The sequence below is a fragment of the Passer montanus genome, unplaced genomic scaffold (assembly GCF_014805655.1).
Source record: "Passer montanus isolate IOZ18808 unplaced genomic scaffold, ASM1480565v1 scaffold62, whole genome shotgun sequence".
In the NCBI taxonomy this organism is placed as follows: domain Eukaryota; kingdom Metazoa; phylum Chordata; class Aves; order Passeriformes; family Passeridae; genus Passer; species Passer montanus.
This window is the reverse complement of record NW_024371260.1, coordinates 2249516-2393694: the sequence shown is the minus strand read 5'-3', so window position 1 is coordinate 2393694 and position 144179 is coordinate 2249516. Positions and strand designations below refer to the sequence as shown.

The 144179-nt window shown below is 46.5% G+C and overlaps 1 protein-coding gene across 2 annotated transcripts; it reads right to left on the bottom strand.

Moving 5' to 3' along the window:
- Positions 1-39806: 39806 nt before the first annotated feature.
- SKI (SKI proto-oncogene) lies at positions 39807-140316 on the bottom strand. 2 transcript variants are annotated; one of them, XM_039727653.1, is made up of 7 exons: positions 138562-140306; positions 51536-51661; positions 50889-51004; positions 49208-49473; positions 48547-48848; positions 46423-46653; positions 39807-44562 (listed from the first exon to the last, which is right to left on the bottom strand). In XM_039727653.1, exons 1-7 carry the CDS (start codon positions 139471-139473, stop codon positions 44374-44376), a joined length of 2142 nt encoding a protein of 713 aa, XP_039583587.1. In that variant the 5' UTR covers positions 139474-140306; the 3' UTR covers positions 39807-44373. The 2 variants fall into 2 exon arrangements, with proteins under 2 accessions (XP_039583587.1, XP_039583586.1); XM_039727652.1 differs by lacking the exon at positions 39807-44562 and having other exon boundaries at positions 44581-46653; positions 138562-139483; positions 139594-140316.
- Between the last annotated feature and the right edge of the window lie 3863 nt (positions 140317-144179).

Below are 144179 nucleotides of genomic sequence, written 5' to 3'. Positions count from 1 at the left end.
ATGCATTCAGCTCACATTCCTTCTTTCCTTTCTGTCTGTGTCTCTCCCTTTTTTCCTCTTTTTTCCCTCTCTTCCCTCCCTTTCCCTCCTCTTTCTCCCCCTCTTACTCTTCATTTTCCCCCTTCTCTCTTTCCTGCACCCTTTCCTCTTTTTCCTTCTCTCTCCTTCTCTCTTCCTCCTGTCCCCTCTCCCCTTCTTTTTCTTTTTCCTCTTTCTCACCCAGTGATTCCCCCAGTGATGATAGAAACTGCACTGCACAGTGAACAACTTGGCTGGGAGGAGGAAGAGGGAGCTTTCCACTCCCTAAAAGATGAGATAGAAACCTCTGCACAGGATGGTCGAGACCATTCACTGCAGCCTGCCCGTGGTCTGATGTCTGCAGGACTCCAGGGGCTCTAAATGCCCACTGGAGAAGGTGTTGTGCCATTCAGCTCCTCCATCCCAGCCCTGTGATGTCTGGCTCATGGCTCCATCCCCAGGGATAACATCCTTCCCTTCCAGTCCTTTTTTTCCCCCCCTCACTCCCTATTTTATTTTTAAATATTAAAGCTCTCTGGGTTTCCCCAGTAAATCAGTGTGTGTGTGAAGTGCTGGTTACTTGTAGCTGGAGGCTGTTTTCCCCCTCTGATGGACTGTGAGCATTTTGTCTAAAACCGTCTCTTCTCTCCATCCCTCCTCCCATCCCTCCTCCCCCGCCAGCCTCAGCGAGCTCAGCTGCACATAATGACATCCAATCTGTTCAGGAAAAGAAGGAAAAAAAAAAAAAAAACAGGAGGGGGAGAATATTTCCCTTTGATTTATACAGAAGCTGAGTTGGCAGAGAGCTCAGCTCAGGGGTGGGTGGAAGGGGAACCAAAAAGCAAATTTGTGATGCATGGGCACACTCTCCCCTGGGGTGGTGCCAGCCAGCACAGCAGCCAAAGCCGCCGGAGAAGCTTTGCAGGTTCCGTGTGTGCGCCCAAGGCATCCTCCTTCCCAGCGTAGCACCCTCGCCATGCAAACACACCCCCACAGTCTGGGGTTAATTTAATTTTAAAATGACATTAGAGATAACACAGGCCGGCTCATTAGCACCAGACAAAACACACAGAGGCCTGCGCAAAGCCAGGCTCAGGCTCAGGAGAGGTCAGCAGCTTTGCTCATTCCAGCACTCAGCCCTCGAGCTGGGTCAGCTCTTAAGTGAGATGGACAGGGCTGGCTTCAGGGGGAAAAGGATGATGGAAAAATGATCCTTTTCAGGTGCTGGAGTGGGATTGTCTGGTGGAAATCCTAATATCGGGTCAAGGAATTCATGTGGATTTGTATCACGCCACGGAGGATCTTCCCAAGCACTTTATACCACATCTTTCCTTCACTTAGGACAACATAAGAAAAGGAATCCAAAGAGGCCCTGGCACTCCATCTGAATGCTTTGTGAGAGGGATTATGAGTGGAAGGGACAGCACGAGGTCAATGCAGGAGGTCTGGGCTGGTTCCATCAAGTCCTGAGCAAGTACAAGAACCTCCCGTGTCCATAATCTGACATCTGTGCCCCCCTTCACTACAGTTCTGGGTGTGTCTCATGGACAAAACTGAGGAAAAATAACCAATGTAGTACTAATTTGCCAGAGTTTATCTAAGATATAAAGCATGGAACGGAAGCCTGATTTTGTGTCTCCTGGTGATGTTCAGAAATACCTATTCAACTAATTATGATTTGAATGGCATTTTGCTGATAACTCTCTGGGTAAGTTCTGCCTCAAGGCAGGGTGGTGTGCAGGGAAGAGAAGGTGCTGCCTCAGCTGTGAATGAGAATGACTGAAAATGAGGGGTGTTTTACAGGACAGGCCCCATCCACTCGGATTCATTGAACATATCCCAGCTAAAATGGCATTTCAGCCTAGTCCAAGGCTGTGGGGAGGGATCAGCACTGGCAAGGGAACTGGATGTGAACAGCAGGATCCAGATTGCCACAGAAATTAACAGCGCCTGCTGTTATTAGGGATTGAACCAGCTGACCTGACAATAATTAATGGTCAGCTCAGTGGAGGAGGATCTGTCTCCTTTGGAGAGCCAGCCCCAAAGCCCAGCTGTCCTCCCTGCATCCCCTGGCAGGAGAGAACCTTGGAATGCCCAGACATTTAACTCCCAAACCCATGTGGCACCTGGGTGAGAGGTGACCCCACGTCTGCCCAGCCAGGGTGGGGGGGACAGAGCAGGAACACCCGTGTTCCAGCAGGCAATGTGCCCTGCAAGGTCACTTGTGACTGGCACAGAGAGGCAGTGCCAGCACGGGCACGTTGGCTGGGCTTTTCCTTGGCTCAGCCCCACCTGTGGACACGAAGCCAAGCAGAGCCAGGGCTCCCAGCCTGCAGCACGCTCAGCTCTCCTGCTGAGCTCCCAGGTGAAAAGGCTTTGTGCTGCACTGGATTTGTGATCCTGGTGTTTCTTTTCTCAGTGTCTCTGCTCCAAAGGACTCAGCAGATCCCACTGCATTTCAATATTTAATTCATCATCTCCACAAGGGCAGGTGAGCATTCCTATTCTCTAGGTAGGTCACCAGGGCATCCAGAGGTGACACAGTTTATCTAGGAGATGAAGTATGGAATGGAAGCCTGATTTCTTGTCTCCTGGTGATGTTCAGAAATACCTCTTCAGCTAATTATGATTTGAATGGCATTTGTAAGGCTCTGGGTCAGGCCCCAAGAACTTGGCCACTCTGCAGGTAAACACAGCCAAGCAGATGTTGTGAATTTAGCTCTGGACAGTTCTGGGCATGAAAGTCAGTGGGGCAGGGATTTACACATGGCAGACATGAATGCACAGACTGACAGAAGAGAATAATTGAGTCAATTCCATTCTATAGGCTTCACTTCATTGTTAGCAATATTGGAATATAAACTAAGGATTCAAAAAAAAGTAAAGACTTCTATGCTGCTAGGAGCTAAAACACCCAGATCTGCAGCTGAAATAAATGTCCAGGATGAGACAGAGGGTAGGGAAGACACAGATATTCCAAGCTCTGCCCCCAGGGAGGTGGAACCCTTCCCTGAGTGTCCAGCCAGGACCACGCAGCTTCTCAGCTTCCACCTCAAATCCTCCTTTTTGTTTGTCTCTTTTCTCTAGCACATTCTGTTGGTTCAGGGTGGTTGGGGGCTGGAGGGGGCTCTAAGCCTGGCTTTGGGGAGCAGAGCAGCCTTGAGCTCAGCACTTGCAGTCACTCAGTTCCCCAGTGCCTCAGCTCCCGTTTCTGCTGGCACCTGTCCTGGGGACACTCTGTCATCTGCAATGCCCTGGGGGACCCAAGCCAGTCCCTGCCAGATGGCCTGTGGCCAGGGCTGCTGGAAAACCCAATCACTGAGGCAAAGCCCTTCTATTTTACCCCTCACCACAGCTATCCAATCTCAACGCCCATTTGGGTGCTAATTAAAACCCTGGTCCTAAACTCTCCCCTCTACTCTTCTCCAGGTCTTCCCCTTTCAGTCTTCAGCTCTTCCCTTCAGCTGCAGGGTGAGAAATTAGTTTCCTACATAGGTCTGTGTGTGTGTGTTCATCTATAAATAAACAGACCAATATTCTGGTAACTGAATTGTGCCCTCCCCTTCCCTGCCTCAGGAGCATCTTGTTCCCATCTCTCTCCAGCAGAACAGCGAGCCAGAATGAAATGCCTGATTCCTAGTAAGTACTGTCAGCACAGCAGCTGGGGAGAAGAATATCTGAGGGAAATGCACGAGTGCACTGGCATTTATTTATTTCCTGGGGATATTTATACAGCACAGACCTCAGAGCACAAGTGCACTTGATGTTTCTGACAGAGAAGGAGGGGAAATGAGATTGGAATATCGGCTGCACCGTGCATTTTGTGCTCCCAGAACTGCCAGGGATGGCCCCCAAGGCTCTGGGACTGAGCCCTCGTGTCCGACTGCTGCGAGTGGGAGGCACAGAGCCACCAAGGCTGGCACTAGAACGAGATTAACTGCAAGCCCTGATTCTACTATCATGCTATTTTTTCTCCTCTAGGAAAAGTCCCTGCAAAAGGGTAGTGTCACCATTTGTCAAAAGTACAGTTTTTTCTTCTTTACCAAGGCAGAATTCCTTGGCTTCCCTGGGATATTTGCCTGAGCACACAGTGAGGGGAGCCTAAATCGGGTTTTAATTGTCCATGACTTGCAGTTTCTGGACTTTCCCAGCTCATTCCTCCCTAATCACCAAACATCCCCATGCTCCCATTTCCTGTAAACTTTTCAGAGTGTCTCTTTCCACTTCAACTTTCCATGTTCTAAAGAGCCAAGGTCCAGCACGGAGAGCTGGGTACGTGACAGCACCACAGATCCCAGTGCCAAACTGCAACTCCTTTTCCTGAGCATCCGTCTGGCCCCGTGCTCCCAGGGCCGAGGGAAACTGCTGCCCCAGACCTGTCTGCAGGAAAGCAGCACCTGTGGTGTCACCTTGGCTCATTCTTGGTGCACACCAGAGCCAAGGCTGCTCCCAGTGCCAGAGAACTGCCTGCAGGAGCATCCTGTGTGTGCCTGGGGGAAGAGGGAGAGGGAGGAAGAGGAAGGGCTGGGTTAGTGTTCATGAAAAAGCCTTCCCAACATGCTGCCTTCATCAGAGGGACATGCTGAGTAATTAACAGCCAACAAGGCCAGACAGGGGAGATCTTTGTTCCTGTTTGGAGGGCGAGGGCTACGGGAGAAATTAGGAAGAACGGAGATGGGAGCAATTTGGCCTCGTTCCACCAGTACACACTGCTTTATTAATAGGAGCTGCACATGTTCCTGAGCCGTGGAGCCAGGCAGACACTGCAGGGGCTGGCTCCTGGCTGCTGTCAGGCAGTGATTTACCACGGGCCACTCGCTGCCCTGCCACGAGGATGTGATGGAAGCGAACAAGGAACAACTGTCATGAAGTTGTTCCAAGCAGGAATTTATTTGCTAAGAACTGGTCTTTTAGCATAGCTTTTTTCCTAAAGCTGTTCAGACTTAAGAGTTCTAGGCAGATGATTTGTCTGCAGGGGCATCCCAGAGTTATTAAAATGCTCAGTATTCTTTCTTCTGTTTAGGAGCTGCCATTGTGGAAAGAACACTTCATATCCCACTTGTCTTTTCTTCACAGCTGACGTGCACCCAATTGTTTCTGTAATTGAGATAATCTGCACTCTGTTCTCATTAGATTATTCCCACCCACAAATATTCTTCATATGTCTTCAACCATGAAATGACCTGCTATAACACCAGCTGTCCCAGTGAGCCCACTGGAACTGGTGCTTGCATGAGTAAGGCTTAGAGCACTTGATCCCAAGCTATTTAGACTTTAGTCACTCAGTTGCTGTCTGGTCCTACAGGGAGGAGGGATGACTGTGTACAGCAGAGCAAGCCAGGAACATTTGATTCACCCTCACAGATCCTTTTGCCCATGTCTGCCTATTTGATTTAAAAATATATACATGCCAAGGGGCTTGATATGTCTCTTGTGCCCCATTTAGCATCTGCTGAGTGTCCCGGAGCAGCCTGGAGTGTAACACAAGTCACTGGAGGATAGATTTGATAGAGGCAAAAAACAAAGCAATTGATACCCTCAGGCTCCAGAAATCTTCAAACTGATTCTTGCTGACTACAGGCAACAAAGCAATTCGTGGCAACGTGGTTGAAAGTTCCTTTTATTTCAAAGCTGCTAAACCCTCCCTGGCACTTAAAGTCACTTTTCATAAGGCAAACCCAGTGAGCTTGCTGGGTTCCCAAGATCTCAGCCCCAGGAAGCCTTTAACAGGAGTCAAAAGAGACATTAAGCACTGGGGAGGAATCAGGGAGACATAAAACAGAAATTAGGGTTTAACATGGGGCCGTGGGGAGCTGAGCAAAGAAAAGGAAATTTCTTCACGTGTTATATCCCTTCTGTGCATGTCCCTTTTGGTCAGACCTTCAGCAGAGCTTCTTCTGTGGAAGTGGCCCACTTTGCCCAATGAATGAAGTGCACTCTGCAGATGGGAGCTGGGGTGTTTGGAAGCGGGTGTTTGGAAAGTGGTAGCCAGATTATTTTATTTTAAGGCTCTATTGCAGCAAAAGGCAGGAAAACAGACAGGGGGAGAGTAGTGAGTGGTTCACTGGCACCGATTGTCTACCACAGCAGGTTCAGCACTTCGATTTGAGTGACTTCTCTCTCCAGATGGTTGGTGGGAGCTGACTACCCAGATCTTTGCATAGCATGCTCCATAATGAAAACGTATGGCATCACTTGCTATCTTTTAAGAGCTTTTTTCTTCAGCCCAAGTATAGCTCAGTGTGTTATGGATCCCTTCTCTGCCTGATGCAGAAAATCGGGTCCCTGTCACCCGCCCAACCAGGGACTGGGAGCTGGGAGTTCCTGTGTTCAAGGCAGACTCACTCATGCTTTTACAACTGTATAATGCCACGAGGATGAGGAGTAGTCTTCCTGCCACGGGGAAATTGGTAGAATGGCCCCACTTTTCCAGATCATGTTGCTACTTTGCATGCTTTTGTCTGACCTAAATATTCAGCATAACTAGTGGTTCGTACCACCACACTGATTCTATGGGAACTGAGAAATTCTAGTATTCTAAAGAAAGTATCTCTGTGTCCTCTCACAAAGCACCAGGGATTTGGTAAATGGGCTTATAGAGGCAACATCTTCAGAAATGCAGGATTGGCATTTCCAGCTATCACTGGGTGGAAGCCACTGTCTGACTTTTCCAGCAGTGCAGGATGATGTTGCTTGCCCAACAGCACCTTCTGATTTTGTTTGAATAAGGATCACAACTATCTTCTTCTGAGTTGTGATGCCCAAAACAAACTACTTCCCTCAATATTGTAAAACAGAGAAAAAAGTCAAATATGTCTTGCTCCAATATAAAATACAAACTGTATTTCACTGTAATTTGGGGTCAGATAAAATTATCCTGTACACATCTTTCCATGTATCAGTTCCCAGGGACATTTTGACTGATATCTTGCCCAAAGCACCCAGGTCACTATGCCCTGTCCATGTTCAACATAGAATTATTTCCATAATTTTTATTTCCATAAATACTATAACTTCATTTTCTGGATATGAAAACCCACAAATCTGCCCTCTTTAATGTGTCCCCAGAGTCTTTGAAGTTGTCTTGTGACCTTGGGGTTTTTTTCTCAATGGCATCAGGATTTTGCATCTAAATCACAAGGCAAACCTGGGTTTGATTGGATTCTGCTGACTCCTTCCCAGGCAAAACCAAGCCCAAGCTCCTCAGCAGCCACTCTCATGCTCTGGTTAAGCTCTGCTTGTCACACATGATATGTGTGACACACTGGATTCCCTTTGTTTCCTCCAACTTTTGATTTTCCATCTGAGACGTGGAATGAACTGGGAAACACAATCAGTGGGAAGAATATACAGGAAATGGAAGCCATAAACAAAAGTGCCTGGTTGAGTCTCCCTGAGGTCTGGAGTACAGTTGTTGAAACAAAGCACTGGTGACCCCAAAAGATCTGAAGCTAAACAGAATCCTTTCAAGATGGAAATGTGGGACAAAGATGGCAGAGATGAGTTGGTAATGGCCTCATCTTTTCTTTTGTAGGCTCTATTCCAGATGGAGCTTTAAAACAACAGCAGCATGTTGGACCCACACAAGGGCAGGGCTCAGAGTAAGGAAACCTTCATCTACTCTGAGACTCATGATGGGATTTTGTCTTCCTAAACCTGGAGAATTGCCTTTTAAAGATCCAAACAGTCAGGGCTGGAGGCATCTTCAATTCAGCTGCCATTTCAGGACTAATAAATACAAACCTTTATAATCTATTTCTGAGGCATATAAAAAGAAGAAAATACCTGATGTTAATATCTGAGATGGGCTTCAAAAGAGGCACTCTTCTTCCTAGTCACAAAAATCAATAATCCTCTGTAAGTGTCCAGATTTCAGCAACCAGAAGCTCCAGCCTTCACCCATTAGCAGGAGGGAAACAGGGAAATGGTGTTATTCTCACAGCAGGGGATAACAAGGGCATATTACATGCATTTCTCAATGAGAGATCCTCGATTTTGAACTTTGGAAAATCTGGATGCTTCCCAGAGATGTTACAAAGAAAAGGTTTGGATTCTGCTTCATGGTATAGGTGCTAAGCCAGCTTGAAAATGTTGGCATCATCACCAAATGCCAAAGTTCATCACACCTAGGTAAATTCAGCTTTTTACTGCAGGGTGGTCAAATGCTGGAACCAGTTTCTCAGGCAGACTGTGGAGTCTCCATCCTTGGATACAGACAAAATCCAACTGGACATGGCACTCAGCAAAGTCCTGAGCCTGCCTGAGCAAGGTCTTGGACCAGGAGATCCCAACCTCAATGATTCTGTGATAAACTCCATCCTTGTTTTGTGTCATCATGAGAATTTCTAGGTGACTCAAAAATTCTTCCATTCTAAGAATTTGGGAGCCTTAACATTAATTTAAGTGGGATCAAATTCCAAGATGTCAAGGTGGCAGAAAGCTCTTTATCTCATAAAGCTCCTGGGCACCTTTTACTGGAATTAACTCTGGGCTTTTCCCCTTCAGACATTCTCCAGCCTTTGCAAAGGAAACTGCAGTAACAAATCAGATTCTGCAGTACAGCATTTTAAGTCCTGAAGCAAAATTCAGCAGTTTTAGAGGGACAGCATAAAAGGGAATGGGGCGGGGGAAGTGGGGTGGGAAGTATTTATAATCCCTTTAATATTTTAAAATTTAATTATATCCAAATTGGGTTAGCGAGACTGACAAGAATACTGCATCTAAAGCATGGAGCCCAGAGGCAGCATTGGAAAATGAGAGGAGAAATTAATAATAAAAAACTCCTATTGCTTCAAGGCAGCAGACTGGAACACTGACATTCCATTACTCCGTCTGTCTGCTGAATTCATTTAGCATCTGTGGCCTAAATAGGCTAGTTTTAAAGAGGCATGCTCCAGTTTTCATGTTGGCAGGGGGTGGGGGCTGTCAGAGGATTTTTCTTCCTTGAAATCCGTCTCGGGAAGGCACATCAGGCTGTGGTTAACAGGGGAGAGTCCCTCTGACCTCGCAGCAGTTGTAGTTAAGTGATACCTTGGAGGGTTCTGCAAAGCCTTCAGAGTGGGGGTGCAGCACTGGGGGCACTGCAGCTCCATTTCCCAGGGCACAGCAGGAGCAGGGATGTCGGGCATGGAATTGCAGCCCGGGGTTTCACTCTGCCAAGGCACGAGCTCAGCCCTCACTGAAGCCCAGCCATTTCCAGCAGCTCTGAATTCAAAGGTGTATCAAGGGGATAGCACAGAATTAACAGGACAGGTTGGGAAATGTTCTCCTGCTCTGAACCCCCAGCAGTGCCCAGCAGCCCCTGCCACAGCCTGTGCCCCCCAGAACTCCCACTTCTCCCTCGGGATGCTCCTTCCAACTCCATCCCAACCTTTGGGAAGGGCAGAGGCAGCCCCTGGGGCAGGGGGCCCAGGGAACCCACACAAGGAGAGCCCAGGAGGGGGAGAAGGGAATGATTCTCCAATTTACTCCCCAGAAACCTACAGATGTTTCACTTTTGGGTATTTTCTGAAACATCTGGATACCAGGAGGATAAAAGGTACCAGTGTAACCTCCCAGTAAGATCAATTGTTTAAAGCTTTCTGTGTATTTCCAGTCTTTTTGGCTTTCTTCCCAAGCTTACAGAAACAGGTCTGTGACTTTCCTTGGAGTAGAATATAATGTATTCTGTGTAGTTCTATTTTTTTTTGTTTCCATTTTATGCAAATAAACTTTTATTCCCTTTCCCCTGATTTATCATCTTGAAGGTCTTTGTGTAAATTATGCAGAAAGGAAAACCATGGATTTTATGGGAAGTCATATAGAAGCTGTTAAAATTGGCCTCTTCTCCTCCTCCTCATTGTTCTTTGCTCTCAGTGTGGATTTTATCAAAAGTTTTTATCGAGTTTAATGGAGATTACCCAACAGACAGAGACATGATAAAAAATTTTACGGATGCAGCCGACCATGAAACACAGCCGTGCTTTTTGATTTCAAGCATGTAGGGTTTTATCCAGCAAGATTCTCCCAGCTACCTGCAAAACCCAAGTTTTCTGAAGCGTTGGCTGGTGGAGAATGCCTTCCCCCAGGAAGAGAAGAGGGAAAGTGAGATCCTCTGCTTTCTTCACATTATGTGCTGGGAGAAAGAGCTCATGAACTGCCCAGAGTTGCTGTCAAGGAGATGCTGCTGATTTCTGAAAAAATTTAATTATATTTTGGACATTTAAAGAATTTTGCCTATTGTCATCCAGCCATAACCAACATTGACACAAGCACTCTCCACCAAAACAATTCTTGTCCTAAAAATTTAACCACAGGTTTAATCCTTTCTCTGGCATTTTTTTTCTATCACTGTCTCCTTCTTTGGTCACCTTCTGCTTGATTCCACAGTCACTGAAGTCAGAGCCAAATTGGTTTAAGAATGTGTAAATACTGCATTAATGTTTCTTGATGTCATTTCCAGCCTCTACCTTGGCTGCTCCTAAAAACAGGTACTCTAAACTTTCTTGCTTTGTCTTGAATTTGTTATTTATGCTTTCAGGAGGGGTATCTTCTTTTTGTTTTTGCATTTCAACAGAACTGAAAGTAAATACCTGGCTTGCATCTTCCCAAGCACATGTGCTGCAGGGAAATCTAACCACTGGAGAGCTGCTTTTAAAGAGTTGTGTTATTCCTTCTTCCTCCCATTAGGCAGCAGTCCAGCCAAATTTACCTTTGCTTTGACTTAAACATTTTTCTTTTCTAGTCTTTTTCTACAGCAACAGTCTGGCCTTAGGCAAATCTCCTGGGAGACTTGGTTAAAATGCACCTGTGCTACACAGGCAAACAGATATTGCAGAGTTGCTGGTGCTCTCTCTTGGCCAACACTGTAATATTTCACTGGGGCTCTTACGGGATTCGTCTCCATCACAAAGGAAATGTCCTGTAGTGTTGAAAGAGGACTTAATTTCAGTTATCATTATTTCATAGAATGAGAGCTGTACAGTTATAAATCACCAGAGAGTTTTCTGCCGTTTTCATTGAATTCTTTCTGCTTTAGGCTCACCACTGTTTCTTCCAACTCACAGCCACCTCTGCTAAGCTTCCTTCTTTATCTGCTTACTTCTGCCTTTCCTTTTTTCTCTGTGGAAATAAATAAGTCCCAATTAGACCCCTGCCCAAAGATGCCAGGTTGCTCATCATCTTTTTCCCTTTGTATCTTCATGGCACTGCCTGCCTTGATAACAAACAATTCTGTAATCACATCAAAACTAGCAGGAATAAACCTTTGATGAGTATATATATAACAGATTCCTGTTAGAGATGTGTTTATTAATGGCAGTCATAAATCATTGGTTGGTGTGATTTCACTGACTTGTATTTAACTTGCATTTGACAGGTTCCATCTCTTTAAGAACTTTCCTTCAGGGAGTAGCTTAGTTCATTTTTCTGAAGAGAAGCAACGACCTCCCCCAGGTTGTTTCTTGACTGAAGTAATTGCTGTGACTCCTCAGGTCCCAGACAACCAACAGATAATTAGTTCCAATTAAGTTCTCTCACAGGGGCTTACGAAATTGCCATTTGGAAGCAGCAGGTTCTCCTGGAAGGTGAACTGAACAGTGGGGAAGGGAGCACCAAAGATCAGAGCCAGAGGAAGATCAGTCCTGCTGTGGTGCTGCTTTTGGCTTTAGCAGGGGTATGTACCAACTATGTTTTTACTTTTACACCTGGGGTTGCTCAGTGTGGGTCCTTGTTGGGCTTCTTTCACTCTTTAAAAAGGGGAGGGGAAAAAAAAGAAATAACTTTCAAATGGCCACTGTGTGAGAGATGTGCTGATGAAACCCAACAGCACCTGAGCTCTTGCACAGAGGCAGGAGCAGCCCTGGGGGTCACCTGTGCTGTCCCTGCAGAGTTTGTGTGCCTTGGGTCAGTGGGGTTTGGGTTTCATAAGGACTCCTGAGTAACACACAGGGTCTGACCCATTCTTACTGGTGCCACTGTTCTTAGCTGCTTCTTACTGGTGCAACTTTGGGGATCTTAAAGCTGCTTCTTAGCCAGAGAAGGATCATGTCTTTAACTGTCTGCAGCCTGTTGCTTTATGTGGGAGTCAGGAGGGAGTTGTAGAACTTATATTAAAAGACAAAAAGCATCTATGAACCTGACACGTGACTAAGAGCACAAAAAGAGCTGCAGATTTTAATTTAATCCCTGTCTCAGTTGCTGTTATTTCTGTTGTCTGCCCTTACTGGTGGTGTGTGTTGTGCTACTGTTGAATTGTGTGCTGGCACATTTATTTAACCAAAATGCAGTTCCAGGATGCAATGGGTACAGCTCTGTACTTGCCCCTGGCTCTTGGAGGGTCTGTTGCTCTGAATTCCAGTTCCTGGCCATACTTTGAGCCAAGACTGTGCTTTTTATTGTAGACTGGAGAAAGCAAATGTATGTAAAACACCAGTAATGTTAATCTCATCCCCCAATAGTGCCAGCATTGTCCACCTGCTCTGGTAGTGCTGCAATTTAAACCTCCCTCATATGGTTTCTACCAAGCCTGGCCAGAGTCTCTGCTCCATTGGCACTAATTAATTAATGACTGAGGAGCTGCTCCACCAGGGCTGAATCACTAGGTTGGAAGAGACCTTTAAGTTGGTTGGTTTTGGAGGAAAGAGGAAGAAATGCTCTTGAAGAGGTTCTTTGGGTTGGTCATCTTTGAACCTACAAGGTCCCTTTGAGCTCTCTGGGGTGCCACAGTGGGCACCTGGGAAGATCAGGAAGCTCTATATTCCATGGATTCAAGTATTCTTCTTTTTGTCACCCAAAACCTCCATCAAGCTTTCTGTGGTAGCAGTTAAGAGACTCATCATGAATATGCATGTCTCAATTTACTGACTTCCTTAAAATCTGAGTGTGCTTGAAACTGTTCCTTCCTTTGGCATGACAAACTTTGCTCAGACAAGGAGAGGCATATTTTGAATAGTGTGCAACACTTTGTTCCATCCTATACTTTCTACTTGCTATAGCCTGATGAATGAGAAATTATGTTTAAATAACAGATAATATTTACTAGTTTTCATCTCTCTATAAATCTAGAAACTTGATTACTGAGAGTTGAAGTATGTGGGTTTCAGTGGCAGAGGGGGAAAAAAGAATATCACAATCTATTATTAGCCCAGAAGAAAACCACTAGTTTTCCTTTTTTATTCCTATCTTTTTTAGCCCAGGAATTTCTCTTTCTAGTGATACAACTCAGCCACTTCTCATCCCGACCGTGTGTAGATATTTGGGCCTTAAACCAACCCCTGCAGAATTCTGAGCTTTATTCACAAAATGGCACTGGCCTGAATACAAAGTGCCACACTTTCTGTGGGAGGAAGAAGACAGGAAAAATGTTGTGGCAGGTGGCTTAAAATAAATAAGACTCAAACAAGCTCTGCTTGGAAGTGCTCAGAGCTTGGGAATGCTCAAAGCAGGCCCTGCAAACCTGCTGGGGAGAGCACTCGGGGGAAGGTCACTTGCAATTATCGTATGGTTTTGCAATTTTTTTTTGCCTGGATGTTATTACAACCAACGCTGTGTGCATTTACATCCTAGGAGATACATAAACTAACCTCCAAATACCACCCCAAGCCCCTAATTATAAACCCAGATCTAGGGAATGTACCATAGACCTGTACATTAAATATAATGCACCTGAGACCAGGACTTGGCTTTAAAGCTACAGTTTTACTTAAGTTTTTCACTGCCTGGATTATAATTTTAGTAATATGAATAAGAGACTGTGCAGATGCTAACCAGATGCTAATATCCAACTGTAGTTCCACATGTTTCCATGTAATAACTAAGTGTTACTATGGTGATAACAGATTCACTGGAGGTTTGATTTAATAAAGCAGGATTGCATGTTAGTGTCTGTGCAGTTGCCATAGTTTTAGCCAAACAATCGTGCTGCTTCAGACTGAATTGATGGTGTTGCCACTGAGCTGAGTTTCCCTTGTAAATCTGTTTTTCAGGAATAAATTTGCTATGTAAGCAGGTTATAGTATACTGCTTTAATTGATCCCTCTTCCTCCAAATGGCAAAAAAAGGATGGTTTTGAATATGAGCACAAAAGTCATTTTGCTTAGAGGTGGGGGTTCTTTTCCTTTCCCTCTTTTTTTCTGTGCTGCGTTTGACTTCAGATTTAAAGATCTTTAAGCCAACTGCCCAAGGCTTGCCAAAGGAGCCAGAGAAGTCAGAATAAGCAAAGAATCTAAGTTGGCTTTCACATGAGAACACCTGTGTTTGCAAGTGACAGCAAAGGATGTTCAGTTTTATTGCCACCCGTCCCAGAAACTGAGCTGTAGGGGCTTGAGTGTTATTATTTTAAACTTATAAAGTGCAGTCTGATGGGTACTGATGGCCAAATTCTGCAGTTCCCAGCTCAGCAGGTCTGTTTCATTGGTTTAACATATAACAGAACCATGAGCAGTTCTGTCTTTGGTTCTGCCTTTCCTGCCTGATCATTCCCAGATCCACGGGGCTGCTCCCTGCACCGTGACAAGAGAAGGCAATGGAGCTTCCACTCCCAGGAAAGCTGGGCCCAAATGAGTCCATTTCTTCCCTGACCCCAGGACTGTTGCTTCTCCACCTGGTGGGAAGCTCTGTGGCTATTTCTAGTGCAGGATCTTCTTAACCCTCTGTACCTCTGCTTCCTTGCCCTCCACAACTCCCTGACAGGAGGGTGCAGGCTCTGCTCCCAGGAAGAAAGGACAGGACAAGGGGAAACGGCCTCGAGCTGTGCTAGGGGAGGCTCAGGTTGGACAACAGCAGGAATTTCTCCATGGAAAGGGTAGTCAGGGGCTGCCCAGGAAGGTTTGGAGTCCCATCACTGGAGGCGTCCAAGGAAGGGCTGGACATGGCACTCAGTGCCCTGGGCTGGTGACAAGGTGGGGGTGAGTCAAAGGCTGGACTCGATGATCTTGGAGGTCTTTTCCAACCTCAATAATTCCAATATTCTATCCATGTGCTTGACCTGGAGAGCAGCCTGTCAGTCAGAGCTGGGAACTCATCTACTTTCTACAAGATCACGAGGAGCTTCTGGTTTCTGTTACATCTTAATAATAGAAATAATAATAACAATCATTAATAACTCTAATGATAGTGATAACCTTCCAGCTGAACATGTGCAATTTGTATTGCCTCAGCATTATTCCCAGGCAGAGCTTCATTGATATTCAGTGCATCGGCGTGTCTGTCACTGCTCCGTGCACTTTGGGTCTGGAATCCTTAGGGAGCCTCGCAGCTGTCAAATTGACTTCCATCATTTCTTTCGGAGCTGAGAGACAAATTATCCAGCCAGCCATCAGCCTAGGCTCTGCAATCGAACTTGCAATCTCTAAGTGATAAAATGCTGCCTCCCAGGTCAGACAAACAGTCCGGCTGTGAGGAGGGTTGAGCTGGCTGGGAGTGTTGATACTGTTTGTTGGTGTCCCTTTATTTTTTTTTTTTTTTTTTTTAAAAATTGCTTCCGGGCTTTTTTTTTTTTTTTTTTTTTTTTTTTCTTTTTTTTTTTTTTTTTTTTTTTTCAGAAGCTGCTGCTGGGCTTTTTTTTTTTTTTCCTTTCTTTTTTTCCTTTTTTGTGTCTTTTTCAGAAGTGTTCATGGTCTAATGATCCGGCAGGCGCCTGGGTGAGTCACTGACATATGTCGGCTCGGAGTCCCACTGGGACAGACGCCGCTCCTGGGCGCCGCTGACACGGAACCGGGAGGACGGGCTGGCCGTGGGACGGCAAAATTTACCCCGTCAAAGAGACTGGGGCGGTGAATGAATTGGAAAGGCTTTCCCAGTGTTTCATCCGCGTTAACTGCGAAGAGGTTTGGGCGAGTTTGTTCTGCATCTTCAGAAGAACCTCAGTTCCATCCCCACTTCTGTGCTCAAGCCGTGACTCGAGGGTTTTGCTCAGGGTTTTTGCCCTACCCTGGACACACCGACCCCTTGGCTCACAGCGGGCAGGGGCGGGCTTGAACGAGGCAAAATCCGCAGGTGGGACCCGACGGCTGCCAAAAAACCACCGGGGGATCCACCCCGGCAGCTGCGGGCTGAGGGACGGAGAGCTCCAGGCCAGAGGGGGAGAGGTGGGGAGCTCCCGGAGGAGGAGCAGCCCTCTGGACTGGAGGGATGGAGAGCTCCGGGATGGAGGGATGGAGGGCTCTCGGCCAGAGGGATGGAGAGCTCCGGCCTGAGGGACGGAGGGCTCCAGACCAGAGGGATGGAGAGCTGCATCCGGAGGGAGGGAGCGCTCCCGACGGCGGCTCTTCCCGGGCGGCTCCGCGGGAGGCGGCAGCTGCTGCTCGGGCCCTGCCCCGGGCCGCTCCAGGGCCGTTCCCCGGCGCTCCCAGGACGCTCCCGGGCCCGTTCAACCCCTCAGGCCGTTCCCCGGGAGCCCCGACGGCGGCGGGGGGGACGGGGCGGGCAGCGGCCGCCAGGGGGCGGCGGCGCCTGAGGGCCCCCTCAGCGCAGCGGGGCCGGGGACACCGGGACGGGAATGCCCGCTGGAGCTGGGGGAGACCCCGGTCAGCCCTGCGGGATAGGGAGTGACTCTGCCCCTCTGCCCAGCCCTGTCAGGCACATCTGGAGTGCTCTGTCCAGCTCTGGGTTCCTCAGCACAGCAGGGACGGGGAGCTCCTGGAGCGGGGCCAGCGAAAGCTGAGGAAGGGCCTGGAGCGCCTCGGTGCTCAGGAAAGCTGAGGGAGCTGGGGCTGCTCAGCCTCGAGAGGAGCCCGCAGCCCTGGGTGTCCCTGTGTGCAGGGAGGGGCAGAGCTGGATCCAGGCTCTGCTCTGGGGGCCCAGAGCCACAGGCAGGGCCTGAGCCCAGAGACTTCCACCTGGACACCAGGCAGAACTTTACCAGCACTGGAACAGACTCTCCAGAGAGGGAGTAGAGTGTCCCTGTTACACTTTTACATGACAAAGAAAGTGTCCCTCGTGGTGACATGACCATAGTGTGTCACTGGCTGCATGCACTGCCCATGGATGAGGATTTGCCTTGTGATCCAGTTCTCTTTTGTATGATCATCCTTTGTATGATCCCGTTGTCATCATCATCAGTTGTGTTTGGGTCAGGCTGCAAGCAGGATCTGCAGTGTCCTCGTGAAGATTTGAAATACAGCCTCTCCTTCAAAACAGCTCAAGTTTGGTCAAACCCACAGAGGTACTTTCAAGTCCTTATTTCCTGCTGGTTTTATTGTTTCTTTGCGCATATTGCAGTCAGGATTAATTGTTGTTGTAGCTTTTGTGGTTCCAGACTGGTTTGAGTTGGAAGGGACCTTCAAGTTCAACCTGTTGCACCCCTGCCATGGGCAGGGACATCTTCCACTATCCCAGGCAGCTCCAAGCCCCATCCAGCCTGGCCTTGGACACTTCCAGGCATCCAGGGCCAGCCACAGCTTCTCTGGTGCCAGGGCCCCACTACCCTCACAGCCAGGAATTCCTTGCCGATATCCAATCTAAACCTACTTTTTGTCAGTGTGAAGCCATTCCCCCTTGTCTTGTCACTCCAGGCTCTTGTAAATAGTCCCTCTCTGCCTTTCTTCCAGACCCCTTCAGGTACTGAAAGACCACAGTCAGGTCACCCCAAAGCTCCCAGGTTTGGTGATAAAATACTTCGCATTTAAAAGTGGTGTAAATGTTCTGCAAGTTAAATAACAATCTCCAGCATTTCTTTTTCCTCAGAACGCTCCAAAGTTACCAATTAGCATCAGTATCAGGGTTTTTTATACCATTTCCTTTCAGGTTTTTCACTTTCCTCTTTCTACCACCTCAGCTCTTAATTATGGCTGTCAAACAGAGCACAAGCCAGACATGGCATTTAGCAACCTAATTCTACCATCCTTCTTCTTTTCCATTTCCTTTCCTGTAGCATTCACAAATGCCTGTACCAGTGGGTACCTCTGACATTTCCAAATTGCAATTTGACGGTGTCAAGAAGGTTCATGAATTATTAAAACGTCTCAGCATCATAAAGGTTGGAAAATTACATGTAATTTGACAAAACAAGCGCACACAGAAAAAGAAAACCCCACCCAGGCATTCCCAAATCAAGAGAGCACCTTTAAAACTTTCCTTTGAATTTGCTTAAAAGGCTCCAATAGTAGGAGAGCTGCATGAGTCATTCTCTCTGTGTCTCTCTCTAGAACAGGAAAGCTCGCAGAGGGTGGAGGCATGTCAGCACAGTGTGGTACACTCTAAAATATCAGCTGAAATGACTAGGCTGGAGAAGTGGGAGGACTGATATTAGTCACAGCCGCTGCACAGCTCAGAAGATGAAGGCTGGAGGAATTACCGGACAGGCATCTGCCACTCTGCCCAGACTCTGAAAACTATCTGGGCTTCTATCTGGGCTTCAGATCTCTTCAGCCTTCCTTCAGAATGCCCCTCTTCCCCTTTCACTGTGACACTCACTGCCTTGGCCACGCAGAGCAGCTGTGATGTTAGAGAGTGGTTGAGCTCACCCCACAAACTGTACCAGCAACTTCCATCTGGGATCCCTGTGCTCCAGCCTTTTATTCCGTGTCCCACTGGAGAAGCTGCCACCATCCAGCTCCGTGAGCTTCAGTGGGATGAGGATCTGTGCTGAGATCACAGGGAGGTCTTTGCTGGGCTCTCCTCCTGCAGCAGCTCTGTGTCTGCACAGTGGGGCAGTGATGCATTCCCATTTCCCAGCCCCTGTTCCCTCGCCATTCCTGGCACTCGCAGCTCTCTGCACGTGGCCTGTCCTGCACAGAAGCCCTGGATTTGTCCTGGTGACCACAACACACACATCAGGAACTGGGATGAACTGGGATGTCAGCACCATGTCAGGCTCTGGGACTGCAGTGGTACCAAATTAATTTGGTTCAAGAAAAGGGGCAGTGTGTGCTCTGGGTGTGTGAGTTCCCCAGTTATCACGGAAGAAAGCTTTCTGAACACCAGCATTGTTCTAACATGATGAATATTTGCTTTGGTGTCTGCAGCTGAGGGATTTTGAAGCATTTTACACACTTCAGCTCGCCTCTGTGTGCTCATCTTGCTCACCCAGTGCATCTGAAACCATTGTTTAAACCTACTTTATATGCAGAAAGTGGGGTGACCTGACAAATTTTGCAAGAAACAGCTGGTGTCAGCCACAAGCTGAGCTCAGGAGCTTTCTTCTCCAGTTCATGTAAAGTTCTTGTCCTGCAAAAAATTGTGAAGCCAAATGAGTAAGAGAAATGCAGATCACACAGCATTGCTTTGTCCTGGGGGGAGCATGGATACTTCCAAATTTCTGTACGAAATTTTGCCCAAACTATCAATTTTTGATAGTTTTTAAGCCCAGGCTGTGTGCCTCATGCCAGGTATTGGTTGTGCTGATCAGGTCATGGGGACAGTTGGGTTTGAGCCAAGCCCCAAACACCCTGAGGAGCAGGACAGAGCTGGGCCCTGCTTTGTCCAGGTTTTGGTGGAGTGTGTCCTCCTGCTCATTCAGAGATGGGAGGAGGTTTGTACTCGGATGAACTCCTCAAAAAATACAAACACCACTTTGCTGTCAGACCCTCTGCTCAGCCTGGAGATGTTTGCAGGATACAGACCCCTGATGTAGCTGAATTGTTACCAGAAGGTGTTTCATTAAATAGCCCAGATCTGCCTCTGTTCTATGCTGGTTTATCTCCCTGCAGTGTATCTGATAATCTTATATATCACATTTAACCAAGCCAAAAATAAAACCTGCAGCAGACCTTCCTGATTGTCTGTGACTGTCTGGAGAAGTGATTTCCTCAGCCCTGTGAACTGGTGTGGATTTGTTCTTACCCAGCTTTCAGCCTGTTTGCCACGTGCAAATACTTCCTTAGTACTTGCTCCTCCAGAAACATTTTAATGTCAGCTATCATACCTTTTTCTTTGAAAGAAAAAAAAAAAAAGTCACGATCATTTACTCTAATTTTCTGACAAATTCTGAAAGTAATTTTTGGAATTGTACCATTCCTCTGCCCTAATTGGGTGCCTGGAAAGCATCTTAACAGCTGTCAAGAATTCTCAAGTGAGTAAAATACAGTATGAAAGCTCATGAAAGTTATAAGTGAGCTGTACTAGCTGATGTTATTAAATCATTTCATTGGTTAGAACATCCAGAGTAGTTCACCCTTCCCTCCAGGCTGGCCACTGATTTTTTTATGGCTTATATTGAAATCTGCTTCCCAAACCATTATTTTCAGGATGGTAAAGGTGATAGCAGCCAAAGAAAAAAGACCCTCTCACCTTTCATGGTGAAACTTGTCCTCCTAAATGCATTTGTTTGCTTTTATGATTTATTTTCTTTTGATCAGAACCATCTGACCCTCGTGTTTAAAGGAATGTTCTTTGCAGTTTTGAAGTCTGCCTGTTGTAACATCAATCCTGCAACCTGCAGTGAGAGGAGCTGGCAGAGGCATCCTCAGCTCATACTCAACACATCCATCCCTCTTGGCATGCCAGGCACCTGCAGCACATCAGCACTGTCCTTGGTCCCTGTGCAGAGGGAAGAATCCAGGCTGCAAAGTTACAGATCCTCCCATTCTGTGAGAATGTTTTCATATGTGCAAAATCCTGCACGTGCTTGGTTTCCTGAGCCTTCCCTCTCGGCTTTTGGAGAGGCAGCTTTCTTGCTCAGTTTGAAATGCATTTTCTTCTCCTCTGCACAAAAAAAATACTCCCAGCCTTTCCATCACCTGTGCTGGTTTTCAAGGCAAAACCAAAAATATTGGATGCTGGGAGAAGTGCAGCATGAGCACAATGTGCTAACAACTCATCCAGGATCCAGCCACTTCCCACCCGTTCCCTGCACAGATCCAGGATCAGTGCCCGAGCAGTGAGTTCATGCAGCTCTGGGAGGAGACAAGGAGAGCTGAGGTGGGGATCCTGTGATCTGTGGGCTCTGTGTTTTGTGTTCTGAAGCTCTCTGCTGTCAGAGCAAGGCAGGGGACAGTCTGTGTTTGGTTTGTCATGGAATGTCGGGGCACAGAGACAAGCAGTTCCTTTCCTGGGGCCCTTTCTTGTCCTTTGAGGCTGCTGGCTTCCAAGGAGGAAGCTTTTATGAATAACAAGTCCTTGGAGTTGCAGGAAGAGTCAGAGTGCCAATTCCTGGTTTGTGGCAAACACGATCCCCTTTTCTGTTGAGTTAAACCTCTGGATTTTGCCAAAACTCCATTTTCTATGGACCAAAAGAAAGCAAAACACCATTTTAGCCTTGACCTTGTCCCATGTGTTTTTGGAAATTCAGCCATCGTTTATGTACCTAAGCTGGGAGTTGAGCTCATTTGGAAAATCTGTGATAAAATTTGGTAGTGATCTATGAATATGTAGCACCTTTTTTGTGCAGGGGTTGGTAGTCAGAAGGAACAATATTGGCACAAAAATTACTGCTTCAGGTTTGAAATTCTTGCCTCTTAATTATTTCAGATGGACATTCATCAGTTATTCAACTGCATAAACACACCCCTGGTTTAATTTCTGGTTTAAATTGTTCTCATTGAGGAGCTACTCTTGGCTTACAGGAGTCTGAGATGAGAAAGCAATTCTGATGACGTTTGTGTGGTTTGTCTCTGACTGCCTGTCCTTTGTAAGGCTCTCAAAATGTAAGGGTAAAGTAAACAAATAATGGGTTAAAAGTGAGTGTGGTTGTATTTTTTCCTTAGAGCAAGTCAGGCAGTACTAGAGAGGGCTGTGCTGACTGTACTGACATTTCACTGCAGTCACTGACCAGGTACTTCTCTGGAAATGATTCCCAGCAGCTTATTTCATTATCAGACGTAAAATAGGTCACTCTGGGGCTTTGAATTCTGTAGTGAATCTGTTCAGGTGACCTCACAGCAGCATCCTGCAATCTGCCATGGTGGGTTGGAGCAGCAACAATTTCTTCACAGCGTGAACCTGCCACTGCCCTCCCTGGTCCTGCTTTGAAGTAGGTCAAGCCTGTGAACTGCAGAGACTCCGTGGACCCCTCGTTTATTCCACCATTGCTGCCTCAGGATGCAGAGTAGAGCTCTCCTCCTGCACCCACTGAGCACTGGAGCTCAGGTGCACAGAGAACAGGGAGTGTGTGCTGGGCCTGCACCACAAAGGCTCTCCCTGGCCTCCTTCTGCAGCTGGAAGAGGATAATCTGCAAAAACAAACTCTTAAAGGAGTGGTTTCCACCCAGTTGTTTACCAGTGGTTCTTTTCATCCCTGTTCTCTGGCTTTTCTTTGATTTTTTTGTTGTACTGTCTGTTTGAAGGTGCTGCAAGTTGCATAACCATGTCCAGCTTTTACTTAAAGCTGTCTCAGTGAGCACAGCTTCATCCTCAGATCCAAGAGAGTCACCTGAGCCTTACTGGAGTGTCAGTGACTGAATTCTGGGTTTTTTTTAATTTCCTTCTCAAATCAGGATTTTTCTTTTTCCATCTTTGAGTAGGATTTACAGGCTGGTAAAATAAAGTACAGAATGTTACCACTGTTTTGTTTCTTTTTTTTTTAATCATAGCAAGAAAAGGCAGAGTTTCCTGTTAGTACAGGTGTTCTCGAATTTCACTAGTGACTAGTGGATGAGAAACTTAAAGAAAAACTTGTTTAACTTTGTCACTGATATGGAAGGAAATGTCCCAAGGTACTTGTCAGATGGTCTTCTTTATTAATGATATTGCACAATTAGATATTGCACAAAGGTTTGTCATTAAAGGCATTTCTAAGGAGAGTAGATTTAATTTTCCCCTTTACTGACTGAGGAAGTTAAGGTCTAGAGAAAGGAAGTGATTATTTAGAAACCCTAGAGAGGAAACTGAGCCCAGGGTTCTGTATAATAACCATGTAGACTGTGCAGCATGCCCTGAAATACCCACTGCAGTTCAGATCTACCTGTCCTACTCTGCATTCCTAAGAGATAAAATACCTCCTGCTGCTCTCTTTATCCCTCTTTCTTTCCTGGAGCTGGGATGTGAAAACACAGCTGCGCCGTGCCCAGCAAGGTTTGGTGATTTAGGTGAATTTCAGAGCTGCCCCAGAGGTGTGTGCCACCACTCACGGACAGCAGAGCAGCAGGAGCCCAGCTGCAGGGACCAGCCTGCCTGTGCCACCAGGTGACATTGGGACCTTCAGCACCACTCACAGGTGACACTGGGACCTTCAGCACCCCTCAGCCCAGTGCCAGGGAGAGAACAGTGCTGGGAATGTGGTGTTGGTGGAGCCAGGATGCAAAAACCTCTTGATCTGCTCTGTGACTCCAGATCCCAGCCAGCTCTTGAAGCTGCTCAGCAGAGTAGTGAAGTGTTGCCACAGCAGCATTTATTTGTCCCTGTTGATGTCCTTGTGCAAAACACAAATCTTAAAACAACGAAATGGGCTCAGTGTCCTCTGCAAGCTCTTGCCTCCAAGGGGCTGTTCCCCAGCGTGCAGACACCGAGGCAGATGCTGACAGGGCTCTTGTTGGGCACAGTTTGTCTCCTTTATCTCCCAGGAGCAAACTTCAGTCGTGCTGGTCTCCTTCTTGTCAGACTGATCCCATCTGTGGTGGGTGTTCTCCAAGGTCAAGGGGAGTTGCCTGTGCCTAGTGGCCTCCAAAGCTTCTCCCACCCTTTCCTGTTAATGGATCTGGAATCAGGAGCTGCAGCCTGGTTTTGTTTACTGATAGAGTTAAATTTGAGAAGGGAATCCCCATCTTCATTCATTCTTTCAACCCATGGATAGTAAAGCATCAGCCTCAAAACAGTGGTCAAAAAGCCAGCTTCCCACTGGCTGAAAATCAGGATTGCTGTGGTCAAAGTTAGAAAATGGAATGGGGAAAGGAGGAGGACTTGAGGGATCTTGCAGTTGTTTTCACATCCTCTCTCAAAGAGAATTTCTTCAATTAGTAGCAAGGATCTTATGCAAGAAAACTTGGAACAAATCTGATTTCACAAATGTTTGGGGTTTTTTTCCCCATAAGTTGCATTACTGCAGGTCATTTTATTCCTATTTTCTCTCTCTCTCTATGGAACTGCAAAAGTGACAGTGCTTTAAACTGAAAGATTTGCAGTGAGCCATCAGTCACCATGCATGGAGGGTAGATCTCCTGGTTTAGTCTTGCTTGTGCTTCCATAAATCAGCATAGCTAAAATATTTGTGGTTGTCTGTAGGAGATTTATGCAGGTGGGAGCTTAGAGTCAGTCTGTCATTTTTGTGGGGGAAGTGAGAGATGGAACGGGCTGGGGAATGCTGGCTTGCAGGAAGGAAGGATTTATAATGATATTTTGGATATTTAGGGGTTCCACAGAGACAATTAGCAGAAACTCTCTGTGTGTACATGTGTACATGTCTCTGATTTGGAAAGAGCCTGTTGTTTTCCTGCATCCTTCTCTAGTCAGTCAGGTGGGGATGTTGTATGGAAGATTCCTTCTCTTGGATCTGCTTCAGGCTTGGTTTTCCTTTTGGCTCATTCCCTTAGGTCCGAGGTGTTCTGTGCCTGGGTTCTGCCTGACTTTGGCTGGTGTGTGCAAATGGGCTCTGTGGGTAATTGTGGGTTGAAAAGCTCTTTCAAAGTACCCTTCATCCCTGACTGCAAGCTCAGGAACCTCAGCTGATGATGGTGACTCTGTGAGTTCTGAGCATGATGAAGAGGAAGGAGGGACCAGAGAAACATCTTTTAACAGTGATAACAAAATCCAGTAGCGCTGTGTGACCCCAATGTGTCAGTGGTTCATGGCAGCTCTGAGCCCTGATTTCCACCAGCTGCTATCCCAACGCTGTTCCTGTGGGACAGGCATCCCCAGGAGCAGGAAGGGTGGGAGAGAGTGAGAGTGCCCCAGACTCTGCAGTTCCTGGTCCCTTTGCAGGCTCAGGCAGAGGCCAGGGCTGGGCTGTGTGAAGGTCATGGCTGTGGCTTCTCCTCCCCTTTTCACTGGTGGGATCCTGTTCCCGAGGATTTGCTGGCTTGGCCAGAGTTCAGCACACAGTGGGGAGGCTGCAGAGCCCCAAACCCTTGTAAATATGTTTTGGAAAGCTTTAAAAAAGTGCTGCTTATCACACAATGCTCAAAAGTTCTCTGGGATTCTTTCTCCTCTGCAGCAGTGGGTTTCTGATTTTCCAAACACCTGTTTTGCACCCCCTGATTCCATGTTTCCCCCCAGTTTGAATTCAGGCTGGGCTGTAATGTGAGACACCCAGGGAGCAGCAGCCAGCCTGGGAGTCCTGCGTAATTCCAGCAGGGAATTCTGCACAGTCCACAAATCCCAAAGGACAGGAAGGGGCAACTCCACCTACAGAACCCTGAAATCAACACTCTGACCAGAGGGAACAGGACCTGCCTAGGGGGAAAGTGCCCCTGTAGTTCGTTAAGCCAAAAAGGAATTTATCCAGAGCTAATAGAGGAGAGATCCTTTTCCAATAAATTTTAGGGGAAAAAAATCAGGAAAATATTAATAGTTTTGAAGTAGCATTGCTGTGCTGTGTCACTGTCTTGTATTTTATTAAACTTCTGTAAAATAATTTCCAGGGATGTGTGTAATATAGGAGGACAGAGATGAGTCTTAAATCAGATTTTTTTGGTGTGTTTTCCATCTTTGCCAAGTTCCTATAAATCTTTGCAGTTGTAGAGACAGCCTAAAAACTGCTAACATTTCCAACTACAGAGCATAACACTGAATAAGGATAGTTGAAAAATTTCTGTCAAAACTGTGTTTAATGGAAAATAGAGTTTTGATAAAATAGCATTTCCACTGAAAATAGCTGCTTTCCATGGAGAATGTTGGTTTTTCACTGCAATATTTTGACAGAAATTTTAAAATCTTGGGCTGAAATATGTACAGCTGTTCAAGTCCGTCTTGTGCCATTCATATTTCTTCACCTCCTCAAATTTGAGGTATTTTGCCAACTCTTTGGTTTTTAACATTGTGATACTTGGGAGTTTTTGTCAAGCCCACCTCTAGATTCCTGCCATAGGACTCTTGGTTTTGTGTTTAAAAAGCTGGGTTTCTGTGGCTTTTGAAGTTAGAGGCAAAAAACCTCAAGAAAATGTGATTCAATAACATCAGGAATTATAAATCGAAGTAAGCTAATGAAAATTCTATTTTGTTTCAAGTAATTCTCAAAATTTTTAAACCATTTAAAAATATTTCTATAGAAAATGTGTTGCCCAATCGATTAATTATTATAATCCTTCCCTCCATTTTCTGTGCCTTTTCCAGTTCTATTTTCATTTTATAAAATGGGGAAAAGGTCAGTACTGGACCCAAATATCCACATACTCATAGATTTACCTGGGGTAAAGAAATGCCCTCAGTTTTCCTTTCCAGTGATTCTTCCCCGTTTGCCTTTCTGATCATCCTGGAGCCTTTTTCTGTTTTCCTGGAACTTTTTGTCCCAGCCTGAAGGTGCCTCTGCACAGCAGCTGGCACTGGTGTCTCTCGGGGCTAAGGTGACGCCGTTTTTGTACTGATCAAAGGGGACTTGGAGGGTGAAGGAGGTGACAGGGGAAACCTCAGGCTCGTGGGCAGGAACCTGTGTTTTGTGTGGGCTGTCACACTTGTGATTTCACTTCACAGCTGGGGTGGGTTTCTGCTTGGAGATCCCTTTTTAATTCCAAAGTGAAAATCGACCAGTGGAACTCGAGTGGGATCTGCCAGACCTGCTGGGGCTGTTTGTTCCAGGGCAGAGTGAGGGTTTGATGTGCACAAAACTGGCAAATGCTCCACTGGACCTGGAATCCCTCCTAGGAAATGTTAACTTAATACTCAGCCTGCCATAATAAAACCTTCTTTTTCTTTTTTTCTATTTTTTTTCTCTTTTTTTGTTTGGTTTTTTGTTTGCCTCTGTTCAGATGACAGTGTCCAAGTACAAAACTTTATTCTAGTGAGCATCTGGAAATCTTAGGCTGTGTCCATGCTAGTAAAATCAAGGATGCCTGGGAATGTTCCCAGGAATGTTCCTCAAGTGTGGAACATGATACTGTACTAGTGAAGTGCTGGAATGTTACTTGGCAGAATTTTGGCCCATGCAGGCTGGTGTTTGTCTCAACTGTTCCCAGGTAGGGTTTGAAGCTGGAGACCATTCCCAAGGAGTGGTTTTGATGCAGTCACCCGGATTCAGAGAGCTGAGAGGTTTCCAATCCCAGCATGAGCTGTTCTGTGTCAGCTGCCCTCAATGTTTGGGCACATTCCTGTGCACATTTCATGTACTGGTGCTGATATCTGTTACTTGGAGTGAAAATCTGCCTAAAACCCTCCCCCTGGTGCCTTTCGTGTCACCTTTGCTTCTCAGAGAACGTGAACGTGTCTCAGGAGGTTGTTTACATGGTGTTTATTTAAATTATGCTCCAGCGAGTGTCATTGGAGCTGACTCTGTCTCAGTGATTTCTTTGATCAGTCACAAGTACTGATTTAGAATGGGGTTCACGGGCATGAACTTTATGCAGGAGCATATTTTGAATATGTAAGACACTACTGAACAATATTAATTGTTTTGTGATGTGCTGGCTAAAGGAAAGATCAAAGATTTACTATTCTAGAGCTATGCTCGTACATTGTAGGAAGTTCCTGTCCCCAAAACACCACAGTTTCAAGAGCTAATCCACAGAAGTGTCCCAGGTTCACCTCTTTGTTTATTTAAAGGTCTAGGAAAAGCAGGGTAGTGGCCAGTGTAAAATCTAGTCACATATAAATTGTAAAAATTAAATAGATATGGGCTCAATGTATCGAATGGAGGCATCTTTTTTTTTTGTATGGGCTCATCAGAAACTAACCCATACTGTGCATATTCATTTTATAAGGCTTTTTAAAATTATTTAAATTATTACCTTGATTTTAAGTAGCTAGATTATAGGTAAGATGCATTTATATATAGCATATAAGCATATATATAAGATGATGACCATCAGTATTTTGCAAACACATTCTGAAGAATTTTAAATTTGTTTGATTTGCCAGTATGCATTAAAAACAAGAGCTTCTGTTGGGTTTTTGGGTGTGAATTTAGGGACTGACTGTTAGGTTGTGGCAGAATCTTACCAGGACCAGAGCAGTGGCAGTGCCCCAGGGAGCCTGGAGCACCTGGGATGTGCCAGGAACAGGGCTGGGAAGTGGGGCTGGGACTGAGCCATGGAGGAAATCAGTGCTCCAGTGCTGGGAGCTGCTCTCTGACAGGAGACTGTCCTGTGCGGGGCAAGCAGCTCCCAGCTCTCTAAAACATCAAGCAGATGTTTCCCGTGGTTTCCATGGTGACTGTCACCCTGATGTGCGAACTGTGACCTCAGTGATCGCTAATTGAAATTGGTGAAGAGTTGGGTCTGACCTGTCACCCCCATCCTTGCACATCTTGATCCTAGCAGATCCGAATCTTGCACCCCTTGATCCTTGCACACCCTTATTCTGCACACCCTGATCCTTGCACGCCCTGATCCTCGCACACCCCAATTGTGCACACCCTGATCCCTGCACAACCTTACTCTGCACACCCTGATCCTTTCACACCCTGATCCATGAACACCCTGATCCTTGCACAACTTTACTCTACACACCCTGATCCTTTCACACCCTTATTCTGCACACCCTGATCCTTGCACACCCTTATTCTGCACACCCCAATCCTTTCACACCCCAACCCTTGCACACCCTTATTCTGCACACCCTGATCCTTGCACACCCTTATTCTGCACACCCTGATCCTTTCACACCCTGATCCCTGCACAACCTGATCCTTGCACACCCTTATTCTCCACACCCTGATCCTTGCACACCCCGATCCTTGCACACCCTGATCCTTGCACACCACAATCCTTTCACACCCCAATCCTTTCACACCCTGTTGTTGCCTGCTGGAAGGGCAGAAGCTCCAGCCCCCGGGCAGTGTCCCCTGTCCCATTTCCCACAAAGCCCCCCAGGCTCCACGTCAGCCTCTGCTGGGCGCAGGCAGGGCTGTCCCCAACCGCAGCTCTGGTTCTTCCCTCCTGAGTCACAGCCCAAGTGACAGACAGCAGCGCTTTGAACGCTGCCATCAATGAGAGTCCTCGCCTGCCAGGGCTCCAGAGCTGCAGCACAGGGCTCTGAAAGGCCAAACTTCCACAGCACAATCACTGTGCTGCAAAAGAACATTTCCCAGACTCGCCTGAAACCGAGGTTTTGCCTTCTTGGAGATGAAACGCTTATCAGGGTTTACAAGCCTTCCTGGTAAATTTTAGCCCTGAGCCGGGGGAATTCCCTGCAGGGGGTGGTGTAAATGTTGAGGAAAGCTATACTGTAATTGTGAAAGCATGAGAAACCATAGAGGGGTTTTCAAATGAATTTTCAGGTTCATTCACAGCTTGGCTGAAGAGCAGCTGTGGGAAACAAACCTCCTGAGAACTGAAACAGTGCACGGAGTGGAGCTCAGAGCTGCAATTCTTCAGTAAAGCAGGGAATTTAAGCATTTCAGTGCTGGGGAAATGAAACTGGCCAGTGCTCTGTTTCACTGGGTGAGAAAACAGCCCATTCTGTAGGGTTTGGCCTTCTTACAGTGATTTTCAAGATATAGGATGAAAAAAAGTTATTTAAAATTTCCTTTAGCCCTGGCATATCTTGAGAGGGGAAATGCTTTTCTTTGAAATTTCAGTTTAAATCATCGGTGGCTTAATTTAGGGAGTTATTGAGCATTATTTTTGAAGGCATTGTGTCCCCGTAGCTGTCACTGAGTCAACTGGAGAGGTACACAAGTGTTCATCATACAAAAATGTCTAATTGTTGTCCTGTCCCAAATTGAAAGGCTCATTTTTGGTGCTGGGATCCTCCTTGGAACTGGTATTCCATCACTGGGAAATATGAAATACGAAACATGCTTCCTGTATGGATTCTTCCCTTTTTAACCTAAATTTGCAGATTCATTTGTTCCAATGACTCGTGAAGAATGAATGGGGACAGACAGGTCTTTTTTAAAAATGTAATATAAATTTGATTGCCCTTTAAAATCGGTGCCAATACGACCCAAATTTTCAAAGCTCATAAGTGCTTCACGTACAGTGATTTAAATTGGAATGAGACACCACTACAGCTTTTGAAGGTCCGTGACTTTTATCTTTTAATTGCCACTGTAATGAAGAGGTGGAGTTTTCAGGCCTGTCTGTCTCTGTGATAACCTCATCTCTTCGTGCCTGCCCTACAAGGCCTCCCCAGCTTTATCTCCAAGGCACTGAGCTCTTTGAATGAGTTTCCATTTGTTCTCAGCCAGATAAGCAGCACCCTTGCAGTATCCACTTGCTGCAGCGTGGCTCTGACGCAGCTGGGGTGGTGAAGTCTTTATCAGATTAGAGCTTATCAGGCTCACAGACGCAGCCTGGACACTTGTTGTATCTCCAGGGTTACACTGAGGCCCGGGCTGCCCTTGGCTTCACACAGTCTCCATTCAGGAAAGTGCTCAAGCACGTGCTTGAGCAAGCAAATAGTCCCACTCAGTGGCTGTGCACTTCCCTTTGGCTCTGGCAGGGATCTGCTTAAACATTTCCTCAGATTAGGGCTTGGGGGTGGCTGATTTATCATCTAAGTCAGCCTCTGAGCAGGAGCAGATTGTAATGGTCAGGGGGGAAATAGGTTCTGCTGCATAATTCCATGTGGAAAGCACACACCTGTTGCAGGAGGAAGTGCTGGAAGAGGAACACTCAGTTCTGCTGGTTTACAAGTAGTTTTGGAGCATGAAAAATACTGCCAGAGGAAGCTGGTTTGCTGAAGGGAGTGCTGTTGTGCTCATGCCCTGTATTGTGAACTCATCCTAAATCAGATTTAATGCAAGAAGATCGCTTATGTAATGGATAATTGAAATATGGCAGAAGTGCACAGGATTTGAACTCATGCTGAGGAGAAAGAAATCCACAGAAACCCCAATCAGCAGGCAGGTTGTTGGCAGGACAAGGCAATGTTGGTTTGACAGTAAAGAAATGTTTTATATTTCATAATGTTCTTGTGTCATAGAAGCATTTGAGGTGTCTGAAAATACCAGTATGTTCAGCAGTTTGAGCTCACGACTCTCTGACTCATCCCTCTAAAAATGCCAAAGAAATGAAACTATTCCTTTGTATCCTTCCAGAGTGGACAGGAAACACTCCCAGGTGGTCAAGAAAAGCACCCATCATATCAGGACACCTAAAATTCAGGGGGTGTAAAGATTGCAGCACCATATCCAGGAAGTTTGGCACAATCCTTTATATCCCTACAAACAGGTGGTGAAACTGTAGATAAGGAAAAATCAGGACTGAGAAATTTGGGTCATACGATAAGGAGGTTTAGTGAACCTTCCTGCATTTATTGTACTTTTGTTACTCCAACCTGTGGTAGGTGTGAGCCTGTCACAGCTCCCTGTTGGGAAGCTTGGCTGCTCCTACCCTGAGGTGTTTGGTTAATCTTTGAACTGTGGGGATCCTTGGCCAGTCCCAGTGGGGCAGCCAAGATAAGAGGCACTGCACAGAGCAGGGGATTACACCCAACCTCAGTTCATACCCTTTTTGTAAATGATTAGTGGCTGCTTTAGTAAATAATTGTTCACCCCAGCGTGTGCAGTGCCCCAGCCTGTAAAATGTTTATAACACCTGAGAATAGTTTATTGCCTCCATATAAACTGCTTATAAATGGAAAATTAGCGTGGTGTGGGACCAAGGGCAGGGGCAGGGAGGGCAGTGTTGGGCCTCTGTTGCTGAACTCCAGGATTCTCCTGCCACAGGAGGGGTGTGAGACCCTGCAGAGAAGGAAAAAATCCCCCTTTGAGTGTACCTTGGCTGGAATGGTCAGAGCCCTTTGGGCTCTAATGCATGCAGGACTTCTGGTGAGGATACAGATGAGAAGGTATTGTGGTGACTGGCAGCTGAGGAAAAGGGAAGTGCTGCCTGATTCAGTGCTGGAAGGGGCTGGATGATGGCTCTGGGAGATGATTCTTTCCATCACTGGCTGGGGCTGGCAGAGTCAGGCCCTTCCTTATCTGTGGTGCCACAAATCACCTGGGGCTGGGCTGAATCTCATGCTCACCTCCATGCTCCAAATGTAAATAATCCACAGGACACCGAAAGATGAGTGATAAAAATCACAAATATCTTTCAGAATAACTGTGATGAACATGTTTTCCTCTATCTTTTATCTTCCCCTTAAGGATGCTGCTGGCCCTGTTGACTCACCCCCTTCCCTCCCTTTGGATTGGCTTCTGGTGGAAGTTTAGCAGCTGTACCTTTGTTTTCTGCCTTCTCTCACTGCTGCAGAATATGAAATTGCAGATTTTTGTGTGTCAGAGTTTCCTACATGACTCAGAAGGCAGAGAATGCTGCAGTGTCCAAGAGCTGGAATCTGCCCTGTTGTCAGTGAAGAGCCTGTGCCCCCCTGCCCCACTCCCCAAACCCCAAAGGGAGCTCTGAGGACACTTTAATGTTCAGTTCAATCTGAATTAACCCAATGTCCTGGCATTTGTGTGTGTTTTTCATGGGCCCTTCGCCTTCCACAGGCCCATTAATGAGGCTAAAATAACATAAATGTAACAGAAGCATAAAAATAACACAGGATCTCTCCTCTTGATCCTGGCATCAAAACCAACAGGAACATGTGATGGGATCATGTGAATCCACGTTACTTGGGCCCCACAAATGGTTCCCTGAGGTCTGTTAAAAAAACCTATGGAAAAACATAAACACAAATACCACAAGTGTCATAGAATCACAGAATGATTTGTGTTGGAAAGGACATTTAAAGATCATCTAGTCCAAACCCTAAATGTGTTTTTCCCCATGTTTTCTGCTCTAGTCCAAGAGTTGCAGTGTGGGCTTGAGAGGAAGGAAGGTGAAGGCTCTTTTCTTCATGAGCATTCCATTAGAAAAGTGTGGAAATCTCTGATGTGGGAGGTTGTTCCAGCTGTAGCAGTGGAGACTAAAGCAGAGACTCCTTCCCTGATGCACAACTAAAATCTGATTGAACTGAGAATGTGTTTTGGAAAAGGGGAACCAATGGGAAATAGTGGGTAAATTCTGTGGGCTTTACCCAGTTCTGACTCACAGGTGATGCCCCAGTGTCTCTCACATGATGCTGAAAGTGCTCATTGATGATTTGAACTAGTGAGAGCTGCACATCCCTGGTACAGGTGCTGGTTTTCTGCTTAATATAAATGTGTAAAATACACAATATTATGTCTAAGACAATGGGATCTGCAACCAACCTGAAATAAAAGGGCAGACTCTCTGGAAATCCTGAAAGTTGGGCCCTGAATTGTGGCAGAGAGTACAAATTCTCAGTTTCTCAGGGTTTTCTGGGTTATGAGCAAGGCTGTGCTGTTTTGGTTTTGTTTGGTGTTTTTTTTTTTCTTTGTTTGTTTTTGGTTTTTATTTTTGGTGGGTTTTTTGAGTGCAGTTTATTTAGCACCTCTGCAAGATTTAATGTGATAACTCTTGAGATCTCAGCACACTGAGGTAGAATGTCATAAAGGTGTCTGGTAAACAGATGTTCCAGTCTCTGTGAGCTGCTGGGAAACTCTGCATCACTGAATTCATGTGGAAGCAGCTGCAGCTTTGGAAGCTTTAGTTTCCTGAATAAATTCTTTGGACATCTATTCCACTTTGGCAACTGTGGCTGTGGGGAGATAAAGACACAAGGAAAGCCCAGTTGCTGCAGTAGGCTGGACCTTTTATCAAACCAGCTGATAACAGAAAGGTGGATTCACTTTCAGGCAGTTAGGTCTTGAAGTTTTGAAAGGGAACCATTAATGCCCAGCAGACATTAATGGAGCAGGAGAGTTTTTTGTCAAGATTTGCCTGTGCAGGTAGTGAGAAAATGTTCTGTGCTTTACTACTGGTGATGTGCATCTCACTGCTGCAAGATCACCACAAGACCCTAAGAAATAAAAAGGCTTAATGACAGAATAATTGAGCAGGATTATGAGAGGAAGATGTTTTGTTGTGGCTATTCATTTTCTGGCCTTTAGGTTTTCAGAAAATTTGAGTGGCTGTAGCTCTAATAATGATATTGGATACCCAAAATTAGCACCTGTCTTCAAATACTTTTTAAAAATAAAATCTGGAAAATAGGAATTGTACCCAAAGTCATGCTGGAGGATTTCGAAATCCAAACCAGGACCTGAGACTTTCGTCTGAACTCCCCAAACTCTTTTGAGACTTAAATGAAAAGTGTGCAGGGAGGAAAGAAAAACCTCCCTGGATGTTCTGTGCTGCAACAGGGCTCAGCAGGGGAGGCTCAGCAGAGATTTCCACCCAGGGCACAGCTCCTGCTCCTTGGAGGTGGAACTCAGCCTTTTCCATGCTCTGATCTCAGGGTGGGTTCATTCCTTCCCCGTGGAGCTGTCCATCCATCTTACTTGATGAAGAAATTGCTATGACAAAATGCTAAAAGCTCTTGCTCTAGGGTATTTTTAATCTACTGTAGGTGAAAGATCAGAACACATTTTTGGAAGATTTATGTGTGGTACCCTTGTGCTGTGCTGGATGGGATAAATGGGAATTGACAAAATACAGGACATGAGATTTAAACCCTTGACCTGTGACATTACGAGTCATCACAACTGTATGTTATCACATTTATGTTCTGGAGGGAAAGGCTTTGCTCTGAGGGAATCTCAGAAGTGCTCAGCAGAGGTGAGGGGATGTGGTTCTCACTCAGACTTTCTGCTTGTTTTGTAGGTGAAATCTCCTCTCAGGCCTGGGTGGGTTTCAGTGCAGAACATTTCCCAGCAGTTTTCGTGTTGTCTGTGCACAGTAAGACAAAAACATGTTTGTGCACAGGAACACATCTGTGTTTTGTGGAAAGGGTGAAGCTACTTAATGACAGCTCAGCTTGTGCAACCTCAGCAGTTTTGCTGATCCTTTAATAGTCCAGGCTTTCCAACTGCTTCCAACTCTGTTCACTGTGTCCATTTCAGAAACAAGAGCTCTGATAAAGCCAAGAGACTTTGGAAATTCTGTTAAACACTCTTTTCACCTCAACTTCAGGGTTCTGCTGAACCCTGCAGTGACTCTTGGTGATGTTCACCTGCAACGTGTGCGTCCAAAATTCCAGCTCCTTGTGAGGGGCACATCCCCAATTAGTCTGGGCATTTGTTCTGCATGTGCAAATCTTTTCTTGGGCAAGGAAGTGTCACATGGAGACTTGGCTGAAGAAAGCAAGCTGTTTAATCTTAAATGGTAATTGTCATCCTCTGGCTAATGATAAGCAATATTATGGCCCGTGTATCAGCTGTAATTAAGCAGTAAGACACAACAAGGTGTATGTTACACAGAGATAACAGTGCTCAAGAGCCAGTGACCTGCAAAGCCCATTATCTGCCAGCTGCACGAGCCAGGGTGTGCACGTGTGGTCCCAAAGCCACTGTCCCCTCTGCCCCTGCCTGCAGGATGCTTTTGGGGGGCAAAACCAGGAAAGGCCTTTGTGCTGTGTGATTTTTTAACAAAGCTGGTTTTGCGTGTGGTTGATTTCTGCACATTTAATAAACCAGTGTGAAACATTCTGAGATGCCACCCTGGAGTTCTGGGAAATGGGCCCCACTTGAGGCCAGGCCTGCAGGGCTGTGCTGGCCAGGGAGGGGTGGGTGTGTGGGGAAGGATTCCCAATTCCAGCAGCAAACCAGCAGCAAGGCATCAATTCCTCCAGGAAAGGATTCCTGTTGCTTTCCCAGATAGCAGAGGGAGCTGGAACGTGGGGTTAGATGGACTTTGTTTCAGAGTAGGATTGGATTTTGGTTAAAGGTTGGAGGAGTGAAGTTCGTACTGTTCATGCTGAGCACAAAACCTTTCCTGTGGAGCTGCCATTGTCCATGTCCTGCACAGGGAGACCAAACTGATGCTGCAGGAGCTGAGAATGAAAACCAGGGTGGCACAAACACCAAACCAAAGGAGATGAGAGCTTCCTCCAGCTCAATCCATGATCTGTTGTAATGTAGGGATCCTAGGGGGAAACCAGTGCTGGCGAAGGAAACCCCAGTGCATGACAGCTTCCAGTATCAGGGAATGTAGAACAGGATCAGCTTTTCCTTGTGGGTGCTGTTCTGCTGCTCTCCTTCATTCATTAAGTGACCTCAATGAAAGTTTGCAGGGCAAAACACTTTGATGTTGATCAGATTTTCAGTCTAAGCATCCTGGTCATGGATCTGCTGCCCCTTGGTACTGGGCTGCTGTGGATAATTGCACAAAATTAAAATACAGTGGCTCAGATTGTTGTGTTTTGTTCCTGTGTAACAGTCTGTCTCACACTTAGTTATTCATGGGTTTTTCCCCCCAGACATACAAATTAGAAAGTCCCTGGGATCTTGATAAACAAGCTGCTGACAATTTAGTCTGGGCAGGGGGAGAAAAGCAGCAATAAACTGAGGTGAGAACTGTCTCATCTAATGTCTTTTAGCCAGTAATTGCCAGGACAGAGTAGTCTGCATAGATTTCCCAAGTTTGGGGTGATGTTACCCATTCAAGTGGGTGGATTCTGATTTAGCCAAATAATAATTTGCAAGATCTTTAGAAAGATGTGGGCAGGGTGGACAATCTCAGGCTACAAAGGTAGCCTGAGAAGCAGAGACCAGTTCTGAGGGTCGGGATGACACTGAGCCCATCTGGACCCTGATTTCAGTGGATGTCCTGGATATTACTGTATTAAAAACACAAATACATAAAGTTAGGCTTAATATAAGAGCAGAGAGACAAGGCAGAGGCCAGAGGCAGCTGTCTGCTCCTCAGAGCCCCTCTCCTGGGTGCGAGTGTTTCTGATTACAGCTGTGCACTGTAAATGCCTGCTCCATGTCTGGGGATAATCCATTCAGAGCAATTACAAGGCATCCGTCACCAGCAGGACCTGAGCCACAGGCTGCTTATCTGGGAAAATTGATGGAAGGGAAGGAGGGAGCGAGGGGAGGAAATCAATGCCTTTCCCCAGTGTTATCTGCCAAATTGAATTAAGCAGCACGGGATCCCTGCACGGGAGCTGTGTGTGCTGTGCTCAGAGCTGGGCAGGGATGGTGGCAGCTGCCCTGGGCTGCTGCTCCCTGGCAACTTCCCGGGCATCCACTGACCCCAGGGGGCTTGGGTGGGCACAAGGAGTTCAGAACTTCCCGTGCACAATCTCCAAGCCCACAGCAGCAGGTCCAGCTGGGAGCCTCGTGTACAATCCCATCCTGTGCTCTGTTTTTGCTGTAGCCAAAGTCCCATCCCAGATTTTCCATGCAGAGCTTTGTAGGGAAAGCAGCAGGGCTGACATCAGCAAAGATGCAGTAATTGCAGGCTGCAGAGCCAGGACTAGGAAACCTCTGCTGCTGAAAAATGCTGCGTGTGTTGAATCCCTTGGCACTGCAGTGTAATCCTGAGCTGGGAGCTGCTGCCAGGCACAGGGGCTGGAATTTGGGGCAGAGGGTTTGTGGGGGAGTTTAACATGCCAGGAAATGGAACGTGGAAGGTTTGGTGCCTTCCTCTGTGCTCCACTCACCTTGTGGGTTGGAAAGGTAACTGAAGGAAATTCGACTGTGTGTGACTGGTCACTTTGCAAAGCAGTGCTGGAAATCCAGGATCTGGCTTGAGGAATGCTGAGCAGCCTGGAAGGGACACTCTGCCCTGCTGGGCCTGCAGTTGGCACTGCCAGGGAGGTGTTTGCTGGTACTTCCTGTGAGCAGCAGGAGCGTGGCTGCAGGGAGGGCACAGCAGGGCACTGCCACTGGGGATGCTGCCCAGGGAATCCATCTGTGGGCCTGAAGTGGTTTCACTCGTGGGCTGTGGGGCCGAGAGCTCTGTTCATGCACCTGTTTGATCCTTGGCCACATAAAGGGAAGGGTTTAATGACCTTTTCTGAGAACCAGACAATAAAGGAATTTCTTGTTCCACGGCTGGAGCTGAGCACATGGAGCAACCCAAAACACTGGTTTATAAAAAGGGTTTATAAAGGGCTCTTTGTAAACTTCCTTCCCAAGATCATGGTCACTCAAGTTTACGGTCCTTATGGTCCTTATGGTGTTTACAGAAATGAGATTTTGGAGCAAATCTGACCTTTGAAGCAGTGAAACCCCATTTTCTTCTGAAAAGAGGTGTCCTCTTGTTCCTTGGAATCTTCCTCAACTGCATAGGTATGGGAGGTGGAAGAGCAGTGGTGGAAGGGCCAGAGACTGGGATGGCTGGGCCAGGGTGGCTCTGGGGCAGTTTCATAAGGGTGAAATTCTCAAGGTTCCAGGTTGAGGAGCTGACTCAACAGCTCAAACACCAAGGTAAATCCAAAACGATGAGCCAGAAACCCCACAGATGCTGTGCAGAACAACTGGGCTCAACCAGTCCAGCCCAGAGAGCTGTGGAAACTTTTTTCCCTCCCAAATAAAAGTGTGTGGGAATTTGCATTGCAGTCAGGTAATACTTAAAGTGCACATAAGCCATCTCATAAAAATTCCAGTGGCGTGTACGTCACACAGCTGGGTTTTATTAGAGCTGTGCTCTTCCTCCTGACAGTGCCTTGGAGCTCAGATCTCCATTAACTCTGCCATTCCTGGCCTTCTGCTGCTTCCCAGATTTTCCACACCTCGGATCCCTTCCTTGCAGGATGTGTTTCTTTATTGTTTTTTCAGCAATTGAAGGTGGGAGCACCTAAAAGGTCTGGTTTGGATGCCTTGAGCAGTAACAAGGAATCTCCTCCTTTCTCCCCAAAATCCCCCAGGCCTCTCCTTGTTCATCTTCCCTGTGCTCCATCTCCAGGCTGGGCTCAGGGGCTGCTCACAGGACATTGGGAAGCACTGATGTGCTCTGTTTGACCCCATTTGTGGGATTTTGTGGCTGTTTCTTTCAGCTGTGCTCCACCAAAGGTTTGGATTTGCCACGTACACCCCATGTTTGGGTTTTTAATGGTGTTTTCTGATGGATGGGTAACACTCTTGAGTAAATCATGAAGTTTTTACTCCAGGCCCCAGGAAATTGGATTTTTATTTTTATTTCTATTTATTTTAGCTACTTTGAGTTTGGGTCAGTTCAGCTCACTTGGTTATTGAGCAGGTTCAGGTCTCATTCCCAGTAAACTAAAGTTATTTTGTCAGCAGAAGCAGAATTTTCAAACCCAGTTAGTTACCCCTTACCCAGAAACGCGAGACAGCTTGACTGGGCTTTACCAGTCTGTGTTGTTGCACTCAGAAGTCCTTGGAGACAGAATATATAATTTTTTCAGCCTCTGGTACCAAGCCTTATCAAGCCAAATCTAGTTTGCTATTTAGTTTGGAACAGGAATACCCTGACAAATGTCTCTGAGAAGGAGCAGCAGGAGGAATGTTACTTGAACTTTTAATTTCAGGACCCCGAGTCACAGTAAGGCTGTGCAGGTGGAAGGACAGGGATGTGGATGGGAAATGGGGCACAGGGTCCCTCCCCAAGGACTGGAGCTGCATTCAGGACACAAACCCACCCCTTGGAAAGCTGGGTGAGTCTCAAATAAGAAGAGATTTATTTTTTTAAGCTCTTTGCTCATTCTCCAGCTTTTCCACTGCTTTACAAAGGCATTTCAGAAATGTCCCAGAGCTGTGGAAATTCTGCAGCCACTTCTCAGAAAACCATGAGAGAATTATTCTGACATATGTTTCCATCTCCTGCTTTTTGCATTTTCCCCTCTTGTGTTTCTTTTTCTTTGACCTAGAACAAACTTCTCTATGCTTACAATTCTCACTATTCCAAAGAAATTTCTCTGCAGTGTTAGATTTTCCCCACGCAGTGGAATGCTGTGATCCCAGTTAAATTCCAGTCTCCTTCCAGCAGTGCAGAGGTTTTTGTGTTAAATGATGGCCTGGGGAGGATCCTTCTCCTGGGCCCCCAGGAAATCAGGGACCAGGTGCTGTGGGATCACCATGAAACGGGGAGCAGCACCTCAGCAAAGCACAGAGAACTCCAAAAACATCCCAGAGCTCTTTATTTTTTTCTGGACAAACAATTTTATTTTCGGTAATGCGTCTATACACTGTACATTCAGTCACTGTGGTATATAAGCATAGCTATTTTCATACATAATCTCATAAAGTCCTTTATTTTACAATATTATCTGCATCAGGGGCAGGGGACGTGGAAAAGGGGGTGGAAAAGGACTATCAAGGTACACAGCGAAATAGATAAATATGCCAAGCTTTTTTCTTATTTTTTTTTTAAATCAGGCATTTATAAACAAGAAAGCATACATTACTTACATAAAAATAGTTCTAGAATAGTAGAGTAAGTCATAATATTGTCATTAGCAGCAGCATAGGAGAGACCAGGATAACAAAAATGTGCTGAAATGCTATTGGCTATTATAAATGTAAAGATTTATTTTTCTTCAATTGAAAAAATGTCATTTCTGTGAGTTCTTTCAATTAAAAAAAAAACCAAAAACAAAACAAAACCAAAAAAAACAAAACAACAACCAAGCCAACAAAAAACTTCTCTCTAAAACACATGGACTGCTGAGAGGGCAGAATGGAACAAAAACCAACCTTTTGGTAATAAAATACTTTACAGTGAAAATAAGGACAAATAAAATGCAAATGATGGAGAAAAGGTTATAACCCACATTGAAAACTTGCAAAAAGATTTTGTTTTGTTTTTTTCCTAACAGACAGCAAAGGTTCTTCTCAGTTAAAAACACAACTCATAAAACAAGACAACTACCAGGTAAGAAAGAGTTTTGAAAAAGTAAACACCATATACACTTATAATACAACAGTGTAAAATGAAAAAAAGTATTTACATGTTGAATTTACTTTTAATGTTTTTTTTACATTGGCTAGTTCTGTTTGAAAAGCAGAATATTATGTATAGAGTTAGCTGCTCCATAGATATGAATGTTATTGCTGTTGGTTTTTTTTTTCCCTTCGTTAAGTCTTCGTTCAGTAATAGAAACAAGGAGTAATTAAACTGAATATACAAGTAGTAATATATTTGTAGTACAGGGAGAGTCAACAGCCTGTATGAAACACCTCTTCTCCCTTGGAACTTCTTAAAGGAAACTAAAGCACAGATGGGGGGATGGAGGGCAGCCCCTCTCCCTGGGAATGGCGCAGGGAGTGGGGGCTGCAGGAAGGAAGGAAGGAAGGAAGGAAGGGATTCCATGGCCCAGGCTCACACAGCTTTACTGAGGTGTTGCAGCCACAGGAATGACCCCAGAGCTCCTGGCCTCGAGCACCTGCACAGGGGGGGCTGCTCTGCAGAGCCCCCCTGGGGCTGGGACAGGGACATTGCTGATGACTCTGGGTGAGAAATCAATCAACCAATCAATCAATCTGCAGAAACAGCTCACCTGCTCTGCAGAGTGAGCTCTGATTGTTAAACAGGGGTAGGAAAAGCCCAGTGCTTTAAGCCAGGCCTAGCCCTGCCAGCCCCTCCTGGGCAGTGGCTGCTGCTGGAGAATCTTTGTTCCTTCTCTTCTTGCACCATTATTTCTCTTCATGCTTTTAAACTGATTGATAGAAATGGCCTTTCACTCCCAAGGAGCAAATCCTGGGGAGTCTTGGGGTGAGCTCACCTGCAGGTTTGGCCCTGCATGGAGTGCCTGAGTGGGGCAGAGAGGAAGCCCCAGCTGCAATTCTGGTCTGGAGACTCTGTGCAGCCCTGGGACCCTTCACCTGTGCAGCACAGGTGAGGCTGCTTGGTGCTCACCAATTTACTGTTCTGCTTTTTTCCTTTGAAAATCCTGCAGATTTCCTTCCTTCAGAAGTGTGGGAGCCTCATGCCCAGTGAGTGAGTGCATTTCCCTGGACACAAACAGGAAAACTCAGGGTGTGCTCAGGTGAATGGCTTTTCCTGGGTGACAACATGTCCAGGACATGTTGCTATTTTTTGGGGGTTATAAAGGGAGAGAAACCATCATAGATCAGGGGGGAAAACCCAAACAAGCAAAATTTCCAAAGCCAGGCTTCCATGAGCTGCCACAGGAGCGGGGTCTGTTCTCTGTGTGGTTCCCAACACGGCAGTAAAGCAGAGCACAAGAGACTTGAAATGCACAAAAATGATCAGCTACAGCTACAGTTGTTTAGTTTCCCTTGAAGAAATAAGTGGATAATACAGATCTGGAAATCATAAGGCTGAGAACATTTTTCTGCATACTGCATAACAAAAGAACCCCTTTACATAAGACAGTAATAATGCCCATTAATGACTATATGGCAGAGTTTAATCCATGCATATGATTTAATAATCGCAGAAAAAAACATACAAAGAAAATAAAACCCCACATTAAAAAAAAAACAAAAACAAAACCTGCTCAAGCATAATCAAAATTCCTTTTGCATTGCACTTTAGAAGGAGATCTGCACCTAGAGCCAGTCTCCAGTATCCCAAACACACAAGGGCCAACCCCTGTATCCACAGACAGGTTCAGGTCATTGACTTGGTGTGACTTCTTGCTCCCAACAGTTTTACATTGTCCCAGTAATTCCACTCCTTTCAGATTTCTTCTTTTTTGTACCTAAAACATATATATGAACTTCTTTGTTAATGCTCACAGTTACTATAATGGTTACTATAATGGTTTCAAGCAAACAGCTCTTGTTCAAAAAAAAAAATATCTCTAATGTACTGTAAGTAAATACCATAATTTTAGGATTGGAAGCCGCTTTCTGTCTACTGGGAAATAATTTTGAAGCTTACATAGTTTGCATTAATGTCCAAAAGCAAATAAAGATTACTGGAAATATGTTTCTTCTTTTAGAATAACTCTGGGTATGATGATGCATAGGGGGTTCTCTTTTTTTTCCTTTTTTTAAAAATTATTATTATTATTTAAGGTAAAAAAAAAAAGTGTCAGCATTGCCTAGAAAAGATGCTGAGAGGAAAAATGAGCTGGAAGGCACATCTGCAGCCCCAGATCACATTTTCACTTGCTTGAGCGTGTCAGAGGTGAGTGTTTATGGGTGAAAATTAATTTTCTCCTGATCAGTAAAGCACCAGCTTTATTTGTTAAGCACTTTTGGGAGCATCTCTGCTGCTCCCCAGCTTGGGTCATACACAGCCACAAAAGCAGGTTCTAACTGAACCAGCAGCACAGGGGGAATTCCTGCTCAGGGATTCTGGACCTGCTGGATCCTCCTTTGCTTACACGGATGCTGATGGGAGGTGGCAGAGGTGGCACATTTGGGTTCATGGTTTGCACAGCTCTTAGGGCAGAATCTCAAATGCTTGACATGTACATCTTAGAAACAGGGAATAAAATGCAGAGTAAGATTCTGACAAAGTGCAGGTTTAAAAAAAAAATATATATAAAAAAAACCTCAGCACCACCCCCAAGGCAGTGATGGTTTGCTGCATTGTATCCCGGGGCTGCGGCTTGGATCCCAAAATTAAAGTAATTCTCTTTTTAAAAAGAAAAAAGTTTTTTAAAAAAAGATGTAGGCTTATTCACAGCAGCAAAAATGTTGGTTTTCTGTTCTGTAGTATCCGACACTGCAACGTTGGACTCTCCTTGGGCACAGAAATCCTGACTGACAGTTCGGAATGGAAGCAGGGAAATACTGAATTCATGGTAAGATGGTGCAACAAGATGAGTTTTCCAGAAAACTGAAAGCTGAAGATTTCAGAATGACTTCAACACACAGATGTCTCTGCTTTGTTCCTCTACCAACTGATCATCCATTTCCTTCCTTTCTTCCTTTCTCTCTCTCTTTTCCCAAGGCTGGCGTGCTCCTGGGTGAAGTCTCTGAACACAGGGGGGTCTGTGGGGCTGGGCTGGGGCTCTCAACCCAGCCCCTCCTGCTCCCCTCACCCCCTGCACACTCCTGCAGCTTCCCTTCTTCCTGTGTCCAGGGCAGGAAATGGACATAATTCATTCTAAGGAAAAAAAATCAACTTGGAAAAGCACTCTGAACTTCTCCTACACCCACGTGACGGGATGGAACCGCGATGGCTTCTGAGATGGCTGGAAAACTGCTCCTGACATGGATGGCATCATCACCAAGAGGGGCTTCTGCACAAAGAATCCCAAAGCCTATAAAGTCATTAAAAATTGTGCATCGAAGGTTTTTTATTTTTTTGTCTTTTTTTTTTTTGTTTTGCATTTAAAGGTTCATTATAAAAATCTTGTTAATTTTTTTTTTTTAATACCAAGTCTGTGTAATGAATTATTTTAAATAGCTTATAAGAAAAGTCAGTTTGTTTTTAAATTCCAAAATGTTCCAACAGGCAGGAGAGCACAAAGCCACTGCCGTGCTCACCTTGGACTCCGGGTTCAGCTGGACCACACTGCTTTGCTTAGAGTTTGCCAGTAGAAAATTTGCTGTGGACTTAAAAGTATTTTGTTTACAAACACTTTGTGTTTTCTAGGCACAGTAAGATGTTGTGCTATATGGATTGGGAAAAAAAAGAGGCGGAATTCAGTGCTTCTGTTCTAGAGAGTAACAACATTTGCCTTCCAACTACTGAGAATCCATATTCCTAAAGTGTGTGCCAGGACACCACTACTCACACGTGCACTCCCAGTCCCACTGTCTCCCTCCCTGTGCGGGGGGATGAGGGGTCAGTTCTCCATGGGGCTCGAGGTGCTCTCACTGCTGGGCTGGCTGCTGGCTTTAGGCCACAGTTGTTCCTGAAGTTCCTTGACCACCTTCTCCAGGTGCTCCCGGGCCTCCCTCTCGTGCAGGAGGTCGGCGCGCAGCTGCTCGCGGTCGGCCTCAGCGTGCTGCAGCTTCACCTGCAGGTCCTCGATCTGCAGGGACAGGACACAGGGCTGTGGGACAGGGCTGGGGCACAGCCTGTGCCCCCACAGACCTTGCACAGGGCCAGGGGAGCAAGACAGTGTGTACTCCAGGCACAGGACTATCAAGATTGAGGAGGGGATTCCCAGTTCCTTTTTTCTATACACTACTGCTCAGCTTTGAAACCCAAACATTCCCAGTGACTCCAGCTCCAGAAAGTGAGGTGAAAACCAGAAGAGTTAAGAAACAGTTCAAGAATTCCTTAGTGCCACAGAATCTGGTCACTTCTTCAAGCATTTTTAGGTAGTGACAGCAGCTCAGCAAAGCAAAGCCCAGGTGCTGGCACAGGGGATTCACTTTCAGCTCTTACACTGATTGTTAATGGAAGTGACCAGAAAGGGCCTTGGCTGCTGGTGGGCCAGGCCTTCCCAGCTATGGATGAAAGGCCTGCAGTGTCCCCACTCTGCTCCCAGCAGGACCTGCAGCCCTTGGCCTCCCTGACCTCCCTGTTTGGTACTTTCTGACAGAAAAGGCAGAGAAAACCCCCAGGACAGGAAGGTGCAAATACCAGAAACAGCGCCCAGCGAGAAAGGAAATGTCAGCAGTCAGCAAAGATTGCCATTTAACAGGGAAGGGAAACCTCCAATGTTTTGGGCTAAAATGCAGGTAAACCTCCCCCATCCATGTCTGGATTTCAGTATCAAGGTAAGAAAAAGGGAGGCATAAACCACAACTCCTCAATGGGCATTAAGCATCTAATACTTTAAGCCTACACAGAGGCATTTCCACCCTGACACTTTTGTCTTCTCCCACCCTGGCTGATGCTGTTTCTGTCAGACTGAGCCTGTCTAGAGAACTGCGGTTTCCTCAAAAATAGTATGTGACCAACTTCCTCTTGCACCCCCAGCTGTAGCTACAAGGGTGTATCCAGCTTTACTTTAAATTTTCTCAAGACTTAAGAACTTCAGTTATAATGACATCTTATAAGGTTCAGCCCTGGGAGTGAGTAACTCACAGCAGTTCTGTTACCAGCTGTGCCAGCCAGGAAACAGGAGCTGCCATGTGCCCTTTGCCCCAGGACAGCTCTGAGGGGCTCAGGGGTGGCTGTGACAGGGGGGCTGCTGCAGGGGACACTGCCAACCTGCCAGGCCTGGCCTCAGGAAAGAGGAATAGCTGGCTACTAGAGTTCTTTTTGAGGTGATTTTTAGCCTTTAAGCTTAAAGGAGGGAATGCATTAAGAGTCTGAAAATGCCCAGTGTCACAGAGTCACCCCCAGGACACACCTGAGCCCCAAGCCCAGCCCAGGCTGCTCCCCAGGGCCCTGGGGGAACGCCCAGCCAGCAGCCCCAGGGAGGCTCTGTTTAGTCTGGCCACCCCTTATCAGTGAGACATCCTGTGATGCTGAGAGGAAGCCCCACATCATTTCCTGCTCCTGGCCAGACGTGTCTCAGCGGGAGCAGCAGCCACTCCCCTTCCCCTTATCAGAGCCCTGGAGATTGTGAGCTTTGCTTCTGCTCTTCCCCTCCTCCCTTAAAGCCACCACGCCAGGGACTGCAGCTCCCACCTCCAGGAGCACCTGTGTCCCACAGCAGGCTGCTCCAGCACTCCTGCAACTCCTCTGCCACGAGCTTTTCAGGGCTGTGTTAAACTATGTAAATTATTTGAAGTACATATAAATTAAAGTATGTGGAACAGCAGCTTTTGAGGGCTCCCTTTAGCAGGGGAGGCTCTGTGGCAGGGGCATGGAATGAGTTTAAAGTCAGACCCCGTTTTTTGGCCTCCTGGCTGGCCCTGCCCTCTGCTGATGCCTCTCCCAGCTCGGGAGCAGGGCCGGGAGCCCAGGAGCTGCTGCAGCCCCTGCTGGGCCTCACCTGAGCCGAGTACTTGGCGCGGAGCCGGCCGGCCTCGCAGCCCTTGTCGCACACGCGGATCTGCCGCGCCTGCTCCAGCTCCCGCTTCAGCCGCACGCGCGACTCGTTGGCCTCCTTCATCTTCTTCTCGTTCTCGGCTCGCAGGCGCTCGATCTCCTTCCGCAGGTTGCGCTTGGCCTCCGTGGCTTCCCTCAGCTTCTCCTTCTTGGCCACTCTCAGGAACTCCAGCTCCTGGACGCAGAAGCAGGTAAGAGTGAGTGCAAGGAGGCAGAGCTGCAAGGGAAGCCATCCAAACCACGTTCCCACCTCCTGCCGGTTGTGACCATGGCCAAACCCCACTCTGAACTTTGCACGAGCCCTTCTCCTTTAAATCCTGTGGAGTTCCTGCACTCCAGCTACCCTGGAGCCCAGGATAACAAAAAGCTCAGCGCTACAGCCCCGTTTTGCTTTGTCAAGCAGAATAGCTGCGACCATCTGGGCCTGAATAAAGATGAACTGCAGTTGGAGAGAGCTCCAGCACCAGCTCCACGTTCCAAACCACCCGACTGCAGTGCCTGGGCTGGAGCTGAAGGCTCTGAAGATGCACAACGTGGAAAGTGCAGTTCTGAGTGTCCTTTGTGTACAGCAAAGCTCCACAGGATGTCAGAAATCAGCTCCACTTTATCAAGCTCCCCTCAAAAATCTACTCATGGCAAGGACAGAACACAAACTGTGTCTTTCCTAGCTTTGGGGTGCTGTAGGTGACTGGGGTGAGCCCCAAGACTCCTGACAACCAGTTCATGGACTGCTCTGTCACAAGAGCTGTAAAACTCTAGGCAAAAACCTGAAACCACATTTTGCTCTGGGAACTGCCACTCCCCCTGTCCAGGCTGGGAGCTGCTGCCTTGGAATCTCAAATCCATGAGGGAACCATTAATTGAAGTGATAATGATAAGGAACCTTCAAGGTACAAAGGCAGAAACCCCTAAGCTATTAAAATACATGTTGACAGCAAGCACAGAGATGTGGCTCACGTTTCCTAAATGGTTAAATTAGAAACTAAAGATCTATTTTTTCCCCCAGAAGCAGCATTTCCTCCCTGTCCGAGTCAAACCCTCCAGCCCTGGTTGCTGTGAAGTAGCACTGCAGGGTCATGGGAAATTCACTCTTTTGACAATCTCACTTCCCAGCCAGGCTGGAAGTTAGCTTGGCCATGCCTCTAGAAACACACACACAGCCCCTGGAAGTACCCACAGCCTCTGGAAACACACACAGAGCCCCTGGAAGTACCCACAACCCCTGGAAATACACACACAACCTCTGGAAATACACACTCACACACACACACACACACACGTTATGCATAAATGTTTACTTTTAAATACATAAAATAAAACACAGATTAACTGGAACACAAAGGAATTTAGCAATTTGCTCAGAGTAACTAAAAAAGAGAGCATCGCTGCTGGTTTTGTGTCTCCCACACTCAATCAAACCAGGCCCTTATTGCTCCATCCCATGGATTCCAGCCCCAGCCTGGGTACAACTCCACACCAGATGTTCAGAGGACACACAAATCTTCTACACTGGGTCCCTTTTCTATTTCTCTGCACTCTAATTTTTACCCCAGCTCAAATAAAAGGCAGTTCCCCCATCACTGAGCTCAGCCCTGACCTGCAGCCCTGCCTGACCTCTGATGGATCCAGGAACTGCAGAAATAAGGAGCAGCTTCCCTGCCTGAAGCTCGGCAGTGTGGCCAGTGGGATGCCTGACAAAGCCCTGACTTCAGCTGTGGCTGTGTCCCAGGAACACCCTCCCTCACAGAGCCTTTAAAACTCCAGCTAAAGCCTCCAGAAATGTTTCCTGTTCAGTGAAATGAAAACAAAATAAACTCTGCTGGACTAGAAGATTTTTGCAGTAATGAAAAGATGTTGATTTTGGTAACCATGGATTTATAACCCAAGGAAAAACAGGTGGCAAGCTTAAAAACATAGGACTGGTTCCTGTGCTTTGGTTTCCCGGCTGGATTTACAAACAGAGCCCCAGCAAAGGCTGTTGCTATTTGGGAAAAATGAGGCAATTCCTTCTGCAGAGCTCCCTGCTGGGCTGTACCTGGCAGGGCAGGGCAGGGCAGGGCAGCCTCACCTGGTGCAGGCTGCGCTTGGCCTGCAGGGCCGCGTTCAGCTTCTCCTCCTGCTTCACCCTCATCTTCACCACCTCGTGCAGGAACTTCTCTTTGGCTTCTTTTGTGTCCAGGCCACTGTCCAGGGCCTGCCTGAGGTGCTCCAGCTCAGCCTCCAGCCCGCTGCTGTGGGGGTCAGGGTGTGCAGCCACCTCGTAGGAGCTGTTGACAGGGGCTGGGGGCTGCATCCCAGGGGAGCTCATGTCCTTGGCAGAGCTGGAGGAGGTGAAGGATGGGGAGGAGAGCGAGGATAAGGAGGAGGTGACTGGAAAAAAGAAACATTGAAAATTAATTTTAAAATGTCAATAATTAAGACATAATTATATACAACTCATATATGTATTATACAGCTCAAAATGTGCTGAGGCCCTTTTGTACAGAGACACTTGATAATCAATTTTAAATAGGAAAGGAAATTAAAAACCTACTCATTTCATACTTTGATACTTGAAAAATGATGAAAATGCAACCTTGACTTAAGGGACTGAGTTCAATTTGTTCACACTGTGACTGTGCAACTCCTGTCACAAAGGCAACGCTGAGGCACTGCGCTTCCAGAATTCTGTTTAAACTTCACAGGAACCCCTGCAAAAAAAAACCCAGCCAGCCACAAGTGTCACTTACATTCTTCCCTGGTTTCTACTTCAATCTCTGCTTCTGACTCCTTGTCCTCCTCGGGGGCGGCGGTGGCGGCGGTGGCGGCGGCCTCGGGGACAGCCGTGTGCTCTGGGCCGTGTTTCCTCTTCCTGGGCTGCCCAGAGCCCAGGGCCTCGCTGCTCCTGGACACCACCGTGGCACAGGGGGGGTTGCTCACCATCTTCTGCTGGGCGGGAGGGGCCAGGGCCACGTTGGGGGCCACGGCGCTCTCAAAGCTCTTGTAGGAGTAAAAGCTGCAGCAGAGGGAGGCAGAAGGAAGGGAAAATGGTCACATTGCTGCCTTTGGAGAGCTTTCCAGGCCAGAGTTACACTGCAAACACCCACGGGAGTGGCAGTGAATCCCACTGTCTGGCACCAGCTGAGAACCTGCCCATGGTTTTGTGTTTTGCCCTCACTAAACCCAGGGATCCCATCCCAAGTGCCACATATCCTAAGAGCACCAAGGAGATGAGACCTCCCAGGGCCTAAAAGTCCTAAAGCTGTTTCCTCTGCTCTTCATGGCACTGATGTTTTAACCAACTGCACCGCTGGACTTTCATCTATCCAAAAATGTTCTGAAAACTCAAACCATGGAGTGGAAAAGCATCTTCTTGTGCCTCTGGGATCCTGACACACACCTGAGTGTCCATGTGTAAAACCACAGGTACAACAACCAACAAACCTTTGGTTAAACCTTGGTGTTAAAGGGGAGTATTAACACAACATCAAATACATGGAATTTTACAAAAAGTAGAGCAAAAACTTTGCAACTTCAATTTAGCACCTACTACATGATGTGGTATCAGGTAAAATTTCTCCTGGAGCTGTTGTAGGTGGGTTTTATCTAATACTGAAATCAGCCAAGTTTCCCACAGGGATACCAAGGACACTTACAGCACTTCTTTCTGTACCTAGTTTAAAATTTAGGAAAGGCTGATAGGGTTTTTCCCTTCTATTTTCCTTTTATTTAAATCAATCCCCACAGCTTCTAGGAAACTTGTTCATAAGGGCAGCACAGTATGTGCTCCACAATATTCCCTAAAAGCACCTGGTCACTTAAGTCAAACTTTCCACAGAAATGATCACCCTCAGGCAGGAATCTGGCTTGGAGGTTTTTCAGAGTGCACAGCTCCAGTCTGGCACAGGATGTTGAACTGCCCTGACACTTTCTGCTCTCAGTGTGCCACCAAGGTCCCACCTGCTGTGGGTGACTCACTCAGGGCTGCTCCTCTCCAAAAGCAGAGCGTGGCCTCGGTGTCTGGACAGGTCTGACAGGCTGAGGAGTCACACAGGGCACACAGAGGGTTTGGGGAAGTCTCTGCTGCCCTTCAGCCTCCAAGGCACGGTGGGGATGGCAGAGGATGGAGCTGGGCTGGAACAGGGAGCTGGTACCACGGACAGTGCCTGGCAAAGGCTGCATCCCCCTGCCCCAGGACAGGGACTCCACCTTGCCAAGCCCCTCAATGACTGCACCCCAAGTGACCTTCCCAGCAGCCTCACCTGACACTTCTATGGCAGTGTCACCTTTAACCCCTTCAGGCACCAACCAGCAACACCTTTCATGTTTCCTTTCTGCAAACGAAACCCTGCGGCTGCAAACGCTCTGACTGAGCACGGGGACAGGCCCAGAGGCAGCTGCCAGCCCCTGTGCCCGTGCCTGTGTCCTTACCTGTCCCGGATCAGGGCGGGCAGGTGGCTGGAGAGCTCCTTCTCGCTGGCAGACACCGCGGGGGACCAGGGCCGGAAGGCGGAGAGGCGCTGCCGGGGGTGGACGCAGCCGATGCTCTGGGGACAGGGCAGGACAGGAGTGACCCCAGCAGCCTCTGAAACCATCAATCCCCCCCAGAGGGGACCTGGGGCTTCCCAGGGCACCCTCAGTCACCCCCACTGGCCATGACCGCCTTGCTCAGGGGTTCCACTGGCACAGGGGAAGGGCACTCGTGGGTTTTGCTGGGCAACAAACACCTGGTCACTTGTAGCTTGTCACTTGAGCTCTGTGTAGTTTGTAGGGATCACAAAGAGCTACAAACTCACACAAAGTGCTACAAACAAATCCTGAGCCTTGCATGATTGCTGTACCTCAAAGGCACAAGGGAATTCCCTACTTCCCTGTCACAATCCAGGTCAAGGAGCACTGGAGGGTGACAAGGAATCTGGGGGGACTGTGTAGCTCAATGCTGACTGGGAAAAGGATAGAAATGTTACTAATTTAGAAACCCTGGGCATGTTCTTTCCCTCATTTTCTCCTCTGGTCTCAGTAGAGTGATGCTTTGTGCCAATTTGATCTCTCTTGATTACAAAATATTCAACAATCACCTTATTAGATGAACTGGATAAGGACCGTAACCAACTGGACTGTTTTTCCTTCTCAGTAGAAGCTGGAGATTGGGAAGCAGAGTCATCTATTTTGGGCTTTTTGGAAGCAGGAGGATCTGAAGAGACCTGAAACAAAGGCAGGAAAAAATCAAAGTCAGATTCCTCATTTTGCAGTCAGCTTAGAAACAAATTATAAACCAAAAGCAAATTTTGTTATTTAGAAGGAAGAAACTCTGGGTGTTTTCTTCTTTTTTTTCAAATGTAAGGGGCAGACACAGACTGTGACATAACACACTTCACTCCTTCATGGGAGACACTCGGGTCAAGTGCGTATGGCACAGGAGAGATGGGCACTGATCAAAGGGAGACACCCGCTCCAAGCTGAAGACAACTATCAGCCTTTTATGATTTTTGCATGCAGAAAGGTAAGTTTAATGTGGTTGCTGAACTGGAAAGATTATTTTAAACGAGAACAGAACAGACTTTGTTATTCTGTTTGCAGTGGTTGTTATGCCGATGACTTCACTACCCCACAGCTGCAGTGGATTCTGGGGGTGCTGCCAAGAGCTGCTTTGCCTTTTCCACAAGTGGCTCAGCTTGGCCCATAAATCATCCTCAAGCATAAGAAAGCCCTTTGGCAAGCAAAATCCCTTTCCTTCAACACTGTGAGGGAATAAAATTCCTATAGTCCCAGCGTGGCTTGCAAAAAAATTGGTAACTACTGGTTTAACTGGTGCACTGGGGATACCAGCTTGAAGATCTGCCAGTACAAACACCTCTCACAGCAGGGAGGGACAAGGTTCTGGACCTTGTGCTGCATCATGACCAGAAACAGTAAAAGAAACATCCCACCCCTGTTTCTTATTCCTTTTTGTGTCTTTTTGCAGTTCTCCACCTTTCCCCATCCCCACTCAGCCTGGCTCCCAGAAGGGTGGCAGAACCACACTGCACTAATTAATAATTGCTCATATTTGCATTCATTTCATCCTTTCACTTCACTGTGATTTTTGTGGGCAAACAAGTGTTGATCCAGGTGTGTCTGGAGTACCTGGGGTGACAATATCCTGGGAGCCTGGAATGCTCCAGCCCAGGTGTCCCTGCCAGTGACAGAAAGGACCTCATGCCAATGTCCTGTGTTCTGAAAATCAGCCCCCTCCAGGCACCTTCAGCTGGGAATCAGAGGCTCCTTCTCCAGCTGATACTGAACGCTGAGCACTGTGATTTACAGGATTTACCTGAAAAGCACCTGCAGAATTGTCCAAATGCCCTTCTCAGGCCTCTCTACCCAAGAGCTCTCTACCTGCACCCCCTCAGTGCCCTGATGAGGAGGAAACCACAGCCTCGGTCCATGCAGAGCCTGCTGCTCCTGTGGGAGCAGGGCAGATGATTCTCCAGGATTCTCCAGGATTCTCCCAGATTCTCCAGCCCATCTGAGCACCCCCTCGCTGCCCTCCCAGCCCAGAGTGCCCAGCAACGTCACCAAGCCAAGCCTGGAGGGCTCAGCACAGCATTCCCTGGCACTGGGGAGCTCGGGGCAGCTTTCCATGGAGGATGACATGGGAGAGGTGTGTGTGTGTGTTTGTGTGTGCAAGCAACCCCCAGGACAAAATTAGCCCGTGCCAGTGCCAAATTCCAGCTCCATGGGATTTGCAGCAGATTCTCTGGGCACAGCTTCAGGCTTCCCCAGGGCTGCCTCCTGGCCAGCCATGGCACAGGCCCTCCCCTCAGACCCAACTAGGAAAGGGCATTCCTGAGCCCTTCTCTAGAAAACACGGGCCAATGCACTGGAAAAGATTTGTTTTTGCTCTCGGAGATGCTGCCTGTGCAGAATTAGTGACAGCATGAGAAAGGCATTTGGCAAGTGACTCCTGATCCCAGCCCCGTCCGTGGGGATGGGGAGCTGTGTGGGGAGGGGAGCTCAGCCTGCAGGGTGGGGAGGAAGGGGGGCTTGGAATGGAAAAGGCAACAGGTGGCAAGACTCAGCATGGAGCCCGTCCCTCCCTCCCCCCGTCCGTCCGTCCATCCGTCCTGAACGTTCTGTCCAGGCAGGAAGGGGACAGGCCCCAGGGTGGGCCCAGAGCAGCACCCCCAGCTCTGGAAGTGGGGAGCAGGGACAGCCCTAGAAAGGCTGGGGGAGATGTTTCAACAGGATGATCTTGTTTGCATTTTTAAAGGAATCATCTCCAGCTTTCTCCACTGTCCCCCTTCTTTTGCCTTCAAGTCAAGGCTGACCCCAAGGAGGGGCTGAGCACAAAGCCTGGGAAATGCTGCCCCACTTCCATGGAGCCTGTGCTGGTCTGGAAACATGGGGGGCAGTGGAAAAAGCAGCAAAGGAGGTGGGAACACTGGGGAAACAGGGCTGTCCTGCCCCAGAGGGATGGAAAGGGGGCAGAGAAGGAGGAGCTGAGCAGAGCCCACAGGTTTTTCTGCCCTGAACTCATCTCCCACCCCGCTCACCCCTGAGAGCCCAGAGCTGCCTGGCTGGAGCAGAACTTCAGGGGGCTCAGGGCTGCTGCCACAGGGGTTTGGGAGCTGCTGTGTGACTCCTCCAGTCCCTCCATCCCTGTCCCACCTGGATTGCAGGGATCATTACATGTTTAAGGCAGAATTGCCCCTTGGCAGATGCTTTAAAAAACTCTGGATTTAGGTTTCACTTTAACAAGGTAAAAATGCAACAATTCCAGTAGTTTCTACTACAGGAAGAGACTCAGAAGTGGAACAAGACAGACACTGAGCACCAAATCTGCTCTCCATGTGACTCAGCCATTACATCCCACTCCAGGACAGATTCCAGGCACCAAGATACCCCACTCTGACACTTCCAGCCCAGCCACAGCAGCCAACAAACCTTGGGACTGCTTCAAATGGAGATGATTTGATTTCATTTCTTCCTCTGTGCCAAATAATGAAACACACACCAAGTTGCAAAAGAAATACTGAAAATCCGATCTAGCTTTTTTGCCATCTTCATAAACCATTTATGAAACACTCAAACAAAACCTCGAAAAGACTGAAATAAATATTTCCTTATTTCCTATTCATTTTAATTTCCATTGCAGGCAACTTAGCAATCTGCTTTGTGCTGGACACAGCCACTTGTTAATAAACATTTTCTCCAATCCACAGATGGAAGAAACTTCAGGATACAAAGTGGGCCCAGAAATGCTTATATGAAACATTTACTTAAGCTTTGGGACTGTTGGTTTCTGAAGAAAATTTTAGGGAAAAATAGATACAGAAAGATGTATACAGTCACTATAAAAAGATTTCAGAGGTACATTCCAAAGGGAAATTTGGGCCTGTGAACTTTGCCAGCCATTTTAAGGCAAACCGAAATTAGGCAGCTCAGCTTGGCCTGCAGCCAGCCAGGGCCACATTTGACATGTCAGATCAAATTTTCTACTTCAATTAAATATTACTATAACAAACCATGAGACCAGTGGAAAGAATTTTTGACCCTCTCCTTCTCAGGAAGACAAACCTTCCCTGGAGCTCGGTACCAGGAGCAGAACCAGCAGCTGCAGGTCAGGCACCTCAACAACACTTTTTCCTACAAATGCAATGGAAAATGAGCCCAGAAAAAAATCTTGTATTTTAAGATGTGGGAGTGCTCACAGGTATGATTCCTGGTGCCTGAGTGTCTACCAAAATACCTTTCCTGAATAATTCACTTTTTTCCCCCTGCTGTATCCCAGTGTCACACATCTGGATTGAACAAAGGCTTTTGCTGCCTCCTCATCCTTTGCTACTCTGCCCCAAACCCACAACATGTGGTACTGAAAACTGGGCTGCATTTGCCTTGTTAAGAATTACAACATCCACAAATGGAAAACACTTAGGAGGCCTCCATACCTGTGAAATTTTAGCTTGGAAATGTACCTTCAAAAATCAGCACATGCAGCAAATCCCCATCTACCCTCTGCTGATAAAATCTCCCCAAACTGGGTCTGAGCTGGGCAATAAATCCCAAATCCTGGTTGAAGACAGAGATCTGGTGAAGCAGGGCAGTGGTTTATGTGAGGTTTATGTGAGCTGGTCACCCTTCCCAGCCAGGTGTCACTGCCCTTCTGTGCTGCTTCCATGGGGAATCCATCCCTTGGCCTCGTCCCCTCCTTTAGAACAGGGAATCTGGGCCCCAGCCCAGCAGGAATCCTGGCACATGGTGTGGCATCTTTAGAAATAAAAGATTTCATGTCCCCAAAGCTGCTGAGCTATCCCAACCCAGGGAAATCTGCATTCTTGAAAAAATTAATTGGCGAAATACGGCAAGGCTGAAGAGCTCCGTTTTTTATCCTTGAGGCAGATGTAAATCAGAAACAATTCCACTGGAAAACCCAGCTGGAAAAGCAGAGACCATAAAAACTGGGCTGTAAACTCAGAGCATCCTCTCACTGTGTGAGGCTCATTCTCACCCGGGAGCTCAGCTGCACCCCGAGCTCGGGTGGAGCTTCCTGTCCCTTCGAGTCCCCGGCCGGGCAGGGGCTCAGCAGCTTTCTCAGCAGGGCAGCAACCACCAGGGCTGGGCTGCTGCAAACCCTGAGGCAGCCAGGCAGCTCTGCTGGGCCCAGACGTGCAGGCAGCTCGGGCTGAAAGCACAGCACAGCAGCACAGAGCCCACGGGAGCACCCCGTGCCCCCCGAGCAGCGCCAAGCTCTGCGTTCCATGGTGCTCCAGGAAATATCTGTAAAAACCAAAGCAAGCAGTGTCTGAGCCTGTTCCTGCTCCACTGAGAAATGCAAGTGGAACTGAGAAAGAGAATTTCCAGGGTCTGCTCTAGGTGGCTTTCCTGGGTCACTTGTGTGACCGCAGAGCAGTCACACCCAGCTGAGCAGCAGACAGAAAATGGGTAACACCACTGACCCATTTTGAAAGGGTGCCATGACATTTGTCTCCTGCTTTTACTTGGAACAGAAGGATGCAGAGTTTTATTTTAAGCCCAGTGGAGTGCTGGCTCTGAGTGGCCACTCCTCCAGGAGCACCCAGGACACGTTTTTCAGGCTCCTGCTGGCACAGGGATTAACAAGTTGCCCAGTTGTGTAAATGGCATTTCAGAAGGAATGTACCTTGACCAGTGACAAGGATTCAAATCTGCTTCTGGAGGTTACTGAGACCACAATTCCCACACCTGGGAGCTGAACTTGGAATTTTCCACGTGCTGCTTTCACAAATCACAGGCCTGAGCCTCTCCAAGAACAGACTGAACCACATGAGAAGGGAGAGCGCTCTGACAAATTCTTTCAAATTTCCAGTTAAAATCAAATTTTAAAATGCCCAGTGGAGGTTGGTTCCATGTGGGAAAAGGGCCCTTTATCCACATCCTTTAAGCCTCCAGGAGCACGTTGGCCATGGCCAGAACACTTCTTCCTAAAGCCTCTTTGTGACGTGGTCCAGAAGTGATTAATAAGGTATTAGAGGTCTTTGTGAGGACTGCACTTTCACGTGGATTAGAGGAATAAATATATTCAGGTACAGATTGAAAGCTGGGGAGGGTTGTCTCCATAATAAAAAAAGCTAAAAATAAAGCTGTGCCACGGAGCTGTAAGAAGATTTACTGCTTGTCTACTGTAGATATTTAAAAGAGAAAAAAACCTACCACACTGCAGTGTCAGTCCCAGGGAGCGTATGGAGCATTTGTTTTATTTTTCTTTCTTTTTTTTTTTTTACAATTTTGGTTTCATTGGGCAGGAATCCAGACTTTCCATCTTCCCATTTCTTTTTGCTGTTCTGGTGGAAGCACAAGGACTCCTTTTCCCCTGTCATTTTGGGACGTGTGATTACGGGAAGTATTTGCTTTCTATTCCTGCCTTCAGCACAGGCTGGCTGCCAGTGTGTCCCCCAGGGGTGACCTGGGGGGAATCTCCACCAACCAAACTGCCAGGCACAGGCAGGGAAAAGGAGCTGTGCAAAAATCCCTGCTCTGGCTCCTCCTCAGAGGGGGCTCCTGGCTGTGCAAAGGGCTGGTTTTCCATGCAAACACACTCTGGAAGGTCTGGATGTAAAGAGGAGATGGTTTGGTCATGTTGGCAGCATGGGAAGTTCACCTAAAAAAACCTGGGAACTGAGTTTTTCTCACACCTGTGCAAAAATCTTTAATTTCTATGGAAACATCTCCAAAATTTACAACAGCAGAAGTGCAAAGGGACTGGGCTGTTTTATTTCAGACAACATCAACAGTTTAAAGCAAAGTCCTGCAAGTACCCTTTGATGAATTCCTTTTGTAAAGGCAAATTTAAATTATTTTCTAGAACACTCTACATAGCCCCTGGCATAAGTCATCATCCATTTTCAAAGCTTCTTGGCTAGCACAGAAGAAACAAAAAAACCAAAACTCTTTTCCTCTCCTGTCTCAACATTTCTTTCCTTTAGCACAAAAATTAGGCCAGATGACATCTGCTGACTGCACTTATCCTTGGGAGCACACACAAGGCATTTCTAGCAGGCTGTGTACAGCAAACCCAGCAGCACCTCCCAGGCACACCCCAGAGCCACAAACCTCAGCCTCCAATGCAGGGAGCAAAGGCAAATCTTCCCTAATTCTCACCCACAGGTGAAGCTGCTGGGATTCTTTGGGCCACTGCAATTTGGGAACTTTTTCCCAAGTTCCTTGAAGCTTGGACATGGGGAAGATTCTACCTGGAAACCTGCATTGATAAAAAATGCTCAGCCAGCTCACCTGGCTGTTTAATCCCTGATCTCTACAATTATGCTTTTAATTTACTGTTCTCCTGCTACATCCATCACATGGAATTACTCTTTGATATAAATATGGATCTGTAAATCCACACAACTCTTCAAATCTTCTACAAATAATGACTTCTTAACAGCCATTCTCTGGGTCCCAAAATTCTGTGAACCTTTAGCAGTTGCTCACAAAATCAGTATTTCCCATTCAGAGTGATTTTGATTCCTCCAGAAATCCCTCTGCCATGGGCAGAGCACAAACCCATGGTGGGGTGATCCCTCTGCCCAGATGGGAACATTGAAATAAGCCAGAAAAAAGGGAAAATTCATGTGTGAATGTGGCTACCTCAGTGTTAAATCCCTCCAATGAAGCACCCCAGATTTGTTGATTTTTCTGGTAAAGAAGCCTCTGCAAAGAGCTGCTCATTTGTTACACGATGTGCTTGCCTTTGCCTCTTGGCAGATGCACCTGGAAGCCTCTTTTCCACTGCCTAAGACTCTGTTTTGCCTTTCCAGTGGAAACTAAAAGTTACAGCTTGAAAAGAATTCCCTGCCCTGTGGTTTGAATCAAAACAAAACAGCTGAAGCCACCTTCCCCTGGCTGAGCAGGGCAGCTCAGAGGGGCTGAGCACAGGCCATGGCCCCTTTTCCTCGGGCTGTTTTTCTTGGCAGCAGCTCCTGGGAACTCTGGGATGCCCTGTCAGGACCAGGGGAAGGAGAGTGACCAAGGGAGGGGAGCGTGGCCAGGGATGTGTGCTGCACACGCAGGGAGGGGTGTCCCAGGAAAACACTTCTGGCCCTGGGAAGGAACCAAGGGCAGGGAAGTGATGCCATCAGGTTCAGCAAGGAAAAGCAGAATTTCCTCTGTGGGCAGACTTGCTTTGTCCAGTTTGTGGGGTCACAGTTCTGGTAATGAAAAAGCCCTTTGTGAATAAAATGTTCTCCTCACATTTTCTCTGTGGCTGTAACTGGCTCAAGTTCCAGCTCCAAGCTCTCCCAGGCATCTGCTCCTGGACTGTGGGGAGGTTTGGTGACATGTCCACTCTGCCAGCCAAGAACCTCAGCTGGGTCTCCAATGTTACATAAAAGGACGAGAATTCCCCTTGTGACTTCCACTAATTCCAGCCCAGTTTAGGAAGCCAAGAAAGGAGAGAGGGAGCTCTGAAAATGATAAAACTCATGGGATTTTGATGCCCTTTTGTCAAACTTCTCTGTGGTACCTGGGGATGGAGCTGCCAAGCTCCAGAGTGCCCTGATCTGGGTGTCCCCAGCTCCTCTGCAGAGCTCCCTGGGGCACAGAACCTGCCCCTGTAGAGCCACCAGCACCCAACCTTTTAATTCTGGGAGGAAAAGCAAACAGCACAGAAAAAGCCAAGTCAGTAACCAGCCCTATTGAACAATTCTGCCAGTCCAGCTGGAGAATTCCCTGCCAGCCTCACCCCACTCCCCCTCCCAGCCCCTAATCTGGCATTTGTGCCAGGCTGGCTCTGCTGGCACATGTGTGTGAGCGTGTGACACTGCTGCTGAGGGCAAGGGACAGCACCTTGTCAGCCTAAGCTGGGACAAGAGCCCGAGGACATCCCCAGGAATTACCTCCAAGGCTGAAGAGCCAGGGGAGCACAGCAAGCACAGCCCCCACTGCCGTGCCCACACTCACCTGCATTATTTACAGGATGCTCTGCATCCTCCCCCTCCCACTGCAGGAAAATGCATTTTAGCAGCACATCTGGCTGGCTGCAGGGTCGTTTTTTGGTCGTACAGAATAAAAAGTGTACAAAACAATTGGGATCCTCAGGCTGCACGAAGGCAGCACTGCCCTACATTTATTTTTCACTGAATTTCATTTACTTGAGATGACCAGAGGGAAAGCTTCACAGCATTCTGGGGGATGCAGTGTGTGTGGAATGACAGGACACAGAGCCAGGCTCTGCTTTGGAGCCCAAGCACAACGAGGTGTAGGGAAACAACTGCAATTACCTCCAACACCTTCACAAAGTCACTGTAACATCACCACAGAATCTGAATTTTCTGCTCCACTCAGCACCCAACACAGTTTTTAAACCCAAGACTGCTTTACATAAATATCAGTGAAAGTCAATACATGGCCATGGATTAATAGTTACAAATCCTATTAAGGTTACAAGGCAGTGCCATGGAAAACCCCCAGTCCCAGTGGGGGAAAAAAAAAAACAGAGCAAGGCCTCAGATATCTAAAACCTCACACCTTGAGTCCCTCTATCAGAAAATGACTCAAGAAGAGGAGCAACCATACAGTTACAGATATTTTAGGTGCCAATGGCTTCAAGTTCCTGAGCAAATTTAACATCCTTCAGAGGAACTCAGTTTTCAGTCAAGCGCTGCGAGAACACACTGAGCAACTTCTCCACACACAGAAGAGAGGGAAAACCTAAATTCTCTGCTTACAAAATGTTTTGAAGGCTGCAGGCAGGCAGATGCTGCCCTAAGCAGCAGAGCACACGGTGCTCTGCAGTTCCTGGAAGCCACAAGAAGCTCATCTACTTTAAGTAACAATTATTACTCCTGAACCTCCCCGGAGCTCCCAGGATAAAGGCAGACAACCAATTACAGTCTGAGACTTCCAAAGCTTAGTTTGCTGCCTTTAGAAATAAGCATCACATGCTCCTTCCACCAGACATGGAGTTAAGGGGGGGTCAGGGGTGGTTTAAGGAGGAAGGAGGAGGATGAATGAAAGAAAGGAGAGAGCCCTTGAGTTTGCTCTTTCTACCACAGCAGCTCTGCTGTGTCAGGGTGGGTTTGCTTTGGAGGAACCTTCCGTGTTCCAGTGAGTGATTTGTCTAATCAGAATTAATTTTAGCCACAACACTGGAATTATGCACTCAAAAAAGGATTTTTATCCTTCAGAAGGTTTGGTCACCTTGAGGAAAGAGAAACACTTCCAACAGTTACCAAAAAATTAAAATAACTGAGCAAAATCACCTGGTGGGATTGCTGGGGTGTCCTGTGCAGGGCCAGCAGCTGGACTTGGATGATCTTTTTGGGTCCCTTGCAGCTCAGGATATTCTGTAAAAACATTATCCCCTACACTGGGATGTTCAATGTGAACACCATCACTGCAGAAGAAGCCTTTAGCAGATTGTCTTGTCCAATAGACAGAATTTTGACAAAAAGCCCACCTGTTTCTCTCCTTTTCCCCAACATAAACTCACTTTTGACTGCAGGAAAGAGGAAATGCCCCATGTGTGTGAATGTGGAGAGAGAAAAAGACACAACACTTCAATAAACCTACTTTGTGTAACATCAGATGAGGCAGCAAAAGATAATTTGAAGGGAAAAATGGAAGGGGAATAGGATGGGCAGGAGGGGGAAATCTGGGACACTCCAAGAAGCCTTTCAGTTCTTGTATAACATGATAGATTTTAAGCCTTTAGGGGAGAACTGGCTGAGCAATATTGAGAGCAGCGTGACTGCACAGCCACATGGGTTGTGTCTGCTACAACTCTATTAATAGGAGAGCATAGAGGGAGGTTTGGCTGTGCACAATCCACATCCACCAACAGAACTGCTGCCTTCCCTCCCCACTGCATCCCCTCTCATGGCCACAGTGACAGTGTGGGGCTCAGAATGCCCAGAGCCCCAAAAAGGCTCCACTGCCACCCCAAACCAAACCCTTCTACTGAAGGCACTGCTGGCCCCAGCTCATCCCCACCAAGCACTCAAAGCTCTGCCTGCTTCCATTCAGATTTAACAGGCTTTGAACACAGATTTTTAGTGCTGAAGTGCAGAATTTAGGCCGGGGTTGGTGGATGTACAAGTGCTGTTTGTGGTGCCCCAGCAATAAACACGACTTGGCTCTCACTTCTCACTTTGCTGTTACAATGCAAGTTCTATTCCACATCCCCATTCTGTGTGTGTAACGGGCCTGACCCCTATAAAGATGGTCAAATAAATATCTGGTGACCTCACAAGTATGAAAATAAGCTTATTTGAAAGAAAAAGTATATCTTCAGGGGGTTTGGCAGTAACTTTCAATTATTTTTAATTGCCTGGAAAATTAAAGTAAGAAAATAGTGTGGTATAAATGTTAGGGCACATTATTAAGCCGTTTTCATAATATCTTAGCCATAAGCTTAACAGACAAAAAGGGTTTTTTTAAGCCTAGGTCATCTGTTCAATATGAATGGCCTGTCTGTTCCCAGACTTCCTCAAGGGGTAACTGAACTGAAATATTCCATGATAGAAACCAGATTCAGTTTGACCTGGTAGGCAACGAGAACTCCCCAGAACCTTCAAGCTTTGGGTTTAATTACAAGCCACCAAGGAGCCTGGAGTGCAGCCCGTGATCAGAAACACAAAGAAAGGGGTGAGGGAAAGTTTGGAGCTCTAAATGCCAACATCCCTTCCCCCCCTTTCCTTTGCTTAAACCAAGGGGTGCACTTTTTTCTTATTATTGTCAACACAACCAACTTCCAAACTGCACAGTAAGCAAGATTTCCAAGGTATCAGTCCAAGCCTTTCTTTTTGTCTTTCTGCTCATGGAATTCTGCTGTCACAACACTGACACTGCACCAAACCCAGCATGGGGACCAACACAGAGCTAACTCCAGGCTTCCAAGTCTCATGTTTGATTTTCTTCTTGTGTCTGATACTTGGAAGCCTCAAACCACTTGGGTTGAACTTTTCCAAGGCAGCCTGTAATGCAGTGACTGACACACACAAGGCTTTGAGAAGTATTGCAGGTTAAAACCATCGTGAGCAGCTGAGCCCAGATGAAGCCAGACCTTACAGACAGCAGAGGTTTGTGCTGTTCCATCTCCTGGAGCAGAACTGTGATGTGTTTTGGCCACAGGAGTGATATAAATTGGCAGTAAAGGCCTGACCTGAAAGTCTTAGGTCAAGGAAAAGCCTGACTCGGACCCTGAGTGCACGAGAGCAAACGCTGTCACACCAGTGGGAGCTGCAGAACATCACTGCTCTGGGACACTGAAGGTTCACAGGCTCTGCATTTCAGGGCTGTTTTCATACACCCAGCACACAAGGAATGATAAATAAATAACAATCAGGGAAGGAGGTGGTGTGTATCCATCCAGAACAGGGACAGGAGATCTCTGTGTGGTGCCAGGAGCTGAAGTGAGGGTGGATCATGCACAGCAGGGACTCAATAACCAGAGGCTGAATTTGCAGGAAATTGTGGTAAAATGGGTGAAGGGCTCAGATCTGTGGGGTGACAACAGAAATGTCAGAGATCTGCAGTCAGACACAAACTGCCTTGCTCCTGGGAGGAAGAAGAGAATTTTCCAGCCGTTTTCCAGAGGACAGATTTGGCACAAGGTCCTGTGCTGCTGCTCTGCAGGACACTGGGTACTGCTGGGCCACTCCATATTCCAGAGCAGGCTACACAGAGAGACAGGGATGAACACCAGCAAGATGTCTGTGTGGAAAAATGCCCTGACATCTTCCCAAAAGGACCAGCAAAACATCCATGCCAGTGTCACTCATCATGCCAGCACAATCGGTCACATCCCAGTGAAGAATCCAGCAACAATGCAGGCCTGGGAGATGGGTAATCCCAAGGTTTGTTTGATCTTTGGAGTTCCCCATAAGGATAATTTAACCATTCTTACACTGCCACAGCTTTACTTGCTTTAAAGGATGTCTAAAAAAGCACAAAACCCCGAGAATAAATTGCTGTAAGGATTGCACATAGCTGCAAATCACCATTCACTGAGGGGTCTCAGGAACACCAAAGGAAAAAGTGCACAAGTAAAAGAAAAATCTGAAATGAGACTGATCCCCTCGTTCACCTGTGCAACCAAACAGAAAAGGAGAGCCCGGACAGACAAATTAATGGATCAGATGTTACTGTTCCATCAGGAGTGAGATGTTCCAACTAAATCTTTGTATTTAATTCATTGCCTGCTCTCCCATGACACTGTGCCAACCCCTAAAACTTTACCCACCTCACATTACAGATCTCTCTGTCCCATTTTTCTGAGACTGAGTATTAAACACCCCAAGCAGGTTAACTTGAAGGTTTACCAGGATATACCTGTGCCAGGTGAAGCCTGAGGGCTGCACTGGAGAGAGCAGTGAGGGATCTCACTGGTCCCTTTCCCAAAAGTGTCCCTCCTGGAGGAGGTGACGAGCCCCAGAGACCAAGGAGAAGGGGACAAGATGGGTCTGATGGGGGATGACTCCAGCCAGGGTGGATTTTTGTTTCTCCAAGGAAAAAGCCAACAACCTGCTGGTACAAACACAGTGTCTGTGAAGTGCCTGAGGCAGAGGGAAGTTGACATTTCACCTAAACACAAGTGAGGCTGAGAAAATCAAAGCTCACCTCAAGGAGAGTTTTGCCAGCCACTAAAGGAAACAAAAACTATCACCTTTAGGTAGATATAAACCTAATTTAAGTGGTGCAACAGCCAAAAGCTTCAAAGGCCATAAACACATTAAGGCAAAAATCCTTTGCAGCCATCAAAGCTGTTCCATACACACAGCTTGAGAATTAATGTCCAAGAAATTCGGGCAGGTTCCTCTAACCAGGAGAAAAAAGCTTCTGCTTAGGAGGGAAAAGAACTGAACCAGGCTGCAAATTGAACTCTCTCTGACAAAAATCACAATCCTGCTCTCAACAAGGCCAAGTTCAGCCAACTTCCCTGAGAAACAGGCTGAGCTGCACAGCAGCAACTGCAAATGGAACAGGGAATGGGGCTAAAGCAGCAAATCTCAGGGGAAGGGAGAGAGCAAGCATTTGAAACACCAAACAGAATCCCAAACCTTCATTAAGGAGGACAGATGAATTTTGTGGCAGAGGAGGTGATCATTGCCACTGCTGCTCTGCTGGGGTGGGAGGAAGGAGCTGCAGGGGACCAGGCAGATAATGCTGGGCTCAGCTGCTCAGGGCAGCAGCTGCCCCCAAATCCTCATTGCAGGGAAGGAGCCAGAGGTCACGGGAGTCACGATTATTTGGAATGAACAGGGCAAACAATAGGTTGGGGCCCTCTGTCTTCTTGCCTTTCTCATGGCTTTTGTGAGCTGCTGCCTTCCCAGAATAGCTGGCTGCACTCAGGGCAGCTCAGGGGCTGGGTCTGGACAGGCCTTTTCTCCCCTGAAGCTCCACAATTAAAAGGAAAAGTGACACCTCCATCCCTCCCATTTGTGTGCCTGGCTCCCCAGCACATCCCTCAGCTGACCAAGGAGGCAGGGGAGGTTTCAGCTTCAGCAAGGGGTAGGAAAAAGCTCCAAACAGACTCAGTCCCATGAAATTTAATTTCTCTGACCCCTCTCCTCAGCTGAATTTCTCTCCCAGGACAAAGCTAATGCCGTACTGCAGGACACTGGGACAAAGCTGTCAGAATTCCAGCTTTTCCTGAGCCAGGAATGCTGCTCCAGAGGGAGCAGACACTGCTGTTTGATGGAGTGTAAGAGAGCTTGTAGCACCCAGAGGGCTAAAACAGGGACTGTTAACAGTTCACAAAGTTTAGTGAACAAAAATGGCCAAAGAATTGGTTTGCCAAGATTCTGGCCACCATAGTAGATAAAACAAGATTCTTGTCCTGCCTCTCACTGCAGCCCTGCCTGACCTTGGGCAAGGCATTGAACCCTGATCCAGCAGGGCTGCTGTGCCCAGGAATGCTGCAGACCTGATCCCACTGCAGAAGGGCTTTAAAATGGCAATTCTGGCACAATGGCACAGTCTAACTGGTCAGGCTGAGTAGGGCTGAAGTGAGAGTGTAAACAAGGATTTCACTGCTTCCTTGGGATTTCAGATGAAGGCACAGACAGAAGAGACTGACTTTTCTCACAGATCAAGGCTCCCATATCCTGACTTCTACTTCATGTCAGTTTGGAGAGAAAAAGGTCTTGATTTTCACTCTAGGATGAAACTGTTGTAGTCCTGCTGGCTCAAAAGATCAGGTGAAACATAAAACATTTAATTTAAGATTAGCAGTCGGTGTTAGACATTCCTTGCCTGCACCAGTAGGGATGAACACAGAGCCTGCTGAAAGATGCACTGTGAGTAATAACAGAGAAAATCTGATATCACAGAAAACACATTTCTTGTTTTAAGTGGTGTTTCCCCCCTTTTTTTCTCCATACAAGTTTAATATTGATTCACAGGCTAAGGATTGTTGTAGGGTGCCACCGGAATTGTTTAATGGGATACTTCTTGTATTATAATCTTGGTAAAGAGACCCACATGTGGATTTGAATAACATCTTGAAAGGAGATTGAGAGTAATAAGGTGACAGACAGATTGAAAGAAGATTAAAACTCATTTGATCCCCAACTCCCAAGCAAAGCACAGTAACTCCTCCCTGTCCTCCATCCTACACTCACCTGATCCCAACACTGCTAAGAGGCAGAAGGCACAAGAATAAAAACCCAACCAGTTCCAGGTTTCCCTTCTGGGACAGGTTTGATGTGTTTGCACAGGAGATGAAGCCACAGGGGAGTTTGGACACCCCCAGGAGCAGGCTGGAGCACCTTGCTGGAAAGCAGTGCCAGAGATTCACCACGCCACACACTCTTGGTGAGACCTAAAGCTTCCATTTTTTTTTTTTTCAAATGGTATTTGGCTTGACTTGGTTTTCTGAACTGCTGCTGCTCTCAGGTTCAACAGGAGACATGTTTCTCTAAGCTGATTTTTCTGTGGCTGAGGATTTAATCAGATCATAGCAGCGATTAAAACATGGGCTATAACCACAAGCCTTAAAGAGAGAGCTCCAACACTGAGCTCCAACTGAGCTCTCCCCCTTTAAAACCCAAGGAGAAGCAATATCTATCTCTGGCAAATGCATGCTTTAAAAAAATCCTGGATTTTTGCTCCTTCTGGGTCACCTTTCCTCTCGATAGGGTGCGAAGCTCCTGGCAAGTACCAAGAAATGAAGAAATGCAAATGAATTAAGGGCTGCAGTTAATGTGAATGCATTAACACCACCAAGACACCCTGGAAGGTGGGTTTGCTGACACTCCCTTCTCTCCAACACATCCACTGTAAACTTCCAGCACAGCTCCCTCAGACCCTGTCAGTGCTCCTGACATCCTTTCCTACAGTTTTCCACTTGCTGCTTTGTAGCTCTGTGGTTCCTTTCATCCCTCCAAAGACAGCACGATAGCATGTTGGGAGTGGTGAGAAATAGGATTATAAAAAATGTAAATGGAGCAGCATTTCCACAGCTCTACACACAGTAAACCAGAGCAACCCAAACATTAAGGCCAAAAACGCCTTTTTAGTGACAATTAGTTCAGAAATGAGGCCTAATTTTACATCATGACCTGCATGAAGAGCCAACGAGCTGTGCCATCAGATCCAGGAGCCCCATCCCAGCCTCCTCCTGCACAACAAAAACAGGCCAAGTGACTCACCCAGCAGCTGAGCATGAAGGCTGCTGGGTTCTGGCTCCTGTTCCCCACCAGGTTGGATGGGAATTGTTCCCAAAGGTGCAGCACAAGAACCTGAACTCTGTGGTAGCTCTGCTCCAGGAGTGCCATGGGATATTTTGAATTAATGGAGACGTGCACGTTCCATTGGGAGTCAATATTTATTTGTTACACCAACTTGGCAGCTCAGCCCTCTCCTCACTTCCATCACTGTGACACCTTTGAGATACCAGCTCCTTGGTATGTGGGATAACATCTTCTTCCAAGCTATTCTTGACACTCTACTCCTACTCCTCTTCTATGTGTTTAACCATTTTAAAGCTGATTTGGGTCATGACTAATAGAATTAGATACTAAAATCATGTGCTGTCAGCAGCAGACATTGTAGAGCCAGCAGGACCCACGTGGAATGCAAGTTGAGGCAGCTTCAGATGGGTGGGAAAGCACTCACAGTTTGTGCTTCCTTCCCCTTTTAACAGAATTAAAGCTGGACAAAAATCCCACCAAAACCCCCAAACATCAACTTCATTCATTTTGGAGCCAATTTCTTTAGTCTGCATATCAGTCTAAACCCAAGGGGAGATGAAGTTGTCCTCAAGCACTGCTGGGAGTGAGGACATAAAACAAATAAATGCCAACAGCCCAAAGCAGGCACATGTGCTTTAAATACAGGGTCACACACTTGGGGTTTGTGCAAAATTCACTGGTTCTACCTACTTTCATTTCATGCCCTTCTCATGGATATTTCAAATAATTCTTCATTGTTTTCCCAGGAAAAAAATTAAAATAAAAGAAGAGCACACCCCCTTCTCCCCCTTGTGACATGTGGAGAAGGATCTGTCCATCAGCTTTGGGGCAGGACTGAAGCTACACAGCCTGAAGCTCAGCAGCACTGGGTTTTATTCCTGCCCCTGCCACTGACATTATTTGAATGGCTTTAGGTAAATAAAATGTAAACGAAAAATGTAAACAGCATCCCAGTTTCTAGAGGAGTTTGGTATTTTCTAGCAGAAGGCACTACAGAAACAAAACTGATGTTTTCATAGCAAGCAAACCCCAAAGAACCTCCTTTTCCTAATTCTTTAATAGGGTTAAACACCATTAATTCCAGCTGGGAAACAATTCAAGGGGCAGCTCATGAGGTTTGTCTCGTACATGTTGAACATTCACTTTTCAAACCTTTGACTGCAACTTGCCAATAGCTGCAGAGAACTGTTGCAGGATACAGCTGTGGGAACCCCCAACAACTCAAAAGGGCTCGGTTCATCTTTCTAAAGAAAAATATGGAGATCAACAGAAAATAAGATTTTAGTCTATGATAAAACCCTCCAAAACTGGACATTCAGCAAGAGTTGCTCTTTTTTTGCTCCTTCTCCTGACACCTCTCACACATCCCTGTGAGTTCCTGCTCATTATCACTGAGTCCCTGTGCTGAGTTCAAACTCAAGCACTGATATGTAAAATATGATTATTTAGAACTGGGTTCACCACAGGTACTCTCTGCTTACAGATGTTTACATGGGGCTGTCCAGATTCCCTTGCAGGCACCAGAAAGGCACTTTTGGACTACAATTCACCCTGAAGGAGATGCTTTAAAACCTGCAGATAATCCACCAGTTAGCTCTGACTTAAGACACCTACACTGGAACCAAGCAGTAACTTAGTCCTGGGTTTATTCAGGTTCATTGACAACACTCTGCATAGAGAAATGAATGTCTAAATATCCTCAAAGACCTGTTCAAACCCCCTGTAACAAGACTGGTCCCTCTCTAAAGGGGCAATATTTAAGCATCTTTTCTCCCAGCTCCTTCATGTCAGCTGACTGAGATCTGTTAACATCTTAGACAACACTTTTATGCCTCATGCATAAGTCAGATTTATTTTTGTGGTGTTTTCTCCTCCACATGAAACAACAAGCCTAAAGAATTATTTTAATGAATGGCTGTTTTAATGATTACATTTTTCAGTAGAACAGAAGTGATCTGGTCCAGACCCACAAGGAAACCAAGGTACATTTGTCCCCACATACAGAAAGCCCTGGGGTAGGAACAAGAGAGTGAAAGTCAACTCCCATCTTGTGGGCAAAGATGTTTTACTTGCAAATGCCTGAAACTGCACCCAAAAAGCGGATTACAAATAAAGCAAGTTATCCCTGTGTAAAGGTGGCTGAGCCATCATACTCAGGTTACATTGTTTGGAAGGTTTTTACCACTCCAACCACACGCCTGATTCATTTGACTGTGATTTTACCCTTTCTGATGGGTTTATTGACAGCATCATTAAGAGGAGGTTACAATTCTGCAGGAATCATCAAGGGTCTGACTAATGTACACACAGCCCTGGTGGGACATTGAGCAACTGAGCTACACACTCCTTGTTTTTCCCTAGAAAGGATCCCACAAACTCATCTGAGGAGAGCAAGGCCACCACCCCATCCCACAGATCTCCTAATGGAGCGTTGAGGTTGCAGTTTTCCCTCTGTGTTCTCTTCCTCTGATGTCAGCTCACATTAAAGGGACGATCAATGTTTCTGTCTGGCCCTTCCCCAGCCCGTGCCAGGGCCCCCCTGCTCCATCCCCCTGGAGCTGGGAGAGGCCAGGCAGTCCTGGCTCACAGCCCAGCACACTCTGCCTTCCCTCTTCCTTCTCCTGCTCAGGCACAGAGAGCACTACAAAGATTAAAATTTGCAGAGGTGCAAAACAAAAATAGCAGGAACACAGCCTGGGTGAGACAGCCTTGGCTGTCTCACCTGTTGAGGTCTCACCTGAGGGGCTGAACTGCATTAACCCCTCCTCAGGATTCCAGCATCGCATCTGGTTTTCAGTAAAAATGTTTCAAATGGTCAGATAGAGCCTGTACAGAACTGTCAGTCTATTCCAAGCCAAGCTGTATCTTACTGAATTGAAATGTTCATTAGAAATTGGAGGAAAATCCAGGTTTTTACCTGTCCAACACACAGAGATGAGTCTTTGATTAAGAAATGGACAAGTGCAATGCTTTCATTGAAATACCACAGATATTCTGCCATGTTTTGAAGCAGAAATGTGTGATCAGTATTTAAACATCCACATCTCTGACACCGCGCTTGACTTGAATCTTGTGGGAAATGTAAAGTTTGGATCCCACCCTAAAATCATGTGAGATTTAAGAATCAGTGGAAAGGAGCTGCATCTAGAAGAAAAATCTCCAAAAGTTATGCCCATAGTAAACACCGAATGTCCAATAATAACAGCAGCAATAGAAGGGATCACCTGGAACTATACACAGATTCCTGCAGGTACAGTCCAGGTGATCTCAACAGGCAGAACAAAAGGCCCCAAAATTGTGCATAATGCACTGGAAGCAGGACAGGGGGAATTTTTCCGTGTAGAATATAAAATAATCCCAGGAATGCAGGGGCAACCAAAACTCCTTAGTGTAAATTATCACCCCAAAAGCATCTCAGTTTCCCCTGAGAATGGTTTTGAGCAGTTTGCTACTTTGTGTTTATCAAAACATTCGTGGAAACACCCCACCTTTTCCAATATTTTAAATCTGTAATTTTAAACAATTCTAGGTTGGCCAGTAACTTCTGCAAGGAAAATAAAAATGCAATGTAATAAATTGCCATTTTCTCTGTTCCCGCTGCACCGACACAGATGCTGGTGTATCCTGTGTGCTCAGGAAAATCAGTAATCCCATTTTGAGGCTGGACTTTCCCTGAGCATGACACACATTTCCCATGGCCACAGGTTCTGTCCCCATCTCCAGCACGGATCTCTGTGCCTGAATTATCCCCCCAGTGCCACAGCTCCAGCACAGCCACCACTCAGGGGCTCCACTGATTACTTCCCACTCCCACTTGGATTTCAGCTCAGAGGAGAGGCACTGAATTCCCTGCTCCTCAAAGGAACAGCCACTCTCCTTGTAAAATAAACGCTCCAGGAGCACAAGTGCCATGAAATCCCTCAGCTCCTGTTCCTCCAGAAGAGGAAATCCATTCCCAAGGCTCCTGTCCTGGGCTCTCTCCTCAGAGGCAAACTCAGCATCTCCCAGCTCTGCTGCTGGACCAAAGCTGAGCATTTCAGCTGGTGCCAGGAGCCCCCAGGATTTCAGGATTTCCAGGGATGAGGGCAGCAGGGCAGGTGTCTGTGGAAACAGAGAAACCACCGAGTCTCCAGGGAGGATGGACGGGAGAGGAGGAGGGGAATTATTGTGGTTGAGAAAAGGGAAGGGGTTGGTCGAGAGAAATGCTATAAAAGCACCATGACGACAGAGCAGGGTGATGGAAAGGTCAGTCCCTTTCAATAATGCTCTTTTTTTTTCTTGTCCAAATGAAATACTTGGCCACGTCCACCGGCAGAGTTCAGCTGGAGGTAAATGACCAGACAGGGGGGCCATAAACTGTCTAGAGATGCTGCTGTTCTGGGGGGGCTGCCCTGCCCTTCCACCGAGGCAATTCCCACAGCAAAAAAGCTCCAAAACTGCACCAAACAAAAGGTGCTCTTGTGCACACCCAGCACAGAGCTGGGCTGGAACTGCAGCCTCCCTCCAGGAGGGAAGAGCTGAGCTGGAGCCCTGAAGTCCTGAAGGAGGATTCAGGAGCGAGCACGAAGGGATTTTCAATAATGAGCCAGTGATTAATCCTGATAGACATGCAGCCCTTGGAATTGCTTTTCAGCTGCCACTGGTAGGTGGTCAAATTATACCTTTCCATCACATTTCCCACTATACTGCACATCTCCTCAGTACATTTTCTCATGAAGCACTGGAAGGATTCAGAACAATTAAACCTAACGACTGAGTAATTCCCACTCCTCTTTTTTTTTCCTCATAATATGAAATCATAATTTCTAGTGCTTTAGGAAAATAAATGTAAGCTCTAGAGCTCCGAGTCAGTATTAATGTACCAAAATGGTGCATTGTAACAGGAGATGCAACACAAAGATTTACTGTTTCCCTGAGCTGGTGCTGGAGCCAGCTGAACGGTCATTTAAAGTTTTCAGCTATGCATGACAGGTGGAAAAGCTTTCAGGGAAAAAAAATAAATTATTGTATAGTGACTGGTTCTGATATTATACAAATGAGAGCATTTCCTGCCTATCACAGCCTTCCCTTAGGCTGGGAGGGTTTTGTTTTTTTCACTGTTATTTATTCACTGACAACTGATTTATTTCCTAATTTATTTCCTAAGAGCACAGGAGTGGTGGCACATAAGCAAATATGTCAGGGAGCAAATATACAGCCCAGACATATATTCCTGTAAGGCCAGGGCAGCTCTGCATTCAGTGATTCAGCTTCCCCTTCACCACTATTTATGTATTTACACGAGCTAAAAGTCCTTTATCAAAGTAGCTCCTGTAAGGCAAATCCAAACCTCATTTTACCTGCAGTAATATGTTTGCTTTAAAAAAAGGGGAGGGGGCAGAACACTGCCATCAGTTCCTACCTCCACTGAGCAAGTTAGTTTTTATTTTATTTATCATTAGTTTTTCTCCTTCGTGCACTCCTTTGGAATAATAAACTGGAGTAGTTCCTCCCGTTCCAAGTTGAATTTTAATATGCATGACCTGAGTAGCTATAAGAAATATGCAGAAAGTCTTTTTTTTTTTTTTCCCCTCAACATCCTAAAACTTCAGCTCATCCCTGGCAAATTCTCTGTCATTCCTGTCCCCAGTGATATCAGCTCTTCTTTCATGGTCACTGGTGAAAGGGATGGAACTAAAGGGATGCTTGATCCAGGACTCTGCTGGCATTAAAGATCAGTAATACAGAAAGATTTAACTTTTTCAGCAAGAATTAGAGGAAATGCTAAACAAAAATGAATCACAGAGCATTGTCGTTATTCAGCTTGGAAAATTTATTTACTAGGAATGAGTAAATAATAAAAAAAAAGAAATGTTTTATCTGAACATTTGGTTGCATGGCAATGCCTACAGTTTCTAGGTTTACAACCTGTTCTTGTGCTTTTATAAGTTTTGCCATTAAAAAGGCTTTAGGAAATGGCTGACAGCTCTGCTCCCTTCATTTTTTTATTTATCACAGGGTGCATTTTCATATATATATTTTCCATCAATACAATTTTATAATCCAGTAACAACCTGTGCAGGAGGAGCAGTGCAGCTCGACAGGTATTTAAAGAACAGCATTAAAATGGGATGTTTGGATGTGCTGGGCAGGAAAAAAGAGGGGGGGGAAGGCAGGGATTGAGCAGAAGAGCACAGGCAGTAATTATAACAATACCTTGTGCCTTGCTGAGTGTTCCATAGCATGACTCATTAGATCCTAACAATGCCTGGGAGATAGGAAGTGTCATTATCACTATTTAATAAGGGAAACTGAGGTAGGGAAAAAGAGAACGTTCTTGTCCAAGGTCAGCCAGCAAACAGCCCCAGAAAAAGCAGGATTCATCCCATTTTCTAACCCCCAGCTCTGTGTTTCCCCCCGGACCTGAAGAATCCCTGATCCCTTCCCGCAGCATCCTCCCTGCTATGGCTTCATGAAGAGATCACCAGAATGGAAAAGAATCTGAGCTGTTAAATTACATAAGTGTGTAGTCACCACCTAGCAATGGAGAAAAAAGGGCTGGATATTTTCAGTTACAACTAGATTTTCTAACCAGATGGCCAGAAGAACTGACGTCACTCACATTCCAAATTACAGAGCTGCTTGAAAGCTGCTCCAGCGTTAAGGATGCACCAGGCCTGCCTTCTAAGTCAGTTTTCCAAACCCCTTTCTCACAGAGATCAGGAGAGGTTTTGACATCATTTTTGCTGTTGAAAATCTGCTCCTTTTGGGACACACCTGTCCCAGGCTCCCTCAGGGATGCTCACATCTCCTTTTCCTGCAATGAGGCCCCAATTCAGGCTCTCAACATTTATCAGGGTCCTCAAAAATCCTGAACTTGGGAAGTTTTTTAACTTTCACTGAAAACTTCACAGAAGGAACTGTCCTTTAATGCTGACTGCTCAGATTTAATTCACCTGATCAGCTGGATTTTGGCTTCAGATGAAAATCTCAGCAAACACAGGAGCCCTGGCAGGGCAACAAGACAGGAGGGAAAAAAGGAAGCAGGAAGTGCAGACTTGTCTGTTCTGAAATTTTAGATTTCATCCTCAGCACAGAACCAACTGAAATACTTCAGGCTTGCTCTACTTTTTGCTGCTTTCCCCTTCTCTCTTTTCTTTATAAATTTAAGAGCAAAAAGTCAGTGGGAAGCCAGCAGGAGCCTCGCAGCACAGGGAAGGCTGGATCATTCCAGGGTAAGAACCCTGTCCATCCCAGCAAAGGAAAAGGTCTGAACAAGTTCCAAAACCCTATCAATCACTGGCTGGACATTTTCCCACCTTCAATGAAATTAAATACATAAGGGACCTACAAAACATTTTTAACCCAAGCCAGTTCAGAGTTCTGGGAGACCAACAGAGAAAATCAGAAATATCTGAATCTCCAGTATGCTGATTTTCTACCAGAGCATCTCAAGAATCAGAAAAGTAACATTATGCATGCTAAAACACCATTCCTCCTGAGAGCTGATAGTGCCTCAGGACAGCTGGCCACATTTCCATGGAATGCTAATACTGACAGCCTGCAGGCTCCACGTTCAGCAGTGGCAGCACCAATGTTTCTGCCTTCAGCAGCTACTCACCACAGCAAGAGGGCAAATTCTGGGTACTGGAATATGAATCACAGAATGATGGAATCATTTAGGGTGGAAAAGGCCGCCAGGATCAGAGCCCAAGCTGTGCCCAATGCCCATTTTGTCACACAGAGCCATGTCCAGGCTTTCCATGGACACCTCTAGGGATGGGCACTCCAAACCTCCCTGGGCAGCCCCTGCCAGGCCTGAGCACCCTTTCCATGGGGAAATTCCTGCTGGTGTCCAGCCTGAGCCTCCCCTGGCCCAGCCTGAGGCTGTTCCCTCTCATCCTGTCCCTGTCCCTGGAGCAGAGCCCGACCTGGGGCTGTCCCCTCCTGTCAGGAATTGTGCAGAGCCACAAGGACTCCCTGAGCTCCTTTTTCCAAGCTTTTCTCCTTTCCCTGACACCTGCAGAACCATCACAATATTACCAGGAAAATTCCATCTAAGAGCTGGTCAGGATTAAACCACAAACCAATGCATTCCCACTGAAAATAACTGTGAACACATGAGCTCCCTCAGCCTCTCCTGGGGCTCCAGCCCCTCCATGTCTCCCTCTCCCTCGCACTGAGGGTGCCAGCACAGGGTTTAAATCCAGCCATGAATTTCTCAGCTCCCTGCAGCATTGAAAAGCACCCACCGGGAGCCTGTCATTACCACATCTTTGCCAAGTGTCGCCAGACCCACCGACAGAATTGCAAAGCACTGCCACTGTTTGCAGCAACAGGAAAGAGCTCTTTCCACCAGCTATTAGCCTTAAAGACTTCGGAGAGGAATGTCAGGAAAAGTAATCTGGTGCAAAGCACAGCATTTCGAAGGTGACAAAGCAAGAAGAAAACAAGTTCCAGGATGTCTAGCAAGAGGTGATTTTTTTTTAAATCACCCCCTGTGTAAGGTAGGCCCAGCACTGGTTGTGTTTGGGAGCTGGCATCAAACTCTGCCAAGTTTCCATGCAAAATAAAAACCTTTTATTTCCTCTAATTTCTTTCTCCTCTCTCCTCATGCAAAAGATTCCTGGTTTGGCATAGAACGATGAATTGAAGGAAGAAAACATCAGGTAAAGCAACAAGAAAAGGGAAGGGAACTCAAGGAACTTTTCAAAGCAGGATGTGCTACTGCTCACAGTTTTAGGAAAACAACAAAATAGAGCACGGAGTGAAATATTTCAGAGGTAGAAGACCAGCCCCCAGTTAAGACATCACAATTCACCCCAAGCCTTGCTCACACTGCGAGTTACTGGCAATGTGACAGGGAGAAATCCCACCCTGGTGGTTTGGGATCCCCTGGGGAAGGCCCTGTTGTGACTTCCTGACCAAACCACAATATACAAAAGCAAAGCTACCCTCAGTATGAGACAAAACCCCAATTTCAGAATCCCATTCCCTCCTCTTCCACAGACCCTTGCTGTAACAGGCCCCTGAAAAAAAGGAATGTGCCCCAGCTGTGGGAATTTTGATCCATCCATGCAAGAAGAGATTAAGAAACACCCAACAATGTCCCCATGGTCATTAAGGTGGGTCATTAACCCAACCAGAGGAACTTTGAGAAGGCAGCTCTGACACTCCAGTGAAGAGTTGTCTTGTCCACCTCACCCCCAGGAATGAACAAAATGCACCAGTGAGGGGGAAAACCCATTTTTACAGCTCGTCTTCAAAATGGTTTAATGCTTTTGTTCAGTGGAGTTTTACCTAAAAGCCAGATCAATTCATGGAACAGTTCACAAAATGAGAAAAGCCAACAGCAGCTGTCAGTTCCCAAAATCCACAGCTGACAGTTCTGGGAGCTGTCACTGGAATGTCACAAAAGCATTGCTAGCACTGGGATTGTTGGCTACTATTGCCCAGAAATATGGACACACACTCCCACCATCAGTGACCCACAGTCCTGTGCTGCAAATCTCAGAATCTTTGGCTCTGATGTTTAGTCCTGAAAAGACCAGGTCTTATTTCTGGTCACTCTTGATGTTCCCTGCTTACCTTGGCTCTGAGCCCCCCAGGTTCCAACAGTAAATATAAAATATACAACTGCCCTTGTACTGCAGCCACCAGACCTGACTGACACCTGCAGAACCAGCAATCACAACCACAAGATTACCAGGAAAATTCCATCTAAGTGCTGGTCAGGACTAAAACACAAACCAAGCTAATGCATTCATACTGAAAATAACTCGGAAAACATGCAAGCACTGACCAGCTGTGGGGTGGAAAGCACAGACACACACACATTCCCAGTCTTCCCAAAAACTCCCCAGGTCCCACAGTTGGCTGTGGAAAAATGCAGTAAGTGACAAACCAAGCCACCAACTTTATGTATTTCAAATGTTACTTAATAAATGGCCTCCATCAGGTGGTCTGCAGGCTTTCAAATTATTATTCTTGGTAATAAGGAAAACTAACACTTTTCCTGAATAAAGTCACAGTGTCTAAGGGAGAAGTTCAAGACTAAAAAAGACAAAGTACATTTTGCTCACCTTCCCCAGTGTAACTGAGAGCACACTCCAGACACCAACAGCTCCATGGCCAGAACACCTGATGCCACACACATCTAAATTTACTGCTTGTGTTAAAAAGCCAATACTTGAGTCACTTTATAAATACTTTTCATAAGTGAAAACCAGCTATTAATTGCAAACCTAATGTATTGTAGGCCGGGACACCTCTATAAACTCAAGAACTCTCCAAGGAACATCCTGGGATTAAATAATAGTCTTATAGTCATTAAAGGCTCTTTCTTTCTCCACACATTGGGTTTTCTTGCACTAACTGGTGTTTTATTACACATCAATTGTCCTAGACAATTGATTATCTATCATGATCATGGGAGGTGAAGAAAGGTTGTTTGACTACAGCTATTAAAGATCCATCAGATTTGTTAAAAAGGGAACGATTACTCTATTGCTTTTCTAGTTTCTCTTCATCTCCCTCAGTTACAAGAACATTCATTTTTATCAGGGATCACAGCATCTCCTGCACTTACTCCAGTCATTAAGGTGTGCTGGGATGAATTGTCCAAGAAAAAACATCCTGCCTTTGGACCTGTCATAAATGTTTACTTATAATCAATACCTTAATTACAGACAAAACATACTACCAATAATGTAAAGTTTATTATTTTAAAAGACAAACCACCTCTGATATTTATCAGGCAATACAAACTCAACTGAGAAATTGCAGGCACTGCACTGGGAAGGATCTGCCAGAACTGGAATGGCCGTGGAGCCCGGGCTGACACAGACTGGGGCACTGCTGCTGGATGCTCTGACACAGCAGCTTTGCCAGTGCTGTTCCAAGGCCACACAGACAATTCCAGATGCTAGAATCAGTAGTGGAGGGATTGACTACAGGCATCTCCAGGGAAGGGAAATGATTCTGTGTGAGCAGAGTAACAGCCCTTCCCCATCCCTTATCCCAAGCCATGCACTGCCAGGGAAGCACGAGCAGCTCTGCCCTTTCCCACCTGCAGCACAAAGAGTGAATGCCATGGAGCAGGGCCAGAACAGAACCCAGCCTGGACCAGGCTTGGGCACATCATCTCCGAGGTTTTAGCCAACACAACCCATTCCTCTCTAAATCATGTGCGGTCTGGGGAGCAGAGTCCTTGAAAGAGTGACTGTTCCAGACACACAGACAAAATAAACAGCCCCACAACCCAAACAGCCAGCACAATTAGACTAAATTGTTGATCATTCCAACAGCCCGAAAAGAATAGATGATGAAGAAACATCTGTGTAAATTAAAAGGATACTTGGAGCCAGAGGAGGCTCACTTGAGATTCCAGGATGCACTATAAACATCCCAGCAGAGCCCCAGAGATCCTGCTCACCCCACACAGCTGGGACCAGTTAGATTCTGTCAATGGTTTCCCGTCCCCCTTCAGAATTACAGTAAGGTAGCAAATGCCTTTAGTCTAAACAAGCTTTGGGAGAAGCAAATGTTTTTGCCCCAGTTCATGTGAGCAGCTGGAGGGAAGGAGTGCACGGCTCACATGGGAACTGAGAGAGGGCAAATAGATATTATTATTTTTACTACATAGCTGAGGTGCTTTGGAATTCATCCTTAAAACAACCAGCAGCAAAAATCCCAAGCTCCAAAAACTCACAGTCTCCCTCACTTCTGTCCCAAATAGCAACAACTTTATTTCACAAAATTCCTGTTATAGCAAACATTTGGGGCATAAACTCCCAGTTTGTGGCAGGCCCTTTGCAGAAGCTGAGGGACTGGCACGTGCCATCTTCACTGCAAGAGTTTACCCCTGAAACCCCTACACTCCTCTATTTAGAACACTTCCCTTCTCTCATTCCTATTCTCATTTCAAGCACACTGAAAGGCTGTGCTGGGTGAAGGGAGTTGGTGTGGATTACATTTATATCCATATATTTAGTATTATGATAAAACAATCAGGTTGCACAACAGCCACCTCGACTCCGCTACACCTACTCATTACCTTTGTCCTCCTCTCAACACTCTCATTCATTTGCTTCATTTTCTGCTAAATTAGATTTCAAGAAGGAAGTCAGTGCCTCTCGATGCATTTACAGAGCATGAAGCACAGAAGGTCATGACTCTGGTTTCCAGCCTCTACTACAGCAGGAATAATAATGAATCTGGTGTTGGTGTTACAGTGAAATGGAGCCTGTAATCACAGCGTGAGATCAGAGAGGGATGTACTACTATTAGCATAGAGAGAAACAAAAGTCAACAAATGAATGCCAAGATGATGTCAATTGGAATCAGTCCAGATTTACACAACTGTCGTACAAAATAAAACCTGAAACTTGTTTGAATAATTCAGACCATCCCCTTGCACAGATTATTGTCCTTAGCCACAAATACTCAGAAGTAGAAGAGGATTCATTATATATACAATTCTTTCAATTGTCATCCAGCTTGACATAAATCTGGAATAATTCCAAATTGTTGTTGGGAAGAAAAACTTAAAAACCCCCTTAATATTACCAGATGAAATCCCTAAAAGTACCAAATTAATGCAAGAGGAAGACATTTCTTCTCTGGGGTCTTTACAGAATGAAACTTAATCTGAATGAGAAACTGCTTTAACTTAAGCTAAAATTCCAGATAGTTTTTTTTGGGGGTTTTTCCCTTTCTGAGGTCAAAACTGTCTATTTAACAAGGTCCCTTTGTTCATTATATATGCATGTGCAGTTTACAAACTGAGTCAAGAGAGACATTTTGTGCCATTTCTGATAACAGCTCCACAGACTCAAACACCTCTTTAGCACTCGATCTATGAGTCAACACTCCAACAACTGACTCCGAGCTGCTGAGTTTTTCCTATGGCAACCACCATACTCACTTAAATGAAAACATTCTGAAAAAAAAGGAAGAGAGGGGATGGGGTTAGATCCTTGCCAGCAGAGTTTCTTCTGTGATCAAATTAAAAGCAAACCATAGTAGTTATTAGATGTGAACAGTTGTCTGCAGGTTGTTCTTCAGGTCATGCAGACGAGCATGGAGAGGAGAAGGAAGACAGCAGGCTGAGAAAGGCCAAAATCTGACTTAATTTATGTTCTCTATAATCTGTTCTTTTTTCCTACCAGCGGTGGCTCAGAATGCTGATGCATGTGCCTTTTGAAAGTTAACATTTAACAGAGATTTCAGGTCTACCGAATTCCAAGAAATAAAAATAAACTCTTGCCCTGCTTCAGCTGCCAGCTGAGGCCAATGTTTGCTGAGGGGAATGCTCAGAACCACAGAGATTTTCAGGTGGAGGAGTTCCAGGAGCCTCACAGGCTGTGCCCCCCTGCCCCACATACCATTTCTGAGCAGGCAAATTGAACCCACTGCTGCTTTTCCCTTCCTTATCAAACTTTTCCAGCTACAGCAGAGTTTTTACAAATATCATATTCACTGTGCTCACACACAAGGGTGCATTGAACAGCCCCTGGACTCTGTTTGGGTCCCATCCCTCGGTGGGTGATGGGATGAGACCACCACACCTTCCCCCACCAGTCCAGGGCCACGCTGCTGCAATGAGGAGGATTTAAACAGAAATGCCTTTTCCTCCAGCCCAGGCTGCAATTAAGATGTTTGGAACTGCCTTTCCTGTGGTCAGTGTCTGAACTGTCAAAATAAAAGGGGAAATGTGGTTAAGTGTTCCAGGCTTTGTTCTAAAACCAGCGATTATATGGAGGAGCTGCACATTTCCCAGGATCTTCCCAGTGCTGATCTCTGGGCTGCAGTCACAGTGCTGCTCACAGTGACACTGGTCAGAAATGCCAGGGCATCCTAAGGCCACCCAAGGGGAACAGCCAGATTTGAAATTAGATATGTGGATCCCTCAAACAACACCAACAATAAAATTCCAGGTGAGCTCATCCACTTTTAGCACAGAACTCCCTCCCACAGCCAGGCAGGTGAGGATCCCCTGGCTGTGTCTGTGCCTTTCACCCATCTTTTCCCCAGGTAAAAATACCAACATTCAACAAGCAGGTGCAACACTGTTTGAAAATAAAATTACCTCTCTTTAGTGAAAAGGAAAAGACACACTAGGCTGCTTGGAGCAAATATACATTTATCTTAAGACTGCCACTAATGTGCAAGATTCTGATGGATTCTTTATCTTTTTTTAAAAAATAATCTTCTCTCTGTAAAGGAAATATATCAAATAGAGCATGCTTTTTGAATATTTCTGAGAATATGATTTACCTGTAAAAGCAATTATATCGAGCCCTAAGGTGCAAATAATTATGCCCATAGAGTACAGAAGTTGTTCCTTGATTTGCCTTGATTTTGAATATAAAATGTGGAAGCAAGAAGAGCCTCAGATGTGACACACTTTTATCAGCATCCCAAAGTTTACAAAAACCAGAGCTGGGGATTTCTTTTAGAGGCAAAGATACCCAAGTTCTATGACTCAGCATTTCTGGGAGATGCACCTTTAAGTCTGAAAGGAGGGAATATTCCCTATAATGAGGAACAACTGAATAGGCTACCGTGAGAAACTGCACTGAGGGTTTTTTCACTTCAGCTATAGATGCCTGTATATGTCCTGTGACTATTTCTGAAGCCAATAAAACCAAAACTCAGGGGGAAAAAAACCCACAGAAATTCTGTCTGGTTTGTGCACAAAACCATAAATTGCTCCCAGCTTCCCTGGAAGCCAGCTCCAAGCCTGGTCACAAAACAAGCTTCCAACTCTCAACCACCTCAGTCCAAGTTTGAATTATTCTAATGACACCTGAAGACCCCAGGATTTCCTTCTAGTCTGAGGTTTGGGAGCCTGCAGAGACACCACCAGCTCTTGTTTAGCGCTGTTTTGATGAGTGAAATGAGGTTGGGGAGGTCTCTCCTTTAGGGATACAGCAACACAGAGCTACAAACCCATCCAAAAGAATTCCAGGCATCATCCCAGAACACAGCTATGAAGACATTTCAAAGTGGACACGTGTCCAGAGGCGGGAGGCCAGGGATGAGCGTGGGGGCAGGTGATTTCTTGCTGCTGTGCTGTGGTTCCCCTGCAGCCTGCCCAGCACAAGTCAGGCCTCGCTGCTTTACAGGAACCTCCAACAGCTCCCTGGAGTCAGGATTTTCAGAGATGTCTGCTGTACCAGGCAGATGGAGAGGAGATGATAACACTCACTGCCATTAGCAGCCACGGGTGCAGGGGCTTTCATCTGATGCCAGAGGTGGCCACTGAGCCACTTGAAAACTCACCTGAAATGGAACCCACGGTGGGGATGGGAAGAGAGCAGATTGAAACTACACCTAAAAAAGCAGTTTGAAACTCCTCCTAAATAAACAGTTTGAAACTACTCCTAGAAAAGCAGAGCTTTGTTAGGACTGACTGAAAAATCTGAAAAGGGCTAGGGAGGGTTTGAAGCACGTGCATGAAACACTCCTCCATGATCCCCCCAGTTGGAGGCTCTGGCAAAATCCTCTCTGTGCTGGTGAACCCCAACGTGTTTCCCACCCCAGATGGGTTCAGCCACTGACTAAATTCACTTCATGGCCAGGATTCCGCCCTGCTGGAAGCACCCCTGCGTTAAAAACACATCCTGGGAAAACAAAACCCACTCCTCACAATTTAAAAATGAGGAGAGAGGGGTGAAATCAAGATTCTACTTTCAGAGCACAAGAGGATCACATTTCTTCTCCACCCCACACTCCCCTCACCACCCTCCCTCCACTTCCTTCTTCTCCTTTTTTAATACTCTTCCAGGTCTGGCAGCCCGAGTGTTTTTTTTTTCCTCCATAGAAACCGACATAACAGCGAGTTTGAGCCAGGCTCCAGCTCCACAAACACAGCCTGGCCCAGGGCAGACTCAAGAGAAACACAGAGACATGGAAAGAAATGTCCAGGATACCCTCAGGCTGCCAAGCACATCTGATCCTTCAAGGTATTGCTCAGGATAAAGGCACAGTCCCATCTGTCCAGCGAGGTCTGTCCAGGAAGGCAGCACAATCTTGTGCTCCACACCAGCTCCTCCAGCATATATCAAATAATCACACTATGAAACAGCACCCATCACACAATTAATCAAGCACAGCAGAAGGAATAATGTGCCCAGAATGGCACTAAAGAAGCAGCAGTTTGTCACCCCACACCTCACTCGTGTGTGACTCTGCAGACACCAAAATGCACACAAATTAAACATGTTTATAACTGACTTTTGCAGCTGGAGAAACACGCATAAGTGGACACAATAATTTGCCACAAAAAGCAAATAGAAGAACAAACTCCAGTTCTCCTGCAGTTCAGATCTGTGCCCTAACCTGTTGTGCAGGAGCAGAACTGCTCAGCTGTGTGTCCAAGGCCACGTGTGGCCATCAGACAGCTCTCCCTTATCTAAGCCAAAGGAATTTATGCTTGTAGGAGCAGGAGACTGTTCCCAGTGTTAAAATCAGCTTTGAGTGGAGAGGTGTGAGAAAATACCTTGCTGGACACTGATGTGCTTCTTTAGTGCATTTTCATAAAGATCTTAGTACAAAAAACTGAAGCATAGAGAGAGCAACAAAGTAATAAATGGAAGAAATTATTTATCACAATTTAGGGCTTTCTGCAGTATTTCTGTTGCTTTTCAACACAAGAAGCTTCAAACCTTTGAATAAAAAGACTTCAAAAACACCAGAGAAAGTGAACTCCCAGCCCTGCTATATCACAATTATTCTTCTGCAGTGTTAGGTAAGAACAGCACGGCTACAGTATGGAAATGCCAAGTGAAAACAATTCCTGCTATCAGCAGGGGCAGGCTCCAAGCTCCCTCGCTGCTCCTTCCCTCCCAATCTGCAGGAAACACCAGCCCAGCCCACCCTGGGCACTCGCTGACCTCCCCCTGCCTTTGGAAAGCAGAAAGGGACAACGGGGGCCACAGAGGCTTGGGAGCAGGGAGATAAAGGAAGCCAGCATTTTCAGAGGGGAGAAGGAAAAGAGCAGGGACTGCTCACAGCGAGGACATCCACCCTCAAGGCTGTGAAAACAGGCAAATTCAGTGTCTCTGGCTTTTGTGGGCAAATGGGGGTTTCACCATCCTTTCACCCCTGGAGAGAATGAAGCTCCAACACTCCCTCCCCTTTCCTCTCTCTAAGTACAGAGACAGGAGGCTGCAGAGCATCTCCAGAGAAGCTGGCACTGCACTACACCCATCTGCTCCTCTGTGCTGCCAGGGAAAGAATAAACTTATCAGCAACTGCAGCTTTGGGGGGAAAGCCCTGGGACAGCAGCTGGGCTGTGTGGGGTGCTGCACACCTGCCTGTGACCCCACCAGGATCCCAGAACCACTGGGCTGGAAGAGACCTTCCAGATCATGGAGGCCAGGCCTGTGGCACTCTCTGAACACACAATGTGTGTCCCTGGCAGCATCAGAGCCCTCATGGGCATGAAGAGGATGCTCATGCAGGTGACTGCTTCACCTTCCCTGCTGACTCCGAGCCAGGGCAGTCACCAGGATGCAGAGCAGAGCACACTCCCTCAAACACAGAGAATTCACAGACTGGACTTTCGGCTCTCCCCCACGTCCTCCAGACATTCTGCTCCCTCTGTGCTCTCCTGTTAACCTTAACAAATGCAGAGAGAAGAAGAATCAAACAACTCCTGTGTTTCAGTTAAGTCATATTGGAGATTCCCATCAATGCAGAGCCATGTGACTTCCAGAAATCCAGCTTTGATTTACCCCAGCTCAAGAGAGACTGGGATCAATCCAGCTGAGCTCAACTCCAGCTCTCCTGTACCTTCCCCAGAGTATCATCCCAGCCCAGGGGAGCTCTCCTCCTGCCCCCCACCATCCTGCTGCCCTTTTCCTCTCTCCTGCTGCAGCTCCTCTGTGACCCTGGCACAGTCACGCATTTGGTTCCAGTCCAGAATACGACTGCACTGCAATAAACAACTTTTCTTAGAATTCTATTCCCAACCCCCCTTCCCCATCCTGTGTATGTTGTCTGAGGCTGTGGTTCAAAACACCGAGACAGAATTATTGCAACCCATCTTTTTTACACACTGTGCAGACTGTCTCCTCAGCATGATGCATTTTTAATAGGTTTTCTAAATGCAGACAACCAGGCTGCTAATAACAAGCTGCTTTTTCCCCCCCGTTTTCTTTCCTCCTCCTTTTATATATTTTTTTCACAAGGTAAAACTGCTGCAGAGCTTTGATGTCTCACTGCACCTTACTCAAAGAAACACAGTTTATATGGCAAACAATTGCAAAATCCACAGCACTCGAGCTGTTAAAACTGTAACAGGTACCACTGAAATTATCCTGGTGCTTGCCTGCCACTTCTGTGAGGTCCACCACAAGTTTTACTCTCACAGGCCACAAAAAGAATATTGTTTGAACATGAGTTGAACAAAAGATTTCAGGATGCTGGGCACCGAACCAAGGAGAGAGATAAACTCCAAATTTAGCCTGCCACAGGCAAAGCCCATCTCCTGCAACACTTCAGACAACTCTGGGAGAACTCCTCCTCCTCGTTGGACTGAGATGAAGAGATGAAATCCTCTTGTCTGGCTGGAACACCTTTCATCTCCTGTCCTATCTACATCTCCACGTTGCAGCTACCCCCTCTGCGTCCTTGGCACCTCATAAATTGCGAGGCCACCCTTGCAGGGCTCATCCCCAGCTGCTGGAAAAGGGCTGAGCCTGAATTGCAGGGTGTTGCTTCAGCCCATGGCCCAGGTGTGACAGGAGAGTTCCTGAACAACAACACCGAGGAGAAGATGAGAGCAGGAGGTTCTGGCTCTGCACGTGGGTGGCTGGATGGATAAAAGATAATAAAAGATGATAAAAGGTGGAGAGGTAGGTGGGCACTCCTTGCTATGAAAGAAAAAGGCATCACCCTGCTCAAGCTTTCCTAAACCCCACTGCACTTTCAACCTTTAGAAGTAAAGCTGCAATTTAGCTTCATTTTTGCTGAAAAAAATACGTATATAAATAAAAACCAGGAGCACTGATGTCACTAACTTCTTTTCCCCCTGCTTTTCCAAAAACGGAACTTTAAAAATGGGCCAAAATTCAGGAGAAAAGGCTCTACTGTCTCCAGAGCTAAAATGTACCAGTTTGACTTGGCAGCTGAACAACTTTCCACTGATTTGATGCTTTCCCCCTCCTCGAATTCTCCCATCCAAATGCAGCTGGAAATGTCGTTAGAGAAAAGAAGAGGCATTTCCTGTGCGGTTCCCCCTTCCCCCACCACATTCTTGGCACAAAAGGCAAGGGAAAAGCTAGAGAGACAAAGTGTGCATAAGAGGGAGAAGAGAGAGGCAGTGTGCAGGGATTTCTGGCTGCTCCCCAGAAAACGTACAACAGGAATTGCACGGCTCAAAAGAGACAATTTACCCCCTTTCTGCAAGGCTCTGGAGCCCTTGGTTCAGTATGGAATGGTGGTCAGGGACAGGAGCATGGCACTGCAGCCTGGACAGGACTCGTTCCAGATCCTGCAGAGTCCCTGGAGGAGAGATCCTGACACTTCCCACAACCAGCCACACACAGCTTAGTTATTTACACCTTAAATCCAGCTGCATTCAAATCCTTCAGTGCTCCAGAAGTGGAAGGAATAATGGGGGAGAGGGATTGAGGACAGGAGATTGGGACTACAGAGAAAAGGCTTCTTTTAATGCTTTGGTCTTTGGCCACGTTTGACTGACATTTTTAACACCACACTCTGAAAAAGGCACCGAGCAAGGCTTTGCACAGCACAAGTTTCCAGCACCTCTGTTTTTCAGAGCGTGTGTATTCAGCACTTTGTGAAAATTAAATCCCTCCAAGGTATCCAAATCCAAGCCCTGGAAGGGGCTGGCATTTCTAAAAGCAGTCTGCAGAGCCCCAAAGGTCTGCACTGCTGGCTGCTGCCCAGTCATTTTGCACTGTGGTGCCCTGCAGAAAGCAGCCATTGTCCCAGCCCAGAACCCCTGATGCCACTCCCAAAGTGCTGTAACATTCAGGGTTCTTTGTGAAAATGATCCCACAGCAACAGTCGTGAGCTGGGTACTGCAATCTGACTTCCCCTGGTTTCACTTAGTCACTCCGCTCCAGAATGGATCAAAGCCTCCACAAAGGTTGAGTCAATTTAAACATTCAGTTTGCTTCTTGAGCTGTGAATTAAATGCATTCTTTGGTGGCTGGGTAGGGATGAGTGACTCAGTCTGTATAAACATTAACTGACTCTAAAGCTAATGGAAAAAAGAAATATGGAAAGGAGAAAAACAGAATCATACGTAACTTCTTGTTTCAGCTGGCAGCAAACCCGGATTCAGTGGGTGCACAGCAGCTCGTGAGGACTCTGTACCATCCAGTCTGGTTTTTCTAGGGCACAAACACACCCCTACCTTTAGGATTCTTTAAGTCTCAGTCCGAAATTCACATCCGTGCAGGGGAAGGGAACACATAAAGGGTGTGGCCTAATGACTTCCTTCTTTGTTCTGCAATCAAACAGCACCAGGCTATCTCTGCCCTCGCTTCCTCCTTGGCAGACGGAAGAATTTTCAGTTCACTAAGACCTTGCTCTCTCTCTAAAAACTTCCAATGGATCTCATTCTTTCAGCAGGACCCTGCAGAAGTTTTTACAGACCTCTAACAAGAGCACAGCGCTGTGAGCGCACGCATTTACAAACAATTCCTACTCCAAAGAGTTTAAATCCAAAGAAAAGGAAAAGAAAGGCCTCTTTTTGCAGATCTGGATTAACACGATTTAGATCATACTTACAGAGGATTTATGTGGCAAAGGAATTAAATTTACATATCCTTAGTCTCAGCTTCCACTGGAGCTGGCTGCGAGACTCCTCACTACGCTATTCCATGGAGCACATGGAACTTTAGATGCTCAGCACTGCCTGGCTGCCTCTGAGCACTCAGAGATGATCTACCTGGGGCTGAAATCTGAAGGAAAGGCAGAGAAGCAGATGCTGTGTTGACTGTGCAGACACCTCTGCAAACACAGCTCCGAGGGCACTGACCTTCCCTTATCTGCCCCGCCGATAAGGCGCACTTGGCACCGGCTCTGCTCGCTGACTGCCAGATGATTTAGAGGGGCAGCTCCTGCTGCTCTGCTACTGCATTTCACTCTCACCTCTCTGCTCCTTGACGGGGGCAGAGGTGGGCCTGGGCAAATCAGCTTCACTGGGAAACAGCTGGGAATGCTCCCGTTTGTGTGCCTGCCTCCACACTGTGCAGCGCAATCTGAACTGCACTAAAGCCTCTTCACAGCAGCATAAAGCAGCCTCAAGCTAAACAAAAATGCTCTGAAAGAACAGATTTTATAGGAATGGTTTCTGTAATGGTGCAAGTTCTGTTTCAGCCCCAGCACAGGTGTAACAATGCATTGTTTTGTGTGTGTTTGCAGCCTCCCAGGTCACGTCTACAGCCAGGAGCTGTGAGACAGAGCAGGACTGAGGCTGTTCTACAGTTCTAATTGACCAAAAAAAGACAGCTCACCTTGGAATGTCTGCTATGGACACTGCTTGTCCACTTCTCCACACGTTCAGACATGTGAGCCACCACATCCATCATCGTCCAACTATTTAAACTCTTTTAAAATGCATTAAGAACTGAGGAGTGAGAGGCAAAAGCTATAAGCCAGACCACTGAGGGAGAGCTGAACAAGGGTCATCCTGGTCTCTGCCTTCCTCTACTAAATCCAACAGTGTCCCAAACACTGAAAACTGGGCACTGGACCTGAAGAACAGTGCACACATTCCTCCATGTGAGCAGGGGAAAGCTCAGTCAGTTCTGCTTCCTGCACTTTCTGACCTCTCATGTAGGCAGCAGTTAAATAAAACCCAAAGGCTCACAGAGAAAAAAAGACAATTTCATATATTGCTCTACATATTAAAGTAACCATTACAGTCTTATACTTAGGAATGTTCCAGAACCAAGGCAAAAGCAATTAATTCTCATTCAAGTGAGGTGGTTTTCTTATCTCCTCCCTCCACAGACTCTCCCCACTGCTGCATAAGGGGCCTACAGGGCAGTAACAGCAAGCAGCGCTCAGCTACAGTTTGCTGTTTTTCTAGAAAAGGAAGTGAAAGTGCACTAACATAGAAAGAACCTTACATTAATGCTGCAGATCAGCAAGAGCCACCTCACACTGCCTGGGAGTGTCCTGTGGCCCCAGATTATCCAGCACACTCTGCAGACAGTCTGGACACCTCCTAAGCCACTTTGTTCCTCCGGATGTCCTCCTCCTCCCTCTTCCTGCAAGCTCAGAGGGAGGGAGAAGGTGCCCATGCACTGACCCCCAAGCCAGGTGCTGAAATGAAATCCCAAGCTCCACTGCACAGCAAAAGCAAAACCTTAGGATGGAAAAAGGCTTCCCAGAGCTATTTGAGAAGCATCTCCTAACACGTGTCAGTGAAATTCTGGGCTTCAGGAACTCAGAATAGTTCAGACCTGAGTATTTTCAGCAGCAGAAAATGGATGGAGAACACTTCAGAATGTGCTGTAAGACAGTAAGCAACTGCAGGCCTCACTCAGAATGGGAAAGCTTGCTGACTTTACAGCACAACACTGACAGAAATCCTGGCTTTACCAAGAATTGGTTTGATCCATCCCAGCTCTGCCTGTAACTCAGGGCCCACCTCATATGAAAGTCCTTATTTCAAGTGTTCTGAGCCTCTAACTCCAGCTTGCTGTCCAGGGTACACATGTAAGAGAGAGACAGAGAGACAAGAAGGGCTTCAAGCAAGTGCTCAGCTCTGCAGACAGATCCCCACAGGTTTGTGTGTCACTACCACCTTTTCCTTCCGAAGCTGCTCGTCTTCACCACGGCTACCAGTGTGGTTAGATTGAGTTGAGAATCCGTGGTTAAATATCTGTGGTCATACTAAGTAAGTGAAAAAAGGTGGTTGAACTCCGTAGGGGTGGGGTGAACACGGCCAAGGAGGAATGAAATCTGTTAAGTATCAGCTTCTCACAGTTCCTCTCCATGAGCAACCATGCTCACTCTGTTCTGGGAAAAACGAGGCAAAACACCCTCCTTTTTACTGGCAAATCTCAGTGGTGGCAACCAGATGTGTTGGGATTTACCAAGCAGTGACATCCACATGCAAATAAACACTTCAATTTTGTCAGGATGTTTATGCCTGGTGTGTGGCTCCATCACTGCCAGCTACATTTGGATACTCGCAGCTGTTATCACCACTATCTTGTGCTCCAAACCTGAAAGGTGGGAACTTCAGAACCACCAGAACCAGCGGATGGTGTAGAAGCGCACAGGTTATTTGGCCCAGGATGACAAAAAGCTGTGCTGCGTCCCCAGGGATGGTGAGGCTGACACAAAGCAGCCCAGCTTCTCCCTGAGCTGCTCTTTCCAAGTCCCTTTTGTTTCCCCACAACACTTTGCACACTCACTGTCTGTCTCTGCCTCCTCCTGCCTACCCTGCGGTCGGAGTGGGAAGCCAAGGGACTAAGGCCAATTAAATGTGGGAGCAGGTGGCAGCCAGGTGGAATTATGGGAAGGAGAGCAGAAATTTCCTCTATTCTTGAGGATCTGCTCTCTCTGCACTGAGATCATACTTACAAAACAGGTGCTGCTGCACCATATGTCTCAGAGAAAGTCGCACTAAGCAAATTCTATCTTGCAACAGAAGAATCTTTTTTTTTTTCTTTTTTTCCTTTTGGATCCCTCAGGTATCAGAACCCTCTGGGGAGATTCTGGGGTGCTTCCACAGAAAGTGCCAGGAGCATAATGTGTACTGGTGAATCTTGCAGTTGAATTTACATGCAACAAAATTTAGTCTATTACTCCCTTTCTGTATAAAAGCTAAAAAGAACTTGGACACTGCTGAAGCATCTTATCCACACAGCGTGGAGGCACAGAGGTCTGCTGGTTTTGACCACTTCTTATTCATTCCCTTTAGCAAATGAGTAGAAAAGCGATCCAAAAAACCTCTCAGACATAATGATGTTACCCTTTATTAGGAAGCCATTAAAGAATTATTGGGGTTGTCAGAAAGGCCTGACAGGAACACTTAAGTCATCAGCCTGCTGTCCTCTCTTTCACCCCTATTCTTGGCCCTTCCTTTGGAGATGAGTATCTTGCACAAACAAAATTACCTTTGATTGCAACAGTTGAACTTCTGAGAGCAGGGAAAAGCAGCTTGCTGACTGCAGGGAGTGGGGCTGCTCCAGACAAACACGGCAGAAGGAACAAGAAAAACAAGTTTTAATTAAAGCCACTTCTGGATTATCAATTTTCCCTTTTGTACCGTGAAGTTTGAACACACGCCTGAAGAGTGTGATACCAGTGACACGTTACACAAGGCGATTCGGGGACTGAGAACAAGGTGGCAACGTGTGAACAGCAGGATCCTGCAGAGTGCTGAACATCCCCAGATCCAAGAGGCTGCGCCGCGCAGCTCCAGCAGGAATATCCCTTCTGACACCTCTGCTGACACGGGTCATGCTCGTCCCTCCCAGAAAAGCTCAGAATTTGACTCAGTGCTGCTGACAGGAGGTGGAGGAGCCTGGTCACAGCCACGGGTGGCTCCTGTGGCCCTGCCCCGGGGGATTTCCACAGCCTGCATCCCAGAACCGGGGATTCTTAACCAGAATTTACCAGCCCAACTTTTTGCATCAAATGTTCTAAGTTTAATTGATGTAATCTGAGAGAAGAATTTGGGGTTATTTTTAGCCAGTGGTTGCTGCTGCTTTTTATGTATATACACTAAGGAGACAGCCATTACCAGGATCATTTTACATTATGTTCATGCATAACTGGATGTAGGAACATTTTTATAGGTCCATACACACACACACTCTCCCTACATTTGACATATATACGTTTTACATACATGTCAAAGAATTATTCTATGTGCAAGGAACCTGAGCACACAGTGTATCATCCTACAACCACAATTCCCTTTAAACAAATCAGTTACATCAATCTTCAGAGTCTTAAAATCTGTCGTACCATCAGAGAGAGAAATTAATCTATAGCATTGTAAAAAAAGAGAAAGCACAATGAATCGAAATTTGCAATTCATGGGCTCAGTGGGGTTTTTTTGGGGTGGGGGAAGGGGAGGAGGTTGACACGGGAAGCTGATGGATTTGGCTTTTAAAGCCGAGGGACCAGCACCCCCTCCCCAGCTCCCTGCTGTCACCCCCCCATCCCTTTTTCCAAGTGCACAGCGCCTGTAAAAATTCCTGCGCGCTATTTGCAGGCAAGGTCACTGCGAAAGGGCATGGCTGGGAGCCAGGGTGTTTTTCAGCTGAGCTGCAGGGAGGGGAGGGGAGGCTCAGGAACTCAATTAGAAGTTTCTCCAGTCTAGCCAGGAGGCTGGAGCCCAGACTGCGGCTGTTCCGCCCCGCGCCCGCCCGCCCCGGCTGCCGCCGCTGACGCATCCCGCAGGCATCCCTGGAGGAGCCGGGGGAGCCTGGGCTCCCTGCCGGCCTCTGCAGCCCTGGCTGCTTTTCCGGCACGACATCCCGCTGGGGGATGTGCCCTGGCCTTTCCCAGGCGCTCTGCTCCGTGCGGGTACCGCGCGAGGCTCCGCAAAGGCGCCCGACCCGCACCCGCCGCTCCTCTGTCACCCTCTGCCACCCTCTGCCACCCTCTGTCACCCCGGGACATCCCCAGCCAGCAGCTCATTAATTCTCCGCGCCCTGATTTGTCTCGAGGCGGAGGAGGGCCGGGCCGCGGAACGCACACGGGATATTTGAAATACTGTCGAATGTCACCCAAGGGGAACCTTTGCCCTAAAATTGTCACACAGTTTCCCTGGCTGGGACTGTGTCCAAGGCAAATCCATTCAGCAGCACCGCATGACTTCCTCTCGTGCCTCCAGGACAGGCAACCCTGAGCAGGGGCTTAAAGGAGCACCTGCATGGGCTGAGCTGCTGCTCGGCTCTGCGGGGTGTGCAGGTGTTGCACCCCAGCTCACCTGCAGCTCCTTTCGGGTTTCTGACCCAAATTCTCAGCCCATGAACGAGCAGCCAAGGCTGCCAGACAGACACCAGCACTAAAATCTGCCCCCACAGTGCCTGGGAACTGAGTATTAACCATGCATCCCATAGATGCAGCGCTGGACACTTTTCAAAATGGGAGAAGGTTACTCACACTAAATATATAAATCCCCCTCCCGCCCCGTGCTGGTTTTCTGGTTAATTGGAATGAATTTGGCACATCACCTGGGAAATGAAACTGCATCTTTAATCATCCATGGAGTATTTCATACAGACCCTTTGAATACATATCCATACACAGACACTCGCTTCCTCCCAAGTATTCTCTTCCCTTGTTGGGTTTAAAACTTCAAAACAAGAGGGTTAATGAACCAGCAGGACCTTTCCCTCTTGCCTGAAAACTGGGCAGCACTTCCATAATTCCATAATTGCACAAGGAATCCTCTGCTAGCAGGCACACGTGATAGCCCAGGAAATCTGCTCTCCAAGGCAAGGGGTGTTTGTGTGATTCCCATCTCCAGGAGCCTCGTGCTGCTCCCCTGAAGCCAATGCACACCAGCCTGTCTGAAATTAGAATCCGTTTTTTAAGGTCATGTCACCTTAGATTTTTTGATAAAGGCTGAGCAGTGTCTGCCTGAGAATAAATCCAGCCAGTCCTCAGAGGCGTTGTTGCATGTCAACTGGAGGAAGTGATTAAAAATTAATGCAAGAGAGGAGATAGAGAAACCTGAAAGGGTGTGCCTGTAAAACACACTTTCAATCTGTCTCGTCAGCAAAAGAGGAAAGAAACCAGATTCTTATAATACCAGACTCTAGGGAAGTGGTTGGGGCATGAACTCCGTGTTCTTTTACGGATTCACCCTGAACAATTAAGAAGAAGAAACCCCACGTTACCACAGAACTGTTTCTCTCTCGCTTGCCGGGTGGGGATGCTGGGGGAAGGGTGTGGGGGTGTGGAGGTGCAGCTGTGGGTGGCAATTACACTGCTGGGATGTGCAATCTCACCCTTCTGGAACAGACGGGAGGGAGCTGCCCCTGGACCATTCGCTTCTGGCTGCTCTGGATATTGGTTTGGGTTTTTTCTTTTATTGTCGTTGTTGTTTAAGGTCCTCGTGAAACAGCCTTGAAGGGATACAGAACCTGTTTCTCGAGGCTGGTCTGTGTTTGGGCACAAAAAACAGACACATGCAGAGCAGGAAGAGGAAAGACAAACTTAACAGCTTTTCAGGAGGTGGAGTTCAGCAGTCATTTTGGTGTTTTACACTACCTTCATGCACAAGCCTATGTCTGAAATACTTTGTTTGGCTGGCAATGAAGATCTGAGGAATCACCAAAAGAGCAGAACCTTCCATATCCACTAGAAATTTTCCTCCTCCAACTGGAAATGCACTGAGTTCCCCCAGCACAGCAATCCTATTTGGAACTTGCATGGCTATTTGGATTGTACTAATTTAATTAGCAGATATAATTTCTACTTAGATGTCTGGCAAACAGCAGGATTCAGTCTTATTCTTCTAAATAGACTGAACAGCTAATTTGGAAAAAAGCTCATTTTTTGTTTGGAAAAAAATGAGGAAGGAGAAAGTATCCAGTTCATGGGATTAGCAGCAATATTCACAATTAAGCTTCATGAGGCTTCCCAAAAGCTGGGGCTGCTCTTCCTTCCCAATCCCCTCCCTTTCCTGACCCAGCTAAAAATCCCAGTCATTTCATTAACAAGTTCAGACTTCTGTGCTCCTCACTGAAGGGTCTTAACCTGTGACCTTTGCCATTTCCAAGCCCTCCTGACTCCCCCACGCACCAGCATCCACCCCTGGGACTTCCAGGTTTTACTGCTCCCTCTCCAGCACTGGCAGGAGAATGAAAGATGGAAATGAAGCTTAAGGAGGGACAATAATAAATGCAGAGCTTTTATGTTATGCCACAGCCTGGATGTTGGGACAAGAATTCCTGGCTGTGGATACCAGCAAGGGCTGGAAGGGCCTGGAAGAAGGCAAACATGGGGCATTGGAGCAGCAGCTTCATCCCAAAGCTACACCCCAGCTCTGCAGCTAGTGAAATATATAAATAGATTCAGCAGGGGAAAACCTTAGAAAACCCCTCAGGAAAAAACGAGGAGGTTCCTCATAGCCCTGCCACTGACCCCTGTGAGATTGCTGGTGCAAAAACCCACCCCAAACAGCAGCACGCGTCACTTGGAGGGGGAAAAATCAACAGAGAAATGGTCCCCTCATCATTTCTTCTCCTGAGCATAGAGCACACACGACTTTTCTTAATTATTCCTGATGTTCATTGTAGGTTGCATCATTTTGGAACACCGACGGTATCATTTTTAAAACTCTGGTTGCCATGGCAGCACAGAATGTGGCTCTTAAATGTACTCTGCTTGCACATTCCTCTGATGAGAGGCTGCTTTTCTTTCTTTTTTTTTTTTAAGAAAAAAAAAAGCATCTCCACTGAGAAACATGATATAATGACAAAAAAAAAAGCCCTAGAGAACAAGCATAGGAAGAAAATGGTGGCTTAAAAAAATAAGGGAGGGGGAGAAGGGGACAGAAACTGGGCTGAAAAATACAGCCAAAAGGACACTTTTCTTTCAAAGGCAGAATGTAGGCAGAGCATTTTGGGTTCTCTCAGAAGGTTGTAAATTCAGACAAACCCAGTCACTTCCTTGGTGACAGCATTTACAGCTCTGTATTCAGCCTTTGTTTCCCTCTGTAAGGTCCTCCTGGGCCGATTAGTCAAAGCCAGAACTTTAAACCTTGAGCAACCTTTGAAGAAGTGGTGGCAGGTGATAAGGGCCAGCCAAGCAGACACTCCCTCACCTCTGCTGTGCCCCTCTCCAAGCCCGGGTGGCTGCAGGAGCTCCAAAGGGCACAGGAAGAGCCAAAGAGCCTCTTGGCCCCACCAGCAAGCCCAGTGGGATACAGGAATTGCAATCCCACTGGGACACAGAATTGCAATTCCAGTGGGATACAGGAGGTTTCTCTCAAATGTGTAATTTGTACTGGGAATAGTGAATCCTTAACACAACCAAGACTGGCACTCCCAGTAATGATCTCTTAATAATGACTTTTCCAGCTGACAGCAGCAAGGTTTTGCCATCCCTGCCCTACACACTTTGGAGGTACCATTTAGAGTCCTGGGGGTGTTTTTTCTGGTATTGTCTCTGTTTCAAAGGTCCAATCCTTTCCCCAGCAATCTCCTAAGCAAGAGTCTCTGCATGCATTAGCAGGGCCCTGTTTGAAAAGGAATGCCAGAAGAGGGTATTTTTTGCACCTCACTGGACTGTGTTCTTCAGCACAAGTAGCTGGGTTTGAAACTTAGTTTAAATAAGAATTCAGCCTCATCAGTGATCCCCCAGTCATTAAAAACATGGGTTGCACCTCTTCTGTGGGAACTGCTGCACTCCTACCTCCAAAAAGAGCCCAAAAAGAAAAAAAAAAACAAAAACCCAGTGAGACTTGCTTTTTGAAGTGCTCCTTCCCTTCTGGCTTCCACCAGCAGCGAGAGTGAAAATTTAAATTAAAATCAATTTCTCCAAATGTTCAGTGCAGTCTAGTTTTGGCACAAGCTCTCAAGCCGTTTTATCCTTCCCTAACAAGCAGCCTATCAAAAAAGATAACCCTCTAAGTGCTTCATATAAGTCTATAAGCAGCATTATCTCCATTTTTGCAGGCAGGTTAACAGAGACAAGGATTTCAAGCCCATCACTCAGCAGCAGTCCAAAATAGAAACCAACTGTCTGACCTTCACACCCATGCCCAGTTCTTAATACCCCCCAAACCCTGATTGTAAGAAAATTAATGATGTCCTAGGTCAGAAAATCAGCTGGAAGGATGTAAAGAGGGAAGATATTGAGGAAATGAGAGTTAGAATGACACAGCAACCTCTTGATTTTAGTAAGGTCACAAATTATTACTCCTGATAAAATGACCAAATACGAGTTTGTTCTGCCTGTGGGACTGGTTTAAGATTTTGGAAACAAATTATGATTTCACATCCTCTCATTTCTGGAGGAGCAAGAGAGAAGGTCAATGCACATCAGGTGCTAAATCAAGATAAAGAGATCTAATTGTCACCAGCTGCCCAGTCATTACTTGGGCAGTCAATGCAAATTCACAATCAGCTTTTGCCAAAGAATGCAAATTCCTGGATTTAAAGTTTATGTCCTTTGTTTTCCCTTGCAGATTTTTCAACAGCTGCTAAATCCACATTTCAAATACCCTCAAGCTGACCATTATCATCAAGATGCAGGTATGATCCAACAACAATCTCGTCCTACTTCTGTTTATAATCACAACCTATTTTTTGTGTTCTAGAATCAACTCAAAGAGGTTCACCCTCACATAAAACACCTAAGATTAAACACATGAGCAAGACCAATTGCCACAGAATCAAAGTAAGAAAATAAGACTCACACAAACCTACTCACTCCCATGTTTTCCTACATGGGCAACTTCTTCAGAACTTCACTGAGGGGTGAAATTAGGAGGGAACCACAACAATCCCAAAAAGGAAAGGACATTAAAATGCAAACTAAATAACAGGCCTCTGCTGATGAAATATTTGACTTGGAGTCATGTCTATGTTGGATTTTTACCATTTTGGAAGGACAGCACAGCTGCAGTGGGTGTCTCTTCCCTGCTTGCACACAAACAGGTAACTCGGAATTTGTTGCTTCCACAGCTGCACAATGCAGTCCCTGAGAGCTCCCAATGACATCCAGGAATGGAAATGGGCTTGGGGAATCACGGGCTGTCAGAGCAATAGGTTTAGGATTAAAAACACCCAAATGAACCCACAAAAACAACTGCCCTTTGAGAGGACTCCGTTTCCATGGGACTGAACAGGCTGAACCCCCTCAGATCAACACTTCCTCTTTTCCTTCTTTTTCCACTCCAGCTCTGCGTGCTTCAAAGCTCAGGAATCACAGAATCCACCTTCCCTGCCCTCCTCTCAGGTGCAATAGCCTACTTTCTTTATTTGGACAAGGTGAAGAGGAGGAGTGGAGCCCTGGCTGGGTCTGACAGCTGATGCTGCTTTTATGGGGGGAGATTAACTGTAAACTGGATTGTGCCCCGAGTTCAGAGTTCAGCCTTATCTACAGAATCCTTCCCCTCTTTACACATTCCAAGGGTTCTTACAACTTCAAGTCACTCAAGCCTGCAATATTAACCCCTAAACAAGCTCTCACTGAATTGCCTGAAGGAAAAGTGGGTTTAGAAATTTTTTTGACAATGTATTTTTAACTGCTCCAGTTTGCAGAAACAAAACAACTTTCACTTCCTTCAAAACAATCCATATGTCCATTTTTGTGTCTGTGCCATCGAATGCAAATCATTCTGCTTTCAAGTTGTGTACAAATACAGAGCAGGCTCTTGTCACTGCATACACCAAAAAAAAGCAAATAATCTTGCAACCAGTTCCACAGCCAACAGGGACACCTCCCTGTGACCCTGCCTTTTTCAGATTCCCTCTGGAAGTGCAGCTGGGAATCAGATCTGTTCCACAATTCAAGCAGTGACAGGCAGATCTGGTGTGATGTAAATGCTGCAGGATCATTATTTCCTGGGACACAATGGCATTCCTGCTTTTTGCAGTTCAGAAATTGCTCTGGCCTGATAACCAAGCCAATGGAATCTGGCGAGCATTTGGGGTTGGTTTTAGGACACATCTACCAATGCACATTGGGGGGTTGGGTTTTCTTGCTCCACTTTTCCTCTGCATCCAGTGAGTTTTCTCTGGGATTATGTACTGAACTTCCCAGCAGTGGGAACCTCTATTGTGTTTTTACCACCTCCGATTTCTACCATAATACAAATAAACTGTGACTAAAAATACAGGCAGTGATTGAATAACACTTTGTGGAACACTGTATGACAAACCTGCAAACCAACACAAGCCTCACTGCTTCCCAGAACCTGAACCCTTTTGAGGTGGTTTTGGTTTGGACAACCAAAAACAAATACTCACTTCCTCACTTTCAATATTTTGTGACAAAAAGGGAAAAGTTCAATAGCAGCCAAGGTGCTGAACTTTGATGGTGAACAACTCATTGAAGTGAAACACCACCAAGCTGCAACTGGGAAGTTCCAGGACAGGTCCAGCTTAGGCTTCAGGAGGGAAGTCAAGAGCTGACAAACTTCAGGTTGATCTTATTTTAACTGAGGGGGGAAACGCATATTTCAAATACTTCTGAATTAATGTCTTGAAAAATGAAATTTAAGCCTGCAGGAAACAAAGCTTCACCTGGCAAACCCCATGGCCTGAAGGAAATGGGTTCCAAAGATAAACCCAAATACTCCACAGTGCCCCTGGACTGACACAGCCCGTGCCTCTCCCCTCCTGGCACTGCTTTCCAAAGGCATCTCAGCAAAGCCTCTCATCCAACACCATCTGCAAAGCCCAGCTTCACTGGAAAAGAAACCCAATGCTCCCAGTCAAGACAACTGAGGCTTCCCTGGAAGAATGAGAACACAAAAATTAAGACCTTAAGTACATTATAATCCCTCTCCTTTTCCTATGGAGATCCTTATCTTAATTAAACACATCTTCATTTTTTCACCTGTTCCCAGCCTTCATTTTTGATGAGCAAATATTTCTTTTTGGGCCTTGTATTGCTTAATTTTAAAGAAAAAAAAAAACAAAAAAACAAAACTATCCTGAAACATTAGCCTGTTTGTAAAGCAGCATGGGAAATTGAAAGCCCTGTTTCTATATTTTGACTGTGTTCTGTTACTTAGGCTACCCCAGCAAAAGCCCAGCTCTCCTGCAGACTTCTCTGGGGCTTTCTCTGAAGGCGCCTGTGATGGATTAGGAAAGATCCCAGTGAATGATGAAAGCTGATCTGCAGCTGGGGAACGTGCACTTCTCTAACAGTCCACCTGGGCAAAGCAATCAGTGCTCTTGGATATTTCTCCAAAGATACATTCAAATTCTGTGATATAGAACAGCAGCTCTGCTGTGCTTTAGCAGAAAATGCCCCATTACTGCCTGTTATCAGCAAAGCTCTCGAGAAATCCATTTGGAAAATATTTTCCTATACCATTCACAAGGAAATTAAAATGTAATTTTATGACAATGTGTATGAATGGTAAGACAGATGACTTCTAACAAGAAGGAATAATGCATTGCTCTGGTGTTCAAGTGTTTTAATGATAATTTGTCCACTTTTTGTTTGTTTGCTTATTTTAAATAAATAAGGGGCGAGGGAGAAGTAAACTGTTACTAAATAATAAGTTCCCAAAGCACAAGGAATCCATTGGGAAAAACAGAAGATAGGTAACAGAATTCCAGAATAGAACTGCAGGAACAAAACACATCTTCCAGTCAGACAACAAGACATTTATCTGGGGAAAATTCTTCCAAACCCATCATCACAATTGAAATACAAGACTCAAAATATGTGTTATTTACCCAAGTACACCATTCAGCACAGTAAGATTAAAAGGGGGGGAGGGAGAGTGTGATTCTTCTTCCTTCTCCCTAAACCTGTTCACTTCTCCTCAGAATTTAGGTGTATTTTTTCTTTATTTGGTGCCTGCTGTCATACCAAGTCACATTTTCCAAAATTATGTTTCACATTTTCAAGAGAAAAAAAAAAATCCTAAGGGCCCTTGAAATGGTTTATGAGTGTACTGGGCACCAGTAAACTGCAGTGTACAAGTCCTTCACTGGGAAAAGGGTTCCTGCTGTTAGGAAAGAGAGGCCAAAATGAGGCACAGCTGTTTCTCCCTTATTTCCAACCCTGCTCATTTTCCTACATTCAGGCTGTTATTCCAGACAGCTGTGAAGACTTGCAATTGCTTTGGGTTTTGAAGTTTATGTCTTGTTTTAAAATTAAGGTGAACACTCATCTTCTCTTAAAGAATAAAAACATTTCAAATCTTGATAGCCAACGTTATTTCTAGAACTTTCAGTTGAGCTTGTGAGAAAGAGAAGAAATACTGCTTCCCCTAAAAAAAACATCAAGAGCCATAAAAAAAGAGACACCAGCCCTGACCCTCCTGGTGCCCTGGCCAGGGCTGATGATGGTCATGAAATGGGACTCCTGAGAAGCCAAGGGAAGGTAATAAACACCCACACACACAAGAGCTCTGACCTTTTGGGCCTTGGATCCACATGGAGCTGCTGGACACGGCTGTTCCAGGAGAAGGACACCTGGGAGCTGCAGGGGCAGCTCCTCACCCAGGGCCTGCAAAGCCTTTGGAGGATCCTGGGTCTGGACCCAGGAACAAGGGAGGCAGGAAAAGCAACACTCTGCACAACCAGGCTACAGCCGACTGTTATCTTAATAAATTATACACAATTTAAACGTCAGCTTGGATGCCAAGACAATCCAAGAGGCAGCACACACTGAAATAAACAGCCTGCAAACAGATGATTTAACAGGAGGGAGAACTTCAGACTCGAGTCAATGATGCCCTGAGTGGCTGCTGCCGGATTAGTTCAGCTCCTGCAGCATCACCTGCACTCCCCTGGTGCTGCTGGACCATTTGAGCTCCTGCAGCATCACCTGCACTCCTGGCTGCCCTGCAGCACCACCCCAGCAGCAGCAGCAGCTCTGCTAGCCGTGTGTGAGCAGGCAGATGGTCCCTGATGGTCCCTGCAGCAATCAGGGAGGAATGGTTTCCTCCTGACCACTTTCACACTCGCTCTCAAGTGACAGGCACTAAACTCTGACATAAATCACTCACGCCTGCTCCATCTACCCACCCTCCACACAACCCGGGGATGTGTCAGCCTGTTTCCTACAGAACACCCTCCCAGCCTCCTCTTTGGGGAGGAATCGTGTGTCCTGTGCTTTTTAACGTGCTTTAATAAACGTTCAGACCAGCCTTTCATGCTCAGCAGATGATTGATAGCAATTAGTTGGCACTGACAAGGATATTGCTTGATGTGACAGACCAACAAAACACACCAATTTGTGCCAAGAAAATGTGTTCAAAAAAGGTGGTACATCTATAGCTCTAACAGGGCTCCTGCACTAAAAAATTAAATATAATGAGCATGTTCAGTATAAATAAGGGAAAGTGGCACCTCAGTGCATGACTGTATATGGATTTATTAAGCTGTACAAGTTCTGCTACAGGACAGGCATGGTGGTTTGGGTTTTTTTTTAAATCATCACTGTAGTAAGAGTATCAAGGCAAAATTCAGTTTTATGCTAACAACGCTACTTCATTACCTTAGTTTTATCTCTGCACCTACCACCACTTCCAGCTAGGCCAAGTCATTCAACTTAAGTGATTTTATATGCCAATAGTGTTGTTAAATAGCAGGCAGGAAAAGACACAGTTCAATTGTCATGCGTGTCAGGAGTCTGGCACACACTCCCTTGGAGATTTAAACTTCTCTTTAAAGGAGAGCAATTAAACTGTTCATGAGGAAAGGAACACCAACATCATTCCTACATTGAAAAAAGCTGCACCCGTTTCTAACTCAACTGGTGTCAACAGCAACAGACTCGTATTTTTTTGTGTGTTGCACTTAAAATTAAGATGTTCCTAACTGACAAATCTAAACAAAAAGACCATTCTTATCAGATCTGTTTGCACACATTCCAAGTACAGCTGCACTGACTTAGCTGCAGGAGTTTAAATTCACCCATTAGGTTAAATATTATGCAGATTTTCCATGTGGACACAGCATGTAGTGGATCCCAGATGTGTAAAATCTTGGGGCCTGATTCTACAAACTGCTCACCACTTTGTGGAGGCAAAAACCATCGAGGATTGTCACATTTATTTGAAAGAACACATTCAATTTCTAACCAGGCAGGACAGGAAGAGCCTTGTCCCTGCTGTGGAATGCAGGAAAGGGCACTGGAAGGGGATGAGGCACCTGCAGCCCCTCTATCCATCTCTTTGCTTGTTCATCAACAGCATTTTAAAACAAATTAGAGCAAGACAACCTATGCCAAGGCAGGATATAAACTGGCACACACTCTGTGAGAGCTCCCAGCTCTCCCCTGGACAGGCTGGGGAAGAGAAGAAAGTTCCCTGTTCGAGGACGTGCAGAATTGTAGGACAGGAAGGAACCACTTGGCCAACAACGTGTGTTGTGACTGGACATCCCCCAGACTGGGGCAGGTTTCTGTGGTTTCCTGCAGACAGTTGTGACTGACACAACCAAAAAAACCTCCTTCTTCCCCTTCCTGTCTCATGACCTTTAGTGCCACTTGTTCAGGTTTACTGTGTGTAACCATTTCTGAAGCACATTCTGAGTTGGAAAGGCAAAAAAAAACCCCATTCTTGACTCAGGAGAGTCAGATCTCGAAAAATGCTGGGGAAGTTTTCCTAATCTACCACAAGTACCAACTGTTCTAACTCTTTCAGGATAAGAGGAAACTAATTTTGTAGTATTTATTTCCAGCTTTCTATACTACACACCTCCCCAGTACGTCTAGATGAACATGCCCTGAGTGTGAGAAGTTTCACAGATACTTATTTACCTAAATTTCACTCAGCCAAACTTCTGGATTTACAGTTACACTTTTAGACTCAAGTTCTGGGAAGCACTGCTAGTCAGGTCAGATCAGTATTCTAATGTGAAGCATCTTTAAAGCACATGGTAAATCTTAATCATTTTAAGTCCCTAAGAGAATTATCCTAAGCAACTTCTAAAATTATGTCCTGAGAATTGGGATTTCAAAGTAAGCATTTCTAATCTTCCATGCATCATTAGAAACCCTCCGGCCCTCAAAACTAACCCTGCCATGCTCCCCTTGGCTACAATACGTTTTGGTTTAATTCCCCACTTTTGGAATCCAGGCCCACCTGGAGTACTAGCTTAGCCTAGGTAGTGATATTTTAATTTCCACGTCATTTTAGCCAGCCAAAATGATGGTTGCAATTCCAGCTTCCTTGGCAATCCACTGTGACAAGGCAAGGCAGCAACAACTGGGGATTCCAAAGGGGAATTGTTGGTTCAGACAAAGCTCAGCCACCACAGCTATCACCTCCTCCTCTGGAGATTCCAAAGGGGAATTGTTCGTTCAGACAAAGCTCAGCTACCACAGCCATCACCTCCTCCCCTGGTGACGTTCAGCCCCTGGAACTCGAGCCCTGGGAGTGAAGCTGGGAGTAGATTTTCATGGCATTCCGAGCTCCTCAGCAGGACACTATATTGAGCATAAACTGGCTGTTTTAATAAAAATTGCTTGGCAACAGGGGTTTGTATAATACAAACATTTCTACATAAAAACCCAAGGTAGCTTTCTCATGTGATTACAGCCCGGTCTGCAGTAATGCAGACCAGATGTGCCTTCTGCATTCCAGCATATTTGTTAATCTGGAGGTTCTGTGCCGTGTGGGAGGAAAAAACAGTTTATAGAATGATTCATATTAACCAGGTATGGCTGCTTTAAAATGCTCTTCATTATTCAGAAACAGAAATTAATCAGGTTCTCTTCTTTAGAAAACACAGATCGGTCTTTTATCATCCATCAATTTAAAATTCCATGTTCACAGCTGAACCTTCCTTGTATTTTATCCTTGCTGCTGCTTTCAGACACTGCTCTCTGACTTGTGCTGTAGTTGTCTGACCACCTTGAGCCCCCTCCTGCCCTGCCCGGCCCTGGATGGAGCTGCCTGCCCAGCAGTGCCTCCTGCTCTGTTTCAGTGTGAAGCCATGGTGGCATTCGGGTAATGCACAAAGTGCATCTGTCAGATGTTACTCCTGTCACATCTGGGCAGCTGGAGCTTTCACCCTGCCAGAGGGATGGCCACGGAGCTCAGGGGGAGGAGCTGTGACTGTACACAACGTGCAAGTCAGCACAAGAGGAAGCCTTATATAGATATTTCAAGTTTTACTTTTCTTTGGTGTAATTCAGAGAAGTATCAGATCTGCTGAATCATTGACGTGTTTACCCCCTTAAAGTCATGTGTTCCTGGGTCAGCACTGCCCAGAACTGCTCCAGAGACAACACCTCAACTCTTTCAAAAAGACTTCATGCCTTGTTGTGAACAGCACACCCCAAAATCTTCATGTTCGTGTTTTACTCCAAGGTCTGCTGCTGCAGCAGAACAACTTTTATAAGCTACTAATTGTGTTCAGGAAAAAAAAAAAAAAAGAGAGTAACCAGCCAGCCTGCCCTTGCCAGCTCATTGTTTGGGAGCTGCCTGCCCGCTCCATCTGAGCACAGCCTGGCAAAGCTGAGGCTGTGTTTAATTCCTGCATTCTCTGTCAAAGTTGAGGTTGTGTTTAATTCCTGTATTCCCTGACAAAGTTGAAGTCGTGGTTAATTCCTGTATTCCCTGACACATTTGAAGCCATGTTTAATTCCTGTATTCCCTGACAAAGCTGAGGCTGTATTTAATTCCTGTATTCCCTGACAAAGCTGAGGCTGTATTTAATTCCTGTATTCCCTGACACAGTGGAGGCTGTATTTAATTCCTGTATTCCCTGACACAGCTGAAGCCATGTTTAATTCCTGCATTCCCTGACACATTTGAAGCCATGTTTAATTCCTGTATTCCCTGACAAAGCTGAGGCTGTATTTAATTCCTGTATTCCCTGACAAAGCTGAGGCTGTATTTAATTCCTGTATTCCCTGACACAGTGGAGGCTGTATTTAATTCCTGTATTCCCTGACACAGCTGAAGCCATGTTTAATTCCTGTATTCCCTGACACATTTGAAGCCCTGTTTAATTCCTGCATTCCCTGACAGATTTGAGGCTGTGTTTAATTCCTGCATTCCCTGACACAGTGAGGTTGAATTTAATTCCTGCATTCCCTGACACATTTGAAGCCGTGTTTGATTCCTGTATTCCCTGACACATTTGAGGCTGTATTTAATTCCTGTATTCCCTGACACATTTGAAGCCATGTTTAATTTCTGTATTCCCTGACAGATTTGAGGCTGTGTTTAATTCCTGTATTCCCTGACACAGGAGGCCGAGTTTGACTGCGGCCCTCCCCAGCACGGCCCGGCCTCCTCCCAGCTCGGAGCCCACGGGGAGCGGGGTAGGAGGGGCTCGAGGACAGGCCATTTTACAGTCTCTCGGCATTCCAGTCCGCTGCCTAATTCCCATCTTTGGAAGAAAAAAGAAGGGGGAGAGGACAGGCTGAACTTTTGACCTGTAGCGCAGACACCCAACCAGAACAGAGAAGAGCCATAAAGGTGTCTGTGCAGGGCCGGGATCTCACGATAATCGTCTGCAGCTTGTTTCCTCACCATCCTCCTCAGAAAAATGTTGATTACTTGTTTTATGATTGCCAGATGGTGGACTCTACTGAGAGCCTTCTTCATCCCCGTGACTGCCTGACCCCACATAAAACTGGAAGGGGCCAAGCCTTTCCCTACCCATCCCACACAGAGACCTCCAAACCTTAAAGCAGCCGACCCCATTTGTACGGGGTTGTTTCCAATTCTGTGTAAGGAATTCACACCCGGGTTCAGAACCAGCAGCAGCTCAGCCATTCCTAAAACACTACACCAAAAGTACACAGGAGGGGAACACCAGATGAGCTCCTTGCCCCGAGAAGGGGATTTAAACCTCGAAGGGGATTTAAACCTCGTACACAAAGGGGCAGAGATGCTCTTAGGGATGAGCATTTCACAACCACTTCTCTTGACTGCTGTGCAATGAGTGAACACAATCAAACACAAGGAAAGTAAAAATCCTATTTTAACGATATTGGTTTGTGGGCACACACAAAAAAAGTCCCAACACCTATTCCAGAATGGCCTGTGTGCATACAGTACACCAAATAAAAGGCATTTTATGCCATAGTGCCCAGGAGCTTCCACAGCAGAGCTACGGAATACAGTTAACATTTATTACAGACCAGAATCCCAGGCAAGGAGCTGCTGTGGAAGACAGCAGCTCTTCTTATTTTGTTTCTCACTGCCCTCAGTTTCCCCACATGGACAAGATCTGGATTTCCAACACCCCTGCCTGGGCCAAGACTGAGCAACAACACAGAGCCCAGAGCAGGGAGGGAACACAGTTCCCACTTCTACTTCAATTGCAGGCAACTCTCTCCTGGTTGTCCTTAACTGTCCAGATTCTTTTCCCTGAATCCTTTTTCCCCTCTTGCTTTACCCCATCACCATAACCAATCAACTTGTGAATGCACTACTAAGACCCTTTTCATCTCTCCCAAGTGGACACCAAAGAAACCAGAAAACCTCCCACCAAACCCCCAAAAATATCTCATGGATTCATCTTCCAAAGAAGCAGGAATTGCCACTGGGGAGGCAGTGGATCCACCCATGACTCCATGGTAGCAAATCTGGTTATTGATGCACCCTAACCACGTTCCTCTGGCCATTTCCTCCCTCAGCAGTGTCACATGCTGCTTGTGCTCTAAGGGCTGGTGTAAACCACCTTCTTTCAATACATTCAGCTGAAAAGATTTTCATTGCTAAAAAAACCTGGACAAAGATTCTTCCCAGGGAATTATGAAGCTAAAGGCACTGCTGTCCCCAGTTCATCTGCACTGCAGCAGGTGGGCTCTGCTGTCCCACTGCAAATGCCAGGAGGGCCACACGAGCAAATAAGTTTTAAGATCCCATTCTCCCAGGCTGGGAGTGTGCACACCAACCTGCTGACCCTGAGGCAGCTCAAATGCCACGGACTGCTTGCCTGCAACTTCACTTTTCCAGGGCTCAATCAGAATTAGCTTTTCACTGGAGACAACACTGGTAAAATGGAGAGCTGACAAACTCAGGGGAGGGAAGTCCCTCAAGGCTTCTAAACACAAACTTCCCAACTCAGGAAGCCCTTAAGGCACCCATGACTGGTGGGAATAAATACTGGGGAAAGCATCTCTGCATGCTCAGCCCAGTCTCTTTCCTCCATTTGTCCACTGTTGATCACTTTCCAAGCCAGGGCAGTGGGCTGGGTGGATGAGCAGAATGGTCACTCTCACACAAAAATAAAGCATTTTTTCCTTCCAACTCCAGTCCTCAAGCAGCTCACACTCAGAGCTGAGTCGCTTGGCCTTATTCTGTTTTCATTCCCTCCTCCCATTCCTGCCTCTGCCATTTTAACTGATAAAACCCCAAAGTTCACAACCTCACTGTCCTAGGATTCCCCTCAGATATGGCATCCTCCCCCACATCAGTGATAAATAAGATTTACAGGGATGGTGACTGCATCATCCTCTAATCTCCCCCCGACATACCAACAAGCCATAAAGTTTAGTGTGACCCCCTTTCTGGGGTTGTTTACAATACAATCCTACTTCGGCTTCTGTCTTGAATAGCTATCACGAAGGTCACTTGGACCTAATTGCTCTGGGTGCCTCCTAATGACCACAAATAGCACCTTTTTAATGAGCAGAGAAGGGGGAGAAAGAAAGAAAGAAAGTGAAAAAGAAAAGAATTCAGCCTTTCAAACCCAGAGAAAGCCTCAACTCTGTGCTTCTCAATTACAAACAACTTTAACTTCTGCTGAACTTTACTAGAATATGCACAGGCAGGAACTCAGAAGGTATCTTAATTTTTATCACCTAGATTTAATTAGGGGATTGATTCTCCTCTCACATACTTCAGTTGGATTTTATTGCTCTCTCTTCTCCCTTAGGTGTTGTCTTTAGTGTGGTTCAGAGCAAGATCTCACCACAGCAGCACAGAATCACCAGCACTGGGAGGAAGCCACAGTCACACATGCAAAATGAGGACTTCAGGTTGTTTTAGGGAGAATTTCGTATTTACATCAGGCTCAATCACCACTTAAGCATTATTCTTCTTGTATGGATTCATCCTGCTCTGATAAAATTTTCTAAAAAGACACAAACCCAGAAGAATTTGTAATGCTCATTACTTTTCTTTTCCCTGTGATCCTGATCTGACTCCTTCTAAACAGCAAGCCCAAATGCTTGCAGAGATCCTCAGGTAACCCATCACAGAATAAAACCAAACCCACAGAGGTGCACACTATATGCTACATCAGACAACTTCAAACACATTTCTGTAAGTTTGATACAACAGAATTAAAACTGTAAATAAGTCACTAATGAGGCCTCAAAAAGTAATCTAATGGTCAATGTAGTCCAATATTCCATAATGAACAGAACCAAAAAATATGAGCACAGTTTCCCAACTGTCCCACTTGGGGATGAATTTACTTAATCTCTGATTTTACAAGAACACATTGTTCTGGAAGGGAGAACTTCTTTGGGAAATTCAGCTTCATCCTTGTTGGCTCTTCCCCTTTCCCTACTTCCAGATAAATGGAAGGGTTTCTAATTCTGTTCCCATGATGGACTTTTCCTTACTCACTCCTGTGACAAAGGATTATTTTGGCCATACTGAGTTTTCTTGCTATTTGTTGTAAAGCCTACACCGAATTGAGAAGTAAATTCTTTGCACACCTTTTTTTCTGCCATTTTTGGTTTAGGATTTTGTATTCTGTTTTTCCTTTCATGTGACATCTGGTCAGCAGAAGGGCTGATCCATCCCTCTTCTTTACTGCATGCATGTAACTCACATCCCAACACTAAATACAGACCACATGAATCCTTCCAACACTGCCAGAGAGGCTGATACTCTTAAAATACTTACAAAAATGCAGGAAGTTATTTACTGAATTTAACATGCACTTCGCCTATAAATGAGTTAACACCAGGGGGAAAAAAAGAGGGTTTTTTTATTAATTAACTCAGGGCTGGGAAACATTTTGAGAAAGGGGAATGTGGAATGTGGATACCTTTTATAGTGGCGCCTGAATACAACTGGAAGTCTTAAAAAATTAGGAATTTATCCACATAACCCTTATTTTTCTTTAACAAAGGGACAAATCATCCCAAAACCAGCCCAACCCAGAAGGGACATGAGCCAGTCCAAGAACCAGAGGAAAGGGACATGAATTCAAGGCTCACTATAAAGCAAGACATGTAAAGTTTGAGTTTATTTACAGTCAATTATTGTTACCATTAAGAGGTTTAGGTAAATAGTTCAGTATCTCCTTCAGCATCTTCTCCACACAGTAACATCCCACCAGCACCTTTCACTGAATTAAATGCTGGTTTGGACAGCGTGTTTCTGCAGAAAGCTCTCCTAACATGCACTGCCATCCAGATACTTTTCCCACAGAAAATTGGAATACAGTTTAGGGGAAAACCAGAGCTAAACACGATTTCCATTTTACAAGGCAGCACTTTATGGGAAGGACACTGAGATTTGTCAATCTGGTGCTGTGCAATCCCCCCACCCCTGTTATTTACACTCGTCAGAAACTCTACTTTGAATTCACCTCAGGGCGTTTTGACATTCATCCAAACTTTCATCTTTCCAGCACTGAGGTTGGTTTCTGGATTTTCTACTTCTTCAAAGAGGCACCATGTTACCAAACAGGATCCTGCTTAGTTTTTTTCTGTGTACAAAGGGCAACAATGAGCGTGTTCAAGAGCTCACCAGGCCAAAGGCAGCACATGGATTTTCTCCACAAGGGCAGCTCCCAATGTCCCCTCAGTTAATCCCAGGCTACATGGGATCCCTGGGAGCTGGCAGGACATCCTCCTCATGGACCACACGGCTTCCTCCAGGCTGGAGGAGGCTGGAATTGTGACACCCAGCTTTGATCCAGGTCTGGAGCTCCAACAGGGAGGTCAGAACATCACACTGGAGGCAAAGGCTGCGTGCCAGGAGGAAAAGCTCACCAGGTCACCAGGACACAGCAGAGCCTGGACCGGAGGGTTCTAACTGCAGGTCCACCAGAAAACTTCTTGTGTGGCCACAGACAAGCCACGGGGTGTTCTCTATCTCAGTTTACTCCTCAAGGAGCGGATAAAATAAAACTCTTTGTCACGGGGTCACACAATGGCTGTTTAACATATGTAAATGTTCCAGCAGTCTCCAGCAAACGGGGAAGGCAAAGCGCTGCTGGGGGTGCTGCTGTAAGTGGGTCCCGACAGGCTGGGATGTCACTGGGGCAGCCATCTGAACGCTGAGCACACACAGGTCTCTTTAAATGCAAAAGCAGAGCGCTGGGAAAGGATTGTGTTCCTCATCACGCCTCCTGCCACAGCCCCGGCTTCCATTTGCCCTTAAATCCCTGCGCAGCAGCTCCGTGTGCATGTGCCAAAGAGCACGGCCGGCCTCGCCTGCTGAAAAAAGACTCCAACAAATCCTTCCAGACAGCATTAGAGAGGAGAGCAGAGGAGACACTACCGGCTCAAAACAGCCACCTGGAGTGACCTCTCCTGCCTCGGAGACAGTTACATAAGGGCGAGCGGGAGCCGCCAGGAATGCGGCACAGGAGGGAGGAAGCGCTGGGGCCAGCGGGTTCCTGCAGCTGGTTCCAGGCAGGTGCTGCTCCCAGGCTCCTGCAAGGCTGGGGTTTGTCCTCAGCAGCAGCACTCAGCACCCACAGGGCACCCTGTCCCCATCAAACCTATCCCTTCTTACGTTATGGCACCACAAAGGTAAGAAGGGATGGGTTTGATGGAGAAGTGAAGCCTCTTCTGTATGAGAGCTGAGGAGTTACACCTGAATGAAATACAGCCTGGTGAATGCTCACACACATGCCAGGGTCCCTCAGCCGAGGGATGAAAAGCCCCCAGACAGAACATAAATACCTGCAGTGTGTTTGTTCCTGCTCCTTTGTCCAAGGACAGTGTGTAAGAAGTGTTGGAGGGGCTGAGGGACACGCTCCAGTTCTGTGGCTCATTAAGCATATGCTTCTGACTCAGGCATTTGGAAAACTGTGTGCCAGGATCAAAATAAACCCAGGGGGAAAAAAAAATTAAAAAGTAACACCTTTTGAACTCATCTATGCAAGTAAAAGTGAACAGGCTGAACCAAGATTTACCAAGAGTTTTGGTTTATTCATTTCAGTTTCTGAGCATCTCCACAGTCTTAATGGGGAGTGGCAAAGGGCATCCTGAAGATCTTAAACACTCTTTATCCTGTAGAGACCCAAAATAGCATCTTGTGATGTACTTGTGAAATTCTAAAGAAGTCACACAAAAGCCCAGAAGCCACAGGCAGGGGAAAATGGAGCACAGCAACACAACTTATGATTGCAGGACCACAGGAACACACAGGAGAGGAACAGAGACAAATACATTTTCCGAGTTGTGAATGGGAGCCTGGAAACGGCAGGTCTGGAAGAACTTTAAAAGAGACTTTTAAAGAAGGGGCAGGGGCTTTCCCAGCACTGACCTGCCACCAGTAAATCACTGACTTTGCTGGCTTTTTACCACCACTAACACTGCCTGCTCGAGAGCCTCCACAGCTCTCAGGATCTGACTGTAATTGCAAGCTGCTCCCAGAAGATACTCGGGCACAGATCAAAGAGTGCTGAACACTTCTAAAGGCTTTAGCCAGGGACCTGTGCTGTGGATAATTTAATTAACAGTTCAGCATCCAACACATGACTGCAGCCAACTCTGATACTGCAAGTCTTGAGCCCCTTGGAGAACACCCCAGGAATATTCCAGGAGAGAGAATGCACCTCCTCTTGCCTATTGAGGCCAGTAAGAGCAACATCTCTGTGCTTCCTCTCCTTGTTCTTCTTCTTACTTTAGAAGTGCTTCCTTTAGTACATGAAGGAGATGTTTCCCCCACAAAGATGTTCCTCAAAGGACCAAAATCCAGGCTGCCCCACTGCCCATCCAGCTGCAGCCATCCAGGCTCTGTGATGTTAAATTAATGCTTGATGTTACTCAGAAGGGCCCTGAACCATGGTTTAGAGCCCCAGGGCACTTTCAGAGATGTTCTAAGAGTCATTGCTGAACCAAGCCTGCTTACAGGAATGCACCATGAGGCATTTCTCAATCTTTTCAAGTAGAGTTCACTAGAACCTGCTGACCTCCACCCTTAAAGAGGAAAGAGCAAAATGAACCAACCAAAGAGGGAGAGGAGAGATTCCTTCTTGTAAAGGAGGAATCCTTCCTTCCTTCTTCCTATTTCTGTAAAAACAGAACTGGCTCTTTCAATCTGCATTCGGGTAGCTCTGCTTTTGCTCAGTTCAAACGGGAAATGGGTAGAAAATGGAGAGACAAACCATGTGAAGAACTTCCATGGCTCCAGTGGAAAGCCACCCACCAAGCTCCTTCAACCCTCCTTAGGTGAAATCCATGGATTTTGGTTCATTTGAAGCAAGACATGAAGGACAGTAGGTTACTGAATTTCATGTTTTCTCTTAGGAGAGAGCACAAGGCTGTGTGGCTGAGGAACAGGGAGCAGTAAAAAGTTACCTCGTCTTCTCCATGAAAACATGAACTCAATGCTCCCAGTTTCTCCATAGTCACACAGATTTTCCAGAGGCTCAGATGAGCTCAAAATTTCCAATCTTGTACAGCAAGTGAGAGATGAAACAGAACAGATTTTTCTTCAAAGCAACTACTAATGTGAAATTACTTTCATCATATCAAATTTTGGCATCAAGTGCAAAGAGAGATCTGAAACCTCAACTCCATCGACGTGCACAAATAGGAAATGGGAGCTTCGTTTCACTATCATTTTACCCAAACAGATGATGCCTTACCCCATCACAGCCATTGCAAAGAACAAAGCCATGCTGTAAATCGAGGAGGAAAAACTTGATGGACTCTGTGCTCCATTAGCACATCCCTTCACATCAGCAGAAATAAAAGGTGTCAGAAAGGACAAATTTGGGCAATCGCCACTTACCAGCTGCGTGGTACATTGAGAAATGAAAGTTTCCAAAGAGGTGCTCGTACCTTTCAATATTGGCAATTTTAGATTGCGTACATCTGGTACTTTTTGAAAAGCAGGTCAACACCAGGCACGTCCAGCTGCACACACAAACTCATTGGGGCTGCTGGAACTCAGAGGCAAAGAGCAAACCGTGCTCTGGTTCTGTGGTGTCCATCCAGCCCTGGTGCAGTGGCACAGGCTCTGCCCTGCTTCCTCAACCCCACACAAAGCACAAGTGACATCTCGCTGGCACGAGCTGACTGCCAACATGCCCATCAGAGCTCGCACTGAACCCTGCAGATACATGTGAATATGGATTTCAGAGTCACTATTGTTTTCCCCTCCCTGGAAAGGGAAGGGATTCCCCATCCCCCACCTCTCCACCTCATTTCCATCTGGCTGACGCTGCACTAACGCTGAAGCTCCAGCTGGATCCCACAGCATTGTCTTGAACATTGTGTTCCAGCCGAGCTGAACTCCAGGAGCCTCCCAGCTCCAGCACAAATCCAGGGTTTTCTGGGCACGCCGGCCGTGCTGCCAGCCCGTGCCCCTGGTACTGAAGCAGGGCTGGCTCCTGGAGCGGGGACAGCCTGCGAGCAGGGCTGGCTCATGGAACCCGGCCAGTTGTTGTGCTCCGGGGGTTTTGTTTGGGTTTTCAGACACTGCCTCTTTTCACAGCGCGCAGACAAATGGGGAGACTCTCCCTCGCTCCCTAATGAGAGGGGGTTTGCTCCTAAAGCCTTCCCACACTCAGCCAGTGCTTCACCAGCAGTGATTTCAGAGCAGGGTTCTTTGGAATAGGTGAGCCCACAGCACTCAGGTCACACACAGCTCCCTATATTTGCATTTTCCCTCTTCCCCAGAGAAATACAGGAGAGCCTTGGGCCACAGCAGAAGCCAAACCCTGGCTCCCAGCTCAGGTACCAAACCAGGGTGAAGCAGCAGCTGGCATTTCGGAGGGCACGTGGTTCTCTCGGTACTTCAGGCAGAAAGATCTACACCTTCTAAGAGTTAACAGGACTGGGCTGCTTAATACTTTACCCTCATCAAACATGGTAAGAGGCCTCCCATGCTGGAAACTCCTATGACCCAGTTAAATACAGTGACCCAATTCTGTTATGACAGGAATGAAGCCCTTCTAATTTTCTCAAACGAGAACCATTTCAACTAAACAAATCCAATCCAGTCAAATCAGCCCTTGCACAGAACAGAAATCTGCAGAATTCCTTTTTTATTGCCATGGACTCACCCTTTCACAGGGCCATTCATGTCAGTACATCTTCAAGCACTTTACAAATTAAGAAAGCACATTTAATATAAAGTAATTGCCCACATTTAAATTCCCCTCTTGCTTTCAAAGGTAAGAATTCCAACCTCAAACCAGGAGACCTTTCCAGTAAGCATCTGCACTGTTCCAGTGGTGCTTTCCAGGCAAAACTAGTCCTAGTAAATGTACAAACTATTTCTCACTTACACTCAACTCCCTTTGTCAGCTGAGTGGAAGGGAATGCACAGGTGCCATGAAATGAGTGTAAGCAAACTGGAAAGTATCTCTGGTACATCCCCAAAAGATCATCTGTGAAAGCTGTGACCTTTGCACAGCAGAATCAGGTGCTGAGTGTCACAGATCTCCCCAGATGTGACAAGGTGCAGTCAGCCACAATCACAGAGAGGAAGTGCCAATCAGTGCACTTGTGTTTCAAACCACGAAACAAAGTATTTCTTTATGGGAACCTTTCTTGCTACTGTGGAAAGTTTTGGTTTTCATCGGTTCTCTACCTGACGTTTACTGATAATGTAATTTTAAAATGAATAAAATAAAAATTTTCAAACCTATTATTTTCAAACACTCAGCAAGTCAGGATGGGAGGAGGGGGAGGACAAAGGAACAGGTCACACCAAATCTTTTAACTTCCAACAGTCCCCACCAGCCACAGCACCTGTTTGTTTAGTACAGGTCACCCCAGTGTGCTCACACAGCCCCTCCAGGATCAGTGTTGTCTCAGGGGTAGAAGAGCCACGACAGACAACAAAACCTCCCAAACTTTAAAATGGGCAGAATTTTAAACTTTAAAATGGCCACCAATTCCTGCCTCTAGTGAAAATCAACCAGATTTGTATGTAGCACCTAGCTTGCAATCTGGAAAAGGCATGTTCTGTCCTCTATTAACAAAAACCAACAAGTTTGAATTTCATTCCATCTTCCATCACTGAAGGTAACTGCACATAACGATTTAGATTTTTTCGACTTCACAAACAGTTGACCCTACATGTTCACTCACCAGGTAAAGCATTTTCATTTTAACCACAACAATACGGAATTTTTTAAGAACACACATACACTTATAAAAGTTGCATCTGCAAATGTGAACCCCACAAAACTGAGATACCCCACGTGAAATCTCTAAGTATGCAAATGAAGATACAGATCTGCCCAGAATTCACACGGATACAGGAGAAATACCCTTATTTCTGCCAAAGACTTCAACAAGGCCAATATGGCACAAGGAAATAAGAACCCTCAGGCACCAAGGACACAAGGAACTGGCTGGGAAGGTGTCAGGGGTTCATTCAAAGACTGGACACTCTCTGATCATATGAAGCACTTCTCCTTGACAGCTCCTGTGGTAAGTTATAAACAAAAGTGTTTCTGTGCCCAAACTGAGCATTCTGTCCTCCTCCAACAGCCTTTATCATGGTCTGCACTAAAACACCTTGAGTGCACACAGTCCTCCAGGCAGTCCCAGATGAACTGGAGGTGAAAAGCAGCTGGAAGAATGAGTTCCAGAAAAGGACAGGGAGCTGGGGAGCTGTGTGTGCTCTCAGCCAGCACAGAAATCCACCCATGGAAGGACTGGGGAGTCTTCTGGGGGAAAACTGGCTGCCAAATGTTTTATTAGTGAATAAACCCCAATTAATTTATCACAGACCTCCCCTAAAATCCACTGCATCTCTTGAACCATTCAGCTTGACAGAACTTGTGGAAGGGTGGACTGCAGCACTCCAGAAATTTCTTACTGACTGGTAAGAACAACATCAATGCTTAGCTGACTCCACAACCTTTCATGTTTCTTTGTGTCACACATTCACTATTTAATTCTTTATCTCCACATGCAGTGAACACCATGGGCTTTCAGAGATGAGTGTTAATGTCCTGGCCAAAAAGCAGAACCCAAAGATGTCAGAAGAGGAAGAAGCCCAGTTCTCTATTCAGATCAGAGCTTTGACAGGTTTCTCTTTGACCTAAACCTGCCTTGCCAACACAGCAGACTAAGATTGCTGGCTCTGAGCAGGGACAGATGTTATCTGAGAGCTGTCATTACACCACTGAGTCACATCACCTGAGAAGACCTCTGGACTGCAGGGCTGGGATGTTATTACAAAGCCCTTGGTACTCAGGTCTGTCTGCCTTTCAACAGCTGCAACCCAAACATGAAGTCCTATGGCAACACTATCAAAAATTTTCCTTCCTTTTTTTTTTTTTTCATAGACAGCACAACAGAAATGGAACAAAATACTGGCAGAGCTCAAGAATACCATCCATAGAATCTTAAAAATGAATCACAAGTTCTTCGTGTGACATCTGGGAACACACATTCATGATAAAATAAGCAGGGTTTGGCCGTATGGGCACCAGCTCCTCAATTTCTGCCTAAGAACATTCTCCCTCCACACCCCAGATCCGTGATGATCTCCCTTACAGCGCTCCTGCCCTTTCCCCACTCTGCCTAAAAGATCCAATGAGATGAGGATCACGTCTCTCCTTTACAAACTGGAAACCCTCCCAGCTCTGAGCACCCTTTCAGAGCAGCTGCAGTGCAGAATTGATTAAAAGAGGAAGTTTTCCTTGACACCAGAGGAGTGACACCCTGGAGACGGTGCTTGTGCAACCTCCTCGTGGGGCTGTGCTCTTGATTCCCCTTGTCAAAGCTCAGTTGGCAGGAATCAAAAATAAAACCATAGCACAATGTTTCACCATTATTTCTCCTCCCTCAGCAGTATGAGTTGCATTGTAGGATCTCATAAAAAGCTCTACAGAAAAATAGTACAGACTTAGTTTGACAGGAGCCTTCCTAGGCTCCATCCCTAAAATGTCACCAGAAGGACTGCATATTCACAATAAATACATTTTTCTTTTAACACAGTGCTAATTAGAGGAGAAATTGTTTGGCACTTTCTCTTCTGAGTACGTCACCAGCTTCTGAGGACAACACTCCCTGTCTCTGCCACTGCCTAAATTCAGAGCAACCACAAGCCTGTAATGAGTAACGTGTGAAGGCCAAGGTGAGGTAACGTCTTGGCACCTTTCATACATATTCATCAAGAAACAACAACTCTCAGCACTAACACACTCCTGTCTATATGTAAAATGCTTCACAAAATTCCTCTTAAGAGCCCTGTTGGGCTGGGAGGTAAATATTGGTAGTCCTGTTCACAGAGAAGTGAGGTGACTTGCCAGGGAAGTAACTTGCCCAAGGTCACCCAGTTAAGTGTCAGGAGCTGGGACTATAAAAACCTGCTCTTGCCTCAATCTTCTGCCCTACCCACTGAGGCAGCATTACCTCCCTGCACCTATGGTAATAACAATAACACCACCCATGAACAAGTTATACCTAGCAAACACCAAGTAATTCCAGAGGAGGGATGAATGAACTCCTATGTAGTTAATTCCAGGAGCTGATCCAGTTCAGGCCTGCCCATGAACAGAGGGAAATTCTTTCACATACACAGAAAGAAGAAAGAAAGACAAAGAAGAAAGACCAAAAATTTTCCTTCCTCATCAAGTGAAGTGCTCCACATCAAGTGAAGCGTCGTAATCCCCGAGCAGGAGCTAAACCAGACTGACTGCCCCAAGGACAGAGCTGCCTCAACAGGGACATGGTTTTTATAGTGCAGAAATGTCTCTCTAACCTGACTTACCCTGCTCAGCCTCCAAGGTGTGCTTGTGGCTTTAAATATTTTCTTGTTGCTGCTTTGAAGGCAAGAACAGACACGATCTCCCAAGCACCCACTGCTCCGCAGTTGGGGGGAGGAGGAGGAGGTGAATACTGTAGCTAGCTGAGAACTGTCAGATTGTGTTTGCCATCAAGGAATGCCATTTCCCAATGCCTGAGTTTAACTCTGGAATGAGATGCACGCTGCTGCTGACCCCTGTGCTGCCACTCCATAGACTCCCTTATCTCATCAGCCCCTGAGCATCCCATCCTCACTCCCCCGCGTTCATGTTCCCAAACTGTCAATCTCCCCGCAGTGACTCACAAGGTTCTGAACCCACCATTCGCCTCTGAGTCTCACTATTTTTTCATACAAGTCCTTCTGGTTTAGATTGAGAGGCGTCTTATTCTTCTTAAATGTTAAAAACGAAATTAAAAAGAATCACTGAAAGCAATATGCCCTCAGCACAACAGCCTCCCTGAGAGCTCTGCATACTTCAAAGAAAAACACAAGAATCTAATTCTGCTCTCCAGTCAGAGTGCTGCAAATTAGGAATAATTCTGCTGAAGTCAATCAAGCCACAATCATTATAACAACCACTGTGAGCAGAAGTGAAGCAGAGCCTGCCTGTGGGCACATTTCAGGAGTGAAAATGGATTAGAAAATACATGGTAAGGGTGTAATAAAGTTTAGGTCAGCTTAAAAGACTCTTGATGAACTCCCCTTATAACCCACTGAAACCAAGAAATCTCTTTACCCACATTCTAATCCTCATTATTACACAGTGCCAGCACCACCTGTGCATTACTAACACACCTCTGAGAAGGTGGGGTTGTTGGAGATGGTTGCCAACCAAAATTCCAACACAGGCTTTGTTTGTCATCCCCACGTGGCACGGATATATCACCCACCAAGGATGCTTCAGTTCTTTACCTTCTGTCACCTCCCAATTTGGATTATCCCACATTAAACCCAGGGCTCACTTAAGGCAGTGTTTTTAAAACTGGTGGAGTTCAGCCATTGGTAATGGAACTGTTCTAATGCCTTCTCATCCAGTCCTACTGCAAAGAGGAGGAGGAGGAGAATGGAATACAGGCAGCTCTCCCCAAAACATTCATTTTAACATTTTGATATTCCTTAAACTCCTGAGTAACCTGCCCAAAGTGGAAGGAGTTACAGCAAACCCAGCGTGCCTATTTTCCAGGGAGCACAGAACCAAACCCAAACATGCACATCCATACATTATTGGATTTGCTGGTTTAATCAGCAAGTACCAGTGACTCAATTAGCCTCTTAGCAGTGCCTAAATGGCACTAATTCAGCCCGCTGGCTGCTGCAGCACAGCTCCCAGGCTGTCCCTTTGGATTTAGCAGTAACAGCACGGCTATTCTTCTCCTGACAGCACCAGGGGCCCAGACAGTCTCCTGCTCTCTCTCTTTTCCTCTGTTCTGCCAACCACACAGAAAGAAAAGACCCCAGGGCTGACTGTGTGTGAGCGTTGAGTAGGAGGAAAAAGGAAGAGGGAGACACTATTTCTATTCATTTTACAGCTTCATCCATCAAAAGCCTTTCTAAAAAAATTGAAAATGCATTTCCAGAAGCTCCTGGTTTAGAGCAAGAGCCTAATAAGGTGTTTAAGACATTGACCCAAGCTCCAGCAGCCCTATCTACTACACAAAAGTTCAACAAATTACAGATTACTTACAGAAATACTATTTGATTCTAACCCACACCCCCACCATTGTTCATCTATTATTTATCTTTTTTTGGGTTTAGATAAAGGATAAACCACGAACACACCCTACTTTTAAGTGAAACTGTTAACACCTTTGGCAATCTCCAACAGCAACACACAACCCCAAACAAACCAGCCGACCCCAAAGCGCTTTTGCTGGGCACTCAACAGCACATTTGTTCAGTTAATTTTTGGGACTGTCCCTTATATAACGACTAATTTTCAGGCAGATTGATTCCCTGGTGAGTTGTTGCACATTGTGCAGCCATAAAAGCACCAGTGACAGTCAAAGAAGGTGACAGGAACAGTAGGCTGGTGTTAGGGGAGAAGCCAAAAGGAGTTTTGGCAGCAGCTAAGTATATGTCAAATTAAAGTGACCAAGCAACTACAGCTTCAAAAGTATTGAGTCAGTATGAACAAAATGTGCTGTCAAAACACAACATGTCAGAACTGAGCCCATCAGATCGAGTTTACTTGATGACTATACATAAAATTACAGGTCAGGAGAAACATAGGAGATCTCAGAGCAGGAAAAAAAAGAAACCTTTGCTAATCAACCTTCAGTGTGGAAAGCAGAGTAATCTTACCCAGAAAAAAGGAGCAAATGACACCTGAGCTCTTCTCTCTCTTCTTCACAATTCTCCTCATAACTTAAAAATGAAGTCTCATTAAAATTGGTCAAAGGCGGACTCACTCTTGGTTTGAGAGCCACATTTGCAAAAGAGATAATATTGCTTTAAATCCCTCCCAGCAGCTTCCCAGCTGACAACAACCTGGCATCCAAAGGCTAGGTAGGAACTTGGCAAACATACAGCATTTCTACAACAATATTTGCAACATAAAATGAAACAAACAAATAAAAAAGAATATCCCTTTCAAGTACTAGACAGTAAACAGGCCTTGCACTCCCACTCCCCTTTCCTTATTAATATTCAACAGTTTAAAATAAAGATGTACCAAAAAACCACCAGGGAATCCAGGGAATTCATTAAGCCTTCAGTATTTCAGTTCACCAGTCTCTGATTTCCAGTCAGCTGAAACTGGAAAGTCATTACTTCAGCTACAGCCCAGGTCAGAGGAAAGACTAATCTCAGACTGACAAAGCTGCCAGATTCCAGGTTCAGGATGAATGCAGGGTGGTTGGGGAATTATAAGGGAGAATAAGTAGAATGCAGTATCTTAATTAAGGAAAAACAAACAACCTGTGCCAACAAACAAGGACATGTACTCGGGCAGCATAAATCAGTGTTAGTGAGCAGGAGCCACTGGAGCCACTCAGTGAAACCTGCACAGAGCAGGGCACAGAAACCACTGAGCCTCCTGTTCCTGCATGTTTAGGTCAGCCTGATATTGGAGAGATGCTCCAAGTGTGAATTCCACACATCCTTCAGCCCCTGCCAGCCAAACCCAGGTGAGCACCCAGCTACCGCCCCCACAGAGCCCCTGCCAGGGCTGCTGCAGGGCCAGCACAGCTCTCAGCACACCACCCCCCCTGCACAAAAGTCAGCCTCATCTTTCCTGCCCTGAGCACAGGAAATTGTTGCCAGCGAGGGGAACTCCATGGGAAGTGTGCAGAGACAATATCCTGCTCGGTGCATCCCCACAGCTTCTCAAAATGGTCCCAGATTTGCTGCTGAATCCCCTGCCCATGTCCCTGCCTGAGAAATCCCCTCCTAGCTCAGCTCCCAGCTGCTCCCAGCACGCCCCATCCAGCAGGAACTGCTGCTCCTCCTGCCACTTTTGGCTTTATTAAAACACTGCAACCAGACAAGCAGATCTTTGTAGGGTTTTCTTTTCTGGGTTTGGGTTTTTTGTTTTTGTAGGTAGACTCCAAAGTGGCACAGAGACTATAAACTGCAGCCTGGTATTTGGGAAAGCCTTTCCCTCAGTACTGCAGTGAGGAGGGCAGGCAGAGGTTCTACCAAAACCAAGAGAGATCACAATCAAATAAATGGAACTGCTCAAAAACATTCTCTTGAGTAGGTGATCTTACTGCAGCTTATGGACATTTTGTCTTCCCTCGTCAGAAAAGCTGGCTTGCTAATTTATGGGCAGAGTGGGAAAAGCAGAGGGATACAGACAGACACAGAATACTTAAAACAGGCCTCAGAATGGAGACAAAGCTCCCCTTTCACCTCCTGCTGCTATTTACCATCTGGGATCCTGAAAAGGGGGTGATGGGTAGTTTTGTGATAGGTTTGGCAAGGGGCAGGACATTTAGGATTTTCTATGTGTAACGAGGTCATGTGTCAGCACCTTTGCAGCACATGGGAACACCATCCAAAAGAAGGTTCAACAAAGGGGTTGCCCTGGCTGAACTGGAAAGAAATGCTCTTTAAAAATATCCTGGCACCAGTGCAGGATCTTACTAAGATTAGTAATAATAATAAATTTGCAGAAAATGCCTCCAGAATGTAGCTTGGGAAAGCACAGAAAAAAAAATCAAGAAATGAACACATGCAATTAAAAGTATTTTATATTATTCTATTTTTAGAAGTGGTATGAAATTTCAAAGCAAAATGGAAATTCTGAATCACAGCATTTACACCTCTGTTAGGAAACCAAAGAGGTCAGGTCACTCCATGGTTTTTGGTAACTTCTGCTTTCTTGAGCCTCTTACACTGTGCTTAGGAAGTAAGACCTGAACAGGCCACTCTGAAATGTGCTGCAAGTCTGTGGAGAGGGAGAAGTGCTTTGTATTACAGTATTCTTTGACATTTCCACTAATATTGGGGGTTGGGGTGGTGGAGATAACTCAGGATTTCAGTCTCTGCTTGTAAGAAGTGTAGTGGTTTTATTCTTTCTTTTTGATCGCTTTGTTTCACAAAAGCAATTTACAAAGAGCAGTTACATGAAATGAGGACTCCTGTCTTCATAAAGAGAATTATTAATAGGGTGAATTTCCCATCACAGGGTGCTACAGTAAATCTTTAAACAGGATCCTTTAACCCAAGGACCTGAAAGTAACATGAGCACCCCAGCCTTTTGCCCAGACTGGATGTCTGCTGACTGAAGTGATTCTAACAACCCTCCTACTGCAGACAATTCAATCTGTGCATTGAATTATTTAAAATCTGTTCTCTACAAGATGCCCAGATGTGAGAATTAGTCACTAGAACTAATGCAATACTTTCCTCCCATGTGTCTCAAACTCCTGCTTGGTAGAAACCCCATTTTCAAGCCTAAAAATTCTAAACCCAGGATGTCACTACTACACCACCACCAACACAGAGTTAAAGGCAGTGGTGGAGTGTGGAAGAAAAATTCCACAAGGTACTGATGGGGAATCATAAAGTTATGCCAGTCCTAGAGAAGAGAGCCTTTAAAGCAATCCCTGTAAATCTGGTGCAGTGCCCTGGATGTGAAAGTGTTCTTGTTCCTCACCAGCCTCTCCTCCATGCACACACATCACAGATCCAAAACCCGAGTCAGGCAGCAGTAAAAGGACCAGAGCTGGCACACTGCCTCGAGATACAGATGGACACCTTCCAGAGCTCAGGATGGCTCCATCCCACAGCCAGGGTCAGCCTGCCATCAAACCCTGGGCCAGAAAGCCACAGAGCCACCCCCTCCCACCGAGGGTCTGCGGTGAAGCCACGGAGCTCAGAGCTCCTGAGGGTGCTTGAGGCAATCCCTGCCCAGCTCCTGACACCCAGCACCTCTTCCCCTCCTCCTGAGGTCTCCTCCTGTGGCATCTCCAGCTGCAGAAGGAGCAGGGGGGCACCTTGAGGAGCCTGGGATCACGGAGCACACTCAGGCTGGGCCTCCTGGGCTCTGGGACTGGCTCAAACACGCTCCTCCTGCTCTGGTCTCAGGTCACCAACACAAAGCAGCCCTCGGTGTCAAACACAGCTACAGCAGCCCATGATTTCAGAGCTGTGATGCAGGTATGAGTGGTGAGAGAGGAGCAGGTGATTCCACGTCAATCCATGGCACTTTCCCACCCTTACACCAAAGACAAGGCCAGCAGCAGCTCCTGACACACAAACCACATCAGCAGGGACCTGCACACCCCCAGCAGCCTCACCCACCCAGGTATTCCACAGGAGTATCTGTGAAATAAAATATAGGGAATATATGTCAAATAAAAACTCACCAGGTCTGGTGGCAGCACAAAAATGTTGTTTGTATCCAGATGAGTGACCTGCAGCACTGCAGTCCCTTCACACAGCCACAGCCTGGGCTTCTGCAGGGCTGCAGAAAAGCACCTTGGCCAGGCAGAACATGAAATAAAAGCCACCATTTAACAGAATCGTGACTACCACATGAGGCTGCTACTGATACTACTATAATGGTGTCACCTAGCTGCAAAAAACACAACAAATAAATGGCTCTTCGCTCCAAAATTCCTGAGTTTTTTTCTGTATGTGTTGTTCTGCTCTGAGACAATAACCATAGTTCTGCTTTGTCCCCCCAGTTTTGAAAAGAGCTGCAGAAGGAGGGGGACACATGCACACAGAGGTTAAAGGCACTGGACAATGCTCAGGATTGGAAAATGTTACCAAAAAAATAAAATAAATAAATAAATATAATCACAGTTTTGATAGTTCTGTGGGAAAAAAAAAAAACCTTAGCAAATTTGCAACAAAACTGTTAAGTAATTAAGGCAAGACACTTCACACATGAACTTAAACTGCTAATTAAATCCCCCCTGCTTAATTGACTAGATTTGCATATCATTCAGTGAGGAATGGGAATGGCTTGGGCATTACACAAGCACTTCCTTGTACAGGAAGGCAGCTCAGTAACATAAACTAAGTTATAAGCCAAAAACAATGCCAGTTTCTGAATGAAATAGAAATTTTCAGGAGAGATTTTCAACATGGTTTTGTGAGGAACATGAGAACAGAACTCACTGCAATCAGTTACTACTCCAGTAGTAATATTCAGAACTACAGCAAATGTTTTATATCTGTTCCATTTTCCTGCCATTTCACCCATGAACACTATCTGCTCATCTATACAAAAAATAAGTTTACATCCAGGAGAATCCATTTCTACTTGGAAAACCCCAATGCCTTCATTTCAATAACCACAGGAGAAAAATTATCAATATCTGTCCCTCTCTACCACTAAACTCAGTGTGAATTTAAGGAAGGTTTGAGAAAACTTCCAGACTGTAGCAGCAAAAAAACACGTTGATTTTCAAGATCAATCAGAGCCAAGGAAAATGTGTAATTATCTGCCATTCCCATCATCCCCAATGACCCAAAGTGTGCAGAAGCCCTGCTCCAAGGAAGTCAGATGATGTTTTTTACAGTGGGTAAAGACTCGGAGTCAGGAACACAACTTCCCCACATGGTAAAAAACGGTTCTAGGAGTTCCTTTCAATAATCTGCTTTTCAAGTGAGAGTTCTTACACCAATGTGCACATGAGCTCCTGGAGAATCAGGGCCATTCTGGCATTCCAGTCTCCAAAAGAAGAGTGTAGATCATAACATCTCACCATGTTGTGTGGAAGTTGGTGTCACATCAGTTGACTGCACATTCCATTCACAGATATTGATAAGGAGAATTTTTTTTTTTACCTCAGCTTGTATCTTAAAAATAAATAGAATCAATTCTTTATCTCATTTTTTTAAAAGGTTCTGTAAGTCTTTGAAACATTAATATTCTCCCTAACAAAGCCAGCAGCTGCTCTGCCAGTCTGTGACATGGATGGTTTTGTTAAAAGGTTTTCATGTGGGGTTTTTTCAGTTCAGTGTGCTTTGCATATGAAACAGGACATTTCCCCACCCTCCACCCCCATTCCCTCCTAATCCAGAAGGGACCTTACTTCCTCCCTCTCAAACAAGCAGCTCATTCAGCAAAAGGGAAATCCCGAGATGCACTCGGGCACAGAGCCTAGAGAAGGAGCTTGGAGGAAAAAACCCAAACCAACAAACCTAACAACAAAAACACCACCACACTCCCCCCCCCAAAAAAAGAAGAGCTACCAAGTGTGTCCAAACCAGCAGGAAGAGGAGCAACAGAGCTGGTAATTATGAATTTACTTCTGCAAACTTCTCCTTTGGGACATGGCTCTGCCCTGCTGGTCTTCACCAAATTTTTCAGGGCTGCAATTCTCCTTTGGCCCTGCAGTGCCACAGGCAGAGCTGCAGCTCTCCCCTGCCCAAGCAGGAATCACACACTGGAGAAGCCTTTACCTCATGGCTGAGAGGGAATTTGGATCAATTCAATTGTTACTTTGCCATAATAATCTCAGGTAAAATTTGTTTCTGGTTTTAAAATGAAAACAAAAACCTTTTCTTAGTTAAGACACTGGTTTGAGCAGGATCTGTGTGTCTCCATATTTGTCCTCCCTGAGACTTTGTGACATCACAATTGTCTGCAGCAGTTTATTCTGATGTCACAGGGGATTAAGATTTTGGCTGAGGGAGCAAAAAAGTTTGAAAGTGAGGGGGATCGAATTAATAAGAGATTTTTTTCAAGGAAAAAAACCTTGAAACATACAATAAATATAGCAATTTCAATGTAAGGGCTTCACATCTGCCAAGATGGGATCCAGCTGCTCTTTTACAGGCACATGAATGAGCATCCCTCTTAGAAAAAAAGGAATATATGGAGTTGTATGTGACTCTACTGAAATCAAATCATGTCATAATAAGAGAAAACTGCACCAATAAATTAGTCCAGCTAACAAGGCCAAATTTGATAAAATGTTTTAGAAACCTCAATTATAAATTTGCATGTAAATTTGTAAGAGCAGAATTCAAATGCTGAAATAGACATCTGAAAAGAAAACCTCCACTGAAATTTTCACTTGTAACATCTCAGCAGAACGTGGCCCTCAAATTATTGCCAGTCGGGAAAACCTGGGCACATTTGGGAGTGATTTCCATATTTTAATAAATATGAACCAAGTCCAGTGAGCTCAGTGGATCAAAGCACAGAGGCTGGACTGAGGCACTGGGGGTTCCATGGCAAGGTCTGGGGGAGGGAAACTCCAATTTCTTCCCTTTCAGACCCTGCCAGCACTGATATCACAGATTATCCTGGCTGCATCCCAGCCCAAAGAACTGAGGAAAGACCCTCAAGGTCTGGACCACAGGGACATTTGGAATATTCTCTTTTCTCTCCCAAAGCTCACCAGTCTGAGTGCATGGACCAAGCAGAGATGATCCAGGGCAATGTTCCTGCTGCAGGTTCCCCACAAAATCACCCAAAACAAGGGAAACAGAACGCTGCGATTCTCTGCTAGCAGTTCTGCCCCATGTTTGTGACTCAGCTGGTGATTTAGGATCCTCTGGGACACAGAATTAGACGCTGCTGCCAGGATAAAGCTTGTGCAGCACGGCACGGCCGTGCAGGTGGAGCAATAACCCCGGGAGGGAATAGGTGGAAAGGAGCCCACAGCCCCAGCCCGGCTCCTCCCTGCAGCCGGGACTGAGATGTGCCACATCCTCCATCCCCAAACTGCCCGAGCCCAACTAAAGCCAAGCGTGACGATCTCTACAAATGCAAATGGCCCAAATGCCAAGACTAACATTTCTAAAACCCAATTCAACTCTTTCATTTCTTAGCTGCAGGCCCTTTGCTGCCACTCCTTTTTTCCACCCAAACAAAAGACTAAAGGGATGACTCAAAGCAACTTGAATTTCAAGCTAAAGCCACAAAGCACTGAATGCCTCATCTTTAACATTAAACAGGTGTGCAGATGATATTCTTTCAAGCCTCATCACAGCTAGGTTAATTGCTCAAAAATTGCAAAAAGGCCAAATTTACTTAAAAGACACATGAATAAGTTAATGCTACAAATAATGAAGCAAGTCATATAACAAATACAAGTAAATAATAAAGGCACAATTCCCTCTACCTCTTCCTCCCTTAAAAATTTCTGATTTATTTTGTACTCAAAATTTTATATAATAAAAGTACAAAATTATACAATAATAAAAATATAATTTAATTTATTTCCTTCAGAACTCAGTAGTCCTCAACACAATACCTTTGCCCTAGAATCAACAGGGCAAAAGAATGATCAATGAATTCATTATAAAAAAAAAGATTTTTGCAGAAATGGTTTTAGAAATTAAGGTTTTTGAAAAGGAGCACCTAATTTGCAGGCTGTGAGGGCCAAGGCCTTTGAGTAGTAGTTCTGCATATTCACTGATAGTAAAATAGAGCACTTTACTCCACTTCTATCACTGTTTGCCACTGAAAATGGCCCAAAGGTTATTTGGCTCCACTGGTTTTACAAAAAACTACACTGTTGTGGCAAAAAAGGGGCAAAAAGCCAAATAAAACGAAATCTTTGGCTATTTAAGGACAAGGACTCGTTGCATGCCATGTTTCTTATTAGTGACTGAATGGGAACAAAGAAATATCAATAACGGACCTGATGCTGCAGTCTGGGCTGCTGTGAGGTTGATTTACTTCTCCCAGCAGCTCTGCACCACTCTAAACACAATTATTTCAAAGGAATATTTCTAAATTATACCAGTACAGTTTCCAACTGTGGAATGATGGTGCTTCAGAAAAGCCTGTTTATCATATAATTCTTAATAACAAAAGTGAAAGTCTGAAATTCATTACATCAGTGATGGCTGCTGGAATCAAACCATATTTTAGCCCTAATATTGTGCATTTTCTGTCTTTTTTAGCCCACTACTCTGTATAAAAGCTGTAAAACTTATTTTACTGCTATGAACAGGTAAACCTGAACAATCTTGAAGATTTTGTAGGGTAAAAAACTATGGAACCTAGAAAAATGTAATACTTAGTTTTTTAATTATTTAAAGTAATTCACTGCTTCTAATTGGTACTATTGCAACCTCTGTGTGGGCAAGCAGCAGGATGCCTGTGCAACTTGTATTTTTTATTACTCAGCAGAATTAATTCTGTGATCCTGGAAACAGCAGCTCCCAGCACCATGAGTGCAGCACTCCAGAATTCCTCAGGGAGGGAAAGTGACTCTCCCAAAGGCACTGGAAATTCAGGAACAGCTCTCCAGACCCGTGGCACACTCTGGTACGGGTACAGGTGCCAGGACATGGTCACACAAAGAGCCTCACACAGAAATTCACACTGAAATAAGGATTTTTTCCCCTCTCTTCAAGTTCAAAAAATGCTCTTGACTGCAGCGCTTTCTTCTCCTGGGACACAAACCTTGATTTTGCTCAAGGGCAGCAGGAACTTCCTCACTAAATGGTCAAAGCACACCAAGAGCAGCATTACACAGCATTCAGGGTGGTGACAGGGGCTGGACTCAGGATCTCAGAGGTCTTTTCCAGCCTCAATGATTGTGTGATCCTGTGAAATCCAACAAGTGAAAGAAAACACTGCAGCAGATATGCATCAAGAATGCTGCAGAGCCCAGAACATCCCACACCACACGAGTGATCTACCTGGGCAGAAATCAGCACCTGTAATACAGGTAATGTGAGAAGTGGAGGGGGTAGAGGACTTCATAAAAATGCAGGATATGACAGTGAAAAGATATAAAATGGTTTTTCTTCCAACCCCAACAGATGTTGTTCAATTAAGGATGCAAATAAATCACCCTCTGCATTGCGAGTCAGAAAACACACACATAAAAGCTTTCTAAATACATTTCAGTTTAAACTTGCATAATTCTCCCAGTGGAGAAATCATCTTCAACTTATGTAATCCTTAGAAAGAGACATTGTTACATACAATTCTGCGCCACTAAGAAACAAGGAAGGCATATCTAGAAAAGAGGTGCACCCACACACGATTAATGATATGGGTGTGGAGGGAACAGAGGGGAAGAGCTGGAGCAGGGCTGCAGAGCCCCGAGTCTGGTGTTTCCACAGAGACTGAGCCGAGCTGAGCTGAGAGCAAGCTCCAGGGGCTGCTCCCCTTTCACCAGCCAGAACTGTCTGTTATACTTAACCCAGACTTCCGAACACTTGATATCCTGTCTGCTATTTCAATGCCCTTACTCAATGTTTCAGACAGACATTACACAAACTGGCTGGTGAAAAGGGTTGAGAAACCAAGAAGCAATCCAAGTCAATGACCTTATTCTATAAAACGATACCACTGAGTGAACAGCAGGCGAGGAACAAAGCACAGGGTACCACAGCCCCCGAATCCATCACTGAAATCTTCCCCAGGAAAAGACAAGCACCAGGCTCTACCTTACCCTGTTGATATTGCTGCTGTCTTTTAACCCTTAAAGGCTGAGCAGTCCTTGTGCTTCCAGTGGCGCTGATTCTCATACCAAAACAGAAAAAGCTTCCATTTTTTTTTTAAGAAAAAACTACAGAAAATCAAACATACAAGTCCCGTTTTCTACAAAGCATGTGCAAAGGTAACTGTACATAAATCAATAAACAACAAAGCCAGAACCCAGGTTATTGATTAGCTCCTTTGCTGTTTACCTCCAGCATACACGACGATGCTGCAATTTTTACACACACAGAATCTCCAGCCTCATGTAGGTTTTCCCTGACACTTTAAACAGGACTGTTGGAACACGGCTGCCTGAGTTAGGATGGCAGGACCTGCCTTATTTCCCAGAACATATGTCTGTGCAGCTTATCAGGGTGTGTTAATATGCATCCACTGCTTGGAGAAGCCTAATTTCACAGGATAGCAACCAAGCCATCGATGGAGGCGACGATAACAGCTCCACACATGGGAATTCCCATTGGCTCCCAGAAGAGCTCTGTCCATCACACGCTGACAGGATCAGAGCTCAAATTAGTATCAGTGTTTTCGTCACCTCATCCAACCAAAAGTCAAAGCAAAATCGTTATCTCAGTGCAGAGGGGACAGTCTCTATCAGCCAGCAGAATTCCCCAAAGCCAAGGAAAGCTGCACACTCAACCTCTGCTCCTGATGTAACTCTGAGGCCACGTTTACAGTCTTTGAATTTGCATCAGCAGAAAAGGCTGCTCCTTACGCTAACCTCAGACATATTTCTTCATTAATAAAAAGTAAAATAAAAAATAATAACTGACAAATCCTAAATACAGGAAGAGAAGATCTCTGTGGTAGATCTCTAGCACAACCTTAAAACCAAATCTTGCATGTAGTGACCAACAGACAAGACTCTTTCAGTCTGAAGCCAGCTCCCAGTTGCCCCATTCAGGGAGATCCACCAGGATCAGAGCACCAAATGTCTTCTACACCAAATCCTCATTAACAAAATGAAAACACTGCAGTAGCAGAACTACAGGGTCTCAGCCAGCACAGTCCTGAAAATCCAGCTCAGGCCATAAACTCAGTGAGGCCACCCTGCCTCAGCACTGGGACATTCTGGTTCAGATCTGTCTCTGGTCTCTGCCAGCCAACACACAGGAAGAGTCTGATACACACGAGTCTGCTGTGGTTTGTGGGTGAACTGGTTCCAATTACTGTGGGCTGATTTCTTGAGTGGGAGCTGTAGAACCGGCCCCAAAGCCCCAAACCTTCGGATTAACCTGTTGTGTTCCAGAATATCTGGAGCAGGTGATTTCAGTGATGATCTGAGTCCAATTCTCTATGCTGACAATGAAATTTAAGGCATACAAGACTGCACAAGGCATAAAGGAGGAGGGAAGGGACCAGAGAACATTTTTTTCAGAGCAAACTTGTTTCTCTGAATTTTTTTTCCAAGCATATACACTGCCTATATTAGAGACAGAGTGGAATAGCATTAAAAAATTGGTGCTGATTTATGAATTCATAATACACATTACCCAGCTACACAAAACATACATAAAGGAGATATTATCTGATACAATGTATCATTAACACACATGCTCTAATTGATGGATTTCAAACAAAAACATGCTATATTCCTATATTTTAAAGTAATGCTTCCTGTACGTGAAGATCAATTTGAATTAAGTGCTCTACGGCCACTCAGCTAAAATAGATCAGCCTAGTAATTGAAGGGATTCTATCAATAGATTCTCAACAATCCAGTATAAGTCATTTTTGTTTACTTTTTTCCCAAGATCCCCCTATTGGATTTGGTGTAACTCATCCATGACGGTTCCCTTTTAAATAAGAATTACAGAGTCAAGTCCAAAATGTGCTTTAAAATGAAACCAAAACAACCAAACCAAGCCAAATATATATTAATTTAAAAAAAAATAATCTGTGTCTTAATACTGCACACATGGAGACACAGCTCCTCATGTGATGGCAAAGCAGTCTGGCCAGCTGAGCCAGCAACGTGAGTTCAATCACCAGTGATCCCCAGCAAGAACCAGCCCACTCCTTCTGCACTGGGGCCATTCAAACCCTTCACTTCTGTGAAATGACTGCCAGTAGATGAACATGAGGCGGGTTTTTCATCGGACTGGACACAGCATCAGTGGCTGTGCCCCGGAGCCCCTGCTCTGGCAGTGCTGGAGCCTGGGGTGCAGATAAGGAGCGCGAGGCTCCAGCCCTGCTGCGCTGCCCGGACACGCCGGGAGCAGCCTGGCGCAGACGCCTCCAGATGCTTTTACAACACCAATGCAAAGGCGCCTCTCAGCAAGTGCAAACACACCCTCCCGGGTCAGGCAGCCCCAGCCAGCGATAACCAGGCTCGCAGCCTGCCAGGACCAGGTGTCGGGCTCCCAGCACATCCAAAAACGAGCGCTGTTTACACGCATCTTCAAAGCGCGCTACTGTTTGGGCAGAACACACGCCCAAGCCCGAAACCACAGAAATGGAGAGGCAAGTGAGGCAGACAATGGAGGGAGAGGCAGAGGTTTAAATATTTTAGGCAGCGATTTTCAAAAGCAGAGATTGCATATAATTCCCACCCTAATTCAAGAGAACTGACTTGAGGAACTTAGGAACTTTTCTGGAGCAAGAGAGAGCCGTGGTTGACTCAACACCATGAGATCACTGGCAGCAAACTCTTTGTCCAACACACATGCACGTACCTGCTGCTTTGTTCTCGGTCTACAACATCTGTAAAACTGTTTGCACGCCTGGGAAAAACTGCTGATGTTTGCTTAAACACTGTCCTCTCCCTGGGTACACGGGATTTCATTCAAGCTGGTGTCACTTTGGAAGTTCAACTTTCAAGCTGTAAAAGACTTCTGAACTAAACTACTGTCCCAAGATGAAATGATTTTGGTTTAGAGACTTCTAAATTTTTACTGGAGAATCTCAAAACCAATTCTTGAACATCAGATAGAACACATGACTTCAACATTCCACAGGAAAACAACTGAACTCCCAGTTGTCAGGCAAAAATTTTGCAACAGCATTTTTCATGTCAGCTTCTACCAAGAGGAATAAATCCATCCTGCAGTCTGCCAGGGAATAAACTCAGAATCACTCTGCTACACCCACCACAGGATATACCCATTAACAAATAAAGGTTACTACTGCCAGAAGGCAGGACTTTAGGATAAGACACCAATTCCAGCTCTACTCCTGCAGCCTTTCAGGTGGCCATAAAGCACAGCCCAGCAACCACTGGGCAGCACCTAAAAGCCCATGTCCTCCCTCCAGCCGCGCCAGCGCCGCTCGCAGCAATTTGGGTTCTTTGATTCTGCTGCACACTTGACCTGGCTAAACCTTCCTCCAGCTGAGCGAGCTGCATGTTGTGGCAGCGCTGGGTTGGGAGGCATTGTGAAATAAAGTGGGAGGCCTCATGTGCTCATTTGTGTGTCAGTACCCAGAATGCTGCTTCTGGCTTCCAGCTACTTCATAGAAGTGCTGCTGGGACTTGAACCGTGGGAACACGGCAGCGCTGGGTGTGTGGGTGTGCTCACACGCGTGCAAGGACAGCTCTGCCTCTCCTGGGCCCTGCTCGCAGCCAGTCCTGCTCAGGGTGCAGATGTCTGGCACGCAGGTGGGGAATCTCAAAGTGCTCGGCTCAGTATTGGAGAAAAAGGGTTCGAAATAGACGCAGCTGAACCCACCCTCCTCTTCTGGAAATAGCAACCAACAAAGCCTTCAGGGCTGCGTCTGAACTAATTCTGTGTGAGTGGAGCATCCTGATGTGAGGCAAGCAGGGAGCTGTCTGTCACACGGGACTGGAGAGCAGAGTCACAGACACACCAAGGCCACATCAGTCCCCAGGAGAGCACCAGGCACCAGGAGCTGAGCCCAAGAAAAGCCTTTGGCACTGATGCTGGATTTCTAGGACCCTGTTTTGCAACCCCGTCAGGTTATTCACATTTTTAATTTCTGGAAATACCCCAGAATTTCTCTTGGTTGTGCTCCACACTAGTAATGGTGGATGAGATGAGACAGGCAGGGAAACAGGACACCCACCCAGGTAAAAGCCATGCTGGTGCAGAGAGGAAGCAAAGCACAACAAACCCTGCATGGGAAGGTGGAACACCCAGTGAAGGACACAAAGTCAGTAAAATGGAGAAGTTATACTGCTCAAGAAAAGAAGGAGCTTTGGGAAGTGGCATCAAGGTGAAAGAGCTTATGGGAGGTCAGTTACTCATCCAAGCATGAACAAGGAGAATACAAAAACCAAAATTTTGGAATACTGTAAGGATTGTGACTGAGGCCTTTTTGGTCCCTGCTCTAGTGGGAGGCCCCAGCTGTCACAACTCCCTCCAGCTTTTGGTTAAGACCCTTTGCTGACTTCACACAGGTCTGGACAAAGGGTTCTTCTGCAAGTGGCAAGACCAGGCAACAGGAGTCTTGTCCAACCAACACGGCTGACAGAGAGAGGAGATCTCTGCATCCATCTCCTGGTACAGAAATATGGATATGCACTACAGATACTTGATGTAGAGAGAAATATGCACTGGGAATGAAATATCTAGGAAAAGCTACGCCTTGTAGCAAAGCTTTAAAACCACGCCAAGGAAAAAAAAAAGGAAAAGGGAAAAAAAATATGAAAAAAAGGCAGTTCTGCCACTACGCTGAATCTGCACCAGGGGCTTGTGCCAACCCAGCTCCTCCATTTAAGTCAGACCCTTAAAAGGCAGAGCTGTGCTGGCAGAAATCTCCAGACCTCATCACAGAAACCTCATGGAGACACATGAAAAGGTCAAAACACTCACTGCTGCTTAAACAGCCATAAAATTGGTCATATGCATCCCATGCTACCAACATACTACCAGAGCCCCAGGGAAAACACACCACACAAAGCAACGTGTTACACACACAGAGAAATAAATAAATTGAGAAACTGAAAAAAAAAAGCCACTCATGAAAGCAGAAAACCCAATATCTGACACAGCAGCTTATGGCACACCAGGCACACGAACACCTCTGTATGAAACAGAACAAAGCAAAGCTGAGATCTACATCAAAAAGGAAGCCCACCACAAAGACACATGTGCTTCACCCTTTCATCCCCAGCCAGAGCCCCACAGACACACAAAACCCACACAGGATTTAACACACACGGAATGGGACCATCCTGTCATTTCCTCACTAGGCATCTAAACTTTACTCCAATGTTACTTGCCCCTGGCCACAGCCTACCAATCTTAGAGTCTGATTAAATCTCTCCGTAATTATCCGCACACACTGCTACAACACAAATGACCTTAGCATATGATATCCGTTGGCTAAGCCCAGTGGAAAAAGACTTCAGGAAAAGGAAGGATAAGCGTACAAAACTCTGCCAGCACCGTCAGGGTCTCCTCAGGACTGCACTGCTTTAATACAAGAGTCCTGAAGGCCTTGGAACTTAATATGAGAGAAAATATTCTGTTTTCCCTACCCCATCGTCTGAGCACACACCACTCTATTCTTCCCCACCTCACTCCTTGCCATCTTCCAAATGAATTTAGGCAGGAGACTTTAGCATTTCATTGTGATGGATTTCTGGCAAAAATTTCCAGAAAATAGATGGCCACCATTTCCTTGCACAATTTTTGGCATTCACCATTAGATATCTTCAATTCACTCTGCACTCCAGGTAGATTTTGGAGGGTGAGGGAGGAGTGTTTCTCGTGTTCTGAACTAGGACCTATGAAAGGGTCCCCAAAAAAACTGAGGCACAGCCAAGATTTAGTAACCTTTTCTTGTTCTCCTTCTGCAGCCTCACCTGGGGTGTTGGACAGATGATGCAGTTGAAGAGAACACTGAAAAAGCCTTACAAGAAAAGGAAAGCACTTCTCTACTAACATTCATTTTAAACTCTGGAAATGACCAAGCCAGGGGAACAGGACCTTTCTACAACAAGAATGTGGAGATTTCTTCATTTTACTTCCCAAACGAAGCATGCCCTAGAAAATTCCTTTCCTAGCATAAAAATGTCTCCAGTTTGAGAGCCATATTCTCCTCTCACATCCATGTAGATCTATCCCACCATTCCATCTCGGCACATGACTGACGGAGAATAGACAAGCCATTAAAAACACATCCACCTCCAACCACGGGGATAATGTGCCTCATTACAGCCCAGCTTTGTCACAGCGTCCTGACACTCCGGGGAGGAAAAGGAGGGGTGAGGACAAGGACTGAGCCGGGGGCCAGGACAGAAACTGGAAGAGTGAGACTCTGCTCCTTAATCCAGAAGTGTGCAGCTCGGTCAGATGGGCTCACCAGGCCTTCTAGTCTGGTGGAATTATTGTACTGTTTGCACAGCATATTTTTTTTTTTAAATCTGTGGTTTGCTTGGGTATTTTTGTTGCACTTTTTTTATAAATAAAAGCTCTACCGTAGTCAGAGTGTGTGTCTGCCCCTTTAAACAGGTATTTGGTAAGTTAATTCAAAATTTTCACAGTGGGCTTTAAACATCTTCTCTTTTCCAGGCTTATGTATTGCCCTTCCACTCCAGACAGAAAACCCCAAAGTTTGGAAATCTCTGACAGAGAGAGGCAGAGCCCAACCAACAAACCTGCAGGGGAGGACTCGGGAGGCAGGAGTTTGTTTTCCCCTGGCACGGGGGAAGGAGCAGGGAGCAGAACTGCTCATCCCCAGGCAGCTGCACCTCGGCAGGAGCCAGACAGACATCCCGGTGTCTGCAGTCCCCAAGGCCTCGTGGCACTGCTGCCCATGGAGCAGGACCGCTGCCAGATGCCAAGGCAGCCTCCCACCCACACACCAGGGATTCTGGGATCTAAAGGCAGCTCAGACTGAAAGAAAAACAAGTGGCTCCTAAAAAAAAAATGTGCTTTAGCTGTCTGGCTCGGCACAGCACGGCATGGAATACCTCAAGGAGCTGCTGCAGCTGGCCCTAGACGGAGTCATTTGCTGGATGTATACATAATCCAATATACAAAAGCCTGTCTGCTGGGGAAATTTAGGCTCCACGGGGATACTTTAAAAGCAGGGACTTCTCCATTCACGTTCTGAACACTTCATCTATAAACCAGCAACCTGCACTACCGGCACTATTTTTTTTTTCTTAACAGGCGCATTTTATTTCCATACAAGCACTGAGAGCATTCAGCCCGCACCTCCATCCCTGGCGACACTCAAGCGACCAGAAAAGTGCATGGACTTGTGTCTGGAGCCATCAGTACCTCTGCTCCCTTTTTCTGGCTTCTTCCTTGCCGGCAGTGCCTTGAGTGAAGAAACCCTCAAAGACCCGAAATCACGCACTGCCAGATAAAGTCTGGGGCAGCGTGATGGGCTTCAAAGATCAAGGTCCACGCGTAGTAAAATATAGAAATACACTACGTAATTTAAACAAACTCCAACCACCGTGGTCAAAACACAACCAGAGAAATAAAGGTGCCATCTCGAGCACTGCTCCTCCACAGTGACACACACGCGGGGAGAATGGAGAACACGATTAAAATTGCTAAAGGACTCCAAGGAAAAGCAGCTGGTAACAACGTGGTAATATCGATGAATGTTACCGAAATTCCCCCCGCCCCCTTTAAAATTACAGGCACCACTTACCCGGGGGGCTTTCCTCTTGTATTTGTTGTTATAGTCAAATTTTTCTTTCATTTCATCTAAGAGTTGGCCCAGTCTAGCTTTCTCCTCTTTCCCAGTATAATCCTGGCTGAGGAGGATATAGGATCTCCAGTTTGCAGAGTCAAAGCCCCAGTGGCAAGTCCTGTTTTCCAGCGATTTGTGAGAGTGGACCACAAATTTGTGAGGTGGGTACATGAGCCTGCAGTCCAAGCACTGGATGCAGGCTGCGCTGGGGTTACTGTAAAGCTCTGGCACCAGAAGTCCCTTACACTTCCCAAAGCACTCATGATACACCTTGAAGCTCTTCTCCGTGAGCTCCAGCTCAATCGTGCTAGAGAATTCCTTCTTGCAGTGGGGAGGGTAGGTGCCACCATAAAGCAAGGCGTTACAAAGCCTCTCAGCATCAGTTTTCGTGATGAGCCCGCAGGAAGGAGCGGAGAAGGGCAGGATGCCCATGACTTTGAGGATTTCCAGCTGGTCAGCAGTGCATCTGGAGCAGTAAATATGTAGCTCATCGCACACCGAATTAATCTGCTGCAGGGAGAAGTCCCTGAGCACCGAGTTCAGGATCTGGGGCAAGCAAAGCCGCTTCTCTCCGCCCACCACGAAGCAGGAGATGGTTTCCCCTTCCAGGATGGTCTCGCACCTCTCCGTGGATCTGTCCGAGGGCATGAAGAAGGGACCAGGCATGACCGGAGGAGGCTGGATCGGGGGCAGATGCAGTACAGGTTCCGCTGGGTCTTTGCCATTGTCCTTCTTGTACATCTCCTGTGCCCATCGTGCTGAGAAAGCAGCAGGGCCACCCAGGGAGCTCATAGAGCTCAGATGAAACTGTTCCAAGGTCTTCTGCAGTCCTGGATGAGGCTGGAAGCTGCTTCTACTTACAGTCTCCATTTTTTAGTTTCTATTCCCAAAACAAACAGCAAAAATCCCCAGTTATCTTCCACCCTGGTGCAAATCCACTTAAGGGATTTTTTTAAGGAAAAAAAATATTAACAAAATAAAACAACCCACCCTTGTGTTTTTCCTCCTTCTCACTCAGCAATCCACTAACGGAGAGGAAATAAATCCTTTTGTATGCGTGTCTCTCTCTTCTTTCTTTCCTCTTGCTTCGCGTTACAATTTCAAACCCTCCAAGTCTCCAAGCTGCCCCGATGGAGCACAGAATCACGGCAAAAAGAGGTCTTCATCCGAGCACTCACCCCCTCAGCCAACCCCCAGGCAAACCAATCCCTCCTCCCACACCTCCAACACACACACACACACTCACTCACACACACACACACACACACACACACACACACCACCCACGGAAACACAAAAAGTCTGTGCCACGCTCCGAGCACCCGGGGCTCAAATATGTTCTGGCGGCTGCTGCTTCTCTGCAGTGATCCCCCTTCTGTCCATATCCACCGAGGGAAGGCGCGGGGGAGGAAAGCAAAAGGCAGGAGGAGGCAGCACGCTGGCTGTGTGGAAGGAAGAAGGCAGGAGAAAAGGCCCAGCTCTCCCAGGCGGCGCGGGGGCTCCGCACGGGCGGCCAGCGGCTCCGCTGCCCCTCGCCGTCCCTCTGCTCGGCCTGCGAGGGCTCCTCGGCTCTCGGCTCGCCTTCCTTCCCTTATTGCTGCCGGCGCTGTCGCTGTGCCGTGGGGAGCCGCGGGGAGAGCGCGCACATCCTCCCAGCTCCTCTTTCCAGCAGTGACTGAGAGTGCCTGAGAGCTGAGCTAATGCGGGCGGGCTCAGCCTCCCGCCCTCCGCCTCCCCCCCTCTGTTTGTTGGTGTCTGCCTCAGTCATTGAATCCCGGCCAAGAATGTGACCAACTCCCCGGGCCGGGCTCTTCCAGGAACAGCGCCCGCCTCCCCCTTCGCGCTGCGCCCAGACCGGCCGGGATGTGCCGGGATCGGCCGGGCCGAGCCGAGCCAGTCCAACCCAGCACAACCGAGCTGATCCGAGCCCGGCTGCGCCGAGCCGAACCGAGCTGGAATGTGCCGAGTCCAGCCGAGCCGAGCCGAACCGAGCCGAGCCGAGCTGTGCTGAGTGGTGCCGAGCCAAACCGAGCCGTGCCGAGCCAAGCCGAACCGTGCCGAGCTCGGCCGAACCGAGCCGAGCCGCTGCACGGGCGGGCGCGCGGCGCGGCCCCGGCGGCAGCGCCGGCGAGGGAGGGAGGGAGCGGGGGGAGGATAAACTGCTGGGTTCACGGACCGCCGCGCCGCCGAGGAGGGGCGGTAGGGCGAGGGCTTTTTCCCTCTCGCCGCTGGATTTCTGGCGGCGGGGAAATGGAACAGGCGCGGGTCGCGCTCGCACGGGCACGGAGCGGGTGCGAGCACTCACGGCGCCCTGCCCGGCGTCAACCGCGGGCACACGCCCCGCGCCGACGGCAATCCCAGGCGTGAGAGCGCAACTGATGGGCGACAACCGCGCGGGACGAGAGCGCATCCTCGGCGCGCCGCGGGACACCGGAGCCCCCAGCCCGCCGGGCGCTGCAGGCGAGCGACACACGTGTGCTCCTCTGTCCCCACACACGTGTGCTCCCTTGCTCCGACACACATGTGTTCCCCGCTCCCGGCACACGTCACACGCTCCTTCCACCCACAGGCGACGCTCAACGCGTGGAAGGAGCGAGAGGCGCAACCGCAGCGCGGGTGGGCAGGGGCTGGGGCTGTGCGAGCAGCACCAGGGCCACGCTGCTGGCACACAGGAGGGGCGGCTCCTGGGCTCCCACCGGGACTGTCCGGAGTGTCCGGGGCTGTCCGGAGTGTCCGGGGCTACCCGGTGTGTCCGGAGTGTCCGGGACTGTCCGGGCACCGAGCGGCCCCCGCACGGCGGGGACGGGCGCCCTCTACCGACCGATGAGAGATCACCGCGACCGCCCCGCACAACCGCGGCCGGGACACGGACAGCACTGACCAGGGCACGGACACACACTGACCACTGACCAGGGCACGGACAGCACTGACCACTGACCAGGGCACGGACACACACTGACCACTGACCAGGGCACGGACACACACTGACCACTGACCAGGGCACGGACAGCACTGACCACTGACCAGGGCACGGACATACACTGACCACTGACCAGGGCACGGACAGCACTGACCAGGGCACGGACATACACTGACCAGGACACGGACAGCACTGACCACTGACCAGGGCACGGACATACACTGACCACTGACCAGGGCACGGACACCACTGACCAGGGCACAGACACACACTGACCAGGGCACAGACATACACTGAGCATGGCATGGACACACACTGACCACTGACCAGGGCACGGACAGTCACTGACCATGGCACCTGCTGCTTGGGGCACTGACATATCCACTGTCCCTAGCACGGACACACACTGGCCATAGCACGGACATACACTGCCCACTGTACAGCCATTGACCGTGGCATGGACACCACTCACCACTGACCACAGCAAGGACACCCACCGACCATGGCACAGACCCCTACTCCCCATAGCATGGATGTTCAGTGCCCACAGCATGGACACACAGTAACCATGGCACAAACAGGGCATGGACACCAAGTGACCATAGCACAGACACTCACTGCCCATGGCACTGACATCAGTGCCGAGGGCATGGACACCAAGTGACCACAGCAGGGACACCCAATGACTGGGCACAGGCACCCACTGCCCAGCAGCACTGCTAACTCCATTATGGATTGATTATTCAGGTCAGGAACAAGATGCTTTTACTCTCTATTAATATCAAATTTCAAAGCAAAAATCTGTCTTCTCCCATTTTCCATGGACTGCGCACCCAGAATTCTAACAAACATTTCAATCAGCACTTAGCATCACCATTAAGGAACAAGCTGAAAAGGTTTCCACTGTTATCTCAGAGCTCTGTCAATTGTTTGCCAAAAAGGGCTGGGGAGCACTTTCACACCAGCACAATTGTTAATAGTGTTTGTAATGCAACAAGGACTTTAAGCCCTGCTCATCCATAGAGTGTGACTGAGGGACACAGACATTGAATTTTGGACAGTCTCCTCTGGAAGAGTTCATGGCAGTGGAATGTCAGAAAAAACACATTGGGACAAAAGAGGAGGAGCAAACAGACAAATATCCAAACAGTGCTTAAAAGAGCAATTGGAAAACAAACCTGCTGTGATTTACTCAGTGTAATGGGGCAGGACACACACCAAGCTCTCGTGTTTTATTTCTACTTTTATATTCTGAAATCCCATTCAGAATAAAGGGAAAAGGTGTAAGAGTTGTGTGAGAGCTTTGACCTTGCCCCTAAGTCAGCATTTCCCCAGAGAAGAACCCACTCTCACATACCCAGCTTGGACATCAACCCTCCAAGTGTTAAATGGCTTCAGAAGAGGCAGGAACCAAACACATCAGTCCAGGTCAGCAGCTGAGTCTTCCTCTGCTCAGAGAAGACACTTGGAGGTTCTCCACCAAATTGCTTTAATAGAAAGCCACTGGTAGCAAGAAGGACCCTTGAAGTTTCTGTTTATGCAATCCATCACAGGAGGATTTGGTGATCCATGAGTGGGATTTTTAGATATTAAAAGATGAGGTTTAACAATCTAGGCCACAAAGTCCTTGTTGATTCCTGATGCTAAAGAAGTTGCCACGTTAAGAGAAAGCAGGGCTAGGAATATTCCTCACTGGGTAACAGGATCATCTAAAAGGTTTTAGTTAAGAATAATTTTTAAATTATATTCTTAAGAAGGTACATATAGTACCTTTTGTTAATATGAGGGACATCCATCCACTCCACTGTTTCCAAACTGAAGGGTGTGCTTTGGTAAATGAAAACCCCTCCCAGCATTCAGCCTCCTCTTAGAGAAGCTCTGGCTGTGCCTGTGACAAGGGAGAAGCACCAGACACACAGTGAATTCCCCCAGGGCTGTGGCAGTTGACCAGACTGTCACCAGAGACACTCGGATACAATGGGGACCAGCAGCAGGATCACTCCCTAGATGGATTTAGTGCAGTTTCAGGCCTTTTTATAATCCACTAAAATATAAACGGCCAGATAAACTCAAACATCACATATGGAGTTCCTGATTCTTTTAAAGAACCAAACTAATGCCTGCAGGAAGTTTGGATAGCAATGGAAAAGCTTCTCAGCTCTGGAAGCTGGGTTGTTTTGTTTTTTTCCACTCCCTCTCCTTCATCCCCTAGAAAGAAAGGACAGCAAGCAGTAGCTGCAGTTCATTTTAAGAGAGGTGCCATTTTCTCTTCCAAATGACTTTTTAATGCAAGTAAATCACTGGATCGTGCAACAGATTGTTTATGGGTGGAATTCGTAAATGGAATTCCTAAAGCAGAGGGGACTACCAAAGAGACAGGAAGGATGGTCTTGTGGTTAAGACAGAAAACTCAGGACATCTGGGGTCTATTCCCAGATCTCCCACAGATTTCCTGTTGCCTTGGGCAAGTTGCTCAGTCTCTCTGTGCCTCAGTTTCTGTATCTGCAATACTCAGACAGTGAGCAATTGGAGTGGCAGCTTCCAAACCGAAAGCCATGACGGGACAGAAACCAAGCTTCAACTCCTGCAGCAACAACACAGCAAAACTTCCACGTCTTTACATCCCACAGACTCTGCAGAACCAAACAGCAGCAGG

Excerpts from the sequence above, each read along its gene's own strand:
- SKI (XM_039727652.1), bottom strand. The coding sequence starts at position 139,473 with ATGGAGACTGTAAGTAGAAGCAGCTTCCAGCCTCATCCAGGACTGCAG. Across the intron at positions 51,662-138,561 it reads ACAAGAGGAAAGCCCCCCGG|GTCTCTTCAGATCCTCCTGC; the intron begins GTAAGTGGTGCC and ends CCTTTGTTTCAG. Across the intron at positions 51,005-51,535 it reads TATCCAGTTCATCTAATAAG|AGCATCGGCTGCGTCCACCC; the intron begins GTGATTGTTGAA and ends CCCTGTCCCCAG.